Below are 144,179 nucleotides of genomic sequence, written 5' to 3' on the forward strand. Positions count from 1 at the left end.
TAATATTTTGACTCCACAACAAGCTCCCCTTACCTAGCCTGTTCTCTCTCTCCCCACGTCCTTCTCTCCTACTAGAGACTGTGGTCCATCATAAATCCATATCATCACCCTCATCATCTTGAGTTGCCTTCCTAATCCAGTCACAAACCAGTATGCCAACTGCCAAATCCTAAATCCAAAATTGGTTTTCAAAACAAATGTTTTCCAATTCAACTATTCAACAAAACCCAACTCTCTCCGTCCAAGTCTTCCGTCATGAGCCTAGGGTGCGATCAGTGGGAGCTTGAGCTGGCGCAGCAGCATGCAGCATCCTCCTACACTGTTAAGTCAACATTTAGAGTTGTCCCGGGGGTCCTTTGTTTAATGCGGCCACTTAAATGTCTGACAGGTAGCAGCAGTGAGTAGCCTGGATGCCAGACGAACTTAGCCCCGCCCACAACAGATTTGGTCGGGCAGTTCGGTCTGGGGTCGCTCCATTGGGAAAAAATTATGGCCGGACCGGGCCAATCAGATTGTCAGGGCGGGCTTTATACGATGATTGACAGATGATCAACGGTAACGTAATCAACCACGTCATCACAGTGCCCTCGGGTTGAATTCGTTTTCAACAAACATGCCTGCCGCTGGCGAGCTGAGATGTGTAGATGCTGCCATTGAGTCTGTTTTAGAAGACATCGACAGCGCATTCATTTTGAAAGAGGAACACAGAACGTGGAGGCGACGCCAGAGCACCGCGCTAATCCCTTTCGCCCCGGCGCTTGGCTGTTCACAACGGACGCTGAAGCGACGCTGAACCGCCGGGCAGCGCTAATAATATCACCCGTTGATCCAGTAGATCGCTGCGCGGCTTTGTGCCGGTCACACCGGAGGCTGAAGCACCGCGCTGCGTCAAGGCTGCCTCGCGGTGCTTCAGCCTCCGGTGTGACCGGCACAAAGTTTTAACATGGGAGTGGATGGGAGCCAGCTGTTATTTAAGGCTTGGCGCTGCGCTGAAGCGTCCGGTGTGAACCCAGTAAATAACTCACAATGCGTTGCTTAGCATACGTCACATACTACGTTGCTCTGATTGGTTGTAGGTCTATCCAATTGAGCGAAGAGGAATTTTACTTCCTGGTCAGTTGAAACACGCCCCATAATTTTTTCCCAATGGAGCGACTCCACACCGAACTGCCCGACCAAATCTGTTGTGGGCGGGGCTAAGTTCGTCTGGCATCCAGGCTAAGCAGTGAGTCCAATGTAGCGAGACTCCCTACATGGGCATGGTGTGACTATGACGTTTATTTCGGTCGTGATCCCATTCGACGCACTCTAGCGTATCGTTTCTGATATGGAGGAACCCCAACAAATCGCGGAAGTTGTTTTTTCCCAGGGACGGTAGACATTAAGATTAAGATACATTTATTTGTCCCAAACACATGCACAGATATGCACAGGCACACTCATGCAATTGTGAGGAAATTTAACCTCTGCTTTTAACCCATCTGGTGCAGGACACACAGAGCAGTGAGCAGCCATGTACAGCGCACGGGGAGCAGATGTTGGGGGAGTAAGGTGCCTTGCTCAGGGGCACTAGACAGGGTAGGGAGAATCCTCTTGGATTTTTGGACAGATCAATCCAGGTTCGTCTTTTTGTTGTTTCTCCATGGAGTCGAACCAGAGATGAACCAGAGACCTTTTCTGCCCATAGTCCAAGTTTCTGCCACTAGTCCACCGCCCCTCATGCCAGATACCATGCCAGACAGGCCAGATACCCAAATAAACGTGTAGAAGCACTACAAAAGTGGAATTTTCATAATATGTCCCTTTTAAATAAACCTCAGCTGTCATGAAAATTATACTATAAGTTATTATTGCCTATGTTAGTTTGTTATTATAAAATGCCTCATCTTTTTAATTTAACAGCTAGGGGAGAAGCCACTGACCATTTGTGATGAGATCACTGTTTTGTTTTGTGATGTGTATTCTGTGTAAGCACACTGAGAGCCACTTTACCGAGTCAAATTCCCTGTTTGTGCAAAGTTACTTGGCCAATAAACCTGATTCTGATTCTGATCACTCTGGACAGATATTAATACCAAGTCTGAATAAGATCATAATTTATGTTCTGCTATTCATGAGTTATCCACATTGAAGGTCAGCCCCCTGGTACTCTGAGTAAAGGATTCAAAATTAAATATGGAGCCTTCAGGAATATATCAACAAGATGGAAGAGAGTGCTTCAGGCTGTAGATGACAGAATATGACGAGGAGAACATATCATGTAAGACCAATTCCTTCCATTGGATGTATCATTGACAGAGGAAGTGGTTGACATCAAGAAATCCTACCAGTTGTTCGAAAAGGCTGGCCTGAAGGATAGAACAAAAGTTCTGATCATGTCAGCACAAGAACAGGTCCTAACCATCAGCCGGTTGGGGTCTACCACAGAGGAAAGAACTCAAGGTGCAGACTCTGCTATCGGCAGATAGATAGTCCAGCACAAAAGTAGCAGGGTGTCAGATACAATTTAGGACAGTATCTGAGTGGCATACCAAGTGATGGAATAATGTACAGGGACATCTTTTCAATGTATGGATTTAATGTTAACAACTACGGCCAGAGCCGGATTAACGCAAAGGCAAACTAGGCACGTGCCTAGGGCCTGATTGGCAGGGAGGGGCCCAGACAGAGGGACCAAAAAAAAAAAAATATACAAATATCCTATCTACAATTTATTTCAGTTTTAATATATCAATATTTATTAATTAACTAAAAATAGTGACGTTGTTTATCTCTTAACGTTACGTTACGTGACGTCACATTAACGCCAGTCAGTTAAGTCCAGTGCGGAGGTCCGCCGGTCAGGACTAAGCGGGACAATTAAGCTAGCAGGCAGGCAGCCAGGTCGTTTTTTGAGTAGGCTAACATTCAAGATGCTTTCAGGTGCAGCAAAACGTAAAAAGAAGAAAAATGAAGAGGAACAAAAGAAGAGACAGCGGGGGGCTATACAGAAGTTTCTGTCGGGCAGCCGCCCGACAGCTGTAAACCTGCTAGTGTTAGCAGAGCCGGAGGCCGAGCCAGGCCCGGAGACGCGGGCCGAAGACGCAGCGGAAGACGCTTCGGCGCCTTCAACATCAGCGCCATCACAGGAGAATGACAAAATGATGGAAGAACAGCAGCCGGCCAGAAAAACTGAGCCCAATATAGTTTTGACGGAGCCTCTAGACCCGGAAAGGGTATTGACAAGCTATCCATCTGATCCTGCAAAGTGGGACCAAATTGACGACAGGATGCGGATGCGTGAGTACTTTGCACTAAACCATCCCTGTCAAAATATTGGAGATTTCTCTGCATCACAGAGAAAATATGGAGACATTAACCAAAGCTTAACTAAGGAACATTTCTTTAGAAAAAAGCTAAATGGAGAAACCCTGTCAAGAAGATGGTTAGTGTACTCACCGTCTACTGGCACTGTATTCTGTTACTGCTGCAAGTTGTTCAGTATAAGAGACAATCAATTTGTCACTGGATTTAATGACTGGAAAAACTGTGCTAATCGCTTGCATGAACATGAGAATGGTATGGATCATCGCACTGCTGTGCTGAGTCTATCATCACTTGGAAATAAAAATGCACGCATAGATTCAAACATAGTACAGCAACAGGAGTCTGAGAGAGCATACTGGCTCAACATTCTGAAACGTATAATGGCAACTATTCAGTTTCTTTCTTCGTGAGGACTGCCCTTCCGTGGGGACGATGAGGTAGTAGGATCACCCCACAATGGGAACTTTTTGGGCTGCTTGGAGTTAATTAGTCGCTTTGATCCACTACTGTCAGAACATCTAGCCAGATACGGAAACAAGGGCAGGGGAAATACCAGTTACCTGTCCTCTACAGTTTGTGATGAGTTTATTCAGCTGATGGCTGAGAAGGTTCTGCATGCTATTGTAAAAGAAGTTAAAGATGGCAAGTATTTCTCCATCATTGTGGACTCAACACCTGACATCACACATGTTGATCAGCTCTCTTTGATCATTCGCTATGTCCTGAAGAAAAGTGGGGAGCCTGTTGAGAGATTTTTGGAGTTCATACCACTACATGGTCATACTGCAGAACACATGGAGGAAACACTCAAATCTGAGTTAAAAGAACTGGACATTGATTTGATGGACTGTCGTGGGCAGAGCTATGACAATGCAAGTAATATGGCAGGGAAATATTCTGGACTGCAGGCAAGAATAAAAAATAAAAATCCTAATGCTGACTTCATACCATGTTCTGCACATTCTCTTAATTTAGTTGGTGCATGTGCAGCAGAATGTTGCCTAGAAGCAGTTTCATTTTTTGGCTTCATTCAAAATCTCTACAACTTTTTCTCAGCTTCAACTCGGCGGTGGGAGATTTAAACAGCCCACCTCACAAAATGCGAGCGAGGTCTGACACTGAAGAGCCTTTCCGGCACAAGGTGGTCTGCGAGAGCTGATGCAACAAAAGCTCTGAGATTTGGCTACAAAGCTATTCAAGATGCTTTGAATGAAATCAAAGTTGACCATGGAACCCCCAGAGCTGCTCAATATGAGGCATGTCAATTAATAACAGTGATGGACACCCTTGAAACTGCAGTTATGACAGTAGTGTGGGATGACCTGCTGAGAAGAATCAATTTAACCAGCAAAGCATTGCAGCAGGTACAAATTGATGTATGTACTGTTCCTATTCTGTACAGTTCACTCATAGAGTTCATAGGACAAGCCAGAAATGATTTTGATGTCTATGAAGCAGAGGCCAAAACCTTCACAGCAACAGAGGGATACAAAGCAGATAGCCAAAGAAGACGAGTGAAGAAAGTTTTGTTCGGTGAGTCTGCAGGTCCAGAGGTGCAGCGCTCAGGCCGTGAAGCATTCCTGATTGACTCACATTATGTCATCTGTGACTGCTTGTCACAAGAATTGAAACGAGGCAAAGACGCATACAAAAATGTGGAGGAGAAATTTGGTTTCCTTACTAAAACGAAATCAATGGACATTGAACAAATCCATGCAGCCACAGAAAAGCTGAAGAAAATATACCCTCAGGATCTTGAGGAGGACTTTACAGCAGAGTTTTGCCAGTTCATCTCAATGGTAAAAGATGAAGAATCAGTCATGGCCATGTACAAGAAGCTCCTAGAGCTAGGCTTGAGGGATGCTTTCCCTAATGTGGACATTTGCCTTCGCATGTATCTGACATTACCGATTGCAAACTGTTCAGGAGAAAGATCATTTTCTTTGTTGAAACGAGTGAAAACATACCGGAGAGCAACAGTAACAGAAAAAAAACTGAATGCCTTTGCCCTGTTGGCAATTGAGAATGGATTTACAACCTCCCTGGATTTTGAAGACATTATCGAGGACTTCGCCTCATCAAAACTTAGGAGAAAGCATCTGTAAAGGTAAGTTTCCCATTTTAAAATCAAATGTAAAATGCATATAAATTAAATGTATAATATAGGGCTATACTTTCTACTATAATGAAATGAAATATGAGGAACAAACCAAGTATATTCAAATCTCAAACAGCTGTCTTTCATCTTATGTATACATTTTATTATTTCTCCACAAGATCGTGATGATGCTGTCAAGACGTGTTTCTGCTGCGATGGAGGCCTGCGATGCTGGAAGGCTGAAGATTATCCCTGAGTGGAGCATGCTAAATGGTTTCCTCAGTAAGTGCTGCTGGTTTTATTTATTATTATTTATTGTTGGACAGTTTCTAAATGGTCTTGATAAATGTGAAGCGTTCATGTTTGTCTTCTTGTTCCTGTACTTAATCACAGGTGTGAATATGGGCTCCAGGAGAAGGGACAAGAATTTTTGTTCACCCAATTCAGGCTCGTTTTCCTTGGCTGTCTGAGCAGGTTAGTAAAGAAAAAATATACAAAAAAATATAAACATAAGGTATGGATCAAGTTATTTAATGATTGCTTATTTTTCTACGATGTTTCTGTGATTAAATCTGCTTTTAGAGTGCAGTCTAGTAAAGCACACCGTCCAGAGAAACATCCAGACCAGTGGAGAGAACTGCTGAACAGTCCAGACCAGGAGCTGAGCTGCTGAGTGTTGAATACCAGAAAATGGAAGAGAGGTGATGGTTGTCCATGAAAATAAACATCTTTCTCACTACAGCACACTTTCTCTTACTGCAAATTTTATTGGTCTTTGTATATTTGACTACTTATTTAACTATTCAATTTAATCAACACATTTAATTAAGATTTTCTGCAAAATGCAATAGCTTACAACATTTATCTGATTTGCTCTGTTTACATAGCAATGCTGACACCTATTGGTGATTTACTGGTACTACTGCCTTAACAATGACACTCGCAATGGATAGGACAAGGATAATTTAATAGCATTTAATAGAGCCATGTAATAACGTATAAATCATAAAAATCAAAAAATAGTCTGTTTAATGTACGACACATCCAAAGACTACGCTATGTAAAATGTGAATTAACTTCTTATTAGTAACTTGGGTAAGTTTCAGATTTCAATTCATAAATAACATCAATGGAGGGGGGCCCAAAAAATACAGTCTGCCTAGTGTAGTCCATTTATTTAATCCGGCTCTGACTACGGCTACGTTGTAGCACTAACGGGCCGAGCACAGGCGATTTCAAGTCTGTTGCGGTCGGGGAAGAGATCGATGACCAAATGCACGTCTCCGTGTTGCATGCGTTTGCACACTGCAGCAAGGATAAACACTTCACTTCCTGTAGCCAGCAGGTGGCGGTATGATTTTAAGTCATGGTGTCTGTGTAGATGTCATCTAGGCTTGTAAGACAAGAGTCTTACAAGCCTAGTTTGGACTTGATTGAACCAAATATGCCTGAGATACAGAAGCTTGTGTTTTGATGGCGTGTAATCAAACTTTGACGCCACGCCACGGTCACACGGTGTGACGAAAAATTGATCTTTGAATAAGTTTAAATCTCCATCTACAATGGCATTAATAATCCGCATGATGAAAAGTCACAGTAGTCTTATGGTTACATTATCAATGTCTTGCGACCCATTTGACACAGTTTGAAATGGTTTCGCAAAGTGGATGAAGAGAAATACATCCCAGTGTAAGACATACCAAAACCAAGACATATCCTGCTCCCACCAGGGGGCGCTGTGATTTTAAGTCACGATTTCTGTATCGATGTCTTCAGGTCGCGACTATTGTCTTACATGGCTAGTTTGGACTTGATTGGACCAAAAATGTCAAAGATACAGAAGCTCATGTTTTCCTGGCGTGTAATCAAACTTTGAAGCCACGCCACGGTCACACCATGTGACGAAAAATCAATCTTTCAATAATTTTAGATCTCCATCTTGTTTTGATGACACTCAAATACATTTTAAGTTGATCTGATGAAAGCTCTATGACAATTACATCAAAGTAAAAATTTGGAATATGGCCAAAATGGTCACTAAATCAAAAATGGCGGGCTTCCTGTTCCATTTTTCATAATGCACTGAGAGACTTTTTTGTGCATCTGGTCATGATACACAATTGTCATCATCTTCGTGAGGATCACTGAATGCTAAATGAGGGGCTTTTCCGCAGGTGGCACTGTTGAGCTATTTTGCAGCGCCCATTTCCAAATACTCCAGTATACGTACATTTTCACCAATTTCTAATTTACTGCAAACTTTAGAAACTTTTTGAGCATGTTGAAAAGCCAATTCACTACGCTCAGAATAATCCTTACAATTCCAATACGGCCTCCCACCGGAGGTGCTCGGGCCCTAATAACTCCTCCATCCACAAAATGGATTATCTTGGAGTTCCACAAGGTTCATATATGCTTTATATATGCTTACTTGAGGCAATATTATCTGAAAGCACAATATAGATATCCATTGCTATGCAGATGCCACCCAGCTGTATTTATCTTTGAAGCCCGATGAAACTAATAAGGTAGTAAATCTGGTTGACCAGATGACCTACATCTTTTGCCTCTAAATTCATAAAAAACTGAAGTCACTGTTCTTGGCCATAAAAACCTCAGAGAAAAATTATCTGACCAGATAGTTATCTTGATTGTCGTTAGCTTCACTCCACTAATGAACCTTGGAGTTATTTTTGACCAGGTTATGCCATTTGAAAGACACATAAAACAAGTCTCTAGGTATGCCTTCTTCCACCTGCGCATTGTCATGAATATTACAAATATTCTGTCTCAAAAGGATGCTGAGAAACTAATCCATGCATTTTTTTACCTCTATAATGGACTATATCAATTATTTATTATGTCCCAGTATGTCTGTGAAAATCCTCCAGTTCATCCACAATGTTGCAGTACGAGTACTGATAGGAATTAGTAGAAGAGTTCATATTACTCTTGTTTTAGCTTCTCTGCATTGACAACCTATACAATTCAAAATATAATTCAAAATCCGGCCCCTCCCAAATTAAGCCCTTATTGATCAAGCTCAATCATAGATTAAAGAGTTATTCACATCCTATTATTCCAATAGATTAATCAAATCCCTAAATTCAGGCTCACTTGTGGTTCATTAAGTCTTTAACTATAATTGGAGGTAGAGCCTTCAACTATGGTTACTTTGTAAAAAAAAAACAGCTCACAGTTTAGGTTCTGGAGGCAGACACCATCTCTCATTTAAGATTAGATTCAAATCATTCTTCTTTAATAAAGGATATATATATAGTTAGGGCTGGCTCAGGTGAGCTATTGACTGCTGAAGCAACCCCCATGATACACATCGCACTTCTCTCTGCCTGCCACTGGTTCTGCAAGAGGTTTCCCACTGGGAGGTTTTTCTCTTCACAGTTGCCAAGTGCTTCCTCATTATAGTAACTGTTGAGCTTATCTTTTGTAAGATCCAAACCATATATGTCTTTGAATAATGTAAGTTGTGAATTGGCACTCCAAATATACAATCAAATTGTAATATTGAAGATCGTATATAAAAGCCAGTCCCTCTCAACATTAGCTTTACAACAATGCCACTATGTCCTAAACTTAAATCATCAACATTTTAGTTTACATCCAATCTTGAAACCTTTGGTTATAAACAGGTCAACTCTCGTATATAGCTGACAACGAGACTAAAATCGAAATTTGCTGATGAGCCTGAAATGTCTATTTATCAGATCCGAATTGACGTACGTGCTGTTGTATACTGTCTGTGGACCAAATCCATATTCACCGCGCTGTGTATTCTGGGAACACGCACTAGTTTCAAGATGGCGGCGAGCAGGAGGCTGGCCAAGGTAAATCTCCCGATCCCGTTATTTTCCTACAATTTGTAAAGTGGAATGACTCATTGGCAGCTAATGGACACATTCGTTCTTCGCCTAAACTCATATAGGCTTATGTTTTGTGAAGAAACAGTTGGCAACAGGTTTAGTGGTAAACTTATTATAAACGAGAGGTCCCCACTGTTCAGCCAGCCGACCCAGTATTAACGTTAGGCAGCTAAGCACCGGCGAATTAGGCCAGTAAATCTAGGTTCAGCCCTGCGAAGAATACAATCGAAATGGTGAATCGTGTGCTACCAACAACACCGGTTCATGAAGCTAAGTGTTAAATCACCGACTGAACGACTTTCTAATGTGTCAAACATCAGATCACCATCGAGTTTCCACCGCACAAGGCGTTTGCTAATCAGCTAACTCGCTAGTTTCAGATCTTAGCTGCGTTTCAGCTAGCTAGCCAGCGAACCTCAGCCTAACTCAGTCACCCGGCTTTGTCAGTTATCAGATCAAGGGTGCGCTCGAACAAAGTGTAAACCCACATTTTACACTTGCTACTTCTGCTAAAGAGGTGATGGCATATGATGTATGTGTTAAACGTATTCGGTTACCTGTGTTAAATGTAAGATCGTGTGCCTCTCTTCCTGTTCCATGCCCCTTTTTATTTCCGAAAATGACCATGTAGATTACATAGGTAGATTACATTAGTTTCACTTTGACAGATTGATTATTTAAATCACAATTTGCAGATTGTAGTCCCTCTTATGTGAAAGTGGAAGTAAAATATAACCATTGTTGTACCCATAACAATGTGCTGATCATTAACTAGACCTATTTCGATAATTCTATTTTAGAAAATGTCTTAATTCAGGATTTTGAAGAGCCAGACGGAGTCACATTTCTTAATGGACAATGGGGCAATTGTGTCTGAACATCAGTGTACAATTTGACTTTTCACACCATTTCAAATGCAGTCCAAAACTTTGGATAATTATCCATGCAAAATCATACACCTTGTGTGGTGTTGTGATCATTACAAATGAGGTGCCAATTTTCAGTCAAGAAGAGCAACAACTACTTTGAACTTGATGACACAATATTAAGCTTTCAAAACCATTCAAAGTACTGATCTTTGAAACACCACAACCATATTATCAGAATATAATCCCACTAAAGAAATCCACACAATAAACTCAAACACAGATTTTTCACCAAGCATTGGAAAGCTTTTAAATGAGCCTTTTCTGTGTTATTATTATAACTAGGGATGGGCATTCGATTAAATTGTCTTAATTGATCGTCGGGAGAATTATCGATTGATTTTCGATTAATCATTAATATCTTTATATTAAAATTCAATATTTATAGGGTATATTAAAATTAGGGATGGGGGGCAAAATCGATTCAGTTACGAATTGCGATTCTTGTGAATGACGATTTTAAATCGGCATGCGCTTTAGCTCGCGAGCTAACGGGAGCCGTTTAAAAAAAACAAAACATATATTTATTGGTTTGCAATAAAGCTTTACATAGTAAACGTATACACGAAAAGTAACTTTTTTGTATTACAAGTTTCTTTTGAAATTAATTTGAATATGCACATGAGCTCCAAACTTATTGAATATGTCCTAATTTGCATAGGCAGAAACACCATTCATATATATGAAAAATATATCGGCCCAATCTTCATCCAATCATCCCACTGCCAATAGGTGATGGCAAAGCCTTAGCTTGTTTGAGAAAGCGAGTGTCATTCTTTCGTGGTGGGGAGGCTTCTGTGCCTGCGTGACCCTGAAGACTATACCGGCGGGGGTTATACCCCTGGCAGGTACTACCAAGCCAGACAGTTTACAGGTTAGAGGCCAGTCTAAAAGCAGCTTTGCCATCACCCCTTGGCAGTAGGATGATTGGATGAAGATTGGGCCGATGTATTAGTCATACATATGAATGGTGTTTCTGCCTATGCAAATTAGGACATATTCAATAAGTGTGGAGCTCATGTGCATATTCAAATTCATTTAAAAAGAAACTTGTAATACAAAAAAAGTTACTTTTCATGTATAATTTTAACATGTAAAGTTTTATTATGGTAGGAGTAAAGGAAAAAATTAAGCCTACTTGTATGTGCTTGCATGCTCGGAGCGAGCTGGAGTTTACATACATAGGCTCCGGATATCTACAATTTAAGATATCACCTCAGTTCAAGATACCTTAAATTAACTTTTAACTGGTAAGAATGGTGTTGGAGATATCCTAAACTTGAATTATAACTTGTCAGAATGAAATTATAGATATCTGAAACTGAAATTAAAGACAGTAGTAACTCAGCTGAATTTATTATAAACCCCATCCACAAGAATAGCAGTTTGAATACTAGTTAGTGTTATTACAGATGCTGAAAAATTTAGTAGCCTAATCAGAATTAAAGATATTGTTGGAATAGTCAGAAACTGATGTTATAGATATCTTGCCTAAAAATTCTTACTTTTCACAATGAGTGTAATTAGTCGTAATGACCACTTTGGTGTCTTTAGAGTTAATTCTGGATAAATAACACTGTTTTGTGTAACCCTAACCCTGTTAGTCACGTGAGATACACAAGGCATGGCATAGGTTGATTTACTATCCCCACCTCAGGAGACGGTGCTACAATGAGTAATTGATTATGAAATAAGTTGCCAACTGTCTTTTTAATTGATTATACTGAAATACCTATTTATTTACATATTCCACTATGCACAATACTCTGCACTTTTACTGCCTTTTTTTGCACTTCTGGTTAGATGCTAAACTGCATTTCGTTGTATATGTACTTGTACTGTGCAATGACAATAAAGTTGAATCTAATCTAATCTAATAAATTGTTGCTTATAATTCAAAACTGGTTCTCTGTGTCATAGATCCTGTTCAGACCTCATCCTGAGTGTTTTGATCACAGGATGACAGTGCCATGTACAGGTGTAAATGGATTCAAATGCGTTAGGAAGTTGTCGGGGACACATGGTCACATTCTTTTAGCTGTTTAAATGCGAAGGTCTCAAAATGCATCATAATGCGGCAAAACTGTTACCACTGCTGGTAGTAGCACATTAGGCCTGGTTGCCTTTAACTCTCTTGGAGCAACCTGCCAGATTGTTCTCCCTCCCCACTTCATGTGCACTCTAAAAATAAACACCAACAATAATCATTAGTTATTAGGACCCGTACAGTACTGGAAAATAATAATTTTTTGTTTTATTCACTGTAGAATTTAAGAGGCTCGCATTTAAACAAATAGAAAAAAGTTCACCTGCCACACACCACACGAAATGCCCACTTATGTACACTCAGTTTGTGTCTGAAGAGCGTCGGAGACAAGCAGGCTGCAGTTCTTCCTGCTGATTATCCCACAATGCAGGCGGTGTTCCTTTTTACTTTGTTGTTGCAGAAAGACACCCCACTTATCTAGGAACACATGAATATAAGAGGTTATCAACAAAATGGCTTGTTGACGGTTGCTAGAAAAATGCAGCTCAATGCAGTGGTGCTTCCTAGCGGGTAGGCAGGCGGAGCCACCTTGATACAGTAAAAGCTATTATCAGTTTTTTCCTGATTTTAAGGCTGAGGAGCAGGACAAAAGTCTGAAATGAATGAATGTTAAATCAAAGTGGAGAGCATCAATATAACTATAAATAGTATAAATAAATATAATATATATATCTTACTGCAGTCAGATGGAGGGGAGTGGTGTTGTATATACAGTGTGGAGGTGGGATCTTCACAAACTGAGGGCTGTCCACTTGTGATTGGATCACTCCTGATGAATGTCAATACTAGGTATGAACAGGGCCTGTTATGGAGTGAAATGTAGAAATATTTCTGTATATGTACTGAAAACCTTTTTTTTTATTCTGTCTGTTTTCTGCATTCTTCTTCTAATATACAATGTTTGCTTCTTTTCTCAGGAACTTGAAGAGATTCGCAGGTCTGGAATGAAGAACTTCAGAAACATTCAAGTTGAGGAATCAAACCTATTGTCATGGCAAGGACTCATTGTTCCTGTAAGCAGCCATCCTTGTTTGTTGGTCTGACATCTGAAGGCTCAAACATTCCTTTACTAACGTCCCTCTCTAATTTTCAGGACAACCCCCCGTATGACAAAGGTGCATTCAGGATCGAAATAATTTTCCCCACTGAGTACCCATTCAAGCCTCCCAAGATCACATTCAAGACAAAAATCTATCACCCCAACATTGATGAGAAGGGCCAGGTGTGCTTGCCTGTAATCAGTGCTGAGAACTGGAAGCCTGCCACCAAAACTGACCAAGGTAAGTGAGAGAGACTACTTCCATCACCTCAAAGGTCTTTATTTCAACCTTGGTTGGTGAAATTCCGATTCTAACAAGTGACAACCGGAAAAGAAATACAAATAAAACAAGAATGCAAACATCTATTGATGAAAAAGCAGTGTCATTCTCGTAGAAGTCACCAATGAATAGGGCTGAACGATTAATTGCATTTGCGATAAAATCGCGATATGATAAAACGCGATTTTCTAATCGCAACGTGCGCGATTAAAACGTGCGAAAGAGAGTAGGGCACTGGGCTGCTGTCCTCACCCGCAGCAAGAATGCCGCGGGACCACAAAACTCCTCTGATCAAGAAGATAGCGAAGCAAGCCTGCATCACAGGGTCCTAAAGTCTTCGGCTGACGTGGCGGACTCACAGAGCGAGCTCATCCCGCTGCTGACCGCGTTGCGGGCGGCGGACCTGAAAATCGCTCCCCGGAAAAGCAAGCCGTGCTCCGGGGCGGCGGGGCTCCAGAGCCCCCCGGTCACCTACATGCACATCTGCGAGACGGAGGTGGTCAGCATGGGGGTGTTCCTGCTGAGGCCCGGCGCCTCCATACCGCTGCACGACCACCTGGACATGAACAGGAATCTACGGAGCTGCTGATCCGCAAGCTGTCCTTCCATCGCATCCAGCTGGCCCGCCGCATCCGTGGACACAGAGCTTAAACTGCTGCTGCTCCACTGACTATAACAACGCCGCATTCCAACACTTAGAAAATACAATTCAATGTGGAAGTAATCCAAGTATTCAGAATACGTTACTCAGATTAGTTAATGTAACGTAATACGTTACAGATTACATTTTAGGGTTACGGAATACGTTTTGAAAGTATCCTTCCCAACACTGGAAATGTTGCTGACTTGGGAACAGTAAGACACCTATAATTTAAAAAATGTTTTTCTCAAGACGGTAAATTTTGCACACAGGTTATAAAAAGTGCATGCCTTGTGTTTATACTTACAATGACTTTGATTAAATTACTTAAATGCACACTGATTTGTTGTTCTTGTTTCTGTAATGAGCCGTTAAATAAAAATGTGGGAAAGAATATTGTACAGTAAATGTATCTAATATTGTGTTGGTCATATTTACATCATTCATTATGTTTTTTTTGGGGGGGGAAAAAGAAGATAAAATAAAAAAATCGCATATTAAATCGCAATCGCAATATTTGGGGGAAAAATCGCAATTCGATTATTTTCCCAAATCGTTCAGCCCTACCAATGAAGATGTCAAGAGAGTTGGTGTTAGGAGCCGACGCCAGTTGCTGTAAACAAAAACATGAATTAATGCCCCTGCTTGCTGAGCCACTCCTCGCATGAATCTTGTGGAGGATTTATTGCTGTTTTGTCTGAGCTGAGAACCTCCCACTTTTTTGTTTGTGTGAAAGGACACATCTGAAGAAAATCTGGACCCAATTCTCCAGAGTTCTTCCTGAGGGCATGTCTGAAAACGGATCATGAAAAATATACCCACTGGTATCTGTAATTATAGGCTAAGCATACTACAAAAAAAAGTTAACTTAATTAGAACATATTTTGAGTGTAACGGTGTCTTTTATTGTCGTGCACAGAGATTATATCTGCATCGTGTTTCACTGTCTCATTGGTAAATGAAACGAGGCAGACCCTTGCTAATCATAAATACCTAATATTCATGAATTTTCTGTATCCCTTAAAGCAGGGGTTCCCAAACTTCTCAGCCCGCGACCCCCAAAATAACGGTGCCAGAGACTGGCGACCCCCAGCGACCCTGCATGTTATATAATGTTGCGCACAGCCACGCACATGCACTATTAGGCCTATGCAAACAGGGGCATTAATACAACACAAAAGAACAACAGCCTTACAGCCATGATGTTGTTTTATAGCAATTTAAGAAATATAATATAACCAGAATACAGGTTATAAACCCTGTATAAACAGCAGGGCTGAGTGAGCATATATTGTAAGTATAAAAAAAGTGCGCAGGTGATGTGTGTGCATAATTAGCAGCAGACACCTTATTGCTGCCATGTGCAAAAACTTTAGGGTTATTTATTTTAGCCTAAACATTACTTATATTTCTTAAACTCACTAATGAGATAGGTGGGCAATATGCATGGAGCAGTTTTCCGTCAAAACTGTATCTGATGAAAACAAGCAGCTGGGCAGAGTTAAATATATCTGTGGATTCATCTAACTGTATAGCATATTTCCCTTTCTTCACGCTATCCACCAACTGGCACGTTATGTCCTCGGCCATGTCGGTGATGCACAGGGCAATAGTCCCGTTAGACAGCGGCAATTATTCCAGATCATGGGTTTACAGTTAAGCCTCATGCATGGCCAGATTTTTAGCTAAAGCAGAGGGTTTAATTAAAGTTTCGCCGATTGTGTCTGTTTTTTTTGCCTGTGCAATTAAATATGCCACCCGATATGATGCCCTTTGAGCTACGGCTTGGATTGTCTGTTTAGTAAGGACTTTTTTAAGGACTTTCTTTTGGCCTTGCAACTCTCGCTCGTTCCGCTAATCCGTGTCGTAATAACCTCAAGGGTCAACAAAGAAAAAGGAAAAAACTGATGGAAATGTTTTTATTGCATGGTTTTATTCTAATTTCAACTGTAAGCTATTTTATTTAGTGACTTTATTGTTGAAGGTTAATGTTTAGTTCCTGTGGTAAGCGGGTTGTTTGTGGGGACTCTTATTTTGAAAGGGGGTTTTTAACGGAAGAGGGTTCTGTGAGAAGAGTTGTTGTGGAATGAAACGGATAATAAATGGGTGTGATATCCCGAGTTTATGACCCTTTCTTGTGTCCTCTTTCGGCTGAGACCTGATATAATACGACAATTTTTTTTGGGATGGATGGCATCTCGCGACCCCCCTTCTGTGTCTTGAGACCCCCACTTTTGAAACCCCTGACTTAAAGGGATAGTTCACCCAGAAATCAAAATTCACACTATCTACTCTACTCTATCTACTAAATGAAAATGACAACAGGTGCAATGGAGAGGCAAAAGCAAGACAACCTCCAAGAAGGTAATGGTTGTTCATGTAGTGGTCTCTGACAATTGCTCTTTCCTGATCCTTTATGACTTTTCATGACTGACTCTTTTGAAGATTTGTGTTCTGCTAGTGTCCTTGTCTAGCCTGACGTTGTCATACTCATAATTCTAGTCAGAATATTAGTCTGATACTGCTCCATTGGTCTGTGATTATGGGGCGTGTTTCAACCGAACCAGGAAAAAAAAATTCTCTTCGCTCAATTGGATAGACCTACAACCAATCAGAGCAACGTAGTATGTGACGTATGTTAAGCAACGCATAGTTGTTGTCAACAGAACTCAAGCGAACTTACATCGACACCTGTTGTAACAGCCCCTCCGCTTCCCCAAACATGAAGCAGGGTTTCTCTACTGATGTCACACAGCTCTTTATGGTTCACTTCATCGTAGCCGTAAATACACCGTAAAACTGGAATGACATTAAGTACACGATATTTTAATCCATAAAACCAAACACAAACATTAAAATACAATAAAAAACAAACAAATCACCACGAGACAAGCGTGACATAGCGACTCCCGTTCTGCACTACCTGCAGCAAAGTAAATGGGACCAGCTTCTTTACCTCTTTCTGCTGGCGAAGGGGTGTTAAACTATAGTTGTTCAGTTTGAAGGTTTTGAGAAATGCCGCACAGCTGGCGTCCAGTCGTTGTTCCTGCTCCTATCCTTCCCGGGGCTGTACAGCAGCTGTCTTATTGCACTGGTCCGCAAGCGAGGGAACTGGTACGTCTATTAACATGGTCCGCTTCTTAAACTGCAGGTATTTATGCGAGGGGAGTCGCTACGTGTAAAACAAAATAAACAGTATGCATAAAGTGGCAGGTGTAGCAGTAAGTTACACCTATGATACTATGTTTACAACATTTGATTCATATCACGACATTGTGAGTTATTTACTAACTCTTACCATTTGTAAGTTAGATGAACTTCATCCAAGACGATACCTATTATGTTGGCTTGAAAAACATCGGAGCCTAGCATGTCCCTCCACTTCTTGTTCAGCAGCCAGGATTCCGGGCTTCCGAAAAGGAGCTGGCAACGACTGCTGGTTATGTCCACCTCGTCGTGCACGCCAAATTTCATCGCCGTGATGCCCATTTCGGTGGCCTCTTTCACTTGGTCCTCCATGAGTGCGACCAAAGGAGAAACCACAATGACCACTGGGTTTTCATTGTGTCCCATCTTCTTCTTCAGCTGATAAATTAAACTTTTTCCGAATCCCGTTGGAAGGACGGCAAAAACATCTTTTCGATCTACAAATGCCTTGATCGCGTTTCTCTATTCCTCTTTCAAAATGAATGCGCTGTCGATGTCTTCTAAAACAGACTCAATGGCAGCATCTACACATCTCAGCTCTCAAGCGGCAGGCATGTTTGTTGAAAACGAATTCAACCCAAGCCCTCTTAGGTGACGTGGTTGATTACGTTACTGTTGATCATCTGTCCATCATCGTATAAAACCCGCCCTGACAATTTGATTGGTCCGAAATGCTGCTGTTGGGGCCTAGTTTCTCCCCAACGGAGCAATGCCAGACCGAACTTCCCGACCTCAAATGTTGTGGGTGGGGCTAAGTTCGTCTGGCATCCAGGCTAGTCCTTGTCACTAGGGCTGGGCGATATGGCCCTTTTGATGCAAACATTTCCCCAGTATGATATTGATGCATCTGACGCTGCCAAGTACCATCCCAGGCTGTCTAGGAGCTCACTGATGCTCTGATGCAGATCTGGGAGGAGATCCCCCAGGACACCATTCGCAGACTTATCAGGAGCATGCTCAGAGGTTGTTGGGAGTGCATACAGGCACGTATGAGTTGCCATGATGACATTCATGCAAGTTGGAGTAATTTATTTTTACTTGGATTTTCTGTGTGGTTTTGAATCCAGCCCTCAATGGGTTGATGATTTTGCTTTCCATAGACCGTTATGGCGTCATTTTGTTCTCAACACTCAGCAGTGTATATTTTTCACTGTCAGTTACTTTTTTATTTGTTTTAACCGCAGTCCTGATCCTAACAAACATTCATTTATTTTCAGAATTTGAGTTCGCTTATGTGAAATATATACTATACTTCCAAAACCTTTCTTTGAAATCCAATGTTTTACTAAAGGGTCAGTGTGCAGAAATTGATGTCTCTGCAAATCTGGGATAAAATCTGCATATATAAGTTAAATTAACTGTAGTAAGTGTTTTGTTTCTTTAGTATGGGTCTTACCCATTACCACGGGTCCGCCTCCCACGACACACATATCAAGCATACAGGTAAACCAGCATCGTTGGCAGTGAAAGAAAATTAATCTGTCCACAAGGGCTGCTCGATTAATCGAAATTTTATCGTGATTACGATTATGGGGTCCAACGAACTTGAAGGCTTTGGGGGAAGGACTGAATTGCGCATGCGCGTCGCTTTCGAAAAAAATGCCAAATAATCGTTTCAACTCGATTTATAGTAGTTTGGAGATCGTTGGACCCCATAATCGTAATCACGATAAAATTGATTAATCGAGCAGCCCTAGTGGACAGATTAATTTTCTTTCACTGCCAACGATGCTGGTTTACCTGTATGCTTGATATGTGGCGAGGAATTGGCAAACAACAAAAAATGTAATGTTTAAATACATTTCCAGAGCAAGCACACAGCATCTGCTGAAAAGTACCAAGCTGGAGATGAGCAAAGAAAAGCATAGTTCTGTATTTCATTTATTTCAAAGTAGGCCGAGACATGTATTTTATTCTCCTCCTCATGAGAGTTTTGTGTTTACCTTTTTTGTAACAGGTAAAAATAGCAGTAAAATGTCAAAATGTATTGATTGTTTTTTATTGATGTTCTATAATTTAATAAATATAAAAAACTATAGTTTTTATATATATTGTATAACTTTATATAAACCGTTATTAGTTTTTTTATCAAATATGTTTTGCGGCTCCAGACACATTTTATTTGTTAGGCAACGTCTGTCTCAGAGCGCGATTTGCGCTGCGGCCTGCAAAATAGTTTTATTATTTAAAGTATTATAAAAGTACCTATTGCAGAGTTGCAGACTGAACCATTTACTGCTCAGTGTGTCTGGGCAGTGTTTATCACACCACAAGTAGATTCTGACTGCCATATTAATTTCAATCTAGCCTCTTAATTTGTCTCTCAAAGTGGACCAGATTGATGCATCTTTACTTTAAAATGTACTATATCCTCTTCCAAGAGGGTCCAGGGTCCATCCACCATGATCTCTACAAATCCTGTTGGAAACACTGTGGTGTGCATGTGTGAGTGAGGGAGTTATTGTTATAAATAAATTGTGCCTTTTGGCTTAGTAACTCACTTTATTCTGTTGAGCTTTATTCCCTCCCGGCCTATCTGAATTCTGTTGTGTTGATACAGTGCTACATAGAAGTTCTGGCAAACTTAATTTAATTTTGCAATCTCAAACTCAATTGTGTCACTGATGTAACCGGTTACAGCTCCTAGTGGCGCTGGCAATCTCAGGATTGCTGCATATACCCTGTTACAAGTTATTCGGACACGTACAGGACCGGCGTTAACTCTGATTGTTGGATTCGTTGTAGAGTTCCTTAAACACACCGTGCGCATGCATTCCGCTGCTTCACACAACATGAGTCGTAACGTGAAACGGGCACAGTCAGGACATCAGGGTTAAAGTGAACGGAATGATCCGGAGACTTGATGAGACACCATCGCTTAATAACTAAATGCATGTGGTTATCAGTTCATGTGTGAGGAGGGACAGAGACGAGCGCAGACACAAACACTCCTGCAGACAGACGTTCTTCCGGCAAATTATGACATAACAGAGTCTTTTAACTTCACTGTTGCAGAGGAAGCAACGTCCCGTTTACCGAGGATAATAAATATGAATTCATCAGGTTTTCATAAAAAATCCGTTCTAAGTGTGAGTAGTTAGAAAACAAATAAGGATAGAGTCACTTTGTTGACCAGTGGAGTAATGAGCCTTAGTGCAGTGGTGCTGATTTACGATAAGATAGACCATTATAGATCAACACACCGGGGTTATTCAGTTGTTACAGCAGCAGGACCTACAGAATAAGGTAGACAAGAGACTAAACAAATAAAAGTCAATAGAATTCAAATAAATATAAAAATCATTTTAAGTATTTACATGATATACAGCTTTTTACTGTAGTGGTTTGTATGGACTTGTATAAGTAAAGCGCAGTGGCACAGGATGATTGTAAGAGCAAGTAAAGTGTTTTGTGCATAATAAAAACAAATTGTACATAACATTCTTCATAAACACACAAAAGTAAATTTCTGGTCATTTAACCTATATTGCGGTATATATTATATCGACTGATATGAAGAAAAAAAATTGATCACCCAGCCCTAGTTGGTTTACACCAGGGGTGTCCAAACTTTTTATCCCGAGGGCCATATATTGAAAAAAATACGGAAGTCCGGGCCACTCACGGCGCCACGCACCCCTGCCCTGGATCAGACTGTTGACAGTTGGGGGGGGGGGTGGCTGCGTTCTGAGGGACAGCTGCAATACAGTGGGCCATAGTCCATCACATTACCTTTCATTTAGCTGACGCTTTTATCCAAAGCAACTTACAATAAGTGCATTCAAGAGTACAAACCCAGAACAACAAGAATCAAGAAAGTACCATATATTCAAAATTAGAGCTTAACTACAAAGTGAGTGCCATTAAAGTACTATTAAATTGTTAGTTTGAAAATACAAAAATTATTTAAAAAAATTTTTTTTTTTTGAGGCGGGCCCATTTAAAATGGATGGCGGGCCGCAGATGGCCCGCGGGCCGTAGTTTGGACACCCCTGGTTTACACACTGACTGAATCCAATTGAGACTATTATTGAAATGAATTCAACACTTAAGGCCTCAGTATGCTTCTCCGAGTCCGTTGCAGACTGACGGACGGACGGATCGGACGGACCCTTTTTGATTTATAGTTCTACGAGCCTTTTTGTTGTGAAAACAATTCACCGCCTGAACAGTAGATGGCGCAACGGAAGTCGAGCTTAGAGAAGCCTACCTCATGAGGTATATAGAAGAAGTCCACGCTGGTTTATTTACGTCCTCCCGGCTCCTCACACACAATGAACGATGGCAACTAACAGAAAAAGGATGTTGATGACGCAACAGTTTTTGCTGAATAAAGTGACACCCAGCGAGTCAAAGTGCTTTTGTTATCGTGTCTTAGCGCAGCGGTTCCCCGGTCTTGTTTCCAAACTGCGTTGCTAATTCAACAGCTGCAACAGCTTGAAGCTATACGGAGGCAGCTAGCTTCCACACACAGTCAGCACCGACACCCGATACTAACTACTACCAAGTGTTTGCTTCTAACCTGACGGTGTTGGAGAAACAGTGTCATGAGAGCCGTGGGACTAAAGTCAGCGGGTTGTTGCGCTGTTCCCACCGCAGTTAGCATGGTGGTTAGCCCGCTAGCCCCGTTATCAAAGTTCGTTATAATCGTATGTGACCGTACACACATGCTGTAAGTGCTCTAACCAGCCACCGTCAGCCGGACAACGCCGCTGGCTTAACACACTTGTCACATTAATCATAGAGTCGTAGTTGTGATTTTGGTTTATTGTGATGTAGGGAATTGAACAGGAAGTTTCCACTCCGAAATGCTGGCGTTAGCGGACCAATCACAGCCAAGTGCTATCCGTGGGCTGTCCGTCATTTCGACGTGTAGTTAGAAAAATGAGAGCTGCACGAAAAGCTCTCCGAGGAGCCTCTGAGAGGCACGGAGAGGGCGTTCCACGTTGGAGAGAGCGGTCCTATCTGTCCGTGTCCGTCAAAACGGAGAAGCATACATTGACCTTTAGGCTATCATTATTATTATTATAATATTAAAGTCACTGACAATAATAACTGTATTACTTAATAATGAATACTGATATATCTGATTTTAGGACTAAAAATGTAAAAATCTGAATAAGCACCAGGAGCGTGGTCCACTTCAATTACCATGATGGCTGTTTCTTGGGTGGGTGTGGCAGAAGAACAAAAATACTTTCAGATGAGTTATAGTTTAGTCTAGGTATGGTTTGACCTTGTTAGTAAGGTCAGGGACAAGTTTACCGAAATAGGAAAATATAGTATAAGAAGAAGACAATGACAAGCGAAAGAAGTCGAAGAAAAACAACACACTTCATGCCTAGAAGGAAGCACTGTCGTGATGCCTAGTGCAAGAGATTAGAGTACAGTTGTGAATCTAAGGTTTGCTGATTTGCCTTTTGCTGTTAGTATGCTAATAATATCTACAGAAATCAGCAGCAGTGTATACTCTTTCTGGTTATGTAAGATATTGAAAATGAAAAATTATTTGTCATGACTTCCACTGCATGTGTTCGCTGATGACGGTTCTGCTTTCTTCGCTTGTTGTTGTATGTAGCCAGTTCAATCTACTGGTTTGGGGGTAAATGATGATAGTCTTCATAGCCCCTCCCCCCTCTTTCTCTCTTTCTCTCTCTGTCTATCTGCTTGTGTGCTTGTAGCGGATGGGCAGAGGGGTCATTTAATTATGTGATTGGGGAAATTAAAACTCCAGGGCAACAGAAGGGGAATACAAAGTATGGGATGCATATTTGATCATTTATATCATATAAAATATGTCATTAATATCTTTTCAAATCATGTCAGTGTGTTTCCTGGCGCGATACGCTTGCGGCGAGCAAAAAAAATAGACTGTGGTATCGTTCAATGTTATTCACAACAGTTGATTGACATGTAGGTTTAGCTAATAGGAAGCCCCTATGTTGGTATGTTGTCGACCAATAGGAGGAGGCAATGAATGTTGGGGGCGGGGTCAGACACGGAAGTGAGGACCCGAATAAAAATGTCAACATTAGTACAAAGTCTGTCTCACGCACATTATTAAGCAAACTCGTCAGATTCAACGCCGAAACCACCGGTGCAGGGCGCGCCGCGCCCTTGGCGGCGCATCGCAGCCCATGTGAACCGCACAAAGGTTTAACAAGCGGGTGGATAGGAGGAGCCTGGCTGTCCTTGGCGCTGCGCGGTGGGGTGCGGCGCTTCGGAAATGAAATGGTCAATTAGATTTTTTGGGAGGAAAATGAATCGTTTAGATTAACCGACTAATCGGTAAAATAGTCGACAGATGAATCGATAGAAAAATAGCCATTAGTGGCAGCCCTATCCTGGATTCACCTCCTGATCCGAATCTGTACCAGAATTTAATGGAGTCTTTTATACCATACCAAATCCTTCCTGTTGTTCTCTAACAAAGTCTCTGATTTAATCCTTGAACAATGAGACTATTGATAATTACTTGCTCATATTGTTATTACCTCTGCTCAGGAGGTTATGTTTTCATCTGCATGCATTTGTTTGTTTGATTATTTTTCACCAAAAGTAGCTGGTATACGCAGGTTTTTTTCACAAACAAAAAACTCAGACACTATCTCATTTTGTCTTGTCAAAGTGTTGAGTTCGCCCTGGGTGTCTTGTAGAGATGAGCCGGATACTCGGCTGAAACGAGTATCCGGTACGGATAAAGCACTTTTGCCGAGCACGAGTATTATACGAGTAATACGAGTCAATATCTGTGCTCGGACTGAATGAAAATCCTCACACAGCGTCACAGCGCTCCTCCCCTTCACACACCGCTCTGCTCACTCACTCACAGAACAGCTCTCTGTCTCTCAGTCACTCAGGTTCGCGGGTCTTTTCCGTTAACGTTTAGGGTTTCTTCAGCTTGAAGTTTGTTTTTATTTCAGTTTGTACTTACTTATTAACCAGTAGAGTTCTGTTAAACGTGGGTTCGTTCAGACGTGGTGCTGGTAGAAAGCGACTCGCGTTGCGTCTCTGCCAGTCGGAGATTTTTTTTTTTTTTTTACTTCACGCATTGAGTGTCGGACTACTCTCTAGCGTCTGGCTACTCTCTCTCCCTCTCTCTGCCGGTCGTTGGAGTTTTTTTTTTTTTTTTAAACCGTCAGTTGGCTCTAACCAGTTTTATTTTACTTCACGCACTGAGTGTCTGACACTTTCTAGGTAGTAGTGGTATAAAAAATATTACAAATTAAGCTACACACACACACACACACACACCTCGTGTGGAAATAAATGTAAATAAAATTAAAATAAAAAAATCATTAAAAAATTTCAAAGTTAAAAAATAAAGTTATGTTGAGTATGAAAACCCTTGTTATTACATTTCACTTCATAATTGCAACAGCATGTGTTGTATTCATTGTTGCAAAACTTGTTCTGTAAATAGTTCGTTTGCTATTGTGATCAAAATCATTGATCTGAAGCTCAATGCTGATACTGTCCTGTAATAGTTTTCTAATCAGCAATAAATATAACAATTTCTGATCAACCCATATCAATTGCATGCTTAAAATAACATACTGGTTAAAGCCCCGCCCGTATCAAGACAACCCGGCCTACTTCCGGGTTAAATCCAGCCCACGTCCGGGTTAAATCACACCCACTTCCGGGTTAGGCCCCGCCCACTCCGAGTACGGATACGGATACAGATAATTCATATGGTTAACAGATACAGATACAGATAATGCTGTACTCGCTCATCCCTAGTGTCTTGTTTACATTACTGCCAATTATAGCCAGAGCCAATTTAAACCTGTTGACTTTCCAAACCTCATAGCTTGTGAACACTGTCATTCAGCAGATAAATGGTGGGCCTCTGTTCTGAGGCCTTGACCTCAGTGTGAGTGCACAACCAGGACAAAATCCTAGATAACTCTACCATTATATAATTATTCAAAGAACACCACTGCATCATGTCGTTATAATGTAGTATACGTCATTGTCTATTGAGCAAGTATTTACTCAGATTTATATTGTAATAAAATCATCTGAACCCAATGTGAAAATTATTTAATTAACAGCTCTGTGTTACCCCTTTTCAACCAAGGCAGTTCCTGGGCTAATTCAGAGCCTAAGAGATGTGTCTGATGAAACAATGTATATGTCTGCGCGTTGGTGTGAGAGAGGAGAGATTGAGTCTAGAGGTCTAAATACAAGATCGAATCCCTGTTGCTATAAGGAAAGATTTTACCAATTGAAGAAAGGTTTTCGATAATTATGTGTTGATCAAGATGACGGCTCACTGAAAGTGTGTTTGCTTCTGCGTGTCAGTGCCCTTGGAAAAGGGGTATGTGAGTTAATGGGTGTTTGTTTGTCAGTATTAAAAGTTGTGACAAAGGGGTGTTTTTCTGGCATTTTCAAGCTCGTTACTGCTTTCTTTGCACATTTCACTGGCGCACTTCCTACAAGAACATGCACCAGTCAGATAAAAATCCTGAAATGCATTGTTCATGTCTAATTTTTTTGGGGGCTGTGTCTTACAGTTATCCAGTCCCTCATTGCACTGGTGAACGACCCCCAGCCGGAGCATCCCCTGAGGGCAGACCTAGCAGAAGAATACTCAAAGGACCGTAAAAAATTCTTGAAGAACGCTGAAGAGTTTACAAAGAAACATGGTGAAAAGCGGCCAATGGACTGATTACCTGATGAGTGTGGAGCCCGCTGTCTCTCTCTTTCTTCCCCTCTTCTTTAATCTCCCTGCCGAAATACCTATCTCGCTCTTACCTCTCTGCTCTCCCCCACACCTCACCTTCGCTCTCTCTCCTTACCCCTTCGCTCCCAAATCGCACCTCCCTGCAACCCAGGAGCCGCCTAGCTAAAGCTAGGCAGTGGCAGCCTATGCCGCCCTCCCAATCCAGGACTCTCTGTGGATCAGACAGCCTCCTCCTCCTCCTCTTCAGCCATAAACATCCAGACCATTTCTAACTTTCTACTCTTTTCTTTAAGTGAAAAATGGAAAAAGAAATGCTAAGGGCACATGATGTTCAGAAGAAATGTTAGATGGAAATACTCGGAGTAAAGTGATCATTTTCCGTAGGATTTTCCTCTAAACAAACAACTATTGTGTTAAAGAGATTTCACATAAACATGTTTTTTCTGAGGTTTTTTTTGTTTTTTCTGAGCAGGAAAAGTGGTTGATTACTCTGTTTCTTTTACCCTTTCATCAGTAATCTTAACTAAAAACAAACATGACTGAAAGAAAAGAGGCTGCAGCTTGGACTGGGAGCTATGTGCTGACTGACGTGTTTCCTTTACATCACCTCCTTCTAGACTTGCACTGTACTCTGTGGAACAATCCATCTTGCATCTTCCAGCAGAAACATACAATAACAAGCCATATATGAATTGAATTGTTATTGATAAAAAAGCTACAGAAGATAATTGAGTGTTAAAATAGAAACAATTGGTTTGTAGGTATGATCAGGCGACTCTCAAATACAAGCTGAATGATACTATCTACAAATTCTTTCAATATACTTGATGTTTTGCAACCCAGATCGTTTGCACTCAGACCCTGCTGTTAAAACTGTTTTCTGCATCACAAATGGCCCCTGTGAGTTTCTTTTACTAATTTTTGTTATTTTCTTTCTCCAACTATACTTGTTTTGATTGGCACTTGATACATTAAATTGGTGGAAATGTGGGAAGAACCTGTTGTGTTACTTGGAATATTCCATGCGTGTCTCCTTTCCTAGTATTTTTGGGCACCCCATTATGATAATTTATTGCATCAGAACCGTTTACCACACAGACATATTCCAACTGACAACCAGCTGCCTAGCTAGATGGATAGATACTTTATTGATCCAGATGGAAAGGGACGGGTGGACAGGAGCAGATGAGTAGAAGGTGGATGCACTGAACTGGAATGAATCTCAACTCGTCCACAAAATCCTTAAAACAGGCTCATTGAAAGCAGCTGGGAGAGGGCTCTCTGTCAAAGGATGTGTTCGGACAAGGGAAAGGATTGTGGTGGTCAAAAATCCACCAGTTGTTTGATGTGGTCCCAATATTGTTTAATAATAAAGATGGCTTAACCATTCGGTCTCACTCTCAAGTGGATGTTGTACCTGTTTGGCACAGACTTTATGGTTTCTGATGACTTGGACAGGAGCAGAACTGCTATATACCCATCAAGAGGCTTCACAAATTAATTAACAAGTTGATTATACACCAGAATGAGATATGATAGCGGTCACTTCATATTTGGCTAACAATACATATTGGTACTCAATGCTCATACCTCTTCTCGGCTATCTAAATCAGGGTCATATCTTTGCAGAAGCAAATCTTAACATCTGTTTTCTCCCTCCAGCTTGGATCCTTTTCAATATGGTGTACCACCAGCGAAAGCCTCTTGCATTATATACTGCATATCAGCTAGACTAACGTGAAATTCAACTGATAGCCATTAAAATGAATGTAAGTGGTCTCTGTATTTAGATTTTTCCAGCTTCCAAGGTAAAGAATGATTTACAAACTTTCTCAGTCAACTACTATACTTTTAGGGCCATATTAACATTTTCCATGGAAAGTAGGGTAGAGCAGGGTAATGTGGGACATTTTTTACATTTGCTCCCCTCTAGGCGAGCTAAAATGATATATCAGTAAAATTTACACATTTTCCATTAATTCAGGATGTTTTCTAGCAATGGAAATGATCAGAATGTTTTCAGGACAAAGGGCAGTGAAAATATGATTGTTTTAAAAAAAGTGGTCGTGTCCGGGGTAAAGTGGTCCACTTACTTTTTCCACTTTAAAACTACCATAACAACACATGTTGTAATAGTTAAAATCCCGACAGCTAGATTGACAACCACTAATAGTAACAGAATCATGGGGTTTGGTCAATTAAGCACATTTATGATTATTATGATTCATGTGATCCCTTGCACACCCTAGCTTACCTGCACATTGTTTCTCTGTCCAATTGGCAGGGACAGGGATATTGTTTTTCTCTGCGTATTCAAATGCCAGTTCACGGCACTTAACTGGAGCAAGGCCATGGAACTGGTCAGCTAGTTGTTTCAAGTGTTTGAATGAACATTCAGATAACACAGAAGCTGCGTCACTGATGTCACCACAAAGGTACGAAGTGGTTCGCAGTGCAGTTTTGTTCCACTTTGAGCTGAACTACTCTACAGAAGGCTTCCAGCACACAGTAGCTATAGGATAAGTTATTACCAATAACTATTTCAGTGGTAGAGAAAGCATAACGTATTACAAGTAAAAGCCCGTTTTACAAACTGTAACAAGTAACATAGTCAGCTGCAAATATGACTTGACCTCAAAAAAATTCTAACAAAAGGTTTCTCAGTGGTTTACAGTAGTATCAGATGTACTTAAAAACATACTAAAAGTTTACCAAAGTTTGACTCCAAGAAAGGCCCCATTTTCAAAATGGCCGCCGTCAGGTCCTTTAAAATGACCATTACTCCTTTGTTAACCTCCTAGACCAGGAATACTGGTGCCTGATACATGTTTTGGCCATTTAATATTCTAATTAGCATATTTGCATGATAGATGAGTGAAAACAAGTACATTTATATATTAAAGTAATTGGTTACAAGCATATATATGCGAAAAATAAGTCAAATTCGACTTAAGTAATTGCATACTTCTCTTTTTTCATATTGTTTTGCCTTGTGTTGGTGGTTTCTGTGGTACATAACCATTTTTTTTATTCCAATAAACACTAAACTAATAAGAACTGTGTGGTACTGTAAAATTAGTCAAAACAGGGCTGCCACGTGAAGGCTCAGTACCGCTAACCCCTTTTCATTTTGTGTGTTTTATTTTTATTTTACCTTTTTTATAATGCATTTTTTTTTGTCTTTTGTTTTTTATATATTTTTTAAATACTTTTCTTATTTATACACCTTGCAGTGTGACCTTAATTCACCATTAGTCGTCACACTCTTCCTCCCATTGAGGTTGATTATAGTGATTCTCACAATTCCCAATTTGACATGGTCCACAAGCAGGCATGCATGGTAGTCCATATGCCCTGCAACTGCACCGTTGTGTTTTGCAGGCAGTTGTGCAATTACAGTGTATCATCTGCAGGAGGCTTTCTGGGGCAGCAGTCTTACTAGTCATAACTGGCAGGAATCGGTTGTCCACCAGTTTCCATCCCCAATCCACTGGGTTCAGGTCACCTTCCTTTCCAATCCACACCATGATCTGGAAGTAAACCCTTTGGCAGTGGTATTTGGTTGCGGACTCAGTTGGAGGCAGACGTTCTGGGCCAACAAATGATTTGGCAGTGGCGATTTTCTTGCTAAAAAGATTGTAACGCAAAGAGGCAAGTGAATCGCTACTCTTTCCGCCAAACAACACTGCCATTGCCTTGGTCCCATGGTCCTCTATGACATTCCTTGCTTGATGTTTGAGCAGAAACACATTTGCACAGGACTGGATGGTTGACTCGCCATTCACGAGTTTCTGGAATGCTGTCTGTTTGCCAACACTAAAAATGCGTGAAGTTGTATCACATCCTGTGAAGGCGTGAACAAACAGCAACTGGGAACACAAGTCACTATCCAGGACTTGTTTCATCTCACTGATGTTGTACACCTTAGTAGCTTTGGACTTGTCTGAACGAAAATAGAGGCCTCTATTTTTCGTCCCAGCATAGAAGAGGAGAAGAATTAGTAAATCTGTATCCTCCCCTATCAAGGTTGTGGGCTGATGTTCTGAGGCCTTGACTGCAGCTTTGACAATGTCCACGTCTACGTCACCTGGAGCATTGATAACAGAGCAGCCCTTCTTCTCCAGCTCCTCGGTCATAAGATGGATAAGTCCTTGTTTGTTGCAAGATCTGGAAAGGAAATCATCCTTTCTTCCCACAAACTCAGTCTCTGCATTGAAGTTAACAATGGGGTGAGTGTTTTCACAAAAAAAAACATTAAGGTAGGCCTATGTATCGAACTGTGGGTCAAACATTGTGATACAAACCAAATTGTGAGATTGGTGTACCGTTACAGCCCTAGTAATCTCATAAAATCATGTATTCCATAGGTATATAATTATGCCAGGGCAATTTAAACAAGTCCAATGAATTCCTAGACCCAAAAAACATGGGATTAGACACCAAGATTACTTTGCTAGGTAAAAAAATGAAGCAGTTAGGATATTTCAAGGACTTCCTGCCCATCTTGGACGCCATCTTGAAATTTACAACTTTCTAGTGGTCAAACTTTGGTAAACTTTTAGTATGTTACTAAGGACACCTAATACTACAAGAAATAGCTGAGAAACCTTTTGTTAGAATTTTTTTGAGGTTAGGTGTTTTTTTTTCATATATGCAGCCGCCTAACATTTAAGATGTATTTCCAGTAGTATGTACTTTGATTATTAAACAAAGTACTTGTAATGAGCCAGTATGTGTTAAATATTGTGTGGTGCTGGATCAGGAAATAGAACGGGTCAACCAATAACAAGAAAGTTTAATGTGCTGCTACAAATTGAAATTAGTTCAGAGCCAGTCATGACTTCCCTGGAGCTCTAGGCAAAGTTCTCCTTCCTGACCCAGGAGCCATGTAAATCATTTACCATAGTCACACCTTAGAACCAGCGTTCCAACTACAATCCAACCCACCCCCTTTAACACGGCTTGCTTCACCTGTCCAAGAATAAGAGCAACACTGAAGAGAATAAGGTATAAACAAACAAGTATTGTCTCCATTCCCTCTCAAAAGTTGAGTGCTATAGATAATGAATGGATATATCACAAAATGGGTCAGAAAATTAAAGCCTGTACTTTTGTCCAAATCCCACATGACTTTTTAGGTCCTTGATATAATTTCCTTTCTGAAACTTCAAAAGTATCTTGACAAGAATCATTAAGTCTGTAGTGAATATCATTTTGTTTTTAAAAGGGCAAATTCTTAAACAAGAGTGATATTGAGGGTGTTCCAACCCATATGTTTACTTTATTTTTGGGAGCATGCTCCATGTACAGGCTTTCATGAGAAGCACCATAATTTTTTGTTATTTGTGTAGTAGTAAACATTCAATATAGCCTGGATGCCAGACGAATTTAGCCCCGCCCACAACATTCGAGGTCGGGAAGTTCGGTCTGAAGTCGCTCCGTTTGGGAGAAATTATGCCCGAACAGAAACTTTTCGGACCAATTAGATTGTCAGGGCGGGCTTTATACGATGATGGACAGATGATCAACAGTAACGTTATCAACCACGTCATCAAAGTGCGCTTGGGTTAAATTCGTTTTCAACAAACATGCCTGCCGCTGGAGAGCTGAGATGTGTAGATGCTGCCATTGAGTCTGTTTTAGAAGACATCGACAGCGCATTCATTTTGAAAGAGGAACAGAGAACGCGGAGGCGACGCCAAAGCGCCGCGCTAATCTCTATAGCGCCGGCGCTTAAGCGACGCTGAAACGCCGGGCAGCGCTAATAATATCACCCGTTGATCCAGTAGTATTCAAGCCTATACTTGTTGCCCCAACATTAAGCAACAGCGTCCCAACATTTGTCTTTTTTGGTGTTGTCTTTATACAACATGTTCCGAGGATCATACAACTCACTGTACTTCTCCACTTCAATTATTAATTTAATGTCATCCATGTTGAAGAACTTCTCCTCTGTTTGCTCCGTTAAATGTCGGGTGTCGAGGGTAAATTACGTATTCTCCACTCAAGCCTATGTGGAGAATACATAGCCCCCCCCCCCCCTTTTTATCTTTATCACTGCTTGTGTGGCTGTAGTGGATGGGCAGAGGGGGACATTTAATAATGTGGTAGGTAAAATTAAAACTCCAGGACAACAGAAAGGGAATTCAAAGTATGGGATGCATATTTGATAATTTATATCATATAAAATATGTCATCAATATCGTTTAAAATCGTTTTTCAGTGTGTTTCCTGGCGCGATACGCTCTCGTCAAGCGCAACAAATAGACGACGCCGAAACGATCGCTGCACGGCGCTAGGCAGCCTTGGCGCAGCGCGGCGCTTCGGCCTCCGGTGTGACCCGCACAAAGGTTTAACATGGGAGTGGATGGGAGCCAGAGGCTTGGCGCTGCACTTAAGGCCTCAGTATGCTTCTCCGAGTCCGTTTCGGAATGACGGACGGACGGATCGGACGGACCCTTTTTGATTTATAGTTCTACGAGCCTTTTTGTTGTGAAAACAATTCACCGCCAGATCAGTAGATGGCGCCACTGAATTCGAGCATAGAGAAGCCTACCTCATGAGGTATATAGAAGAAGTCCACGCTGGTTTATTTACGTCCTCCCGGCTCCTCACACACAGGGAACGATGGTAACAGAAACAGGATGTTGATGACGCGACAGTTTTTGCTGAATAAAGTGACACCCAGCGGGTCAAAATGCTTTTGTTATCGTGTCTTAGCGCAGCGGTTCCCCGGTCTTGTTTCCAAACGCGTTGCTAATTCAACAGCTGCAACAGCTTGAAGCTACACGGAGGCAGCTAGCCCCCCCCCCCCCCCCCCAGCTTCCACACACAGTCAGCACGGACACCCGATACTAGCTACTACCAAGTGTTTGCTTCTAACCTGACGGTGTTTGAGAAACAGTGTCATGAGAGCCGCGGGATTAAAGTCAGCGGGTTTTTGCGCTGTTCCCACCGCAGTTAGCATGGTGGCTAGCCCGCTACCCCCGTTATCAAAGTTCGTTATAACCGTATGTGACCGTACACACATGCTGTAAGTGCTCTAACCAGCCACCGTCAGTCGGACACACTTGTCACATTAATCATAGAGTCGTAGTTGTGATTTTGGTTTATTGTGATGTAGGGAATGGAACAGGAAGTTTCCATTCCGAAATGCTGGCGTTAGCGGACCAATCACAGCCAAGTGCTATCCGTGGGCTGTCCGTCATTTCGACGTATAGTTAGAAAAATGAGCGCGGCACGAAAAGCTCTCCGAGGAGCCTCGGAGAGGCACGGAGAGGGCGTTCCACGTTGGAGAGGGCGGTCCTATCTGTCCGTGTCCGTCAAAACGGAGAAGCATACATTGGCCTTGAGGCCTTTAGAAAAATGAGCGCGGCACGAAAAGCACGGAGAGGGCGTTCCACGTTGGAGAGGGCGGTCCTATCTGTCCGTGTCCGTCAAAACGCAGAAGCATACATTGGCCTTTACGCCACGCTTCGGCGTCCGGTGTGAACCCGGCGTTATCATGCAGTTTCCCGCGCTGCCCTGGGTCTATCCGACCACGCTCTCATTCACCTGATCCCGGCTTACAGACAGAAACTTAAACTTTCTAAACCTGCTGTGCTGAGATCCAAGAACTGGAGCAACAGAGAAGCTGTGGAGGAGCTGTGTGACTGCCTTGACAACAATGACTGGGACATTTTTAGAACTGCTTCTAACAGCCTGGACGAATATGCAGATGCTGTGACGTCCTACATCAGCTTCTGTGAAGACAGTTGTATTCCGACACGCACCAGGGTGTGTTATAACAAGGACAAGACCTGGTTCCCAGCAAAGCTCAAACAGCTTCGTTTGGAGAAAGAGGTGAACCTCAAGAGTGGGGACATGGATAGGTTCAGACTGATTAAATACTCCTTTGGCAAGGAGATTAAGGAGGCCAAACGACAGTATTCAAAGAAACTGGAACAACAGCTTGCAGCCAACGACTCCTCGTCTGTCTGGAAGGGCCTTCGAGTGATCACCGGCTGCAAAACCAAATCCCCCCACTCTGTGGAAGACTTGAGACTTGCAAACGAACTGAATGACTTCTAATGTAGATTCGATAGACACTCTCAACCCCCCCCGCATCTATCACACCTCTTCTCCCCAGCCTGGACAAAGATGATAGCCCCCCCCACAAAATGCCCCCCCCCCCCATCACACATCCATCCCCCCATCACACCTCTCTCAATTCAGGAGAGAGATGTAAATAAGCTCCTGAAGAGACTGAAGCCCCGTAAGGCAGCTGGACCAGACGCTGTCTCCCCCTCAACACTAAGGCACTGTGCGGATCAGCTGTCTCCAGTATTCACGGACATCTTCAACACCTCACTGGCAGAATGTGTTGTACCCGCCTGTCTTAAAACATTCACCATCATCCCCGTTCCCAAGAAGCAGAGGATCACAGGCCTTAATGACTACAGACCAGTCGCCCTGACCTCCGTAGTGATGAAGACCTTTGAGCGCCTCGTGCTGAACCACCTCAAGACCATAACCGACCACCTCCTCGACCCGCTGCAGTTTGCCTACAGAGCCAACAGGTCCGTAGACGACGGTCAACATGGGACTCCACTTCATCCTCCAGCACCTCGACTCCCCTGGCACCTACGCCAGGATCCTGTTTGTGGACTTCAGCTCCGCATTAAACACCATCTCCCCAGCTCTTCTCCAGGACAAGCTGACACAGCTGAGCGTGCCTGAGCCCACCTGCAGGTGGATCACTAACTTCCTGACCGACAGGAAGCAGCGCATGAGGCTGGGGAAGCTTGTCTCTGACACCCGGACCATCAGCACTGGAGCCCCACAAGGTTGTGTGCTCTCTCCTCTCCTCTTCTCCCTCTACACAAACAACTGCACCTCCAGCCATCCCTCTGTAAAACATCCGAAGTTTGCTGACGACACAACCCTTATTGGATTAATTTCCAATGGGGACAAGGCCGCCTACAGAGGGGAAGTTAACAGCCTGGCTTCCTGGTGCAGCCAGAACCACCTGGAGCTGAACGCTTTAAAAACTGTAGAGATGGTAGCAGATTTCAGGAGGAGCCCAGCTCAAACCGTCCCTCTCACCATGTGCAACTCCCCAGTTAAAACAGTGGAGTCTTTCAGATTGCTGGGGACGATCATCGCACAGGACCTGAGATGGGCGGAGAACATCATCTCCATCATCAAGAAGGCCCAGCAGAGGATGTTCTTCCTGCGGCAACTGAGGAAATTCAGCATGCCGCGGAAAGTGATGGTTGACTTCTACACAGCCATCATTGAGTCCATCCTCACCTCATCCATCACCGCCTGGTTCGCTGCCTCCCCTGCCAAGGACAAGGGCAGACTGCAGCGGATCATTCGGTCAGCTGAGAAGGTCATCGGCTGTGACCTGCCGGCTCTCATAGATCTGTTCCACTCCAGGACCAGTAAGAGAGCAGGCAAGATCATTGCTGATCCTTCCCATCCCGCTCACCACCTGTTCCAGAGACTCCCGTCTGGAAAAAGGTTCCGGGCCATCAGGACTAAAACCTCGCGTCACCTGAACAGTTTTTTCCCCATGGCAGTGGGGCTCACAAACAAGCCCCCTGCATCACACTGACTCCGCATCACACTGACTCTGCTGACCCCCCCCCACCCTTGCACATAATTTATAACTCTATATTACTGGCACGATTACCAATCTCTGCACCTTAAAACCGCACGTAACTCTTTAACTGTATATATTGTTGTTTTTTTATATTGTTATATTGTTCGATACTGTGTTTTTTAATTTGTTGTTTGTAAAGTGCACCAACCACACCAAGGCAATTTCCTGTATGTGCAAATATACATGGCAATAAAAAGAATTCTGATTCTGATTCTGATTCAATATTGACTCGAGCCTTGACATGATTACTTTTGAGCCAAACTTTCATCATGAGCCATCCAGTATGGAAGCGTGTGCTTTTAATTTATAATATTAACCAGTAGATCTCACTAAACAGTCTCACCCTATGAGGTGAGACCCATGTGGATGGATGGCTCCACAGTTTATGGTGTTAACACAATAACATACATTTAGAAGCTGCACAAATGATTTATCAACATTAATACGTTCTGAAGTGTAAAAGTATTAATAGCACAAGTCTGAACTGTCCTATCCTCTAGCATCATATGGGTTGAATTTTTGAGTCACAAATATAGAAATTGGACATAGTATTCATAAAGATAAAGAAGAGAGGGTTTTTCCTTCAATTAGACCAATTGGTCAAGTGTTTCTCCAAAGCAGCAAAGATTTTTGAAATTGTTTTACAGTATGTTGAGAGTTCTCTATCATTTATGGTCACACTGGTTTCTCTGTCCTGGTTGTTTGAATATGGGCAGGGCTCAATCTCCCACTGTTACACACAGACAAATAGACACCAGAGCAGGGAGGTGTACACGCAGTGAACCAAATGAAGTTAAGGTACAATTTGGTAAAGAGAGAAAGTAGGAAAACCTATTCAAAGAGTGACACTGTTTTGTGTTTTCCTCATGCTCTCTAACAGTAACACCAAGTGTAAACAGGGATTTTGCTGCATGAATTATAATCCTTTCGGGAATTTATTATTTTTTAAGAGATTATTTTAAAAAGTGCATTCATCAAGATCTATAAATATGGGGTTTCGAAACACATCACAGCCCGGAAACAAATAAAATCTCTGTTTAAACAATATAAAATTCTTTCAAATAATTTCTAACTCCTGAGTGCCACTACCACTCCCTGTCACCAAGACAGAACATAAGTCCCTTGAAAACCATGGAGGATATCATATTTTATATTGGCGATTCAGTTTTAAATGCTACTTGCTGATTACAAAAATGATCATTCAATTAAAATATTAAGTTAGGAAAGAAACATTAAATTCTACTGTAGATATACAGACAATGGCCATAAAAATTACAAACATACTGTTACAGTTGATTTTTAAATGTGAATGTTAAAATAGTATTCCCTTAGACACACACTGACGAGATGTTCGTCGCTACTTGTGCTATACAGACCTCAGATCATTAGAAATCATCCCTTGACCCTTTATAGAAAAACCACACAAATATTAAGATTCAACTGTTAGACATGCAAGAAATAAATACACTGCAGGGGCCTTGTTAGCCCGTTTTTACTAAGATTCAATAATTAGTACCTGACCATAAAGTTCTGTGTTGTAATTTTATAAAACATACACATGGAGCAATTTTCAAAACTTAAGGACAAAGCTGAAATAATGGAGGTCTTGAAATATATTTTCAAGCAGGACCTCAAGATCAGATACTAATTCACCTAAAGGAAAACTACAGGTTATTACAATTGGGTATACTTTGATTAGTCAATAACAATATCTGTTAATCACCAAGTAAAAGCTGAGATCTAGAAACATGGTGACATCATTATTGTGAGGTCAGACAATGTGTCAACACAAACCAAGGGTTTATTCAAATCTAACTAAACCACTTTATGTGAGTGTACCCCGCTCTAATAATCCGCCATTGCCCCTGTGTGTTCACAGCTACAGTGAGTACAGCAGGTCAAGGATGAAGCAGATTATGGATCAATAAAATGAAGGATGATGAAAATGAACTAAATGAAGTTGTCTCACCGGCATGCCTGATCATCTGACTGCTCATATTTGTTTATTACCTGGACTTATTGGAATACTCAAAGGACCATATTGTACCACTATGTTCCCAGATCTCAGCCGTTTACTTCTACACTGTATTGGATAAGTACAGCGTAGAATAAATAGTGAAGCTGTGACTGCCTTGGGTTGAACCGTATTCATTAAACATACTGCAAATTACATTTATAGGATTATACTGATTTCTAGCAAATGTCAATTTGACTCAGAAATAAGTTTTTTTTTACCACTAGAACAGAACCTGGAAGATAAGGTTTCCAGCTTGCTCTCTGCAGTAGTGTAGTGTTTACATTAGATTCTTACACAGCAGTAGTCAGAGGTCTTTGAATGCACAGAGCTGCACTCTCTCCTGACTATAGAGGGCCAGCAGGGATGGTTCTCTAAGCACGTTCAGCTCATGCTGTCTGTCCGCTGACTGGGAGAAATCATCAGGACCCTCTCCACAGCCTCCTTCCTCTGGGTGACTGGGGTAACCTGGGTGAACCATGAGCTCTGCTGTGACCACAGATTGATTTGAACCTGATGCACTGCTGGAGGTAGTGCCTGAATGGTCGGCCGCCAAAGCATGGCTGAGGGCCCTCTGCAGGTTGGGGACAGACATGTTCTGACCCATTGTGGTCAGTCCCAGGTACACATCTGGCCACCTGTGGACATGCAAAAGGTTTAGACTCTGATAAGTCTTTGTAAGCCAAAGACCTTGAGAAAGTCTGCAGAGGAATCAGTCCATCTGCTCACTACAGCAGTTGACTGACAGGTACTGTTATAGATGAACCTTTGGTAATACACATACAAGTATAACAAGGAAGTTTAGATCCTGTTCCCACTAAACTTTCACAATTGTTGACCTTTACAAACCTAAGAGCATCATTATCAGTCCTCTTAAAATGCCAGCAGGCTGAAGTTCTGACTTATGATTGTGGTTCATATCGATATAAAAGGCTTAAAACAGGTTGTGAGCTTTATGCTTTGTTTCATATTGTGGATGCAATTGACAAGATATAGTCAATATGCCCATTTAATATGAGAGTTTTGTTGGTGAACAATATTATGCCCTAATACAACACAAGTTAGTGAAAATGTAAAAAGTATTTTGAATTTGCATTGGATTTACATCTGTAGAAACTATAGAGGAAAATCACTGGGTACACTCAGTCTCAAGACTGTCTCAAGACTCAATTATACACCATTATATTCATCTTATTAATAAAGCTGTGTGCACAAATAGATAGAGCTACAGAAATTTCCGCTTTTGTGAAAGTATGTGCAGCAGCCTCCTTTCCAATGCCACAGTTATGGAGGAAGACACTTTTTGAATTACTGTACCTACTGGCAAATAACTAGTTCTGCCTGTTCCACCAGTATGGAGGCACACCAATCGATAATGCATTGTGCGTAACAGCAATCACGCACAACCATTACATACGTGTTTGGCTATTTATAGTACTGTTTTATCATTAATGCATCACATTTAGCTGTAACCCATCATCAGCAATGATATCAAGTCATCAGCATCAAATATTTGCAAGGTAATCGATTATTTAGTTGACAAAGCTTATATTGACAGTCTGTCTTTACTTAATAAGTGTTTATATGGTGAAAATTGCATATGTTTGGATTTGAGTGTTTAGAAATTGTTTCTTCGTTCTGGCTGCACACAAACGCACACATACACAAACACACACCTGATTCCATAGCGTGTGAACACAGGGATGGAGTCCAAGGCGTCCTTCTCCACCTGTGTACAGAATCTTTGAAGGTGCACTGGTAGCCACGGGCAGCTGTGTAAACCTGGCTCCACTGGAACACGAGTGTATGGAATGCTGAAATCTGACAGCACCTGTGCAAACACCTCACGCACCTCTGCAACATACAATACAACACCTGGGTAATGATAAACTGACCCACAGATTATTTTTAACAGGGTCAAAAAATACTCCTTCATTACTGGCAAACATGCATACATCCAAAGATTGGGGGACATACATGAGTGTTGACTAAACTATCAGTGAACCTCCAAGGATCAATAATAAGAACCTCTGTCTTTCTGGTCATCCAGGATTTTACATATTCAAGACTTAAAAGATATGAGTCATCAGCAGGAAATGATAGCCATCTATTAACATTAGTATCACCTCCCTCATAATCGTGTATATCAGGAACAAGATATCCTGTCACTGCAGCCTCAGGCCCTGTTCAGACCTAGTATTAACATCCTTCCTAAGAGATCGAATCACAACAGCTATAAGAACGTGGGGTCACTTCTTCTGCAACAGTGAAGTTAAAATACAGCGCTAAGTTGTTATCTGCGGGAGGAACTTCTGTCTGCATGTGTGTGTGTTTGCCTGTTCATATCTGTTGCTCTTCACACACAAACTCATAATCACTTGTATTTAGTGATGAATCGCAGATGTCGGATCATGACTCCGGATCGGTCCGGTCACTTTAACCCTGATGTCCTGACTGTGTGCATCATGTCTCGTGTTGTGTAGCAGGTTTAAACATGTGTCTCATAAACTCTAGAGAACCAAACAAACACAAAGTAAACATCAGTCCAATACGTGACCTAAAAACTTGTTTATTGTTAAAGTTTGACGTGAGCACACGTCAGAGGAGTGAGGAGGAAACAGACCCGATAAAGAATCTGACACAGGACGACCGGACCTTTAATGAGCGTCTCTCTGATCCTGGAGCAGCGGTGATATATATTGCAGCAGTGGGACATCTCTAAAAACAATGCACATAGTAGAAAACATGAATCGATTATGTTCTCTATCTGGATCGATGCATAGACAGAACGTCTGCATCGCGATGCATCAAACAATCAAGACATTTTCACACTTCTATGTGTTACGCAATGATTCAAAATATCATTCAACTTTCAGAGGACATCGGCTAGGTTAGCAGTCCCGATGAGGCCCAAGACGCATTGGCTTTCAGAAAGCGAAAACAATGTGGCCACATGCGTCCCGAACCCTCTACATATGTGGTTTGAGTGATGGATCTCAGGACGCATTGAGGACGCATCAAGGATGTGTTCATATTTCTGTATGTAGTTGACATGAGTGGAGCCTGACATAGTTTCTGTTGTTGTAGACCATCCACCTCAGGGTTGTACGTTGTTATTCTGATGCCTCTCTACTTGCCACAGTGAAGAATGTTATCTGAGTTACTGTAGCTGTTTTGTCCGCTCCCACTAGTATGACCTCTATTCTGTATAAAAAAAATCTAGAATCAATTTTATTAAAAAATTTGAAAACTCAAACCATCAATAATGTCACAGTCAGCACTGTGATCACATTTTTCATGTATGGATACGATGTAAAACATCAACTGTCGCAAACTTGCTGAAAAAATGTGCGCTTTGCCACGCAAACTCTGACCCATACGTATAAATGTTTGTACGGGAAAGTGGCGACGCAGACGTGAGGTGGTGAACTAAAGACAGATTTTTGATCCAATTCATAATTTACATTAAAACCAACAGCTTTAGTTGTGCTTGGGCAGCATATCTGTTCCACACGCACCTTTTAATGGAAAAATATAGAAAACAACTTACAGCAAATTACGTTTAGATTCCATTACAGCAGAGTTACAGAGCAGTGTCATTAACAGTTTTTAATAATATCTTTTGACACTGTGCGTGTATCATCAAATCGCTGCAGTGAACGTGACTGTGCCATCAGGCACATAGAACGCACTGGAGATAATTTACAAGAAATAAAGAAACTTTCCAAATAATATCCCAGAGTGGAGGAGAGGATCCACTGATGTGACACTGGTGCGTGATGCTGTGTGATGGATTCACGCGAATGGAAGGATGAGGTGAAAACGAGGTTTCAGCGATGTCCGATCAGCTAATATAGATTTGAATGATCTGTAATCTGTGATATTTGTGCTGAACTGAATCCAGTATCACACAGATCGACCGTTGGAACCAAACCATCTCAGTACAAACATGAGCATATAATAATTATTCAGTTAATTTCTATAGATTGAGGACATCACAGCTGTCTCAGAATTGAATAATCCTGCAGTTTTGGATGATTAAAGTCAAACATGAGTTACAATATTTTTTTGCCTCCACCTTTGAATTGGACCATTTTTTTATTTTAGGCTCCGTTCTTTCTATCGTACTCACCCTCACTCACTGTATTATCCCCAGCAGCGGCAGAGTATCAGTGTATTTTCTTTATTAGTGACATCACTGCTGTCCCATAAAATCATTCTTGCCCTCCCTCTCATGAACAAACACCTCAATGTCAGTGTCAGAAAGTTTAGCTTCCTCTTCTCATCGCTTGATGCTGTAGCCTTTGTCATGACCCGCCGTGGAAACCCATTGGTCAGCAGCATAATTTAATATTCATGAGGTGCTTTGCGTGGACCATTTATGGTTGAATGTGGGCGTGTAGGGCAAAGTATGAGGCAGATCCAAGTACGAACGTTTCCAGGTGGACTATGATTTGTAAAGAGAACATTGCGTTCAGGTGTGCGTACACTTTTAGTATGAATCCCACGCACTGTGAGACCCAAGCCAATTTTATTCTTCATCAGAATCGTTCTAAATCGACAGATGCTTGTCCACTTTCTGCAATTAGCATGCTGCCATGCCTCTATTTCTCCATCTAAGGCTATCCATTGGTCATGAAGAGAGCGGTGTGCTGAACAGTTGAAGTTATAAGAGACGCCCCCAAAAAGGTAAAAAACACAAGAAACTCACAAGCGTAGTAGTTGAAAGCAGCAAAGGTGGAAGACACAAAACACACACTTTTCTTTAACGTGTCTTCCGGAGTGACAATGTTTAAATAACTGAACCGCTGAACGTTGTGTCCTGCATAGAGCTGAGCACTAGAGCTGTGGACATTTCTCTTAGATGCATCACAAAGTAGACCAGGACTCCGCTGAATAATTATATCACTGCTGCTCCAGGATCAGAACAGTCGCTCGTCCTGTGTCAGAGTCTCTGTTGGAGTCTGTTTCCTCCTGATTCCTCTGACCTGCGCTCACTTTACACTTTAACAATAAACACTGATCACAAGTTATTAGGACACATACAGGAGTGACATTTACTTTGTGTTTGTTTGATTCTCAAGAGTTTATCAGACACATATTTAAACCTGATACGCAACAAGAGATGTAACGCACACAGTCAGGACATTAGGGTTAAAGTGACCGGAACGATCCAGACATGATATAACATCATCGACTAATAAGAGATGAGCAGACACACGTGCGCACACGCGCACTCACACAGATTATGACACAACACAGTGTTTTAACACCTATTACGATGCCAGCAATATCTGACATATCCATGCTTATAATAAACGCTCAATATAAAGAGCGCACATATTGTACATATTATATATATATATATTTTTTAATATTATAAGCTCATTTCCTAATCTTGCATGGAGCAATTGGAACACACACAATGGGATCAATAACGTACTTCTGATTCTGATTATTGTTGCAGAAGAAGAGCAGGCCCGTTTATTCAGAAACATAAATATGAATCCATTAGGTTTTTATAGAGATAATGAGGGTGAAAAGCATAAATTTCATAGTTTTTATTACATTTGGTCAATTCATTAGTAAATTTAATTATTACTGTCTATCTACTATTTTTATTTAAATAAATGGAATTTTAATATACTATGCATTTAGTTAAAAGGGTGTGTCGTTACATTTTTCAGGACAGTCGGGCCTTCATCATTTATGCGTACCCATGGTCTGAGGAAGTTAAAATTTAGGTACGAACATATTGATGAATCCCAAATTACACGTACATGCCCATTCAGTGTATAATATTCACTGAGAAATTTGTAGCCTGTCTTGGCATGTAAATGGTTATCAGTGGATGAGTGTACGAAAAACAATAGTTTCAAATTTCCCCCATAAGTTTCTATTACCTGGTAGTACATGGATGTGCTGGTGTCCGTCCATGTGATGTGGCAGGTGACCTGTAAGCTCCCTGAATTGTCTGACCTGGGCACTCAATTCCAGCTCCACCTGAGAAGGAAACGCACACCTGGAAGTTACTGTAATGGAGAAAACATTCTTCTTCCTCTTCTTGTCTCGGAAACAAACATGAAATGAACACAATTTGTTTTGCTAGATGAACTTGCTGTTTGATGATTTGCAGTTTCTCACCAAAACACGGTCTTCTCACTAATTCTAAAGCAGTCTATGAAGTGCATCTGTTATTTAGCCTACTCTCATTGATAGGAATAGGAGCCAGAGCCTTCAGCTATCAAGCCCCTCACCAACAACAGCGTTCCTGTATACAATATGTTCAGGGCACTAATGATACCAGCAATGGTCAAGTAGGCCAGTCAGTCTGGCATAATCGGGCAGGCTGAACCAGTTGCTATCGTAGCATGTGGGGTTGGACAGGGAGATGTGTCGCGATTGTGTCTTTGCAATACGCAAACAAAAACCTTGGAATTCTGGACCGTGATTCCTCTTTTGGTATGAGAATATTTACAGTCCGACTATGTTTGCTACGTTTGACTTTAAGGAGACATATTTTAATCCTTTTGGTGTTTATACTTTAAATTGGGTCACTAATTGAAAAGGTTTACAGTCTCCAATGTTCACTTAACGCTTAAGTTTCGTCATGTTGTCCATTGCTGCAGCTCAGCTGACACTCTGCCTGCAGCACTCTGTCTTGCAAATTGAAAACCCACATATTACTGTGTTTAGGAGCACTTGTGGAAACTGAGCAATTGTACCGACAGTAAACCAGATTGTATGTGGACCTTTAATGGGCATTCTTCCTGGTCCTGAAGCTTCCGTGGTCATCATTATGCAGCGGCTCAAAAGATTTGCATAGCGGTAAACAATAATCAATAAAGTTCCGTCTCTGTTTCGATGCAGAGTCATCTATGTCTCCATTGCAATGCATCTAAGAATCAAGAAATTTCCCCACCTCTATCGATAAGTAAATCCATGCTTTCCTCATATAGGTGCAGGGTTTACTGCATATGACCAGTCAAGCAAAGATGCATATTTCACAAACGAGTTGCAAAATATAATATTAAAAAAATGCGAGGCATACACACATTATCTAGTAACACATTATCCAGACTAAAAAGAAACAGTTGCAGTAGCCAAATTCAGTAAAGGACAGCTGGCAAAAAGTAACAGATTGTGCGAATGCATTAGTCAATGTTTTTATAGTAAAACTGTCAAACGGCAAACAGGCAGTAGCTAGCCGAGGCCTACTTGGAGTGCAACAGTAAAATTACAGATTTAAAAATCATTAATCCATCTCAACAATTTACCAGTGCTCAATAGTTTAAGATCGATTGAAGTGAGCCCCTCACGGTAAGATGCAGACCGTTCTTTTACATTTACATTAATAATAATTATGGCTTTATACATTCGCTCATCGCTTGAAAAGCTGCATGACATCATCAACAAACAGCTAACAGCTCACTTAGACGGCGTGATCATCGTAGCAGGGGAATTCAATCATGCAGATCGGAAACTAATCAAGCCAAAACATCAGAAAAATATGAGTTTCCCAACCAGAGAAAAGAACGATCTGTCAACACACTATCCGTGTGTTGACTAGAGGTCTGACTGCTTAGTCCCGCTCACTCAACTGAAACACAACTGAATCTTGGATATACATGTAACCCATGATCCCCGGCTTCCTGAACCAGAAGAGCTCTGTTCTTCAGATTGTAAAAGTTTATTTGCTGATTGTTTGAGATGAATGCTGGTTTTCTAGGTATTTTTAACTGATCTACAGTTCAGCATTAGTCTTGAACTTGCTTAGACTGATTCTTAAAATTTTAGATGCACAGGAGATTGTACTCATTGACCAAAGTTTGTGTAAGTATAGACATGGTGAGGAGTGGGAATGAAATCAGCAGCAAAATACATACATAGACCTTATCTAGATTACTTCAAGCCAGTCAAAAAACTGGGGTTTTGCAGAATGTACCTGTTTCATGCTGAGTTGACCTCTCTCCAGGGCCTGACGAAAGCCCATCTTCCCATGAAAGAAGCCATGGTGGTTTATCAGAGTGGAGGCCTGCTGGACACTCTGACATACTGGAATTCCCTCAGACAGGTTGGCATGGAGGCCAACAGGTATGTTATGTCTGACTCAAAAATAAAATATTTTTTTAGGTTTTCATTTCTTCTTTGCTCAAATAAATAGTGCATTTATGTCAAGGGGAGGTAGGTACTGAGAACACTACACAATTAGAGTTCACCAAATTTAAAGGTAAATTCTTATTTAAATATTAATAATACAATCACAGTTGTAAAGTATATATTATTTAAAGCAATTGTTGTGGGAATACACGGGGTCCCATCCCGCTGACTACAACAGTAGTCAAGTGCAAGTATTCTCTGCCATGGCCGTAAATAGACCTTCTGCTCAGAGTGACTGACACACCTCCGGTCAAGCAGATATCTGTGACAGAGACTGAAGCTCTGTCACAGATATTCAGCAGGCCTATGGCAAGCTGTTTTAACAGAGGTAAAGTGTAGATATCTGAAATGGTTAGTTGCAGCCCTAAATGAGAGTTGGTGCCTGTAGTAATGCTCAATGATTTTTCTGCATATCTAAAGGGTGTCAGGAATTTTCATATACAATACAAGATGCCAAACTAAACTACCGTTTAGCTAGATCAGCTGCGTCTTTTGCAGCAGTGGTGTTAACCAGCAGTGATACATTGGAAATGCCTCCAGCCTGGAAACAGTCCACAATTCCCTGGTTCCTCCTTGGACAGTAACCAAAATCATCTCCAGTCACCACCAGCATCATTCTGGGCTGTGGCATAATTGCAGGTCTCTGTGGAGGAAAAATATAGCCCACTACTACAAGTGTTTGTCTGACTGGGTGAATGAGAGACACATCGTTCGTACTTTGGATAAAAGCAGTTAGCCTACATACATTTACCATTCTGTTCATCACTACAGGAAACTACAACCAGTTAGTGCAACAGACACATTTTCTGTCAATATTTAAGTAGTATTCCAGTATTTTTTTTTAAAGTAAAATCACCCATGCGTCTAAATTCAATGATAAAAAGCAGATCACTCTCAAAGTTTAGAAATGTGTTACTAACTTACACATGGAAGATAATTAAGAAATAACACCTTGCATGATGTTTTGCTAATTAACTAACCAACCATTTTAGTGAACCTGATGCTGCTGTGGTGCTTGGCTAAAATCAAGTCTTTTACGAGTAATTTAGATGTGTTCTTATTGATGTGTTAAAAGTTTTCATTCGTCTTCTCCCCTGGAGAGTACTTACGGTGGCCTTGGGTCTGAATGAAGCTGTGTATATCAACTTGTCCTGACACTGTGTTCACACGACGGCTACATGTCCTGTAGAGTTACAGTTCCAGGAAAACAGTCGGCAGGAATGTACCGGCAGCTAAGGCTACAAGAACGCCATTTTGTAATGAATGTAAAATTATACTCAATCTTACCCATTGTATTACACATGTTGATCCATATACTTCTGAAGCCACACAAGCACGGTGGAGAAAGACGATATTTCCGACCAGCGAGTAGCGTTAGCTATTCTTCTGCTGCTGTCGATGTTGTTGCGTCTTCTTCTTCAGAGAAGTATTTAGCTGCCGACATCCACTTGGTATTATTACTGCCATCTCCCGGAATCAGTCATCTACTGATGCTTTTCGTCCCCACTACTAAACCAATTTCCGTCAGTCTTGTTTCTCGCGAGATGTTGATGTGTTTTGACCGGAGCGCTCTGAATGCACACCTCATACATATTCTACATCTAATCTTCGCTCTCTTCCCGTTCTGCATCTATGAAGTTCATCTATTCATTGCATCTAACAATAACATATTCTACAGTTGCTGATGCCTGCCAGTGTTTACAGTGTCGATGTGTGTTGCAAAGGTAGCTCTCTCCTGTTTCACTACCTCATTATAATTATTTACAACGTTTGCCCTTTGTCTGCAGACTGTCCCAAAGTTGTTGCAATACTTTGTTCTAATTTTGTGCCCCCGTATTTTTGGACAGTTTGATACTTGTGTTCTTCATTTCCTCTAATCCTTTGTGAAGAACCCAAAGAATATCACCACATTGCCTTCTATTCCTCGATTGAATCGAAATTATTTGGAATAAAATCCTCACAAGTGTTGAACCCACCTGACTAAACACTAGTGACACAAGTGTTGAACCCACCTGACTAAACACTAGTGACTGCAGCTTGAGAATCCCTGCAAGTAAGTATTTTGTACAGTCTGTACTATTTTGATCTGTATACCAACAAACAAACTGCATCTTTATTTCTTGACTTAATTGGCAGAAGGTTCATACCAACCTCAGGCACCTTCAGTTACAACACAGGCTGTACTGGGCTAATGACAGCAGAGCAGAACTCTAGTCAAGGGTCCTTGCTGTTGCCTCACCTATCCAGCCATAACCCTTTCTGGTTTGGCGTCTCTTCAGAATAAATCCAGTGGGCATCTTGAATGTTGCATACAGGAGAGGTTCTTGCTGGACCTAAACATACACTTAGCGCCCTGGCCGGATAAAATCTAATCTTCTAAGTACTGTTCCTGGTATTGATCCACTTGCTATACTACCATAATCTAACATAGACCTTAATAACCCGAACTAGCAACGCAAATGTTTTTAAGGATACAATATCAAGTCCACATTTATAATGTTTTTAGTTTTACATGTACAGTTTCAGCATTTCTGTTAAACTTCTCCACAACTAGCACATATTCGTTCTGTGACACACTTCTGCTTCTTAGCCAAAATCTTGGAATTCCAACGATCTTGAGTATTGGAAAAGATTCCCTTTAACTAAATCCAGCAAATCCAAAATATAGTTTTTTATTTCCTTGTTAGAGTCAGACTCTGTTTTCTCGCTGCCTTTTTTTGTGCATTTTATTACAAACATCTGTCTTCTTACATGTTGTACTTTTTAACATATCAATAGTCTCCATGATGTCAAACTTATGAAAATAACAATTCATGCTTAATCGTCCAAACAACATTTGTTGATAGTCCTGCCCCGGGAAGTGGGCAGTTATGGTTCAGCTCCTAGTTATGGTCCTTCATCCACTGCTCAGTCCACTGCACTATCTGCTCAAGGTTGCGATCAAGATCTTCAGGAGTGTTGCTGGTTAGTTGGTGGACAATATCTTCACTGTACGCTTCAATGGCTTCCTCATAGATGGTCTGGAAGATCTCACACTGCACGTTGTCTTGCAGCTTCTTCCCTGTGTAACCCCTGTCGGTAACAAAGAGGACAGCTCAGACAGGAAGGTTATAAACAGGAGCAACTTTGGTCATTAGGGGAGGGCATTTCTAGTATTGTGAACCAAATATGGAAGTAGCCTTATCTAACAAGTAAGTAAATATTTTTGGGACAGACAAGAATTGGAGCAGCCACGGTTCCTGCCGTGAAGTGTGGCTGTAAAGAGTGACCCTCGAGATGAAGACCACTTCTCAAGTTTATAGAAAAATGATCAAATAAAAGTGATGCCAAGATAAAATGTGGCTAATGCTACTTCAGTAAAATAGCTCAAGTCTTCAGTGGTATACCACAGTTTACAAAAGAGATGAACGGTTACCGGTTTCACGATTGACCACAGGGACATTTTAAACAGTTAATATTACCATGTGAAATTTAAATTATCGTTAAAACTGCAGTTGATTACCATGGCCTAAAACGCATGTTAAAAACTTTCCAGATTCATTATCTGACATCATAGATTAATAACTTAACAAATGTGATCATCAGTTTTTGTGAAGAGCAACAGGGAAGAGCAGACAGAGACACTCCTGTGCAGATTAGGATACAACGTAGTGTTTTGACTTCATTGATGCAGAAGAAGCAACGCCCAGTTTATTCAGGAACACGTAAATATGAATTCAGCAGGTTATTATAAAAGATCAGTTCTACGTGTCTTAGATTACAGAAGAGTAGAGGAGCAGAGACTCTAGTTGACCAGCACTGAGTAATGTGCCAAAAGCTATAATTTTTCACACCGTCATTTTTGCATGGTACATGTGGTTTAAAAACAAGTGGATACTGACAGTGCTATGTGTTCCAAGTGTTCTGACAGGGAGACACAAGTGACATTCATTTATTTAGTGGGACCATACACAAAAAAAATTAGTATATACATTGATCAGCAGTGGTAATACTATTTTTGATGAGCAAAATACATAAAGTTCAGCACACAAGAGAAAATAAATGTAAGTTACCTGCTCTCCAACCGTGTGTACAGCTGAGTGTTGTCTGTTCGCAGGACAAAGACAATATGAAACCAGCGTTCAGGAAACAGGTCACAGCCATGATAGTCAATAATCAAACCGCCTTCTACCATCTTTTCATCCAGTTCATCCACCACCTACAGGATAAAACATCACAATATTTACATCCAGCCCACCCTAATTCAGTCTTGAGTATTCATTTATTTTATGTTGATGTGACAAAACTAATGGTTGAGTTTTACAGAAGCACTGGGTACATACTCAGAACTGTCCACTAACATGCTGCTTTTGTGGCAGCAGGTTTCGATATCTGTCCAGTATACACCAACATATCAGATCCATGTTTAAATTTGAATGAATTATCTCACTCACCCGGTCCTCATCTAAAATTGGGCACTTATACTCTTCGTCATAACCATCATAAAGTTGTCCTAGGGAAAGAAAATCAGATCATCAGGGGCCGGTATTTCAAAACTTGTAATCCAGATCAGAATGATCCGGATAACCAAATCCCCCTGTCCTCAGCCACGGATCAACCTGATCTATCCCGGTATTTCAAAACTTTGCTGGATTGGATCAGAGTGATCCTGATACCGGCAGATTGGGATGTCCAAATCCGTCCCGCCCCCTGGATCACAGACAGGAAACAGGAAATGGAGCCAACATTTTACAGAAAAAGGAGAAGCTAGCTCAACTATTGTCTCTGAATTAAAGTATAATCTTAGCCAGTGTTGATGCGTCCTCAGACTAGATGAAAGGCAATCATTATATTGAGTTAACCAATTATGTAAATCAGCACAAAGTTGAAAGAAGAGCTCGGCGATCTCTAATTAAGCAGAGTTCGCGCTAATGCGAGCTAACGCTGCTCCATTGACTCCTGTGTTAAGGAGCTAACAAGCTAGTAAATAGGCTAGCGTCTGTATGTTGCGGTCCACAGTCCATTTGAATGCATTCACTCGCAAGGCATTGTGTGTAGATTTTAAAATGTGTTGTACATATCTTTTTAGGAAACAGTTGTTAACAAAGGGGACAGCCCTAAAACCTTAATATTAGATTTTCTTTACAGATGTCTGTGGGAAGAGACTTGCACAGACTTGCTCCAAATGGCATTACTTTTTGAGCTTTGGCTATGAAAATTAAGTGTGTGTGCTGAATGCATGTGAATAAAAACATTTGACAGAGTTTCAGTGGAGGCCTTTATCAGTGGGTAACTTAACAAAAAAAACTGTTACTTAAATAAGGCATTCATATTCAAACTTAAACAAATAATTCTAACAAATGAACAAATCAAACTAACACTTCTTAAACAAGAAGAAGTGAAGTTAAGAATTCAGTTGCTGGAAAAGCAGTTAAGACTGAAATGTATACTGCATAGTTTAACACTGTTTGTTTAATAAATCACATTGTTTTTCCTTCATAATTCCTTGTTAATTGGAGTTTGTAATGTCACTTACACGCAGTAGTGTAATGTTTATTCTGTGTTGCACTTCTGACGCCGATTTGTTAAAGCATTGCAGTGAACAGCGTGCATGTTTGCAGAAAAAAAAAAGGAACGTGAAAAGGAAATAAACATTGATCAAACAGCAGTGAAGCTTAGTTGTATTAAACAAAGAACTTTGGGAGCAGTTACACTTCAACTGTTCAAATCTTAACATGTAATCTCCCTCAAATCCACCTCTGAGGTGGGATCAGGGTGATCCTGATTTTTAGGATCAAACTGATCCAGATTTCCCACTTAAGTTTTGAAATACTCAACAGCAGCTTTTAATCCGGATCAAAGGCAGGATTGGATTGCCAAATCTGAATCTGAATCTTCAGGATCAGATTTGCTTTGAAATACCCGTTTTTAGGATCTGATCAGGATTTAATCCAATCCAGGTGGATTAATCCTGTCGGATCATTTTGAAATACCGGCCCCAGAGCAGCCACAACTCTGCCATTTATTGGCAACTTGCCTACGGTCATTAAAGTCTAATACAAATCATTCATCAAAAAAGCGTTAAAATGTGGTTTAGATTAGTTTAGGATCCACATTAGCTACAGCCTTGGGCTCCTTAAAGGGATAGTTCACCCAAAAATGAAAATTCACTCATTATCTACTCATTACTATGCCGATGTTCGTGTTTGGATCACAGCAGACATTTAGGCTAAAAACATGGTGTAAATGACACCGTGTCAAGACGAATATAAATTATGTCGTTTGTACACCACAGGAGCAATATGGAGGCACTTTTTCTGTTTTGTTTTTACGCATGAAGAATCGGTTACCATTTACTTCAATTGTATTGGATTTGGCTACAACACTGTTTACCCCAGAAACTCAAACACAAATTCTAAATCATGATCTTGTTTCACACTGGTTTTCAAAACAATCAAAATACATGAAAACAGCCAGTTCACTCTCACTCACTTCCAATACATCACAACAGACCATTTCATTGCCAGTGTTTCACTCACATTCCAGACTAGTATTCAATAAACAAAACATATGAGTAGAGTCCTATTCACTCAAATATTCCAAGTCCACAATTCAGACTGACCTTCCACAGCTTCAACCGGTGTTAGACGTTAGTATCAGTGTGTGTTACAATAAGTTAGTTGAAAGAAGTTCAGTAAATTAGTTGACGATTTTACCTTCTTGAGCAAGGTCTCCGATGTTGACATAAGTCAGCTCTGTTCGCTGGGCTAGTTCCTTTCCTAAAGTAGTCTTTCCAACACCAGGGGTTCCTATAAGGCAGAGGATCAACATTTTGTTAAAATAAATACTCCATCATCTGGTGAGATCTGATAAGGCTGTTAAGCAGTGGCAACGACTCGCAATGAAGATGCAATTGTTTGGCATTTAATTATCATTTACGGTTAGTGATGAGTAGGAGTTGGACTTCAGCTGCAGTCCTAGAGGAAACCATGGGACTTGCAGTTTAAGATACCAGATTTGGCTTAAATATACTGATGTCGCTGATAAGATGCTGTTTGATTGATTGTAACTTGTAATCATTCAATATTTATAAGATCGTCAATTAAGCGCCGAACCAAAGATGATAGTTTACTGTTATAAAAAAACTGCTCACTTTATTAGTGTTGGTTATTAGATGAAAACTCACTTAACGATGATTTGATTCCGGCTACAGCGATCGGCCTGCAGACCTAATAAGTGCAGCACTGATATACATTTTTAAGACCTAGCCGTTGAGGAGTCCATCACCTGTTAGCAGAACGTTCGGGCGCTTCCTCATCTTCATGCCTGAGCAGCAACCGACACGTGTCTGGACGACGATCTACCTGAAAGACACATCCGTCCTGTCAGCTCTTTCTGCCAGCGCACACGGACTCTGAAGCGTTTCAATCGAAATACGAGACAAACCTGATTCAGGGGATCCAGACGACGAGAATGACTTGGTTACCTAAAGAGCTGTAGCACATCGACACAAACACAGCAGCAATGTGACGTATTACGCCAACTTTACGTCACATTTACGGCAATCACTACCAACTTTACGACACTTTGAGTTTAAGCTTTGAAAAGGTAAACTCAGTTGCACAGCTCACTTAATCTTTCCAACGGCAGTCTCTATACAAACTATAGAACACCCGAAAGTGGTCAAGTAAGGTAAGTCATCTTCACGTGGACGAGTGAAAACATCCCAAAGACCAGCTAGTCCAACAAGCGTTTCTTATCGCCCAAACACATAAGTTAAAATGTCTGTGCGTGTGCGTGTGTGCGCACGAGAGCGAGGAAACTTTAAACACACAGCAGCCTGTGGTCCTTCTGTACACTGAGCAGTGTGTCCTGTCTCTTCACAACCAACAGCTTCAGCAGCACCAGCTCTTCACACCAGGACTTCCCTGAACTGCTGCTCAGTGTGAATGATGAACAAGCTTTCTCTTGGAGATAAAATAGCTTCTAGCAATGTAAGTTCTTTCCCATGATTCTGATACTATGTGCTTTGTTTTCTACTAGTACGTTTTCTTCAGTAAGCTATCTGACAAATAGATTTTGATTAACATAGTTTAACAGGCAGGGTTTTCTATAATTGTGTCCATCCATCGACGTCAGAAACCTAATCAGGAACAGAACATTTGGAAGATTTTTGAAAGGACTTGCAAATTAATGAGTTACTTTTTGCCGATTAGTGTCTAATAAAGTGCCCATTGAGTGTATGTATTATACAATACACACAAGATTATGACACACAAGGCTGAGGGATAGAAGATCTTCCTTGTTAATTCTACAGTTTGCAAATAGTTCTTCCTCAAATGAGTTGCTTTCAGGAATAACATAAGTCAGTCTTATGTCAGTTGCCATTAGTAAAGTACCAGTTCTTCATTGATCACTTAGGGAGCTTTGCTTCCGCCTGTAGGTTAAATTTAACATCTGGTACTGCCATGTAATGTTATCTATTGTGCCTTTAATTTACCAGCCTCCTCTCACTTTAGATATCCTCCCTCAGTTGTCTCTTTAATCTTTTATAATTTTTGTTTTGCTTGTTATTTATAATAGTTAAACCACTGGGTGGATCCGTCTTTCACTGATCTGCCAGCAGAAAGCTTTTCTCTGCCTGGAAGGAGTAAGGTTTCATGCTCTAAGGCTGAGCCCAAGAGGGCGAGGAAGAGAAAAGGAGAGGACAGCAGGCGGGACCCTGCAACATCTTACCTGCAGAAAGAGCCAGGCCAGAGGGACCAAGATGAACCCTGGGTGAACAGATACATGCCTTGTTCACAGGTCAGCATCATCACAGTTGCTTGTTCTGGTATATGTGAATATTTTTAGAATGCCTACACCTTGGTTTTGGTTTTGTATTTATATAGCACTTTTCTAGTCTGGATGACCACTCAAAGTGCTTTACCGTAGAGTTTTACATTCACTATTCGCAGCACTTTGATATTCTATGGGACCTTGATTGCATAGTCCCTATGAAAGTCTCTTAATTTATCACCAGTTCTTAACAGGATTCACATGTATGGTTTATTTGCAAGCCTCAATCTATAAATTTGCATAAATACACAGTGTCTTAAAATATGATTTATAAATAAAATGCTTGTTCACATTAAGTCTTTAAATCCTTATTTAAGGCATTGCAACCTCAGTATATATATATGGAATGACAATGGTATATATCAATATCCGTCATCATATAGCCCATACATTTTGCTTCTCTGTAGAGTAGTTTGCCACATGTTATTATTATCGGCCCTGAAGCTGTAGAACAGGTGTAATCAGATTACACAGCCAGGACATCAGGGTTAAAATGACCAGAACGATCTCGATTCATGATCCGACAATTAATAACTGAAGTCAAACCCAGCTTATACAGGAACATAAATATCAATTCACATTGTTGTTATAGAGATCAGCTTATTATAAAGGTCAGTGATGCACCTCAATGCAGCTGAACTAACAATTGTAAAGGAAACACTGATATGTCTTTTTGTGAAGGCTGAGCTAGCTGTCCACAAGAAGAAGATTGAGGAAGTCGAGAACTGGATTAGAGTCCACACAAACTCGTCAAAGGTAATTTGAAGTTAAATTTTCATTTAAATTTTCTGTGATTAGATTGAACTTGACCCCCAGACCTGTACCCTAACCTTTGCCTTTGAGCAATTTTTTGCCCCAGTTCTGACATATTAATTTAGTGATAGGAATAACAACCAATTAATTTCCTTCCTGGTAATGAATATGAGGCAATTCCTATAACTAGTGAAAAACTTGTCATAAGTAAGTCAGTCATTTAATGATTATTGTTTGAAGACCAGAACACATCAATAATTAATCTTGCAGACTGAGCTATAATTGTATTAATTTGTCATTATAATTATTACATTTTTTATTTGTGAAGGTCTTTTATTGAGGAGGCATGTTCAAGTTTATCCTGCCTGTTGTAATTTACAGGGTGGTATCTTACTGCTTACGGGACCATCAGGCTGTGGAAAGACTACAACCGTCCAGTTGTTGTCTCAGGAGCTGGGCTTCAGGATTCAGGAATGGATCAACCCCACCAACCTGGAGCCATACAGCAGCAGTCAGGATGGTCAGGAGAATCCCTCTCCGTTACCTGTCTCATACCTGTCAGTGTCACTGTGATTGATCTACAGTCCTATCCAAAACTATTGGGCTTGAAATGCCAGGTTGTTTCTTTTGTACTTTGAGACAATTCAAGAACAAAAGATGAATATGAGACTAGAGTTTTGAATTTTAGTTTTAATTTCTGTGTATATATATCAAGCAGATCTTAAAGTGACTTAAGGAAAATTATCTTTCACAATCGGTTGATTAACTCAATAAGTACATCAAGCCTGTGACATTACCAAACTTACATGCTATGTCTCAAGTTGTTTAACAACTCAGGACAACTTTAAAAGCAGATGTTTTGATGACACCTGGTGTCACACGGTATCTCAGGGACACCTTGAGAGAATTTCTTCAGATTTGGCATACACGTTCACTTGGACTCTGATAAAGTGATTTGATGTGGGTGGTCGAAGGTCAATGGTCAAGATCACAGTGACCTCATGTTCTTGACGCATGCATGAATGTGAAATAACGGACATCTAAAGAATATACCCTTGGTTTAAAGCAACAACTCCTTAGGAAATGAGTTTATCATGAACACATAATGTTTAACTGATGACATCCTATTTATAGCTGGCAATTATTTATCATAATCATATATGTCAATATAGTGATACTTCACATTTCTCACAAAAATAATAGCTATTATTAAATTCAGTTTAGTCACCTATGGCATATCATATGGGAAAAAAAGAATGTAGACAGAAGCTTCACTGAGTGGCGGAGGCATACAATTGTAGGCCAGTGATTCTAGTTGAGTGAGTGCAGACAAAGTGTTCTCATGTGATAAATATTCTCATGTACCTAGATCACCCTCAAGTGTCAACATACAGGCCTCTCCCCCCCTGCTTTTCTGATGTGACTCTGACTCTCCATTTTTGTCAGAATGGAGGATGAATGGATTCTCCTGCAGCACCCAGTTAGCCCAGTTTCAGGAGTTCCTCCTCAGAGCCAACAAGTACTGCTGTCTGCGAATGACAGATGATGATGGAGCTACAGAAGGAAAGCTCATACTGGTAGAGGTATGTACTGCATCTTCAAGTTAAGACAATTTTCTTCTCTGAAGCTTTGTTCACCCCAGTATGTCAATTCTATTCATTTTGGTAGCTCAGCAAAACAGCTAGTAAGATTTAGCTATTTACTGTGCTGTGGCCCTCTCCTGCTTCAAGTCTGTTTACCGTGGGGACGGTAGTTGCACAGCCCACTGAGCCAAGGAGTGAGAGTAAATATTAGTTTCGATAACGTTTAAATGTTGCAATAACATTGCCACATTGACAGTAACAAACTCTTGTATACTGCTACATCTGAAATGTGCTTAGTTCAACTCCTTGCATTCCTAATGCCATTTGACATATTAATGTTGAGATGATGAACAAATTGCCCCTTGCAAAAAGTCTTTGGAGGATAAATGAGGGAGTTATATTTTCAGGCATGTTAAAAGTGTATGGAATCGATTCCACTCTGTCTAAAGATTTATTTTGCTTAACATTCCAATTTGATTAAAGCTGGTTAGAAATGACTAATAATTATTCGACTCATAATGTCACTTTTAGTACATTTCGGGTTAATTACCAACCACTATTTTGGTTACGGTTGTGCAAGATTGGTTAACTGCTGTCGGAAGTTTGATCTATAATAGTGGTTCTCAAAGTGGGGGTGTCAGGGGTGCGCGGACACTCTCTAGGGGGGGGCGCAATGTCACAGACAAAAAAAAAAGAAAGAAAAAAACGACCTGTCACTGGTTAGTGAAAGCTCCCTCAGTGGCGAAATGCTAGGGGCTGGACTGACACAATCAAATCAAATACTGTTTCGCTCCTGATCCACCAATTAAAAGAGGAGTGTTATCATTTGAACCCGAGTTGCACGTACGCTTCCGAGTATAAAAGTAACTGCAGGCATGGTCAGCAACAGTCTTTTTAAAGACTCACTCCTTCCTTAGTAATACCTTCCTGCATTTGCAGCAGGCCTATTTGTAGCCTAATCTAAGGAGTAATTTGAGAGATGAAGTTGCTGTAATATTTTGGGAAAACCACTTTCCACAGGGTGATGTCTACAATATAATGAATGGTTGATTATGTCATACAAAAATGTCACTCTTTAAGTTGGTCAATGATATATGCCAAGAATTGACACAGAAAGAAACAAGAGGATGCTAAACTCATTACCATGCTAGATTGTTTAGAAAAAAGATAGACAGGTTGAATGCTTGTTTGTTTGGACGATATGTTTAATCTATACACCTGAGTTAACACTTAGTCATCCTTTCCTCAGGATTTACCAAACCAGTTCTACAGGCAGCCTGGCAGATTGCACGATAACCTAAGGTGAGAGCAGGTTAGGTTTCACCCTGCATTTCCTCACATTTCATTACCTTCTCATAGAAAACCAGGATAAGTAACTTTAGTGATACACAATAATTAACCCAGACTTAAAAAGTAATGATAGAATAATTGTGACCAGAACCAGCTCTCCTGTTTTAACTGGGTAAGGATGGGATGTCTTGAGGCCTTTCTTGATGCTATTTCATCTCATGTTTCCTGCTCAACATCAGAACTGGAGGGCTTGATGAAAGCCTTTCTACAGGACAGAGTGTTCATTGATATTTTCAGTACTAAGAGCTGTTTACTGTATACTATGGGTCTAATATTGTATACTGTGTGTGATATTGTGTCTTTCAGGCATTTTGTGAAGACCAGTCGAAGTCCCCTGGTGTTCATAGTGTCAGACAGTCTGAGTGGAGACTGCAGCTCACGCTTTCTTTTTCCCAGAGAGATCCAGGAGGAACTGGTCATCAGCACCATCAGGTACATACGATCCCAGAGAACCACGTTAGAAACGGTTCAGTTCCTGCTTTGAACTGATGAGGGAAACATGCTTAGCTTCCTTCCTGGCCAGATTTACTTAGAACATGGTGTTGCATGGCACTCTTTGGGCTGTTTTGGTTTCCAAATTAGTTCACAGGTCAGAGGTATAAGCCTTAAAAGGATAGTTCACCGAAAAATGAAAATTCACTCGTTGAGTGATTGCACCCAAATTCAATTCAATTGAAGTAAATGGGACCCCTTCTTCAGATGTAAAAAAACATCAGAAAATAGCACAACATGCTTACATACTGCTGGTTTGCTTTTACGCCATGTTTTAAGCCTAAATGTCCTCTGATATCCTCCTCTGTGCTGCAGTCATGTTCGCAAGCACACACAGTAAAACCGCATACACTCCCCACACGTTTACATGGGGCTGATATGAATTCCATCTAGAGATTTTCTGCTGCAAATAGGACAATCAGTAAATCCAGCTGAAGACATTTGGCCTTCTGATATTAGTGCCATCCTTCAAATGCATATGCAATGATGAGAGAGGTGCACCTTGTTACTTGTCCAAATTGTGACCTAAACAGGCTGTGACTGCTTGATAAAATACATACAGTGGAGGAAATAATTATTTGATCCCTCGCTGATTTTGTAAGTTTGCCCATTCACAAAGACACAAGTCTATAATTCTATACCAGTCTATAATTTTAATGGTAGGTTTATTACAATAGTGAGAGATGGAATATCAAAAGGAAAATCCAGGAAATCACTTTAAATAAAATATATAAACAGACTTGCATTTTATCGAGTGAAATAAGTATTTGATCCCCTGCCAATAAATGGCTTAGTACTTGGTGGTAAAACCCTTGTTGGCAAGCACAGAGGTCAGACGTTTCTTGTAGTTAATTACCAGGTTTGTGCACGTATCAAGAGGAATCTTGGTCCACTCCTCTTTGCAAATCATCTCCAAATCCTTAAGGTTTCGAGGCTGTCGCTTCGCAACTCGAAGCTTCAGCTCCCTCCACAGATTTTCGATGGGATTAAGGTCCGGAGACTGACTTGGCCACTCCATGACCTTAATGTGTTTCCTTTTGAGCCACTCCTTTGTTGCCTTGGCCGTATGTTTTGGGTCATTGTCCTGCTGGAAGACCCATCCACGACCCATTTTCAGTGCTCTGGCGGAGGGAAGAAGGTTGTCACTCAGGATTTTACGGTACATGGCCCCGTCCATCTTTCCATCAATGCGGTGAAGTCGTCCTGTCCCCTTAGCAGAGAAACACCCCCAAAGCATAATGCTTCCACCTCCATACTTGACGGTGGGGATGGTGTTCTTGGGGTCATAGTCAGTATTTTTCCTCCTCCAAACACGGCGAGTCGAGTTGATGCCAAAGAGCTCAATTTTGGTTTCATCTGACCACAGCACTTGCTCCCAAGACTTCTCTGAATCATTCAGGTGATCATTGACGAACTTCAGACGGGCCTGTACATGTGCATTCTTGAGCAGGGGGACCTTGCGGGCACTGCAGGATCTTAATCCATTGCGGCGTAGTGTGTTCCCAATGGTTTTCTTGGTGACTGTGGTCCCAGCTGCCTTGAGATCATTAGCAAGCTCCTCGCGTGTAGTTCTTGGATCATTTCTCACCTTCCTCATCATCAGTGATACCCCACGAGGTGAGATTTTGCAAGGAGCCCCAGAACGAGGACGATTGATGGTTGTTTTGTGCATCTTCCGTTTTCGAACGATCGCACCAACAGTTGTCTCCTTCTCACCCAGCTTCTTGCCTATGGTCTTGTAGCCCAATCCAGCCTTGTGCAGGTCTACAATCTTGTCCCTGATGTCCTTAGACAACTCTTTGGTCTTGCCCATGGTGGAGAGTTTGGAGTCTGACTGATGAATGCATGTACAGGTGTCTTTTATACAGGTGATTGGTGACTGATTGACACACAGGTGTCTTTGCTGCAGGTAGCATGTTTTTTTCAGTGTATCTAAGGAGTAGGAGTATTTAACCAGTCTGTGGGAGCCAGAATTGTTGATGGTTGGCAGGGGATCAAATACTTATTTCACTCGATAAAATGCAAGTCTGTTTATATATTTTATTTAAAGTGATTTCCTGGATTTTCCTTTTGATATTCCATCTCTCACTATTGTAATAAACCTACCATTAAAATTATAGTCTGTTTGTGTCTTTGTGAATGGGCAAACTTACAAAATCAACGAGGGATCAAATAATTATTTCCTCCACTGTATGTCTGGGTCCATGTGTCACATTTGTGGCTAGAGAACAAATAAGCCTGACCCTTAGTAGTGAAATGCAGATCTGTTATAGTCTATGTGGTTAGTCCACAGTGGATAATAGGGGTATATTATATAGTATAATAGTAAATTTTTATGTATTTTTATGTCATGGGCACAGATTGCCCAACCCTTACGGCTGTGGCTGAGGGGTAGAGTGGTGGTCCTCCAACCTGAAGGTCTGCAGTTCGATCCCCAGTCTGACCCATCTACATGCCGAAGTGTCCTTGGGCAAGATGCTGAACCCTGAATGGCCCCCCATAGAACAACAAAGTGCTGCGAATAGATGCACTGTATGAATGTGTGTGTGAATGGCTGAATGAAAAACTGTACTTTAAAGCGCTTTGAGTGGTCATCAAGCCTAGAAAGCGCTATATAAATACAAAGCCATTTACCATTTATGATTTCCTAAGATTCTGAATCTACAGGTTATTTTAGATCTTGGTCTCGAAGAGAATATTCTGCTGTGTCTCCTGAACTTGAAACAAAAATCTGCTACAAAAAAGTTTGCTACCTGAAGCACATTAAAAATGTTTGAATCAGAAGATAAATGAAAGACATTTTCCTGAGAAGCACATTCTCTATGTCCTAGTTGACAAAGTGGAAGTTAATTCTCAATTTCGCCTCTTTTACCCACTAAACAAAGAGTCTTCCTGTGAAGAGACAAACTTGCTGTTCTCTAGGGCTAATGGTAGTGTATAGCTGAGCACAAAGGGGATCTATTAACGCTCATGCTTACCGAAATCAATTTAGCTCATCTACCAAACAAGAGAGAATCAGGTCTGTACGAAGTGTATTTCATCATGTTCAATTAGCCTGCTGAATTAACCTGAAGATTATTTTGTGTGTTCTCTGTTTCTAGTTTTAATCCAGTTGCTCCAACCATGATGATTAAAGTCCTGACCCGCATTTCAACCCTGGAAGCAGGAAAGGTGAGGGGAGGCTTCACAGTTGTTTCCACATTTTGCCTTTTTTTTTATCTACAGTATGTTTTCCCATTACCCCACACAGAGCTGTGGAAGAATGAGTGTACCAGAAAAGGGTGTGTTGGAGATGCTCTGTATGGGAAGCTCAGGAGATATTCGCAGTGCAATCAACAGCCTTCAGTTTTTTTCCCTCCCAGGTCAGTAAAATCGACACATCTCAACTCACCACAGCATACATATCCATTCCGTGGAATTTAATACGCAAACCATTGGATTTTCCTGACCATATGGCTTTGTCTCACTGTAACTCTCCAGACACATCCTTGGAAAAGGAACTTTGGAGAATGAAAAAGGACAGACCTGTGATTTCAGTGGGCAAAGTTGTTTCCAGAACAAACCAGAGGAAGAACAAGTCCAAACATACAAAGGAGCAGGAAGAGGAACAGGAACAGGCCATTGGAGTAAAGGATGCTTCTCTGTTCCTGTTCAGAGCACTGGGAAAGATCCTGCACTGCAAACGTGAGTCATATCTCCCAGTTATCATTGTCTTTTCAAGATTTCCTGAAAATAATTCCCACATATTGCACTTTTGTCAATTATTTTTTTTGTTGTCAGCGGATTTGTCGATATTAAGGCTTATTTCTTAGGGTGTGATTTGGACAAGATATATATATTCATATTCAATATAAATCAAAATTTTTATAAACAGGCAAACAATGCTTTGTAGTTATATTTCAGCTGTGGTAAGGAACTGGCAATCTTTGGCCAATATCTGTCCTGATAGATCATTTATTTTTGTCTCCACTATATCAGACTGATAATGAGATTCATTGGGGTCGCTGTTGTGTTGCTAGTGTGTGCTGTGGTGGTAGAAATTTGTCCCTTAAGTAAAAGCACAAGTCCTTTATTGGTGAAGATTGTGTTGATTGCTTAACACTACAGTCAGTCCTCTGAAATTGATGACTTGTATCGATGAAAACATGTAACATGTTCACATGTAAATAATTCAAATTTATATATGAACCACACATGAACATATAAAGCAAATTCTGTTTGTTTAAAAAAAATCATTGATGAAAAAAATCCTCAATGCAAATAAATCAGCTAGGTTGAACACAAAGTTTTCTAACTTCACTCTGAAGTAGGCTATGCATTACATAAGTCCAAGCAATTTTTTTTTCGAAATGGGCAGGTTTAGAAGAGACACTGCACTGGTCAACTATAATTTAAAAAGAAATCTGATCACTGATTAAAATAGCTGCTGCACTGTGGCTTTTGTGATCAATCACTAGTTCAGTATTTCTAACTGACACTGAGGCAAATTGTTTGCTTTGTTGTTTGTCATCAACAGGGGGGAATCATGAAGCAGCTGAAGGTGTCCCTGCACCTGCCCTATCATCTCACCTGGCACATCACCACAGAAAAACATTATTAGTAGAGCCTGAGGTAAAAAGATTTGTCTCTCTCTAAAAGGTAACAAACACTTTTAATCTAACTCCTTTTAATCTTTGAAACACTCACAACTTGTTTTTATTTGTTTTTAGTTTGTTGTTGAACGTTCACACATGTCGGGAGAGTTCTTCAACTTGTACCTCCACCAGAACTACCTGGACTTTTTTTCTGAGGTGGAGGATGTGGCCCGAGCCAGCGAGTATTTATCTGATGCTGACCTCCTCACTTCTGATTGGACGGTCAGTCTTTCCCGAGACATGATGTATGAATCAGAATGCTTTGACTTTAGGGTTCCTGTTGTTTGCAAACTATACTTTAGGTGTTGCCTTTGCATTAATAAAGCATACCATTAGATACCAAGGTGGCAGTGGTTTGTAACACAAGAGACACTTTGAAAAGGTTCTGACAGCAGTAGTTAATTCTCTGTAGAAGGACCTGCCTGCAGGAGAAATGTAATTAGTAAGTGGTTGAGTAGAGAGTGACAGCTTTAATAAATTTAATTGTCCAGTATTTTAATTGTCTGTATTTTAACTATATGGTAAGTGATGAACTGATGGTGAACAACAATCTGTGCCTCTGTTGTGCTGTTTTCAGAGCCGAAGCACCATGGAGGAGTATGGGTCTTCAGTGGCCACAAGAGGTCTTCTTCACTCCAACTGTCAACAAATTTCTGTTGGATTTAGACCACTTCACAAACCCAGCTGGCTGCTAGTAAGCAAGAAGGTAAGACACATATATTAACACGTGAATTTATTTATTTTAGTTACAATCATAGCTGGTTAGATTGTGAGCTCCATACATCCATTACAAAAGCAATATAATGTCTTGAATATTTACATATTTCTCTCGTGGCACTTATTGTTCCTCATCAGCCCACAGACTGTAAACACTGAGATCAATATTCTTTCTTTGTCTAACAATGAATGGGTAAATTCAATGAAAGCCTTAAGACAGGTCAGTGTTCCTCTGATGTCAACATAAATAACTTCACCAGACACGTAAAAAAAAAAAAAGAAATAAAATTGTTAAGTGGGCAGGATTGATTTGTAATCATTTTACAAAAGAAAGGCAAAACCATTGTCGGAAAGCACAATATGCTTCCTTCCATGCTTAAACTAACCAGCAGGTTTAGTGTAATGTTGCTCGAACTAGATGTCTCAGTGCACTGCAGTATTAGATCAGAAAATGTTTTGTTCATTTACCTGTAGAAATAGATAAGAAAAAAACAATTGAATCCTCTGAAACCAAGTCCCTGAGTTTTTATGTCTTATTTTAATATTGCTGCGTCTCTATGACCTACAAAAGCAAATGGGACAATCAGGGAGAAAACATGTGTTTTCTAAAAACTGTTCTAAATTTTTTTCGGTTCATTTTTCATGTATGTTGAGTATTTTGATCTTTGGACAAAAAGCAAAAGTTCCTTGTAGGAAGGTAGAACATTTCTTACATAACAAAGATCACCAAGGATCCCAAAAACTATTATCTGCTTCAAATGTGTCATACCTGATCGACCTAAAGAAGTAGACATTAAATTTAGCGACTATAGATAAGACTGTAATGAGACTGATGTTGTTCCTGTCAGCACCGGGAGAACTGCCTGGCTGCTCAGTCCCTGTTCAGGAGCTTCTGTCTGACACCAGTCAGCCTGCAGACAGAGCTGCTGCCATACCTAGCCAAACTCACTAGTCCTATGAGGAACCAAGGTAACACACACAAACACACACAGACAATTTGCAACCTAAATCTGAAGACATGTTTTAACCCTCAAACAGCCATCTTCACTTTTTAAAAATCTCTTCACTTCCAAGGTCCCAAGAGAACTCTGTTTGTTCCTCAAAAAGATGCTAAAGTACAGACGCAAATATGATACTGTATATTATTTTATGCTGCACATCAACATAGCTGCATACCAACATAGATGTGTGTGAGGACAAAATGACTCTGCAACACATTGACAGATTTACACCAAATTCGGTTGGACATGTTATTTGAGAGGGTATCCAGATGATTAAAGTCAAAGTCAACAGAAATTGGTCAAAAGACACACTTTCCAACATATCTCTGAAAATAGAGACAACCTGTAACTTATATTAATCAGAACATCATGATGACATTATGAAATGGCATTTTTGGCTTGTGCCAATCAAAGTTAAAGGTCACAGTGAGGCTATAAGTCTGGAAACAGACGACAAACAACAAAAGTGATGAAAGAGTGTGTCAGTTCATGAAACTTTACTAATCTATGTGTTCTGTGATACAATGTTTCCCTCAGCTCAGATAGCCTTTATTCAGGACGTGGGTCAGATGTCACTGAGGAGCTTCTCCATCAGGTACAACACACATTTTATCTTGACTTAATCCAATTGGATTCAAGAAAAGTTACCTTGACCTTAGAGTCTAGATTCCCAAAGATCTAAGCAGCCTGTTCAGCAGTAATCTCTAATTTCCTGCTAACAGAGGAGAGGGTCGGAACATATGAAGAGATGTAATCAAAATAGTGACAGTATAGACCAATATAGATATTGGATTCTTTGAAATGTTTTTCTATTCTTTCGTTAAATAACCTGTTGACTTCATTATGTTTCCACTACATCCTACATCTGAACGTCTGCACCATTGATTGTTAATCCATTGGTATCCATATTAATATAGTTACCTTAGGCACTGATTTAGATAGATGTTGAGATGTCCTGAAAATACACTATCTTTTATTCTATCTCAACCATGCAACCTTCTATGTTACTGGAATAAATTGTATTAGATCATACCTTTTTATACTTTCCCTATATTTCTCTATTTGGCTTTGTGTTGTTTGTGTCCAGATTAAAACTGGAGGCTCTGACAGATAAAGAGCCAGGCCCACTGGTAACAGATGCGGAGGAGGAGCAGGAGGTAAAAGAGGAAGGCCGGGCTGGAGCTGAGGAAGGTTTGCCAACCAGTCAGCCTCAACCTACCACAAATCAAGTTCTTTTGGAGGAGGAGGGCTTTATCATCGAGGAATATGACAGTGACTGATACACACAGCTACACCGTACACCCACTGTCATACTGTGACACACTCTCCCTTTTTTGATTGTCCAGTTTGTATTGTATGGATTTTTGTTTAGTTAATGTGTTTAGTCTGGAGGAAGTTAGGGCTATGTGAAATAGTACAATAAGTTCTGAGGTTAATTTTGATATGTGAAAAAAACTTAGTTACTCTTACAATATTTTGACTGTAGTTTAGCCTTTTTCCATGATTGTATGATTGATCCCAGGACTGAATAAATTCCAAACATGCCCCTAACCCTCTTCCATAGAAGGTTGATGACTGGGATAACAGTTCTGGTATATCCAGTCATTTTTCCTTACTCAGGTGATATGTACAAAATACATTTTGCAAACTAGATTGTTGTCCTATAAAGTCTGAATTTAATAGGATTCTGTGGCTTGTCACAGGCTCATATTGAAAGCATAGATATTAAGTATCAAAATGTTCCAAAGAGACCCTTAGCAGTTAATTTCCAGCTCCTGAAAATATGTCAGTATTTATTATTTCCAAGTCTGCGTTCAGCATTTGTTGTTTTTGTACAATGCATCTTTTTGTTTTGATGATTGATTGTTGAGCCTGGAGTATTCTGTCCAGGCTCAAACCCTAGCAGAAACTAAAATCCTTGTTTCACTCTTTCTTGATGGTGGAAAATAAGAAATATTACAAGAATGCTTATTGAGGGATAAATAGTTTGAATCTAAATAAGCATGGGAATAAAAACAATGTTTGAAAAGCTGATCATATATCTTGAAAAACAATTTGTTATACTCTCCTTTCACACACCCTCTCATTCAATATTTACACAGCAGTTTCACATGAAGCTCCTTTAAATAATCCCTGATGTGACGGTGACTCACTATCACTCACAGTTGTAAATCCATAAAGTGCTTTCAACTTAAACTAAATGAATGAAATTATTTTTACAGAAATACTTAAATGATTTGATAATGCTTCTGTAAATATTTATTACTAACACACTATTACTTCAATAAACATCCACATGATGTACAATTAACTTATTGATTCAAATTTGTATTTCTTTCTTAATTCTGAAAAGTTTTTCAACATACACTACTTCCTTTCACAGGTTAAATGTGATGTTTGTGAAGATGGAGACATTCCTTTAAACTTATTTTGAAGGTAACGACCGGAAGTAGCTCTAGGTGTCGATCTGAGTTGAATCTGACTTAGGTCAGTGAAGTGAGAGCAGTGGCTGTCGTAATGCTGGAGTGTAAAATAGTCGTTGCTCTGACTTCGCAGTTAACATTTAGTTACTTAACTTCATTTTAGTCTGCGCGTCGCTGGAGACTTTACCACACCGTGGAGCATAACGTGTATTGCTTTGAAGTTACAGGTAAGAGGAAGTAGACTAATTCGATCAAAACCAGAGGATCGCTAATGTTAAGGGCCATTCTACTTTATATTGGAATCCACAAGATGTTTGTGTAAGAAACTGTTTAGGTCAAGGTTACGTTTTTGTGAGTTTTTATAAATGGGGGGTATTTAGAATCCAGTAGTGATGATACCACCTGAAAACAAATGTGAGATCTATACACGGAGATACAGAGCGGTGACACTTGGATTATTCAACCTGATCACTCTAATATTCAATGCGAAACAGTTTCGAATATGATTGGTGCCACGTTTCAGGAAACGATATTTGTTTTGCTTTACAGTTTGCTTGGGGAAATGTATTTGTTCAAATGAATAGGCTGCATGTCTTTTACTCATGAATTTAAGCAGGTGGCTTAAAGTAGACAGGTTTTAAGGATTCACAAGCCAAATGAATTAGAGAGACTGGCATAACACAATGCGTAGTAGGCTTCATCACACTCACACTGAATGGTAATGGTCTGTATTTATATAGCACTTATCTAGTCTTCATGACCACTCAAAGCGCTTTACGGTAAAGTGTTTGCCATTCACACACATTTATACTGTGCATCTCTCTGTCACATGTCTTTTTCATACACGCAACGCTCATACACTCGCACAGACATCAGGGGTAATTTGGGACTCAGTATCTTGCCCAAGGTCACCTAGGCACGCGGAATGGGGGAGACTGAGATCGAACCGCCGACCCCCTGGATAGTGACTAACCAGATTTTGTAAACAATTCTAACTGCATGATAGTCTATCAGATTGACACACAGTCAGAAAGCTGAGCCTCATATTTTGACAGTCAGTAAAAGTTTTCACAAATATTTTCAAGTATACCACATTCATCATTAGCATGATGAAACAACAGAGAAGATAGGGCTGCTGCATGAGGGTACACAAACAATGAGTCTGCAGCAAACATAGTGGTACAATATCATTACATCTATGAATAAATTCTGTATTTGCAATCCACCTATTTAATTCTGCTGAGAGATTGACAAGTAAACATGTACGAGACATTATACGTGTATAGGTATTTTAACAAGATGTTCATCTTTTGCAACATGATACTAAAAATCCTTCAGCTCTGGTAAACGTAACACAAAAATCGTGGCCCAGTTATAAGCAGCAACCCTGATCATGGCAATCATTTTTAGCTCTTGTAGTAGGTACTGAGTAGATTTACCCATAAGATACCACGTACAGATAAAGTAACCCAAATTAAAAGTTAAATGCAGAACTAGCTTGGTTATTGTTTGAAGGCTTTTGGACCCACTTTTTTTTAAATATTTGGAATAATTTCAGTACTCAGCATTGAGATTTTTCCTAATGTGAACTTTAAGCTAAAAATGGAAAGGATGGTTTGATTTGTGTGTGCTGTTAGCAATTTTGATATTTCCACTTGCAAAGGATGCTTAAAATATAACAAAAAGAGACAAATCATGTAATTAATACAAATAATACTGTTTTACAGATAATCCTGGGAGGGCTTTATAAGTCATATCATGGACTGAATAGGTTGAAATATGTTTTTGTGTGTTTTGAATCAACCCATGATATTTTAACCCATACATATATATAGTTTTGCAGGTTTAGCAAATCCAGGTTAGGGTTGACTTGGTTCTAATGGAGGTCAGTAAGGCCTTCAACCTGGATGATGACATGGTGGATGGAGACCTTGGTGATGGAGTGGGTGTCAGAGGATCATCCAGCTCCACAAATAAGAAGAACCAAAGTTTTGCTGCTCTCTCAGAGACCCTGCTGCCCCAAGCAGAGCTGCTTCGGCGCAGTAGCCAGGCAGGAGAGACAGCTTGGATTGCTGGAATGAAGACTGCAAAGACATATCAGGGATCCGACTGGCGGGTGCCACACTGTGGTAAGAATGACATATGTGTGTGTGTATATGTGTGTCTGTTTGTGTGCTGAAGAGATACACCCACAAGCAGAGCAGGAACTGCCCAGTGCAAGTGCCAGTGGACATCACAATGGCCGACAGACAGGAATGAAAAGCTGGACCAAATAGGATGTGGTTGAGAAAGCTAACAGTGCTCCATGATTGCCTTGCAGCACAAATGTGTGAGCTGCTAAGCTGCTCCTCTCATCAGCTGCATGTTGGCAGAGAGGGAGGGTTATCAGTCCAGCACCCTGAGACTCTACGAGCAAAGAAAAAGAGAGGGAGAGTAAATATTGGACTTATTTTTCACAAGCCTCATATCTTCCCAACATTATTATAGCAAAAAAGAATTACACTGACAAATCAGGAGAAACTTTGTTTTGTTGGATGTATGTCTGTGTCTGTTCCAGCAACACAATCTAATGAGATCTGGCATGAGATCTCTTTGTTAGTTCTGGTCTGGTTATGCTGGAGCACAGTACACCACTGGATCTGTTTTAAAGCTAAATCTTCGTGATAGAGCAGCTTAGCTGTTGCTTACAATAGTTCAATTCATTTTAACTTTTGGTGCAGTGGTGGGCACTCCAGTGCGGGACCATCACAACAGACAACATGTACGGTAATATACAGTGCCTTGCATAAGTATTCACCCCCTTTGGACTTTTCTACACTTTGTCATGGTATAACCACAGATTAAAATTTATTTCATCGTGAGTTTATGTAATGGACCAACACAAAATAGTGCATCATTTGGAAGTGGGGGGAAATATTACATGGATTTCACAATTATTTACAAATAAAAATCTGAAAAGTGTTGAGTGCATATGTATTCACCCCCTTTACTGTGAAACCCCTAACAAAGATCTGGTGCGACCAATTGCATTCACAAGTCACATTTGCAAGTCACATAATTAGTAAATAGGGTCCACCTGTCTGCAATTTAATCTCAGTATAAATACACCTGTTCTGTGACGGACTCAGAGTTTGTTGGAGATCATTACTGAACAAACAGCATCATGAAGACCAAGGAGCTCACCAAACAGGTCAGGGATAAAGTTGTGGAGAAATATGAAGCAGGGTTAGGTTATAAAAAAATATCCAGAGCTTTGAACATCTCTCTGAGCACCATAAAATCCATCATAAGAAAATGGAAAGAATATGGCACAACCGCAAACCTACCAAGAGGAGGCCGTCCACCCAAACTGAAGAGTCGGACAAGGAGAAAATTAATCAGAGAAGCAACCAGGAGGCCCATGGTTACTCTGGAGGAGTTGCAGAGATCCACAGCTGAGGTGGGAGAATCTGTCCACAGGACAACTATTAGTCGTCTACTCCACAAATCTGGCCTTTATGGAAGAGTGGCAAGAAGAAAGCCATTGTTGAAAGGGATCCATAAAAAATCCCGTTTGGAGTTTGCCAGAAGCCATGTGGGAGACACAGCAAACATGTGGAAGAAGGTGCTCTGGTCAGATGAGACCAAAATTGAACTTTTTGGCCTCAATGCAAAACGCTATGTGTGGCGAAAACCCAACACTGCCCATCACCCTGAGCACACCATCCCAACAGTGAAACATGGTGGTGGTAGCATCATGCTGTGGGGATGCTTCTCTTCAGCAGGTACAGGGAAGCTGGTCAGAATAGAGGGAAAGATGGATGGAGCCAAATACAGGGAAATCCTTGAAGAAAATCTGATGCAGTCTGCAAAAGACTTGAGACTGGGGCGGAGGTTCATCTTCCAGCAGGACAATGACCCTAAACATACAGCCAGAGCTACAAAGGAATGGTTTGGATTAAAGAATGTTAATGTCTTAAAATGGCCCAGTCAAAGCCCAGACTTCAATCCAATAGAGAATCTATGGCAAGACTTGAAGATTGCGGTTCACAGACGGTCTCCATCCAATCTGACTGAGCTTCATCTTTTTTGCCAAGAAGAATGGACAAACCTTTCCATCTCTAGATGTGCAAAGCTGGTAGAGACATACCCCAAAAGACTTGCAGCTGTAATTGCAGCGAAAGGGGGTTCTACCAAGTATTGACACAGGGGGGTGAATACTTATGCACCCCACAGATGTCAACTTTTTTGTTCTTATTATTGTTTGTGTCACAATAAAATTTATTTTGCACCTCCAAAGTACTTTGCATGTTTTGTTGATCAAACGGGAAAAAGTTTATTTAAGTCTATTTGAATTCCAGTTAGTAACAGTACATAATGGGGAAAAAGTCCAAGGGGGGTGAATACTTATGCAAGGCACGGTAGGTGGCATATGCTGATGTTCCGATCAAGTGAGCAAATTAGTTTATCCCTACAGCACATTTAACCACAAAGTCTGATAAATCCATGAGCGTTTTTCAAACCGTTACTTAGCAAATGTGGCATTGATCTAAATATGTAAAGGTCTAGGGGATTCTTATAAAGACAAAGCTACAAGAAAACACACACACACACACACACACACACACACACACACACAGACACACATACTGCCCTCTGCTAGAAGGCATTTTCTGAGTATATTTTCTGTAAATCAATAGGCTCCCTTGATGACATGTCCAAAGCTGAGCTGACAGACAGACTACAGGAAGCAAGAGGGGTAGGAAAAGGGAAGAAAAACAGGAAAAGTTATCTTTGTCCACTTGACTCCATGCCACCGAACTGTAACTGATGGTTCTGCTGTGTTGACAGGTGATAGATGTCTTGTGCTGTGAGCTGGAGGTGGCACATCGTTACCTGGAAGGCAAATATCAAGCTCTCAAGATATTACAGGGAAAGGTAAAACAACACATACTCAAGTACTTCATCTCATTACACCTCACTGTTCTGTAATTTAGAAGAAAGAGCACCAGTAAATAGATATCCATCATAAATACTGCTTAGCATTTATGATGGATATCATTTTCTCATGTTGTTCCAGAGATCTTTTGTTCTGCTGGATTTTTTGAAAAATAAAAATACTGCTAAGACAATACATCTTGTGAGTACAAGATTTTGATGTAAGTACTGACAAAATCTAGGAAAACAAGGTCTTTGATTTAATAACAGGACCCCTTCCCATTTGTGGTCTTAAGTAATCCTGACTTAAATTATTTATAAAAAAGCTAATATATTTACTAAATAAATAAATAATTATTAAAAGACCAAAACCAGCAGTGTGTCTCTCACTACCCTCTGTCCCCTCTATCCTTTCTGAAGCTTCCCCAAAACCACTGGTTTCTACTGAAGTGGTAATTTAATTTTTATCAGACAGCTGGTCACTGTAACAGATTTTACTGGAGCATTACATTACATTACATAACATATAGCTGATGCATTTATCCAAAGCGACTTACAATAAGTGCATGAGGGTACAAATCCAGAACAGCAAGAATCATGTAAGTACAAGTAGTCTTCAAAAAATTTGACCTCATCTTTATCACCAAGGTTTAGTCAGAAGAGATGTGTCTTTGGCTTGCAGCAGACGATGTGTAGACTTTCTACTGTCCTGATTCAATGGGGAGCTCATGATTTTGTCGAGTGGCTAGCTGTCCCTCGCAGTGAGGGAGCCGCAATCAGATTGGCCGATGCAGAGCGGAGTCGACTGGCTTGTGTGTAAGGTTTAACCATGTCCTGGATGTAGACTGGGCCTGATTCGCTCACAGCAAATAAATGCCTGTAGAGTCTTGATTTTATTAAGCGAATGGGTAAACATTACTCTTCTTCACACAGGCCATTCTTGACAAAGCCACAAGTCACACTAAAAGTCTCCTGCAGAAAAGTGATGAGAGGGCCAAGGCTCTGGAGAAGGTAACTGCTTTCCTGTTGCTCAAAAAAGTGCATGCTACTCAAACAAGGGCTTGGTCTGTTTGCTTTAACATTCTACAGCCGGTTTCAGCTCAACACTCAGGAACTAGCTGATGTTTGCCTGTTTGTCATAGACAAACTGTGGGGCGCTGAGAAAGGGTGCCATAGAGAGAGATCTCTGTTCCTCTGTTGGACACATTCTGACATTGAATGTGAAATTTGGTAGACAGATGGATCAAATTTCTTTGTTGAAGAATGGACCCATTTCAAACTTGTCTAATCAGATTCCCTCTTTTAATCGTTTTCAATGCTAAATTATAAGGGTTTTATGTCATATGATATGTACTACCAGCAGAGTGCAAAGGGAAGTGTGTGTATATGTTTGTGTGTGTTTGTATGCATTTGGGGTGAGGGCTGTTTAATACCAGGTTTTGGTACCCAAGTAATTCTACCTATTCATTCAATGCCTGGCATTCTTTTACCATATTTTGATGGTACTTGCAAGTTGTGGAAACTGTTGGGTTTCTCTACAAATTTGTAAGGATTCTCCATTACCATGTTAATTGCTATACAACACAATTTAATTAATTAATTTCTGATATTGTACTTTGATTTTGCCCAGGAATATTTTTGTCTCTTTCAACCCTCTCAGTTGTCTCTCTTTACACAGTATCAAGTTCTCCATTTAGTTAACATCACAAATTTTGTAATGATCCATTCAAACAACAGTGTGCTCCTAGGTGCAGAAGATCTGCATAACCAATAAATCCTTAGGGTCCTTCAATACTTCTTTGCTCTCATCATGGAATAGTTAAAGTCTAGAAACTGAATCCAATGCCTTGCTGTTTGAACGTCGCACCAGCTATATTTGATATTCTGATAAAAACCTGAAATTTTGTCAAATGGAACTTTGCAAATAACTCTTAATTAACCAAATTGCAGAAGTGCGTTTTCTTTCAACGAACGATTACGAGTGTTATCACACAGTTTGACGTTTGGAGGACAATAACAGATGGTGTAAAAGGCCATAAAATGTTGTCATAAATAGTTGTGAGACATAACATTAAAGGGATATTAATTGAAAAATGAAAATTCACTCATTATCTACTCAGCAGTATGCAAATGGAGGTGTGGGGGAAGTTTTTGAGTCCACAAAACACTTTTGGAGTCTTAAGGGTAAATAGCGTGGCAGCCAAAGGGACTACTTCTTCAGACGTAATAAAACAACAGAAAAAAACACAACATGCCTCCATACTGCTCCTGCGGAGCCTGATATTCATATTCGACTAGAAACGGCATAATTTATACCAAGTTTTAAGCCTAAAGTCCACTACCTGAAGTAGCGATGATAGCGGACATAGCGAGGAGATATGTATGTATGTATGTATCCGTCTGTCCGTCCATCCGTCTGTCTGTCTGTCTGTCTGTCTGTCTGTCTGTCTGTCTAAAAGTAACTAAAATATACCAATCGTGATCTCCTACAGGAGGTGAACAGTCTGCAGTGGGAGCTTAGCTTCAGCCAGGTCCAAATGAAGAAGTTTGAACAATCCTGGGAGCAGAAATACAATGGGTTTGACTTTCTTATCACAGTCTCATGTCTGTGTTTGGTATTTTCACTGTTTGCATCGTAACATTATTGTTGTTGTCCTAATCAGAATTTTGAGTGAGAACAAGGCTCTGACTGACAACCTGCAGGAAAGAGAGAATGAGATCCAGGAGCTCCGAGCAGAGAGTTCTGGTAAATGCTGAATAATGTAGAATGATTTTGAGGTGACCCAGACATGTCTGCAGAGATCATTTCCATTTGTGTAGTGAAGTAGATCTTTCTGGAGAGTCAAGTTACTACATATAATGCAGCTCCTAACTCCCACTCAAAAACACATTTCCATACTTACACACACATCTCGAGGTCCCAGCACATGGAATTTAATATATTCTTCATCATGAACATTATGTGTTTTTGTTTACAGTTCTAAGTCGGCAGTATTTGGAGCTTCTATCGATGTTGAATGTGAGGGAGCAGAGAACTTATCAAGAAACCAGACCTCAGTACAGCTTAGAGAGAGACGCAAGTGTTTTGGAGGTGAGAGAGCACCAATCAACATTGCGCACACACACACACACACACACACACACACACACACACACACACACACACACACACACAGAGATATACTATTTATAGTCAAATATCAGTAACAAGGCTCCACATTCAGGTCAATTACTTCACACACTGTGTAATATCCAAACAATTCAGCAAATTTAGCTGGTAATAACACAGGTGTCACATCAAGCTTATGAAGTTTATGGTCTCGGCTCACAAAACAGCAACTTGCATGGCTCGCAGTTGAATTTCCAGTAAAACCAGAATGGAGGAGCAGAACCGTATCTCTTGATTTTCTCTCTTTTTTTTCTTTTTCTAGCTGGCAGTCTTGGGCGCCTGCCGGTGTCTTGGAGTTGTGGAAGCTTGTCCATGCAGTCGCACTGCTGCTATCAGCAGGAAGCAACTAATTCAGCTGCAACAGGAGGTATATAACTTTTAAAGTATTCACCTGTGTCAACTGTGTATTGTTCTTAATTTGGCTCATAAACCATCATTGGTGTTCAGACGATTGTTATTTTCGGAATTGCCCTTCTTTTGCTTGATTCCCTTGTTTATCGATTCTCTTATTTATCTCAGCTTGTTCAAAAGCTTACCCAAAACTTCAACCAAAACACAATGGTAACCAGGACAAAAAGCAGTGACTGTGACACTTTACTAATGTAGCAATGATTAGTATTTGTCAATTAACAAATGTAAAAAGAATAAGTAACGAATGGCAGACATATAAGTGATCTAAAAATAACAGCAGGGTCTCCAAGGCTAAAACAACAAATTTCAATACACTAAAAGTCAGTCAAGATATCAAGCTAAATCAAATAAACATGTAATCAGATCAGTTCAACCAAACATGAACTCATCAACAAAGGCTCAGCAGCAGCAACTTCCCTCAGTCAGAGATCAGCAGATGGTGATGGTGTCCAGGTATTCCAGGAGGGAAAAGGGGGGCGTGTAAAACCTGAAACACTGTCACAGTTCCTTGTAGCAGAACAAATAGGAAACACATTGAAGATAACACAGCTGTAATAAAAGAGTTCTGTCATTGCAAAATTTCAATGCTACTTCCTGACAACCAGTGCTGAATTTTTTTCAATGTGGGCAGTGGTCATGAATGACTGCAGAGCAAACATGGCATCATAGCTCAAATTCTAAAGGAGAATTCAAAAGATAGTCTGATAGATATTCTATAAGAGCCAATTATTTTATTGTGACCCCTGACCTTCAGACCAGCATGTTTTAGCTTCAAAGCTCTCAAGCTGCTGTCTGGGGGCAGATTTGACTTTAAAAAAAAAAAAGTATCTTTCTAAATTTAAAAGAAAGGTTGTTGATATGGAAACTGTCTCTCTGTCTCTGTCTGTCTGTCTGTCTGTCTGTGTGTGTGTGTGTGTGTGTGTGTGTGTGTGTGTGTGTGTGTGTGTGTGTGTGTGTGTGTGTGTGTGTGTGTGTGTGTGTGTGTGTGTGTGTGTGTGTGTGTGTGTGTGTGTGTGTGTGTTTGCGCACACATGCATGTGTTCTCCAGCTTGACACTCAACGTTCAAGAAGAGAGGAGGCATTAATGGTTGCAGATGCTTTTCGCATCGCCTTCGAACAGCAGCTGAGGAAACGGAGTGACTGTTTTCTGCTTATGGCTGAGACAAACATCCTGAAATCCCAACACTTAAAAGCTGCAGGCAAGTCTGCCAAATGCAGCGCATTGATATGATGCACATATTATGGTATAGAATGGATTACAGTATGTTTAGGTTTGGCATGGCACATGGTAAAACTTTAAACTATTCAAGAGTTAGAAGAAAAAATATGTACAATAGTGCAATTTAATAACAGACATAATACATGATACTTTGAACTTCATCCATCCATTATCAATAACCATAAACTATATTTAAGAATGGGCAAAATGTTTGCACTTCCCACTTTCTAGAAATGTAGTTAAGGTTCACAGTGTAGGATTAAGGTGATAGGGATCTATGGGCAGAAACTGAATATAAAATAATATTAGTGATGTTTTCACTATTAAGTAATCATCTAAATTGTACAAATTGCTGTTTTCTTTAGCCTACAATGAGCCTTTTATATTTAAATACTTTATATTTACATCAGGAGTGGGTCCCCTCTATGGAGGCCACCATGTTTTTTTACAGTAGTACAAACTGGACAACTAAATACCTTTGAGTTTTTATAACAACTGAAGGCTACCACAGGTTACCTTTCATGTTTGGAAGGGGAGGGTGAGGTGAGGGGTATTCAGCTGCAACTTGCAACTCCACCACTAGATGTCACTAAATCCTACACACTGAAACTATAAATTGCAATGTATTTTCGCTGCCATCTTACACATTTGGAGCCTGAGTCTGTGCAGTAGCAATCAAGGAATGAAGCTGCCGTGGCAAGTTCCTGTCAATGCACGCTCTCAAGCAATCATGAGTCAATCATGAGTCAACAACCTTTAAAGTTGTTGTTAAAAACAATTTTTTAATTCATTTGAATTTGTATCCACCCTTCAAATAGAAGTTGGTCTCTAATATTAACCAAGATTAACTAGATAGGGATAGAGATTATACATATTCCCTGTCACTCCCATTTTTTTATGTTTTACAATGTCTCTGTTTTCCCCATTAAGCCATATATAATTGTTGATTTTAGTACCACATATTTTCTATTTATTGTAACCACTTATTTCCTCCCAGGTTCAAACAGTAGTCCTTTAATCAGTGTAAGCCAGAGGTTGAGAGGACTGCTACCTTCCAGTTTGGAGTTGAAGACACCTGATGGTCTTTTAGAAACTCTCTACAGACTGCTGGAATTGGTTAGTATCTCCTTTGGGATCTATAGGCATGTTATCTACAGATCACAGCACAAAGACTGGTAATTTACTACTTTTAAGTAACTAGTTCCTAAAACATTTCAAACAAGCTGTTTCTGCCTTTTCTGAATTTCTCCATATTAAGGCAGGTATTAAAAATAGTGATCACATCACAGAGAGGGGTAGGCTTGTCAACAGACGGCTAGGTAAAGAGGACAACTTCCTCTGCATCTGCTTCACTTTCATCTGTTAGTCTTGGCAAAGTGATTGCAAAGTTTCACTCTGCAATGATATATGTTTTTATTCCCTTGCCATTATCATTTGTACAAATGGGAATAATGGTGCACATTGTCACACAGCCCTTTATCACAGAAATACTGAAAGTAGTGACAGACTGAAAAAAAAGAGAAGTGGAGAGAGAAGTTCAGACCATACTTACCACCACACTGGACCAGTCTGGGTCTGTTTCATGCATTGGAAATATCAGTTACAAGCACCTAATTTGTATCAGAATTACATCTGCTTGATTATAGGAGTCAATTAACTGTACAGACACTGTTTTGTCAACAGTTACTTATTCAATTGTGAAAGAAGGGCATACTCAAGAAAACACAGACATACACACACTGGAATATACAATATCAATCTCGAGGGTGCATAAGAAACATGATAGTACTACTAGAAAATCTAAAGAAATAATGTCTCTGAGCAATTATTATCTTTATGAGCAGGTGAGTTTGCACCTTGCTTGGTTGCCATTGTACTGCTGGATTTGTCAGGCAGTTATAAAGAAAACGTAGCTTGTAGGTGCTTTTACACAATCCTTTAATACATAATACTGTATATTAAAAGTGTGACTTAAAATAACGTTGAAATACTACACCACCACTTCACATCGTTTTTTTGTGGTTCAAAAAGGCTTTCCATCTCATCTAATTTTGACCCACATGCCCATTGGTGCTTACTGCTTAGAATGACTCAAGTGCACTTGCTATTAAAACAATGTGGGCACTGGGTGGGAAAATGACAACTGCTTCATCTGAAACTAGCAAATACACTTGCAGGAAACAAAGGCTATGAGGGAAAAGCAAATTGATATAACATGAATGTAACTTTTCTGTTGTTACTAAAAAGTTAATTAGATAAGTACTCAGCCTCCTCTGGTACTTTTTGCTGGTAGACAAATGAATCGTGAAACTACAAAATATTCATGGTAAATCATTCATCTTTATCAATGAAGATAATACTGCTGCTACACTGCTGGAGAAATTTACTGAAGGGTTGAACTCAGGCACTGCTTCTTATCTCACAGTCATTTGTTTCTGTGCTCATCTGTAAGGGAACCTACTGTAAAGCATCCTGAATTCATTAATGTTTCTTTATCTGTTCATGACCTAAAATCCAGAAACTAAAAACAACGAACCTACTTCAGACTTACTTTCTGGTTTAAACCCTTGTACACTCAACATTGCTGCTTTGCAGTCAAGTTTTTTTGTGGAATAATCTAATGGTATTAAATGTTGTTCCTGAAAATTATATTATCGATTATCTGTATTAATTCCCCAGAGAGAAGCATTTTTCTCATTAATTACTGGTGGTTGTTTACTCCTCCAGCTGAATGACAAGGATGAGGCCTTGGCTCACCAGAGGAAGGTGAGCATCATGTTAGCCCACAGTGCCGAGGAACTGCAGAGACAGTTGCAACTAGATTCACATTGCCTGCCATCAGATCCATCAGAGTCCTGCATCCTGTCAAAGCAACCACAAGATACATCAGGGAATCATAACTGGTCTCAACAAACAACTGATATATCAGAGTCAAACGTCCAAGAAAAGCTAGAGCTGCCAGTTCCCCAGCTTAGCCAGGAAAACCACAAGGCAAGTCTGTGACTGTTCCATAGGAGACGTCAGCCCCATTACAGACCAACATCCCGCCCCTGTCTAACCACAAGAGCTATGATTCTAAAATGAAACGTCCAGACCAACAAGAGTCCTGATCCACTCACAGGATCCACCCGATGTCCTTCCTCAGCCACAGACACAGCAGTTAGGTTTGAAAAAATAACCAAGGACGATATGGATGTAGCCTGTGAGGCTGCATCTGAAGGACTGGGATGGAAGGCTATGATTTTCCCTGATTGCTAACTGATGTCCTTGAAAAACACTCAAATGTAGTACTCTGGGGCTATAAAGTTGAGATGGGACAACAAAAGTGGAAAACCAAAAACTTTTCTGAGAACTTGTAGAATTAGCGGTTACTTATATAAAATGAAGCATTGTCCTGAATCAGTTTGAAAATCAGATGTGAAGACCAGTGAGTTTATTTGTTTATGTGTCACTTGTGTAGGTGTATGACAGGTTCCTCCTTCTGTGTGAAGGAGAGAATTATCTACCTGATCAATGCAATTGCTGGTAATACCTTACAGGACAATGTGAGAGAAATTAACATTTCTGTTTTGTGTTTCACTTTTTGACAAACAGTTTGAAAAAAAAAAAATGATGTGCATGTTTATAAGGAAATAGTGTGATAATGTTTCAAAGGGAAATTAGTAAATGGAGGGGCTTATAAAATGTTTCACTAGATGGTATTTTTTTACCAACCCTTACAACCTCCAACCTTTTCAGCCTTGTAATTTACACATTCAATGTGGTTTCTCATTATCAACAGCTTAGTCCTTCAGTCTAACATTTCCTCTTCTGTAAAATACAGAAGTATTGGAGTTTAAATTAAACACTCTGCATGCCCTCTGTAATTATTAATGGACATTTTTGTGACGAGAGAAGTGCAGGACCATGTCATATATTTTGAAATGTAATATCTAACCTTGCTTTTGTAATAAAAAAAAGTAATTGTACAACAGTTTTTGTAAATGAGATGCTGTACATCTGAACATTTGGTGGTGAGCTCTTATAGTGAAACGATCAAACCTAATTGCATTTGTGAATCATCTGAAGCCAAAGTAGTTTTTTGCGTTACATGTTGGCATAAAGGTCATGGTTGTGGCTTTAATTTGGCCGAAATTGGATCAAAATATTCAGGTGGAACATGCTGTTGGAGTTAGTAAAATAAGTGTAATTGGTACTAAATATACAACTTTGATGGGGTACTTGTGTTTATTTGTTTATTTAGAAGGATCCCCATTAGCTCTACCCTAAGACAGAGCTACTTTTAGTGGGGTCCACATTTAATATAAATATGTTACATTATAGATATCGAAAGTTACTATACATACAAATAGTGATCATATAATATTACAAATATCAAAAATAAATTTAGTGGTTATGCAATATTACCTTTGTCATGATATAAAACATTGATATATACAATTCAATAGAAGCGAAAAACTGCAAACCATGTAAGCGAATACTACTCCTTTATGTACAGTACCTCACCATCTAGTGTCACAAGTATGTTGAGCCCAAGTGTTTCTTTATTTGCTTTTTGAACATACATTTACGTTTCACGTTAATAATTTCTGTTGGTAGTAGGTTCCATGACTTCATGGCTCTGTCACAGTGTGGTTGATGAAATGAAGAATTTGTGTTGTTGCATTCATTAAATAATGGCTGCAACTGCAGCGGTCACCTAATTCATTTGACTGGGTTGCTTGATGAGATGGCAAAGTAAACAAATAAATAATGAATAATAATATGAACCCAAAAGTCTAAATAACATCAAAGTGCAAGTAACTATACACTTGTTTTGAAAGACGTTTTTCTAAGAGCCCAATAGATTGTGAACCGCTGGTTTAATCTTTAACAATGTTTTTTTTATTTATTTTTATAGATTTGTCTTAGGGTTAGGGGTTAGGGTTATGTAGCTGTATCTGCTGGTTCAATATAGTTGAGAAAGTAATACACAAGTAAAGTGCAGCACTAAATGTACATTTTCACCACTGAAATTATACTACGAGGAGCTCAACAATAAAGAAACCTAATTCACTTGGTTTGGTGAATCAGATCTTAGAACTACATTTCTTTAGTAAATTAACTAGAATTGCACTCAGCACATACCTCTGCCATGGCTTAATAGTCTATTTAAATTAAATTAATATGTACAAAAATTGCACGCTCTGTTTTTAATAAATCAAACCAGTGCATATATTTCTTACAATTGCAAATAATAATAGCATTAATGTATATCCCTCATGCGTGGTCAAAATGCTACTACATACTTGGACACATGAAAGAAGAATAGTAAAAATTGGACAAAATAATCGGACAAATACTCGGAATTAAAGGGCTAATTTGCATAATCAGGGGGAAGTTTATAGTCATTCACCAGATAATGGTCTTTTGGTCAGGTTGAATGACAGCATGCTTTACAAGAAGTGATCAGCTGAGGGCAGTGTTTGTCTATATGTGGTTACTGTCATACACTATGGTGAACACACACATTATCATAATAAACAACCAATGTGAAGCATTAGGGGCGGCTGTGGCTGAGGGGTAGAGCGGTCGTCCTCTACCCTGAAGGTCGGTAGTTCGATCACCAGTCTTCCCCATCTGCATGCCGAAGTGTCCTTGGGCAAGATGCTGAACCCTGATTTGGACCTCATAGAACAACAAAAGTGCTGCTATTAGACACACTGTATGAATTTATGGGTGAATGTAAAAAAAACTGTACTGTAAAGCGCTTTGAGTGGTCATCAAGACTAGAAAAGGGTTTGGGTGTTTGTCTATAGTTTGTTTTAATCATATCATAAAGGTATCTTATTTTTAAATGTTGGCAAATCCTTTTCCACTTTTTTTTTCTGCAGTCAATAAATAAAACAATGAAATCACCCATATTGTACAATCTCAGACACGGCTATTATACCTTAAGAGTCACTGAGTATTGGTTTATAGCCTGCTGCTGCGATGGCATAGTGAGGACCCTAATTTGGTTCTGGATTTTAATGAGGACACACCTGAATATTGAGTTGAATATATCTGCTTTCACTGTAGTCAACCCTGTGTTCTTGCTAAAAAGCAATTTTCTAAAATTATATACAACTGTTTTATTATTATTATTATTATTTAAATGGAAAAAATAATTTATTATGAGTTCATTTGCTTTAGTTTTTTGTAAATAAAAGCCTCACCTTTTTTTAAAGTAATCCTGCCTGCTGAGTCTGCCCTCCTACCACCTTCCTAGCTTGAGCTATGCTACAGTGATCCAGACAAAGTTGCCGAACTTTACATCCTGCTGCAGGGCTTGATGCAGCAGCAAAGTGACTGAGAAGCAAGATGTGAGCAGGACAATGCCAGGAAGAGTGATGGGAAGGGATGCTGCACCAGTTCACTCAGCTCCAGTAGAAGATGAAATCAGAGGCCCAGGCGCACCAGCAAATTATTCAATTTGTATTAGCTATCCCTGGTTCACTCTGGCAGTCCAGTGCACCTCAACCTGTTCTGCCAGAACCTGACCCGAACCTGACCCCCTCTTCCAGTCTAGCAAGGTTTCCTGGCTGGAAGGAAGCGAAAATGCATCTTTATCACAAGGATGTAGATATTGAACTCCACGTAACAATTTTTATAAGAATCGCCAGCGCATCCCAGTGACCTTCAACAGTGGGGACTACATCTGGCCCCCCTTATGAATGCTATGATCACGGATGAAGTAATGTACGATGCCAAAGAGCCAAAGAGTTGCAGACACACATGAAAGAACTGTAGGACAAGTGGATGGTGCCAAAAGAAAAAACTAAGGACCAAATAGATTTGATCGTGATGGAGAGGTTTCTGAGAGTTCTCAACCCTGAACTTCGCCACTGGCTAAACCCATCAACATCATAGAAAGCTGGAGGGTTGGCCGAAGCTTTCTTTGCTGCCAGACACCAATTAAAAAGTTACACCACTCCCAGACCCAGCCCATCATCATCATGAATGGAACAGATTTAGGAACTCATATCAAGGTACTCCCGGTCAGACAGTTCACTTACAGGCAGAATGTCCAGGTCAGCAGGTTAGTAAAACCTACATTAGCGTTTCTCCTTTGTCTGTAGATTGTCACCAATAGTCAGATCAGGTCTTATTGCCCTCTAGTAATCGTGAGCATACCACTTGTGTTTTCATCAAGTAAAAGCCTTGTGTTGCCCTCCTAGAGTAAGACTGTAGCCACACTCTTGTCAGACAAGATTGTCTCCCCAGGGATGTCCCTTTCAGTGGAAAACTTAAAGTTTAGTGTGTTCATGGTGATGATGTAGATTACACCATAGCAAATGTCAAAATTCAAGTTTAGGTAATGGGTAGACTTCCAAACCAAATAGTGCTAGGTAGGGATTTACCAATCTTACAGGAACTGATAGCCAGGTGGGAGGAACGGGATCACGGTCTGTTTTGTGACGGTATGATTGCAGACACCAGGTCCAAACACATGGCACAAGCAGCCACAGCAGCAAGAGCCAGGTGTAGAGTGAAGTGAGCTACCATTTGCAGGCAGTGAAGTTCCTGATGTTGAAGGATCAAGACAGTGTTGTGCTAGAAAGAGCAGAGCACAGAGGAGACAGGATAAAGGCAGGGGAAATAAAATTGTTGCAGTTCCAGTGCCAGAGAGTAATGCGCTAATGGCCATTCCTAGTGCCAAGCTTCAAAAACATGATCGCTCTCTGGCGCCCCTATTTTCAAAGTGTGTGACTGACACCACTCAGGTCACCGAGAGAGATAGGGAGGTATTTCTGGTAAAGGGGTGAGCAGTTGTGTCGTCACAGCTTGAGGCCCACAGCATTGCAGCTAGCTCATTCAGTACCCTGGACAGGTCACTGATCCCAACTCAAAACTTATTCCAGAATGACAACTGGCTTTTATTGGCAACATCAGTTTGCTGATACATGTCAGTTCTGCAAATCTTGTCCTCAGTGCCAGTTTACAGCACTAGGAAGAAAGGGTGACAAGGTTCCACCTGTCGACATGCCATTCGTAGATACACCTTTCTCCTGTACTGCTATGGACATTGTAACCCCCCTGGAGAGGAGAAGTGCAGGGCATAGGTATTTTTTGCTAGTGTGTGATTATACCACAAGATATCCTGAAGCGTTCCCCTTATGAAAGGTCAAGGACTGTCACATTTTCAGGGGCACATTTAATCTCAAAAAGCTTTTGTACCATTTAGCTGATGTTTCTGGGCGGAAATATTTAAATTGAACGAGACCTGACAGAGTCAGATATAGGCGAGTTAAATGTAGTTAAGATATAAAGTAAGAGTTCTCATTGACGATTATTATGTTATTTTATTAAGCTCTTTGAAATCATCAGATCATTCATACTGAATCAGCTGTGTAAGCAGCAAGTGACGCTTGAGCAAAATACATTATATAGACTAATATAGATAAAGGGACAAAAGATATATTGTGAGAGCTTGTTTTGAGCTTTGATTGGAGTTGAGTAACTGGATATTTATAGCATTGAAGAACTTCAGAGGGAAAAAGCTTTTAGGTACTCAGAAATAAAATAAAAAAAACTAAATTTATTTTTCCAAAACCAATGGTTTAGTCTTTATTGTGTTTTAACAGCTTGTTATATTATCTATTGTTTAATATATTCATTTGAATTCTCTATGAATTCAGAGTGGGAGAAAGAAGTGAAATAAAAAAAATTATATTAAGTTGGGAACATAATATGCTTGTTTAGTGTATAAATAAGTTTATTACTATAACGACCAGCAACTAGTGCCAAAATATTGAAATCTAAAGTTTTGGATAGGTTTCATACCTGGCCTCTGATTTTCATTCCAGGCCCTCTGGACGCTTCATACAGTACCACAAGTATTCACACACATGCATACAGGTCCTTGAGTTATGAATATTGTGGCAAAGTCTCTTGCCACCCAGGGTCTCCCAACACAACCAAACAACAGACACTTAACAGGTCTATCAATATAAATTAAAAATAAATTCAATCACATACCGTAAAGCCTGGACAATAGCCTATTTCAGGTCGTAGCTCAGCTTGGCTTTATCCCTGTCTTTCAGTCGTAAATGCTGATGTCTGTGACTGTGACTCCTGTTTGTGTTTGTCAGTCTGTCGGCACTTATACTGCTGATAATATGGTAACATGTTATACTTAAGAAGGCTGGTTTTAAATAGATTTTTAAAAAATGGAAAATTTAAACAGTAACACAGTAACAGGCATTTGAATAATCACGGAATCCGTCTGGTGAGATTCGAGATAATCTCATTAAAAATAACTATTTATGTTCATCCTCAGCTGCCGAGTTCTGTACTCATACTCTAAATCAAGCTCTGCCCAGGGATTTTAAGGATTTTAACAGGAATAAATAAATCATTTTAACTCTAAATTAAGATCAGCTCTTGACAGTGTGGCACCTGATAAATCAAAGACTGAACTAATGCCATGGAAAATACGTCTGCTAAAGAGGGAATGCTGTAGAGCTGAGAAAATCTGGAGTAAAAGCAACCCACAGAGAGATTTGTACAAGATTGCTTCCACGTACAAAAAGCTGTGCGCTGTGAGATACGGGCATATTTCTCGAAATGAAAGCAGAAACAATCCAAGGTTTTTATTATCAACAATCGATTAACTTTTAAATCCATTGCAGTGCTCTCCATAAACATGTCCTGCTTCACAATCAAAATGTGAGGAGTTTGCAGATTTTTTTAAAAACAAGATAAGTATCCGTGTCAGTATTGTAAACACCATAGAAATGCCAAATAACTCAATCTGTAGCGCCAGATGAACCTAATGCTCCAAATCAAGTCATTAACTGCGTCTTCAGCATGGAACCATGGATGAGTAGAATTTTTTTCTAATTAAACTAAGTTTAAACTGAAATTCTTGTAATTGGTACTGATGATCAGAAACAAAACATTTATAGCAAACTTGGAAGTCTGGCGCATCAAAACAAATCAAAATAAAGAACCTGGGATTTACACTTGACTCAAAACTAGATATGAATTCACACAAACAATTTCACGAAGATTGCCTTTTATCATTTAAGAAACCTTGCAAGACTAAGACCCTACCTCACTTTGGAAGATGCCAAAACTTGACTCATGCTTTTATACTTTCTAGCCTGGACTACTATAATGCACTATATTTAGTATAACAGAAACTAATCTGTTGATCGACTAGAGCTTGTACAAAATTCAGCAGCCTCTTTAATTTAATTTAATTGTTTAATGACAAATCGGAAAAGAGATCATATTATTCCGGTTATAGCGTCTTTACGCTGGCTTCCAGTAGGGGAGAGCGGGTATTGTGAGACATCGGGTAATGTGAGACACCCCCTGTATCTAGGCAACGGTACACATTTGTGGTCATGTGACCATTATGTTTTCAAGCCCCTCCCATTCCCCCCTTGCCATGAAGGAGATATTGGTGGTGGTGCTGTGGTAATAAGTAAAATACTTTTTTTTAGCTTTGAACTTAACTGTTGTGTCAAAACAAATTGATTCAGGTAGAAAAACTTATATCATACATGTTGATAAACTTCCAACATATAAAACCATGTGTTCGATGCTAGCTGAAGATTAGCCTGAATTGCAAAGACATGTTTTTTCTAAAATGTTGGCTGTGGGGTAAAGTGAGACAAGTGCTGTGGGGTAAAGTGAGTAATGAAGCACAAGTTAAGTTTAGTCTTAAACATATTTTAGTGTAATATTACATTACATTTGTTTTATTTTTAATGTCATAAACATTAAAAAAAGCCATTGTAGAAAAGCCATCAAGAAACTACACCAGGAAGACAACCTGGGGCCAAACACCCCTCACAGAGATGGAGAGTCCAGCCGCTGAGGTCATGCAAGGAAAGAAGTCCTTAAGAAAAGCTGGAAGGGATAGAAATATTGACAAGATAACCCTCAAAAGATTCATAAAGAAAAAAGAGAAAGGGGAAGTAAAATCAGTAGCCTGGGGTGCAGTAGTTGAGACAAAGAGAATATTCACAGATGAGATGGAGGAGGAGATTGCCAAACACTTGAAACAACTAGCTGACCAGTTCCATGGCCTTGCTCCAGTTAAGTGCTGTGAACTGGCATTTGAATACACAGAGAAAAACAATATCCCTGTCCCTGCCAATTGGACAGAGAAACAATGTGCAGGTAAGCTAGGGTGTGCAAGAGATCACATGAATCATAATAATCATAAATGTGCTTAATTGACCAATCCCCATGATTCTGTTACTAGTCCGATATTAGTTTTGAAATTTGTGGTTGTCAATCTAGCTGTCAGGATTTTAACTATTACAACATGTGTTGTTATGGTAGTTTTAAAGTGGAAAAAGTGAGTGGATCACTTAACCCCCTTGATTTCTCTGGTCTGTCTCACTTTACCCCTAAACTGGGGTAAAGTGAGACACAAGACCTCTTTTTAAAAAACAATCATATTTTCACTGCCCTTTGTTCTGAAGACATTCTGATCATTTCCATTGCTAGGAAACATCCTGAATTAATGTGAAATGTTAACATTTTACAGATATATCATTTTAGCTCGCCTAGAGGGGAGCAAATGTAAAAAATGTCTCACATTACCCCACTCTCCCCTATCACTGAGGATTGATTTAAAAATTATTTTACTTGTTTATAAGTCTCTTAATGGAACAGCACCCTCATACATCTCTGATTGTTTATCGGGATATTTTCAGTACCGTTCCCTCAGGTCGTCTAATGCAGGTTTGCTCAATATTCCCAAAACCACATAAAAAGTTTGGGGAAGCAGCTTTCTCTTGCTGTACACAAAATATTTGGAGCAAACTCCCACCACACATCAGACATGCTTCTTCTGTTGATAGTTTTAAGAAACAACTCAAGAGCTTTTTCTACGATCTTTCATATAATTAATTTGATCTTTAAATTTTTAGTCTTAGCTAACGTGTTCTTATTGATCTCTTATTTCATGTCTTTGAATTTATTGTAAAGCACTTTGAGATGCACTTCATGAATTAAAGGTGCTCTATAAATAAAATGTATTGTTGTTATTATTATTATTATTATTATCAGTAACTCTGCAGTAACAGTAATCGCCGCTGCAAGTAAAGTCAGTAAGACCAGTGTCCCTCACCATTAGCTTTAGATAACAGCAAAGCTTTTCACACTTGGGATGGCCGATAAGCCATCTAAGTGATTTGCATCTTTAGGCTTTGAAGCATCAGTGATTGCAGGCATTTGGGAAATTGGACTGACAGTGAGAGAATAGACAGGATGCAAAATGATTAGCAATAGTGGCTTAGGACAATGACCAAATATACTACTAAGACTATAAACGGTAAGACTTTTATACGCTTCTGTTCGTCCTAGAGAGGGATCCCTCACATGTGTCTCTCTCTGAGGTTTCGATGTTCTTTTTACCCTGTTTTTTTGTAGTTTTTCCTTACTCTTGTTGAGGGCTAAGGGCAGAGGAGGTCACACCTTGTTAAAGCTCTATGAGACGAATTGTGATGTGTGAATATGGGCTATACAAATTAAATTAAATTGATTAATATCTCATGTAATTTATGACTGTATATTACACTTGTTAATGTTTCAGTCTTATCGAAAGGTTTCCTTGCTACCGGAACCACGTGGCACACTTGCTACCGGAACCACTTGGCACACTGTATGTATATATATATATATATATATATATATATATGTATATATACATATAAATGACCAGGAATCTATATATTCCTTATATAAGGAGGTACATTTGTAATATGCATATAACCATCAGCTACTCGCTGTACATGAACAGGCCTCTGGTTGAGGAGTCAAAATTTAGAAAGACATACAGACCTGCAGACAGACATGCACATGCAGGGGTGAGTTATATGGAAATAAATACCTAATTTGCCATTTATCAGTTGCTGGTTCCACAATAATGGCTTAATAAATATCCGTCCCTTTTGTTTATTTTTCACCTGCTGAAACCTCTTAAACTTACCAGCATATTCAGGGTTTTTTTTCCAGCAGAGAGAAAATGCAATTTTGTATACAAAAATCTAATATTAATTTGTCTAGTCCTAGCAGCAGAAGCAGCAGCAAGGCTCCTTTACAAATTCTTTTTATAAATTTATTTTCAGCTTCTTTGCAAAAACCAACCCAGAACCAGCCTGCATAACATTTGGGTATCACCATGAAGGAAATGTTAGTTGAGTATTTCATGAAAAAGTATTGTTTCTGGGAGCATTTAAATTTTAAAATATTAAGTTTTAAAAGATATCATTAAATGTGCAATGAGTGCTTCTGCAAGGCATGCCACAGGCAAACCTAACCCCACTCTTTGGGTCACAGCCCCTGTCTTCTTCTACACTTACCTAGCAGGAACAAAAGATTAGAGTAGCATAGTGGAAACAGAGGCAAAAGTCAGGGGCTTGTTGGGCCGCATGCATCCCCAGGGCACTTTATTTGGGGCAGCCAGTGCCTCCCAGGACTTTTATTTTTTGCTCTTTGGAAAATATTGACACTCCCTGTGCTCTCAACCCAGTCTCATTGATTGTAGCTTAAGCTTCACGGCCGGACTCTGATCAAAGCTATTAGCAAGATTAATTAAAAAGAAAATGGTTTTTAGTATGGCTGGCTGCCTGGAGAGTGGCAGCAGTGAGCATGGGGAGGGAGTGGTATACAGATAGACACACACGCACATACGTGTGCACACACACACAGTGAAGCATGCTGATTGGCACACTACAGTGACTGTGGGGTGAGGGGAGGTGTATGAAAAGCATTAACCCACAGTGCACTGCTGAGTTTTGACAGATCCCTGCTTCAGGGCTGCTGAATTTATGAGCCATTACTCCTGCCGGCCCAGGACCTAGTTGGTGCATTATGTTCCATGTCATCCACCATTAGTGGTGCAGTGACTGACATCCATTGAGAAAGCCAATGCTCTCTGACACTCACTGTCTGATAAAGCCAGGGTAGCTTGCTTGGACTAGGATAAAACCTTATTGTTGTTTTGTTTCCAGGCCCCCCTTCTCTTTTTCTTGTGCATCCAGTTGAGTTCATGCCTGCAGTAATCAGAGGACAATACTCAAACCTCCAAGCCCTCTCAGCGGCCATTGTGCTCCACAGTAAGCTCCAGCTGCCCTGTTTCCACTTTGTTTTTTTAGGACAATATAGACTTGGGTTACCTCCATGACAGGGATTTACTTCAGACTACTTAGACCATGGTTACAGGAAAATATGTATATTCTTTTAATGCAAGATAAACAATATGACAGACAGTAAAGGAAGTTCAGGCTCAACAGTCAAAACATATCTGACTGTGAAGAGAAAGAAAGAAAACAATAAAGGCCACCCCTTTTAACTTTGGGTTCAAAATTTCAGTAGTTTTTTTTTGAGGAATTGATCTGAAAATTAACGTTTCTATAAGCTTTAAAATCATGTAAATAAAAGATTTTTTTTTCTCTATTGTTTTCTATACTTTTTACATAATTAGTTTTTGTTCTTAACCATCTTGTTCCCATAAACACAAAATATGCATTCACATACCCCATACTAATTTCATGCTATACTTTTTTGAATTTCTGTCAATATTAGGACGGACTTTGGCAGTGTGCTATAGTGTGAAGTTTAAGTTTAATTTCAAATGTTTTATGTTCATTATCTGAACTTTGTTAAATGGCACATGATGCTCAATGACCCTCCAGCCAGGCTGTCCTCATTAGACTACTGTCTAAATAACTCTTAAATGTGATGACGGAGGTTAATGATGGCCTTCAGTTCCGTCTGTTGTTGTTTACACACTTCTTAGGGAAGGTCAATGTATTGACCTATCTGGATATGGGGGCAGGCATGACAAAACGCTGACATATAATCTGTGTGGCCTTGATGTTCCATTAAATGATCGATTCAGCTGGTTTGGGGAGAGGCAGGGAATGGGGGTGGGGGAGGGGGGTTGGTCTAAGGGACTATGAAAAGGTCAGTATCTGTTAGTGTATTGGTGGAGTGATTAATAAATCAATAGTAGCTGGAGAGAGGCTCAGTGAATCAAACAGTTCCACAGACAGTCCTGACTGCTCTGTAAAGAGCTAAATGAGAGTTTGGTGTGTGGAAGTTGCCACCACATCACCACTGTTCCACCAAAACACATTCTCTCTTATTCTTAGTATTTCCTTTTTCCTGTCCAATTCTATGGAAGATAGCATATGCAGCATTCCTTACTTCTTTAACATTTAATCTTCTTTTCTTTGTTCTTTCCATTATCATGGTCGCACAGCAGAATAGCTACCAGCGGTCAATGTGGAAAAAAAGTAAGTAGCAGTATGTTGTTTTAAATGTACTGCTAGGTATTATGTAATCTGTTTCTGGCAGGTGTTCTACATGTCTTCTGGTCTTGGTTAATTTTTTACAAAACTCTTCGGACGATTTGTTAGAAGGACATATATAGTGGTAACCACTAAGAACCTGATACTGTCATTGCAGTATTATTTGTATATTTGTCACTACACAACACTACAACAGCCTACTTAAATTATTTAGTTCTGCTCTTCTCACTTGCTTGCTAAGTATTGGATCATATTTAAATGGAAGTTTTTCCAAAACCATTTTCTCTCGCCTGAGAGTAATTTCAGCTGCATCAAATTTGGGGAAAATCATCTGCATCATGAAAGATTTCTTAAATAGGTTTACCAATAGCCCTCTGAACTTCTTCTTACTTCAGACTTGACATGATTTCAGAAAACATACAACTCATAAAATCTCAGAAGAATTGAAAGATATTACTGAGACCTGTACTCATAACTGAAATATTTGCATCTGACTTGGGATATTAATTGAAATTGGTTAAGTGTTGCAGCAATAAACTCAATGACAACATGGATACTAGATAATCTCTGTGGCTGAGAGGTAGAGTGGTCGTCAGATACTAAACCCCTAAAATGGCCCCTCATAGATGTTAACTGCACTAATTGTAAGTCGCTTTTGATAAAAGCGTCAGCCAAATTAATTGGAATATAATGTAAAGAGAACAGAAGAAAGAAAAACCTTACTGTTGTTTGTAAGTCCACACTGTGTGACACTGGGTCCTGACCAAAGAGTGCTAACATGGACATCTGTATTCTACATGTATGATTAATTTGTTTGATACATGTGTTGTGTCTGTGCTAATTCACAATGGGAATAATATGTCTTACAAAGGTAACTGACTGATGCTCTTAAAAGTCTTGCAATATTTTCACATTTGGTTGACTTGAAACAAAAGCTTGCTCAATTTAAAATATAACCCAAAAAAATAAATTTGTGTTATTAGGAAATACAGGTAAATACAATTCAAGATCGACTTCATACAAAATGATGAACTGAAGTAATCCACTGTAGAGAAGATAACATATAGAAAAGAGATTGTTGTGAAACACACGCTGACACGCAAACACAAACAAACACACTGAAACCACTGTATGAACATAACCAAAGCGAAGATAAATACATGGAGCCATTATGAACCTAGGGAAACAACTATCCTTGTGTGTTGACCTTGTTTCATCAGACAGCTCTCAAAGACACAGTCTCCTGTGTATCTACCCGGAGCTGATGAAGCTTTCAGGTGAGTTTAAGCTTAATTAGAGAAAAAAAGTGTCACGTGAATTCAGGGAAGCTACAATTTTTAATCATTATGTTTATTCATCAGCAAATTGCTTACCCTTGTAAGAAGTATAGGAGTTCTACTCTTCACCGACAGGGGGCAGTAGTACCACATGCTTCAGAAACTGAGGCGTGGGAATAGAGATAGTTGACACATGTTTATCGCTTAATGTATCAGAGTATGTTTGAGTGGATTTCAAACATTTCCCTGGGAGGCATCTTGCTTTTTAAAAGTCTTCCTCCATGAAGTGGAAGAGATGATTCCTACCAGCACACACACACACACACACACACACACACACACACACACACACACACACACACACACACACACACACACACACACACACACATACACATATGCATGCATGCACGCACGCACACACACACATGCACTCAGACAGACAGACACACATACATACATCTTCATTTGTGTTGTTTGTATTTATGTATATACATATATATTTGAAGTTAATCTGTGCTTTGGTGACAGACACAATAATATTCCATTGACTCAAAAACTTGTTGTAAAAACTTGGAAAATGTAAAAACTATAATCCTAGTATGGAGAAACAAACACAGGCTTAGTGTTTAGGGCAAGTTGAAAACCAGTTAGGCTTTCATTTTTCTCACATCAATAGGCTGAGTGGTTGGACAACTTCCAGCATCTTGTTCAGAACAACTCTTTGAAATTCTCAGTACTGGCTTTTTTAGTAATGGAATTAATCAAGACTGTACTCCTTGTACTATACCACTTTGCTAAAAGCTTCATCTAAACACAGGTAAAGGCCAACAATGATTTACTAGATGTCACATTGAGAGCAGAAATCAAGGTTCTTCCCTATCATCACTCCAATACAGCTAGCACATGGTGCAGTATAGAAAGGGTTGGAAACTTAAAACAATTTGCCTGTAGATTAACTGCAATGAGGGTTTTAACCAACATGGGGTAACTCTGGAGGAATCCTTGGTGATTACAATGAAGAAACAAATATGCTTTTCATGTTCAGTTTAACGTGAGCTTAAAACAATGAAGATGGGTATCCAGAGCCATTAGTATAGTGAGAGAAGGGAAATAGTCTAAATCCAAGACATAAAATAAACAAAATGGTAATTATGCAGCAGAGTTTGGGAATTTCAGACTTAGATTAAATTGAAATGACAAATTAGTCAAGGCCATCTGAAACCCTGACTGAATATTACATTAGTGGATTTTCCAGCTGGGTGGATTTGAGTATTGATCTGAGCAGCAGACAGCTCCACTGCTGTGCTGATTATAGAAGTTCGGCAAAATGTGCACGCTGGCCATTCACATTATTAATTTTGACCAGATGGAGGCTCCTGTCTGACCACACTGACAGGGGAATTTTTGCTATTTTTGCATATGCAAGTTATAACATAAATATTTTAGTTATTTCAAAGTAATTATTCAGGAGTGTATATTCCCTACTGGTAACAGGCCATCATCAGTCAGTTGGATTTTCTCTTTGGTTCTGCATGAAATATCTTTATAGCCTAAAAACTATTAAGTCTAGTGATTGCCATAACCTTTCACCTTTCTTTTAGTGCTACTGTGGAGTCAAACCTTCCCCTATACCAATTCATTGGTCTATGATGATCTGTATGTGGCACCGTAGTCTGGGTTGCCACGAAATTCACCATGGATATTCATTGTTCATTCACTAAGTGGAGGCGCCTGAGGTCTCATACACAGTGCTTCTTGCAGGGCATTCAAAGACATCACATTGATGCATGAAGTGACGGATTTTTTTGGTGGCCTTATGCAGGAAGCTGGGGTTTGTATCTTGTTACAGACCATTCACTAACACTTGCTTTTTAAATTCATTTTTTACAATAGTATTGCAAACTATGAAATACAATCTCTCAGTGCTATCAGTCTTTGAAGGATGTTGTGTGTAGCTCTGATAATCACAGACAGGATCTCTGTACAGTATCCTGCACAGAGACACACAGGACCTGTCAGGCCCTCAAGAAGCTTACAGGCAGTGATTAATCACAGGAGATATCTGCCTGTCACAACTGAAGCAGTGGTAAGATGTGTCGCTGTTGGCTGCTGGTCTTTTGTACAGGACTAATCTCTGTACAAGATCGACTACAAAGTAATGGCAGTGGTCCAAGTGCACTGATGCCCACAGGCAACATCTCTGCCTCCATCCCATAAATCCAGGATCTTGTCACAGTGACAGATTGTTATTAATCTGAGTAGCTTCTCTGATATCTCTGTGGATGACATCAAGACTTACAACTGGGTAAAACGTGTGTGTGTGGACAAATATTGTCCACACACACAAACGATACGTTTTTACAGTGGTGATAATGGTGAAGTGGCATAATGAAAGGAGGTAGCCAAATATTTCACCACATCAGTTGTAATAATTTTGATAATAATGCTACACTTTACACTACAACAAATCCAGCTGATAGAATGCAATACAAGTGAAGATTAATGTAAGAGGAATACATTTCTGAATGGTGTTTAATGTGTTTTGTAAATAATGTTAAGGTGCAGATATTTCATATATTTAAATCCAAATTTAGTCATGGAAGCATTGTTATTTTGAGGCTGAATATATAAATTGAAATGTCAATGCTCTGCTTGGCACTAGTATACAGTAATTAAAACTATGACAAAACAACAAAAAAGAGATTGGAATTATCCTTTATGAATAACCCACTCATCTGGTTTCAAATTGTCACATGTTCTACCCCATTAGGAATGATATAACACATTCTCCGATGAGTGTTTTTCAAACGTCTACTAAAATATTAGATATCAGAAAACATGTGAAAATTAATTAATTAATTTAAAACAAGTCCTCATTAAATTTAAAGAAAACATGGTATCACATTTAATTTAAATTGCTTGTGCAAATTAGTTTTACACAAGTAGACTTTTTAGAGACAGCTGTTGCTTTAATACACTTACAATAATGAACAGGTAAGTTAGCATACTTGTGTATGGAATATTTGTTATGTTTTTTTTCTTTGTTTTTCATCCTTGTAATGAGGAAACTTCCTTTGATATCTAAATTGCTGAATTGGCCTAAACCACACGTTTCCTCTCAATGATTGTCCAGAATATCTACTAAATCACTATTGATGAAGATTAATGATTATCTATTTTGTCCAGTCCTAAAAATGATATGACACTTAATACTATTCTTATTCATTCATGATTTTTTGTGGCTCTTTAGAAAAATTCCAATCTTTGTGTTAACATCCAATGGCAAACTGAAAGAACATTCTAATATAACAACATAAACAATGTGGTCTTAATCTCCTGGTGAGTTGACCCATGAAAACAGATAAGTCAGTACTCACTGTGACCCAGGTTGAGGTTTTGACATCTGGCCCCTTGCCATATGGGGGTGGTGTGTGTGTGTGTGTGTGTGTGTGTGTGTGTGTGTGTGTGTGTGTGTGTGTGTGTGTGTGTGTGTGTGTGTGTGTGTGTGTGTGTTTGTGTGTGTGTGTGTGTGTGTGTGTTTGTGTGTTTTTTGTGTGTCTGTGTTTCTACATGTGTGTACAGAGTGTCTTCCACAAGCAGATGTTCAACTATTAACGCCCCCCTTTCCCCCTCCCCCACCTTGCAGCATGCTGCTCTTCAGGTTGAGAGGTCGCTCTGTGCTCCTGCTAAATGGCAGAGCTGCTGGTGGATTAGCAGTGAAGAGAGAAAGTGTAGATATATTTATCCCCGGCTCACAGCGAGCTGCGAGGAAAGCTCGTCAAAACGAACCCCTATCCTTCGTATCTCTGATGACTCAATGAGGACCAGTTCGGACATGAAAATCTTGTCACTATGAAAAACACTACACTACATTATCCTTTACATTAACTAATGCTATTGGATGAGACTATTTTAACCAGCATTATTCCACATTGTGTAATTGTTTATAGCTTCAGCTAAATTAAATAACTATTTCCACCAACAGCCAAGATATTTTTGGTAAGCAAGCATATTATCAAAGAATATTGACTGTTGTCATTAATGAAAAAATGCTATGCTCAAGTGCATGAGGTTTAAATTATTAGTGGTATTTAATATAGGGTAGAGTTGGACCATTATTTTTAATATCCTTGAATTTTTGTCTCCTGTCCTGCCATTTTTATTTTGTGCTCTAAAGACTGGTGTTTGTTTCTTGTAGGTTTTTGATAAAGTTTAATTTGATATACTTTATGTTTATAGTACATCATATTGTAATTCAGCATTTGTCTTTTGCATAGTTCTATGGCTATTGTAGCTGGGAGATGGTGTGGATGGAAGATGAGGTGGGGCTAAAGTGGGAGGAGAGGGGACTGTGTGACACTAGATCAGTGTAATTCTTCCCTGGCAGATGCAGGCCAGATTGAGCTGGAGGGATAAAGATGTTACCCAAGAGCACAGACCAAGGCCCAAACAACAAATGGCTGCCTATTGTGTGTGTGTGCGTGTGTGAGAGAGAGGGGGGGAGAGATGCAGAGATTTTGTCCTACTGTGTACTGACTGCATTACCAGTGGGCCACTTTAACTAGGTCCTACTTAGAGCTTCTTATAACTGCTTATGATCTGCAGTGGGAATGGAAACAGCTCTATAATCTGCTGTTCAGCAAGCATAGTGTAGAAAGAACACATGCATAATGTGTTCAGCTCAACAGTACCACAGACTACATCCTCCAAAATGGGGTTAGAACTGAAGCTATCTACAACAGCTAAAATGAAAAACTAAACATTATAACCAACCGTTGAGCTTATTGTGCTGCTATAATACACCATTTCTGTGAGTTTTTTTATTTTTATTTAAGTTGATGACCTATTATTTTATTTAAATTCACCTCTGATATTTAACATTTGTTTAACCTGAACATGTTTATTTAACATATTTACATTAACTTTTTGTTAATTACTCTAAACAATGCAAATCTTAGAGATTTACCCTACCAACGCCAAACCAATTGTGTCTGGAACCTTTCAGTTCATACACAATTTTAAAAAAGTATTACCAACAGCTGCAGAGCTGCAGAGCCCCTGGGTGGGCGCGGACACTCTCAAGGGGGTTAGTGAAAGCTCCCTCAGTGGCGAAATGCTAGGGGCTAGACTGACACAAACAAATCAAATACTGTTTCGTTCATGATCCACCAATCAAAAGAGGAGTGTTATCATTTGAACGCGAGTTGCACGTACGCTTCCGAGTATAAAAGTAACGTCAGGCATGGTCAGCGCTCACCCTCACTGAGACGACACCCTGCAGAGTTTGTGCGATTGCTCTTGTTTCCTCTGTAATTCAGATATTGAAAGACTCACTCCTTCCTTAGTAATACCTTCCTGCACTTGCAGTAGGCCTATTCGTAGCCTAATCTAAGGAGTAATTTGCTCACCAGTCTTTTTTAGAAAGCTCATAGCCCCAAGAGCTAGCCTTCAATCTAGCTAACTTCTTCCAACTGCAGCTAGCCCTTTTCTCCTTAACACCTACCTTTACATCTTCAATCATCCATCGTGTTGCAACAAATAAAACACCAGCACTTGAATACTATTCTGCGCTGTCCCTGTCTACATTGTGTACTGTTCGTTTTGTTAGGAACCAGTGCCTAGCACAGCCTTATTCATTATTCGTGTGCAAGTCGCTCACAGCCACACATACAAACACACTCAAAAGACCACAACGTTGCAATTAGAACTTTATAACATCACACACACTATTGGCAAACAAACACAACTATGGACAAGTTTCTGATTCGTAAAAGTCAGGCAACCGATGCGCCAGTTGCGAAGAAGCCAAAGCTTCGCAAATATGACGAGAGCTATTTGCAGTTAGGTTTCTCCGTCACTGGCACGACTGAGAAATGTCCTCAGTGTGTTTTGTGTGCCAAGGTGCTGGCAAATGACAGCATGAAGCCATGCAAATTAAAAAGGCACCTCGACACCAAACACCCCGACTTGAAAGAGAAGCCTGTGGACTTCTTTAAAAGGTAAACGTGATGGCCTCCAGCACAACAATCCACCATCTCCAAGCATAGCACTGTCTCCAAGCTATCTATATATTGTGGTGTAGTTGAGGGCGGTGGTGGCGGGGGGCGCGGGACGGGCCCAACTACCCCTAACCAGCTTTTGGGGGGCCCAGCTTGCAAAAGTTTGAGAACCCCTGTGCTAGCGGATTTAACAGAACTCTCCAAAACAGCTTCAGCCATTTTTGGTTGTTGATTAAAATGGTACAGCTGAACCATTAGTGGGGTGGCTCTGGCTGAAGGAGTAGAGCGGTTGTCCTCTAACCAGAAGTTTGGCGGTTTGAACCCAGGACACCATGGCATGGACACCTTGGCATACTGATACATAGAAAAAGTGCTGCATAGATGCACTGAATGTGTGTTTGTAAAAGTACTGTATAAATACAGACCGTTAACAGTTGATGTGTGACATTTTTTTATGTAAAGAAATGGAAGTCAGCATAAAAGCTATAACAATGAGTCTGTACTGTGAGCAAACATCCTTAAATGTTTGCCTTACGAAAACCACAAACCTTCTGCCAAAAAGGAACCACAGAATCCAAATAAAAAGGAAACCAGAAAGGAGATCAAATAAGATAACATCAATACAAACTATATCTGGCATCTGCTGGGAGGCTTGATGCCCGCTGGGAGTGAAAGGAGATTATGTTCAAGCCTAAATGAGGCTTTTACATTTTTTTTTTTAAATCCTGCAGGCATAATCTAATCTTATCTGTCTCAATCCAATTTTTAATGCTGGCAACACATAGGATTAAAATATTGTAGTTCGCTTTGTAGGCCATTTGACAGTGATGCAGCATCTGTTGCTAGAAGATGTACAGGTTAAAGTGGGAGAGATCAGGAGCAGAGGGGGTCTCAAACTGGGTTTGATGTGTACAGTGTTAGATCCGCAGGATTTGCAAGGCACAGAGCAGAGCTCAAACCCTCAGCATCAAACGTTTTTTTAAACTCTTCTCTCACTCTTCTTATTATACATTTTTTAAGTTATCCTAATTTGACTGTGTTTATGGAGTCCCTTACTAGTTTTCTGCACATTAAAAGCAGCCCCTCTCTTACATTAGTGAGAGATGTTTGGGGGTTTGATGTTGAAAGACCCAATACCACCCATGACCTGAAGTTGCCCATGATCCCAGGATGATGATCCATCCTAGTGAGTACATCCAAGAGATATACTTTACAACATACATTTCTAGGTTAACTGGTGACATCTGAGAACAGGTCTGAATTATACCCCCAGGGGATCCTGATAGGTGCGGAGAATGAGACAAATCCAAGGATCATTTGACAGTGGATAAAATGGCTTCCAGCAAACACCAATAGAGAGTGACACCATATTAATGGCGACACGTGTGAAATCCTTCTAATGACAGCACTTAAAACATCTTCTACTTTAAACATCTTCTACTCAGCATGGAAGGCAATACAAATTCTGTATGATTGTTATTGTTATATCCTCTGATTGGGAAACTTACATTTTTATGATGTTTGGGCTTGACTGAAGACCCTGCTATGATGATCATGCTGTCTGAGTGAGCTGTTAGCTGTTTGTTGATGATGTCAAGCAGCTTTACAACCGCTACCTGAGCCCTTGGAAGACAGTATGGTCTGCACCTAATGAGGAGCTTTAGGTCTGGGTAGCAGTGTTTGTAAACAACACGGCTGTGTACCAGCTGTTGTTCACCTGAAGACACACACCTCGTCCTCTGCTCCTGTAAACAGGATCGTTCGATCCACTCAGTAAACAGACCAGGCGGCTACTTTGATCGCTGTGTCCGGGGTGTTGTTGTTAAGCCAGGTCTCTGTTATGAAAGTCATACAATGAAGCGTGATTACAATTCTGATCGCATCCATCTTGTTTGTATGAACAAGAGTACCATGGCGCACAGGACGTGGCTGTGCACATTTGGTAATTTGTGAATGGATTGTGTCTGGAGCATCTGGAAATAGGGAGAGATTTAGATGTACTGGGTGTGTTAGCGGCAGGGATTTACTTAACATACAAGACATTGTTTTTTACCCATCTCATCCTTCCCTCTGAGGAGAGTGCACACTGACTGCAAGAATCAGAAAGAGAGAGAGAGAGAGAGAGAGAGAGAGAGAGAGAGAGAGAGAGAGAGAGAGAGAGAGAGAGAGAGAGAGGAGGGAGGGATGGGGGCTGTCACAAGGTGAATCTGTAAACTCTCTATCCCCCATTCCAAATAAATATTTATTTCATAGGACCAACCTACTTAAAGGGAGGTATAAAAGTATAAAACTATGTCTGGTTATACCACCGCTATCAAACCCAGTACATCAACATAAGTAACTCCCATAAGAAAAGAAATGTAGATCAATGCAGCCAATAAAAGGATTTTGTCGGTCTCTGAATACCCTTGTCCTCCTCAGTGACTATAATAATCAACACCAAGCTCCACAGGAATTTTTTTTATTTATTTTTTGCTCCACAGGATCCTCTAACAGTCATGTCATGTTTCAAAAGAATTGATTGCTCAGTAGGCGGTGCTATTATATTGGCTGATCTCTTATCTTCAACATAATCTGCTTCTGATCAGGTTAGCCTATCAGCATTAGTTACCATGGAGATTTACCACTATGTAATTAATTTACTGTTCATTCATACTGGTCATTAAGCATTATTAAAATGATATCCATTTAAAAAAACTAGTTGTTCGGCCTTTAAAATGACATCAGTCTCAGCAAATTTTTTGAGCCACATCAGAGGAATAAATTGAAGTATAGCTTATGTAGACAACATATGTTCCCTTCATAGATCAGCTGGTGTCACAGCTCAGGCCTCTCCTCTAGTATTTTTCCTTTTTTGCTCTCCTCCTATTCCCCTCCTCCCCTGTGTGTGAATGTGTGAGTGTGTTAATGTGTGAGTGAATGAGTGAGTGAGTGAGTGAGTGAGTGAGTGAGTGAGCGAGCGAGCGAGTGAGTGCGGCAGTCCTGGCTCCTGGCGCTAGTCCCACACCTGGTCTCATTCACCTCCTCAGCAGCCCCACAACCTCAGTGAATCGCCGGAGCCAACCTGCCTGCCTTAACTCCAGCTCATAGGATCATCGGCTCAGTGTCAGCCAGCACCCAGCACCCAGCTTGTTACATGCCTCTGCGCTTCAATAAAAAGGACTCTTTGTTTACTCACTAACCCATTCCTCTCTGTGTCTGCTTTTGGGTCCAGTTCAAAAACAAAACGTCACAGAATGTTCTCTATTTAATGGAATCAGTCATTAAGGGAAGAATCAGTAATTTCTATACAAATCAGACTGGATTAAACCCCAGTCGTCGTCCTTTCTGGACCTAGACTGGGACCAGTAACCAATAAATAATTGAGAAGTTTTTTGTTTTGTATGTTATTTGACATAATAAAAGGGCATTTAATTGTATTAGACTACATGTACTTTACACTGCATAAGTATTGTTAAATATTATTGAATTAAACTTTCTTTGATCAGTTGTTGACCACAAAAAGAAGTTGACACATTTAATATGTATATATTTATATATAAATGAAATTTATATTTATATATGACATATATATTTATAAATTAAATATATATTTCACTTAATCATAACACTAGTTCCACATTATGATGTTCCATAATTAATTTCCCTGCTCTAGATCACCATCCTAATAACTCATAATACTATGGTATTGAGATACCTCAAGAAATACTTTTTTTCCTATACATTTTCTCTAGAATATGGAGGCAGCTTTGATTCATGACCTCTGGGAACTATAGGGTACCAGGTCATCTTGTCCAGGCCAGATTTCTTTGGAACAGATGGCTGCTCCCCTAACTGAAGAGCTTTGCTGTTTAGAGGATTTACAGGATTAAAGCTAAACTGATATTAATCTGGACACCTTATCATACATGACATTTGGTTCAGAGGGAGCTGGACAAATCCCACATCATCCCAGAAGGAACTACTGATACAGTTGGATTGAGAATGGTATGGAACACTTTTTGCAATCATTAAATTCAACAAAGTCCTTGAAAGGAAGGACAAATATTTGTTTCTATTCTGCACACAACAGAAGTGATTTAATAAAGACAGTAAATAATTCTTGCTAATCTTGCATTTTTCCTCAGCATTTTACTGACATTTTCCTTCTTTCTAGGTCCACTCTGCATCCTTCTCATGACCTTCACAGCAATCTTTCTTCAGTTTCTTCCCCATTATCACCTTGACCAGTTCTACACTCCCTCTATCACACCTTCTCTTTCTACTACAAATTAAATATTGAAAGTCAAATTTGGATTAAATTAATCTCTTCGCATTGTATTTTAGCGTTAAGATCCAAAGTATTTTGAATGATTGGTTGAAGTAAGCATTTCTTGCTGAGCCTAAGATCATGAACATAGTGACATATCTGCTGTGACTGTTTCTAAATGTGATGCCAATGCTTGTTCATTTATCAGAAAGCTTACCATTATAATGCTAGCCATCTAAGTCAACATAGCAATAACAAAAATGTTTACCCCTAAGTTAACTTTTTATTTGTCAGCATTGGTATAATTACTGCACGAGTAAGACAAAACATATTCATCCCTGAGAATGCCTATTTTCTGCCTAAACCTATTCTTACTTATAAATTGTCTGCCAACCATTTAATTCAAAATATTAATACAGCTATAAAAAATAATATATTAACAAAATCAAAGATTGTGTAAAAGTGAAAATGTGTTTGTTGGTGGAGAACAAAAACAAAGAATCATCTTGTGGACAAACAGCACTCTGGTGTCTGTAGTCTATGAACCCGGATTTCGTGAGTTTTCAGTGTTACAAAGCTGATTCATCATATCACCATGGTCCCTTTAAACCTCTAATCTGCCCGTGAGCAGAATAAATTCATGATAACAGATCAATTGATCTACAGCATCCTCACAGGGACAAAATAGTTTTGTGGGCACAGAGGTGGCTCAGAGCACCTCCACCTGTACCAGAGGATTAATCGGTGAGAGTTGTTAGCTGATTGATCCTCTGGTACAAAAGGCAGTAGGTCTACAATAATGTTACACATAATAAAAAACAACAGATGATAGAGAAACACTTCTAACACTAAATCAATAAATCGGAACTGTTACAGCTACATTTAAATTCAACAATGAATCTGTGGTTTTAATAGAATTCCTGAAATTTTTTATGCTTTTACTGTTATTTTATCACTCCAGCAAATTCTCCCTGTTTGGCAACACAAACAATTAGAGATTACTTAACTTTTTATCTGCATCACAATGTCATAATAATAGCATATGAAAACTCTATTGGAAAATGTAACGGCGGTTGTTAAGATAAGGATATCATAGTTCACACTCGCATATGCACAAACACACACACACACACGGACTCTCACTTTTCTCCCTCTCTCTGACTCATGAACACACACTCACAGATACACATACACACCCATATATATATAGCGACAATGACTCAGCTTACATCTCTGATCCGCTAAGTTTAAACAGCAATACTTTTCTTTAATTAGTTAAATCTTTCTTCAGTGCATTCATCTTTTGCATTCATCAGCACAACCAGCTCATTCTAATTTTCTCTCTGACACACAGAGTCACCCTATTCCTGCAATAAATTCTCCTGTTGAGGCTACGAGAAATACCTAGGGGGCCACCAGGAACGGTGCAGGACAACCTCCAAAAAGGGAATGGTTTTGCATGTGGTGGCCACCGACAATTGCTCTCTAATTTGATTTACTGTTAGCATGAGGTGGTACCTGCAGCCCAATCAGGTTGCACAGATAGTCCAGCTCCTCCAGGATGGCACTTCCATACGTGCAGTCGCAAAAATCAGGATGGATCAGCCTGTGATTAAAAAAATTGAAAATTGATTTTCGTTGTGGTTTCAAACCCAGCTCTCAATGGGTTGATGATTTTGGTTTCCACTCACTGTTGTTACGTAACTTTTCTCTCAACAAATTATACAATGTACATCAGTAAAGATTTTCAACTTGAATAATTTGTTCATCAAGATATGTGTGATTTAAGTGTTCCCTTAAATTTTCAGAACAGTGTATATTAACGACTGATGATGTTCAATCTGCAAAATGCAGATTGAAATGTCCTCCGGACTTGCTGTTAATGTTTATAATTTTCTGATTTGTAAATGTGAAGGGAACTTTGGGAATAAAAAAATATGAGTGCAATGAAAAAACATGTATCTTTAAATATTGTCACTAGAGTATATGCATATATTTGTCTACACTGTTCGATGTTTTGACACTTGAAGAATGGAGTTCACAGATGATTTTTTCTACATTTATAAAATATGACAAGGTGTGAATGAATAACACCTTTATATCCATTCAGGGTGTCATTCCGTCAGGGAAGCTGTCACATGCTCAAGATGCTATCTGACCCTTCCACAAGGTGTATAATGGCCTAGTCGCGTTAGGCAACAAGGCCTGGAAAAACAAATTGTCAATGGTCTGGTTGACCTGTGGGTTGTGGTAAAGATGTTTATATAAGCTGTTTAAATAATGATACGGGACATTATGGCAGATAGTGAGAGTGAACAAATATTTGACAGAGGACAGCATCTGTTTGTCAGGATGCTATTAAGCCAGCAGGTTGCATAGCAGCTTCAACTAAATGCTTCAGTTTGTCTGACAACAGTCCCAATACTCAACCATCCCTTGTCCAAATATAACATCAACGTGCAATTTTTAAAAAAAATTAAATGCACTAAGTTGTTCAATCGACTTTTGTAATTGTGTTGAATAAATTCAATACAACTTGACCTGTTTAGTTATACATTGCACACTTGAAATAAGATCCATGACCATTTTAAGCTATTTTGCTCAGGGAGACTTATCTTATATAAGGTTATGGACTGGAATGGAGAAAATCTATTGAAAATAATTCTGATGCAGTTATGTTTACCCCATCCCAATCATGTTCAACGAAATCTGCCAAGAAGGTTAAACCTTTTTAACTTCATGTTCATTTAGGAGTCTACCTTGCTGTGTCTTTGTAGTGCAGTGAAGAGTATTCAATAATATCGTATAATTTCTTTGATGCTGCAAAACCATTGTCTATAAGCACGCACTTCTTCAGGGAAAAAAACACAGATTACATTACTGTAAAACTGTTAATGACTCTCACATTTTGCGGTGATACAAAAGAACAAACTTATCCTTTCCACTGATATCTTTTTGAGTTTGATACTAAAATCTCCATGAAACAGCCTTGCTCTTACTCTCTGAAGTCTTGTGTTTACAAAAGCTTTCTTCTTCACCCATCTATTTGGTTGGGGTGCATATGTTGCCTGCAATGTTAACAAAAGCATTGCAACCATTAATTTGACAATACTGAGTGGCATACCTTTGTTTTAAAAAGTGCATGTGATAATTTACACATCTTCTCCTTAAGGCTGTAGCCCAAAATGTTAGTATAGTAGTTCATATGACTAGACGTGACTGCTGCTGACACCAGGCTTGGCACATCCTGTTTATGTCAAAATGGTAGCCTCTATGACATGGAATGCTGAAAAGATAGTTGGAAAGCTTTGAGGCTTAATTGGTTGAGCCAGGATACGACAGCGGTCTCACTGCATTAGCCTGATAACACTGGAGAGACTCACTGCTGCCACTTACGGTAGTTACCCATTCTTTAGTGCCTAGGTTTCTAATTGCATTTTGATTTAAATAGTTTTACCAAATCCAGTTCATTTCTTATTTCTCCAATTGTTATACCTCAACTACTTTGACTCTCCAGAGCTGCACTGGCAGTATAATCCTGCCATAAATTCTGTGGCAGGATCTGCTAGGGGAAACAACACACTGCAACCTACACACTGAAAATACTGGTTTTTGAATATGGATTTTGATTGTGCAATCACACAGATATATGTTCTATATTGTTGTTTTTATGTTGTTGTTTTATGTTGAGTGCACCAACGAACGACACCAAAGCAATTTCCTGTATGTGCAAACATACTTGGCAAATAAAAGAATTCTGATTCTGATTCTGATTCTGATAACGCCCTACTGTTTTTGGAAATTAGCCCATTTAATGCCAGCGTTCCACCAAAATAAGTCCCCTTCAACATTATTTTACAAGAACACATGGTGCATCGTGTGCTATGTGCTGCCTTCGATGGTTCTGATTTGGTTTAAAGAAATAAAAAATACCATGCTGCTGGATAGATCTGGTAATTCAGCAAACATATAAGTATTTAGAATTTTATTAGCATATCAGCTTCATGCATAAAGTCTGAAGTACTATTTTAGGAGTATAATGATGCAATTTATTTCCACTTGTTCAAGTGCCTGAAAGGTGTGCAATACTTTTGAAGATTGAAGTTCAAGCAGACGGTAACAAAAATACTCAAACATTCCATTGCTATTTTTATTTCAAGATAGGCATACTGTCTGTGTGACTGCACCACTAGACCCCTCCTGTCTGTAGCAACCTTATTTCTAAATGGTAAAACTGAGCTGTGCCAAATGTTATGCATCCAACATGTTCCTTATCAACGCAGGTACATGCAGTGATTTTGCAATCATGAGACCCACAGGCATAGTGACAATTCTTCTGCCAAACTAAAAATAGTGGTTGGCTGGTGCTTTTTATCATTCACATTATTAAGAACACAAGAGTCGATCGTAAAATTATGGCATCTATGGCATTGCAATGCATTGTACTGCTACAGATGAATGTTTTTTTTTACAAACATATGATTTGATATAGTGTGAAGTGAAGTGTGAAGTTGAAATGACAATTAAAAACAGCATACAAGCAAATCAATTATATTCTTATCAAAATCCCACCACTGCCAAATAAAGGCAATGGTAAGCTTTTTTCTTTTTCTTTTGGTAAGCTGTCTTCCCACTTAACTCACAAATGGCTGACCTTTGAAAATTGCTGCATTTAGGCCTTTGCTTTTTAGCCTTCTGTAAATGTCACATAATGTTATTGGGTCCTGACAGCACAGGATCATTAATTCCTCTTGTGCAGGCTGGAAGAGGGAAATATGGTGGGTAGAGCAGCTATATCACTCTAAGTACGGACATCAGAGCAGAAGTGTAAACATCATTTAGACACCACAGTTTTTCTGCTCAAATGGGTTTGATGTTGATGAAGAGAGACCTTCTTCCCAAAGTGCAGTGATGCACAGTGTTTGAACGATGTTGCCAGGAAGGTTGGTAGTTATTCCATCACTGGAGGAGGTGGAAAAGGTGGAATCCTCCTCTTCCACAAAGACACAGAACAAAGTTATCCCCTGTGCTTCATTTTTCCACTCCAGCAAGTAACACAGATGGCCATTAATATGCTGATGCTGAAAGTAGATATCATTTAGTTGAACCTTCAATTCTATAACATACTGTATCTGCTCAAACTTAAAAGTAATTTATAAAACTAAATTGAGAAATCAAGTAAAGTGAATCAAATCAACAGTTCAGCAGAATTTTATATTGCTCCGATTAAAATTGTCTTTTGGTTTATTTTCTTTGCTCACATATAATGAAAATACAGTTTATGTACAAAATATAATACTTAAATATTTGAAATGAAGTTAGTTTGTTTTTCGTAAAAAAAATTATAATTTGAGTTTTTTTAGTAAAGTCTGTGGATACGTCAGTAATTGATTTACAGAGCACATTCTATTTAAATGCATCATGTTGCACACCAAAACAACTGGATAAACTCATTTTGATGATATGCACAGTTTTTGAGTGATAATACCCATTGACTCAGTATAGGGAGTAGGTTTAGATTGATTTTAATGTCCCCCTCTAGTGTAGATCGTTTTAATAGGTCCCCAGTTCCCAGTCTTCCGCATCTGCATTCTAGAGTGACTTAGGCAAGATACTGAACCCTGAACAGCCCCTGATAGAAAAAGTGCTGCCCATAGATGCAATGTTTAATGTGTGTGTGAATTGTGAATGGCAATACACTGTATTGTAAAGCAATTTGAGTGGTCTTCAATACTAGAAAAGCTCTGTATAAATGCAGACCATTTACCATACTTTGAGTGGAATAAGCAATCAATGTCAGGGCTAAGTATTGTAATCTAACATGAAAAAAACTACTGTGGCTAAGTACCTGGATCCACCCAAGACGTTTGCATGTCCCCTTAGGAAAAGATGAGAGAAGAAAAAACCTGTCAGCAAGCTAAATAGGGAGAAGATGCTACTTCATACTCTCAAGTTATGTGTTTTGGAAATTTGACCAGTTGAGACTTCTGAAATAAAGAGATTTGAGAATTATAGTCTTGTAAGTATACTTTATTACTTGCAAGGTCACACAATCATACAGCATGCAAAGGGAATTCTGCAGAGGAATGACAAAGAAACAGTTGCAGGCGTTTGCTTTTTATGCAGATGCAGTGAAGAGATGTGTGTGTGTGTGTGTATGTATGTGAATTATGTGTGTAAACTGAGTGAAGAGTAAAATCCGGGGTAAAATCCGGTGGCCCTGAAAGCTCAACGAACGGCAACTTAAGAAAACACATGCAAGTTGACAAAACACCAGCAAAGTAAAAAAACATCTTCATCAATTTCACAACACAACACAACACATTACAGCAACGCGCTGCAAAAAGAGAAAAGCGCTGCAAATACCGGAACGAGCTGCAAATAGAGAAACGCGCAGCAAATACCGGAACGCGTTGCAAATACCGGAACGTGCTGCAAAAAGCCAAACGCGCAGCAAGAAGAGGCCACAACACAACGGAAGTGTTTCCAGGGGACAGCTAAAAGTGATGGACACTGCTGCCACAAAAACGTCCAATACACCATAGAAATTCGGTTCCACACAGGGTTCGGCCACCTGCGGCTCTTCGGCCCCTCTGCAGTGGCTGTACAGTACAATGTTGTGCATATGTTTCGCGAACGCTGAACTTAACGAATCAGTTTTCATATTATTAACGTGAACGTAACGATGAACGTGAGTGAACGTCACGTACATTTTTTAAATCATCACCGTATCAGGCCATCATGAAATACCAGGAGCGGGCGAGTGTGTGTGTGTGTGTGTGTGTGTGTGTGTGTGTGTTTGTGTGTGTGTGTGTGTGTGTGTCCCGGCGCTCCGACCCCGCCCACTCACTCGGAGAGACCCATCTGATCATGGAAGATGGTCCGATCTAGAGACATGTCGTCTTCTCCTGTTAAACTGAAAAAACAGCGCTAACAAGCAAGCCCCTGTTTGTGAGGCAATATATTGTCCATAGTGTGCAGGGGTAGGAAACCTTTACTATCAAAAGAGCGAGTGGGCGGGGTCGGAGCCCCGGGACCTGGGACCTATATACAGTCTATGCCCGGGACCGGAGCACTCGCTACACACACACACACACACAAACACACACACACACACACACACACACACACACACACACACACACACACACACACACACACACACACACACACACACACACACACACACACACACACACTCGCCCGCTGTCCCCTGGAAACACTTCCGTTGTGTTGTGGCCTCTTCTTGCTGCGCGTTTGGTTTTTTGCAGCACGTTCCGGTATTTGCAACGCGTTTCTCTATTTGCAGCTCGTTCCGGTATTTGCAGCGCTTTTCTCTTTTTGCAGCGCGTTGCTGTAATGTGTTGTGTTGTGTTGTGAAATTGATGAAGATGTTTTTTTACTTTGCTGGTGTTTTGTCAACTTGCATGTGTTTTCTTAAGTTGCCGTTCGTTGAGCTTTCAGGGCCACCGTAGTAAAAAGACCACCAACAGTCTGACGTCCCTGTGTAGTATGGTGGCTTGGACCTTTTCTCTTTTTCCCTGTTATTGGACAATTTATTTTTGCTTTCGGAGATCTCCCAAGCTTGAATCGTCCCCTCAGCAAATTGTGGCTACTTAACCAGACTATATCCTGTGACATTTCTCTGTGCAGTGTGCCACTTGTTTCTTACAAAGTTGGGACCAGGATATTATAGGGGTAGCTCAAAAAGTCAAAGGTCTTGATATCTCCATTTTGAGAGGCCTGACCACCAAGGAGCATACTGGGTGTGAAATACTGACTGCCAGCTCTGTACCCTGACATTGAATGGGCATTAATTTGCAAGGTTGGATGCAATATGAAGAGTTGTCTTGGACTTACTGAAACAGAGCGCCGACTCATTTCCAAGGTTCCGGAGTGCCCTCTTTACCACACTGCCTCTGTAGCACCATTCCTGTGTGGAGAATACGCTGGATTTTCCACATCCACTCCGTTTCACTTTCGGAATCAATTTCCACCTGGGTCATATACAAGTTCCCTAAGACAGTTTTTGTGTCAGTGAAATAGGTGCCTGGATCTGACCAGATCTTTCTTGGATGCCCCCTGATTGCTGTTATTCTTTGTTGGGCCAACAAGAAAACTTCAGTTGATAGGGTGATGACTAGTCCTTTAAGGATGGCTCTAATGGCCATGCAGCAAAAGACAACCCCCCAGACTTTAAGTGTCACTCTTTTCTTGATGTCATCTTTTACTTCATAGGGTCTGAAGATGTCCTTGTTTGTAAACTCAAATGGGCAGCATGTTCAGTTATTAGTGCTGTCAAACGATTCCAATATTAAATCGCAATTAATAGCATTAATGTCATAGTTAACTCAAAACTAATCGCGATTTATCACAAATTTGTATCTATTCTAAATGTCCCTTCATTTATTTATTTTTTCCTGTGTCGCAGGACTCTTTGTCATTCATGCTTCCCCAACCTTCCCCAAGCGCTGCGCGTCTTATAAAGCAATTCCCCGCCAGAACACTAGGCGGAGTACTGTTTTTTGTCGAAGACGACCTTAGAGACGCCTTCTTTCTTCTTCGTCGATTGTTTATTTACATAGCTACTGCGGCTCCTCGTAGCCTTTTTCTGGCGGACAAATCCGCCAGTCAGTGACGGGTTATACAAGCGATCATACTATCGGATCTCTTCTGCCAAGTGCTCTTCTATTTGGTACATATTCGTTCTTCTAAATCTTCCGTGATTTCTGCCAGTATTATGGGACATGAAACCGGAAACTAGACTCCGGACGGGATGTAGTAGGCAGACCAATCACAAGCCTTGCGGGCTGCGTGAGGCTCGCGTCGCTTTGTCGTATAGTTAGAAAAATTGGGTGACGCACGTAAGCACGTAAGAATCGATACATAAGCACGTAAGGGGCCCGGAAGGGCTCTTGCACTTGCGGGCCTGTGAAAACGCAGAAGCATGCACCGGCCTTTAGTCAACCACCAACCAAAAACGTTTCACACGGCGAAGGCGTGAGAGTTGGCAGCTCTGCGTTAAACTCGCGAGAAAAAAATTGACGGTGTTAAAATGGGTTTGCGTTAACGCCATTAATAACGCGTTTAACTGACAGCACTATCAGTTATATCTAGACGCAAGTAACCCAGTACTTGTTGGCATTTTCTTGATTTCCATAAGTTTTTAAGCTATTCTCCTCCCCCTTATGACCCTACCCTTCCTTCTCATCGCAAGAAAGGTTCTGGCCACTCTGTGGTAGTGGTGCCATACAGGGAGTGTCATTGTGCACAGGTGTTCTGCATTGGCTATTGAGTCTCTCCCCTTTACCAGCAGGAGCTAGCTGGGACCAGGGAAAGACTCGGATCATGGGTTTAGAAAACAACCAGCGGATGGACAGAATAATCTCTGTGTGTGGGTGTCTGTGTGTGTGTGTGTGTCTGTATGTATGTGTGAATCAAACAATAATCAAAATAATAAATTGAAAACACACAAGTCCCGGCGCATCACTGATGAGGGCAACCCCGGTAGGAGAGTATCTTGTTACACAACCGCCCAGCGGCTCCTCGTCAGTTCCAAAATGAATGATCAGCAACAGCACTGTGAGCAACGCTAGGCTGGATTAAGTCGTATTTATTACATCAATTTGTAAACTAGTCCATGCATTTCTTACCTGTAGACTGGATTATTGTAATGATTTATTATCAGGATGTTCCGGTATGTATGTAAAAAGCCTCTAGCTTGTCCCACCATGCACTCTCTCCCTCACTGTCTCTCTACCCCCCATTTATTTTACTACATGTCACTAATTTGTGATTTTTCCCTCCCATAGTCAATCAATCAATCAATTAAATCTTATTTGTATAGCCCATATTCACTAATCACAATTTGTCTCATATGGCTGTTGTGCAATAGTAGTCAGACTTGACGTTGGCTAATTATTAATAATCATGAAATATGATTATTAAAATAATACAAATTATTTATCAAAAATAATTAATAAGGTTAAAGCTATCGATCAAGAATAATAAAATAATTAATGAAAACAATAAAATTATCAATTAAGAATTATACAATCTGTCATTATAATTTATCAAGACAGGGCACCTCCCTGGTTACAGGGACCAACAGTCAATATGTAAGGATCAGTCTCAGTTTATAAAAGTTCAAATACTAATCTCAATATTTAATATTAATCAGAATCAGAATCAGAAAGTAATTATTGCCAAGTAGGTTTACACCTACAAGGAATTTGCTCTGGTTATTGGTGCTTACAATGAACATAGAAACATAAAAACATAAAAACACAATAAATACAACACACATGTAACATTTATTTAGACATAAACATATCTAAATAAAATATATATAATAGATAAAAGATATAAAAAGTGAAGTAAAAAGTGAAATGCAAGATGCAAGACAGTGAACAGTGTCAGATTGCAATATGCAATGTAATGCAGTATAATATAATATAATATAATGTGTTAATTTAACACATCCTTGAGGTGTGGGGGCGGAATAAAAGTCAGAGTCAGGTGGGGCTCCCGGGCCTTGTTGAAAAGGCCAACTGCAGCCGGGAAGAAGCTGGTCTTGTGGCAGGCGGTTTTGGTCCTGATGGACCATAGCCTCCTGCCCGAGGGAAGAACCTCAAAGAGTTTGTGACCCGGGTGGGAGGGATCAGCCACAATCTTACCTGCACGCCTCAGGGACCTAGAGGCAAACAGGTCCTGTAGAGATGGCAGATTGCAGCCGATCACCTTCTCAGCAGAACGGATGATAGGCTGCAGCCTCCTTTTGTCGTTAGCGGTGGCAGCAGCGAACCAGATGGTGATGTAGGAGGTGAGAATGGACTCGACGATGCAGGTGTAGAAGTGCACCATCATTGTCTTGGTGTCTGGCAGGTTGAACTTCTTCAGCTGCCGCAGGAAGTACATCCTCTGTTGACCTCTTTTGGTGAGGGAGCTGATCAGCTCCCATTTGAGGTCCTGGGAGATGATGGTGCCCAGGAAGCGGAAGGACTCCGCAGTGACGACTTTCAGGGGGCGTCTCTCATGGTGATGTGGGTGGGTGGGGCTGGGTTCCTTCTGAAGTCCACAACCATCTCCACTGTTTTCAGAGCATTGAGCTCCAGGTTGTTCTGATCACACCAGGTCACCAGATGGTCAATCTCCCACCTGTAGGCGGACTCATCCCCACCAGTCCCCACCGGCCAAAAGAGGGGGCTCAATAGGTAGAGGAGGAATCCTGGTGAGCCACACTCAGTCCTCCACGTCCCTTACCCCCTCCAGAACATTATTAGAGGCAAGACTAATCACCAACACTTTTTCTCTCCCCCTCAAGGCCCTGGTGAATTCCGGGTCGGATGAGAATTTCATAGACACAAATCTAGTCTCACAGAGCAACATTCCTCTCACTCCCCTCCCAAGACCTAGAGAGGTTACTGCCCTGGATGGTCGACACCTGGCTGAAATAACTCACCAGACCAAACCCCTCACCCTAGTGGCATCAGGAAATCACAGAGAGACAATCCAATTCCTGGTCATCTCCACACCTCACTCCCCCTTGGTTCTGGGACAGCCCTGGTTACAGCTCCACAACCCCCATGTCGACTGGAGGAGAAGCGCAGTGATGGGATGGAGTACCCATTGTCACGCCAACTGCCTTCGTTCAGCCAGCCCGCCAGCTTCTCTCCCGCCATCACCTCCTCCTTCCCCCCCAGACCTATCTCAGGTTCCCCCAGAGTACCACGACCTCCAGGAAGTATTCAGTAAGGACAAGGCCCTTATCCTACCCCCTCACCGACCCTATGACTGTGCAATCAAGGTAATTCCGGGACACACGTTTCCCTCCAGCCGGGATCCAGGATAGCCTTGCAGGGGGACTCATCAGGCCCTCTTCATCCCCGGTGGGAGCCGGTTTCTTCTTTGTAAAAAAGAAAGATGGTTCTCTACGGCCTTGCATAGACTTCCGCGGGCTTAACCAAATCATGGTAAAGAACAAGTACCCACTCCCTCTGATCGATGCTGCTTTCGGCCCATTACACGAGGCCTCTGTATTTTCCAAGCTGGATCTCCGCAACGCCTATCACCTGGTTCGGATCAAAGAGGGAGATGAGTGGAAAACGGCCTTCAACACCCCTCTTGGATACTTTGAATATCGGGTAATGCCTTTCGGACTCACCAATGCTCCAGCAGTCTTCCAAAATCTAGTTAACGATGTGTTGCGGGAGATGCTCAACCGCATGGTATTCGTATATTTAGACGACACACTAATTTTCTCACGGAACCTGCAGGAACTTCAGCAACATGTCAGGTTAGTGTTACAGAGACTGTTGGAGAACAAACTGTTTGTAAAAGCGGAGAAATGCATGTTCCATTCCCGTTCAGTTCTATTCCTTGGTTATATCGTGGAGAAGGGTCAGCTTCAGGCGGACCCAGGCAAGGTTCGGGCAGTGAGCGAGTGGCCAACCCCCGGGACCAGGAAACAGCTGCAGTGCTTTCTTGGTTTTGCTAACTTCTACCGCCGATTCATACGGGATTTCAGTAAGATCGCTACACCACTCACCAGACTCACCTCTCCTAAAATCCTTTTTTCCTGGTCCCCTTGTGCAGAAAGAGCATTTGTGGAGCTCAAGACGTTGTTCTCCACCGATCCGGTACTGGTGTACCCCGAACAGAACTCAATGTCGGTAACCGGGAGTTGCTGGCCGTGGTCCTGGCGCTGGGAGAGTGGCGCCACTGGCTGGAAGGATCGGAGCTACCATTTCTCGTATGGATGGATCATAAGAACTTGTCGTACCTCCAGTCAGCCAAACGACTTAACCCACGACAGGCTAGATGGGCTCTATTCCTGGGACGGTTCAACTTGTCCTTGACTTACAGACCTGGTTCCCGCAACCTCAAGCCAGACGCTCTCTCCCGGCAGATGGCTCCTGCGATCCCCAGTCAGGCTCCTGAGACCATCCTTCCTCCATCATGCATCGTGGCGGCGGCTTTTTGGGAGGTGGAGTCCCGGGTCAAGGAGGCCCAGCTCAGGGATCCCGGTCCAGGTAACGGTCCTCCTAACCGCCTTTATGTCCCGGCTCCCCTCAGATCCCAAGTGCTAGTTTGGGGGCATGCATCCAAGCTAGCCTGCCATCCTGGGAACCAGTGAACGCTGGAGTTCATCTGCCGGCGTTTTTGGTGGACCGGCATGACTCAAGATATCCAGTCCTTCATCACTGCTTGCCCGGTCTGCGCTCGTGGGAAGGCCTCTCACCAACCTCCTTCAGGGTCACTCCGACCACTTCCCATCCCAAGCCGCCCATGGTCCCACAACGCAGTGGATTTCGTCACGGGGCTCCCCCCCTCGGCAGGAAACACCACCATACTCGCCATTGTGGATCGCTTTTCTAAGGGCGTGCATTTTGTCCCTCTTCCGAAACGCCCCTCTGCACTAGAGACAGCTGGCCTCCTCACCCAGCATGTGTTCCGGCTGCACGATCTGCCCCTGGACATTGTCTCCGACTGTGGACCACAGTTCACCTCACAGGTGTGGAAGGCATTCTGCCGGGCTCTGGGGGCATTGGTCAGCCTGTCCTAGGGTTATCACCCCCAGACGAACGGGCAAACCAAGCGATCTAACCAGGACTTGGAGACAGCCCTCCGCTGCGTTTCTGCCCGACATCCCTCGTCGTGGAGTTCACATCTGGCCTGGGTTGAGTACGCCCACAACTCCCTGACTAGCTCAGCCACAGGTATGACTCCATTTACTGTAATGAACGGTTTTCAGACCCCCTTGTTCCTTGGTGCGCACGGCAGCCAGGAATGAAAGGATGGCCATACCCTCCTTCGAGACTTCTATCGTGCCAATCCTGACCGTCCTGGTAGGACGCCCGGAGGCGTCCGTTGAGGGCGGGGGTACTGTCACAGTTCCTGGTGCCTCCAGTGCCCCTCCTCGGTGCAGCTCATCTCGTTAGATGACTCGGCTCACCAGGCGCACCTGCACTCATCAACCGCTGACTACATCTGCCCTGGCTGTGCGCGGAGTCATCGCCAGTTCGTCCTTGTCACAACCGTGGTAGATACTCGTTCTCGGCCCCGCAGTCTGCGTCTCCTGTTGCGACTACCTAGTAACCTCTGCGTTTGTTTCTCCTGTCCTCCAGGACCCCATTCTCCTGCTCACCTGCTCTTCCTCCCCGCTGACGATCTCTCGGAGCTATCAGCAACCCCGTCTACCTGCTCTCCTTCTCCTCCGCCCTGCTGACGATCTCCCGGAGCTATCAGCAACCCCGTCTACCTGCTCTCCTTCTCCTCCGCCCTGCTGACGATCTCCTGGAGCTGTCAGCAACCCTGTCTACCTGCTCTCCTTCTCCTCTGCCCTGCTGACGATCTCCCGGAGCTATCAGCAACCTAGCATTCTGCTTTTCCCCACGATAAATAAACATCATTGAACGCACCACCTCCGTGCTCAGTGTTTTCCCCCCCCTTCTGGGGTCCACCCGACTCATATCGTAACAGTTACCACATTATCTGTTTACCTGTCTCAGTCATTCTTATCCCATTTCTGTCTTGGCATGAATCGACATTAGAAGCTGGGTCTAAATGACAGAAAATCTGACATTTTAGATACAGGGTTAGCTAAATCACATGTATTTCAAACTAAGCTTGAGTATAGTTTATTACCTTTATGATAATGGAGGACTGTTTTAATACAAGCATTTTTTCTTGACTTTTTGTAGAAATTAACTACTGTAGATGGCTTATGATTATTAATATTTAATGATTTAATTAAGTGAACCATTTCATGATCCTACTAACTCTGTTTTTCTCTTCAGTCTCTATGTCATCATAGATATGACCAGCTGCACACCCATCACAGTGTTTCATTAATTTAATCATTTTCTTTGTAGACATGATGGACATTGCTGTTTTGATTAGTTGAAGTTTTGCTTTATTTTGCTTCGCTTGGTTTTGTGGGTGATATACAGTTTCTTTGTTATTGCTTTTTTTAAATTTGTATCCTTGTATTACTAAGTTACTAAGTTAATGAGCTGGTCTTTGTTCTTGTTATTTTCTTAGACTCTGCTAGCCCATCCATTGCTTTCCCCCAAGAAGCAAATAGATCTTTGTAACTGCCATGCGGCACTAGTATTGTGTATTGAACTTTAGGTTACTTTCGTAACCCCGGTTCTCTGAGTAGCATGAGTGAGATGTCTCACTATGGGATACGCCCCTCGCGCGTATTCACAGAAGCACTTATTCCAATTCGCCAGCCCTGATAGGCTGGCAGTCGTGACGTCCGCGTCAAGGTGCCGCACCTTAAATACGGTGGACGCGGCGTCACACGTCATTCAAAACAAGCACACCTCTTCTCGCTTCACCCCAGTAGCAAGAAGGGCGGTCTGGTGAGACATCTCACTCATGCTACTCAGAGAACCGGGGTTACGAAAGTAACCTAAAGTTCTCTTTCTTAGCATTCGTTTCGATGTCTCACTATGGGATATGGAGACTCCCGTATTGCCAGACAAGCTTATCTCGGTGACTGACCGCCAGCCCCCCCCATCACTTAAAAGTGAGATCCACATTGGAGCCCACGCTCAAGACAGCGTTGGTCAGGCCAGGGGATGTGACATCCAACCTGTAGTACCTCGCAAATGTGAGGGGAGAAGACCAGCTAGCTGCAGCGCAGATGTCTTGGATAGAGACTCCCTTGAACAGGGCCCAAGAGGTCGTGAGACCTCTAGTAGAATGTGCCCGTAAACCAGTCGGAACCTGAAGGCCTGAGCTGGAGTAGGCCAATGCAATGGCGTCCACTATCCAGTGAGAGAGTCTTTGTTTGGTGACAGGTTTGCCCCAGTGGGGCTTAGCCCAGGACACAAACAACTGATCCCCTTTTCTAAAGCTCCTTGTCCTTTCCACATATGTGTGTAAGGCACGGACAGGGCACAGCATGTGTAACCGCTGCTGTTCTGCAGAACCATAGGGAGGTGGCTGAAAAGCTGACAGTTCCACTGGGGAGCATGGTTTAACAACCTTTGGAACAAATGCAGGATTCGGTCTCAGCGTCACCCCAAGGTTCCCCGGGGTGAACCGCATACATGCTGGATGTACAGATAAAGCGTGAATATCACTTACACGTTTAGCTGTAGCCAAAGCCAATAACAGAGCCACCTTCAAGGATAACGTTTTCATGTCCACGTTATCCAATGGTTCAAAAGGATGACTAGAGAGGGCTCCAAGCACCACTGTTAGATCCCATGATGGTGACATAGTCTTAGAGACGGGCAGCAACCTCCGTGCACCCTTCATAAAACGACAAACCAGGGGGTGTTGGCCCACTGGTTTCCCATCAAATCCAACATGGCAAGCAGAAATAGCTGCCAAGTAAACTTTGACAGTAGAAAATGCCCTCTTTTGATCAATCAAGTCCTGCAGGAAGGACAGGACTGTACCAACTGGACATTGAAAAGGGATTTCCTGTGCCTTAGCACACCAATCCTCAAACAATCTCCACTTACAGTCATAAAGAGACCTAGTGGATGATGCTCTGGCATTCTGAATTGTGTTAACAACATTCTGTGATAATCCAGTCAGGCTCAAATTAAACCACTCACGGGCCAAGCCCACAGGGCGAGGTGCTCCGGATGAGGGTGAAATATCTGTCCGCACGCCTGGGAGAGCAGGTCCCTGCGCAGCGGGAGAGGCCATGGGTGACCGTGGAGGAGCTGTCTCACTTCCGCCAGCCAGTGCATGGACGGCCAGTGAGGAGCGATTAAAATTAGTGACAGACGATTCTCCCGCACCCTGAGCAGTGTCGGGGGAATCAGAGCCAGAGGTGGAAAAGCGTAAAGCAGGACGCGCGGCCACTTGTGAGCGAACGCATCCAGCCCCAGCGGTGCGCTCTGGTCGTGCAGGGAGAAGAACAGTGGGCACTGTGTGTTCCCCCTCGACGCAAACAGATCCACTGTTGCGCGGCCGAAATGTGACCAAATCTGAGCTACTACAGCCGGGTGAAGTTTCCACTCCGCATAGAGAGGATTTCCCCTGGACAAAAGGTCCGCACCCACATTCTGAATTCCGGGAACGTGGGTCGCTCTCACTGAGAGGAGATGCTCCTCGCCCCATAATATCAGTCTGCGTGCAAGAGTGTGTAACTGTAGGGAACGTAGACCCCCCTGACGATTGATATACGCCACCGTGGTCGTATTGTCCGTCCTCACTAACACATGATGTCCCCGGAGGAACGGCAGAAAATGTTTCAGCGTCAGAAACACTGCCATCAACTCCAGATAATTTATATGGGCATGTTTGAGATCCGTGCTCCACATCCCATTCGCGGATCTGCCCTCGAACAGACCGCCCCAGCCTGACAGGCTGGCGTCCGTTGTGACCACTTTTCTGGCAGATATTGCGCCCATGCGCACCCCCGCTGTCAACATAGACGGGCGTTGCCATGGTAGCAGCGCGAGGGCGCAGGACGCGCAAGCCGTCACACTGCGGCGTCTGTGGCGCACAGGATCCAGTCTGAGAGAAGCCACCCAGCGCTGAAAATCTCTCATGTACAGCCTGCCCAGCCTCACCACCAATATTGTTGAGGCCATCAGTCCCAATAACCTGAGGCACAGTCCGTACGTGACCCGACGTGTTATGGCAAAATGAGAGAGAGTGGACCTGAAAGTGTGCACTCTCTCGGCTGACAGGCGAGCCGTGTAGGTTAGTGAATTTAACGTGAGACCCAGAAAGGCAATTTCCTGACTCGGCGTTAACACACTCTTTTCCCTGTTCACCACAAAACCGAGATCGGCCAGGTGTGTCAGTACAATGCTCGTGTGCGCCGCAGCCTCTTGCTCTGAGCGCGCCAGCAGCAGCCAGTCGTCCAGATAAGTGGCCACGCGTATACCCCGCTCCCTGAGGGGGGCTATAGCGGCGTCGACACATTTTACAAAGACCCTCGGGCTCAGTGACAGGCCAAATGGGAGTACCAGGTACTCGTACACTGTGTCCTGAAAAGCGAACCTCAGATATTTCCTGTGCGGAGGATAAATGGGAATGTGAAAATATGCGTCTTTCAGATCGATTGATGTGAACCAGTCCCCCGGTCGGATCAAACGTATCAGCGTTGAGTGTGTCAGCATGCGAAACTTGTATCTCCTGAGATACGAGTTCAAAATGCGAAGGTCCAGGATGGGACGTAATGAGGTCCCCCCTTTCTTTGGGACCAGGAAATACCTCGAATAGAAACCCGCCAGTCCCTGACTGTGTGGCACTATTCGTATGGCTCTTTTGTTTAATAGAGCTGATATTTCTTCCCGTAACACCCGGGCCGACTCTCCCTGCGCACGGGAAGAGACGAGGCCGGGAAAACGGGGGGGCATTGTGGCGAATTGAAGCCTGTAGCCTTTGGCCAGTGTTCTCAATACCCATTCTGACGCTGTGCATGCTTTCCAACTCTCTAGCCTCAAAGTTAGGGGTGAGTGAAGCTCTGTCTGACACAGACGATCTTTGGGGGCCCGTACCAGCTGCGCTCTTCCGAGTATCACTGCGCATGCGCGGTCTGATAGGATCGGAGCGAGCGGAACGGGATGTTTCACCACAGGTGGGACGCTGTTTCCCCCTTGTGGTGTTATGGAGAACAACAGTGTGCTCTGCACCTCTGTGTTTCTTTGGTTTTGTTTTTGTGTTTTTATGATTTTGCAACCCTGCGCCCTCGGCTGTGAGCCTGGATACGTCAGTGGAAAACTTTTTATTAACACAAACTCTGTGTGCGTGCTTGTGAGACATTGATGTGGCGTTGAACAATCCCACATCTGGAACATGTCTCTTCGCCTCTTCACTGGGACGCACGAACTGAGCTCTGGGCCCACGCGTCGCCGAGAGGGATGGGTGGCACTGGGTAATTTCTCCCCTAACACACGGGATAGCTGGGCTGCCAGTGAACAGGGAACGGGTGGCAGCTCCGCTCGCGGTGGGGTTAACCGCTAAGTCGCCTTCTTCTTCCGCCTGGCCTGCTGACTGGGTGTCGGGCCCGGTTGAGCAGTCTGGGTTGACGGGGAATAGAAGGGCTTTCTCGGCCAAGCGGGCTTCGTTTCCGTGGGGCCGTTGGTGTTCGCACCCGGTTGAGCCCTGGGGCGCTTCGGGATGCGAAAAGCAGGAGCGGCGCTCCTAGAGGCAACCTGAGCGAAAGTCTGCCGGGGGGGCAGAGGCGCCGCGGCAGGTGTTTTCCTCGGAAGGCAGAGCTGTAGCGCCTCATCCTCCTTTTTCTTCGCCTCACAGCGCTTTTGCATTGAGGCGAGGGCGGAGCCGAAGACACCCTCGGGGACAATAGGCATGTCCAGGATGTCCTCCTTCTCTCTATCGGACAGATTGGTCAGATTCAGCCATCTCGTCCTCTCTTGTAACACCAACATCGACATGCACTTGCCTGCCGCTTGTACAGCGCATCGCTGGACGCGTAGGCAGATATCCGCGATTGTGGTGATCTCGTCCCACGCGGAACTTTCGGGCATGTCGGCTATGTCGTCAAAAAGCTCCGCTTGGTAAGCTGACAACATGGAGGTGACGTTGAGAGCCCTCACCGTCAAAGCCGCTGCTTTATAAGCTCGCTCAGTCATGGCAGATTGGAAGCGATCGGCTTTCGTGGGAAGTGTGGGGGCCCTGGATGAGGCAGCCGACAGCCGTGGATGAAGGTGTGCTGCCACCAGGGGCTCCATGGGAGGCATGCGGGCCATGGCATGCTTATCCATCCCCTCAATATCCAAGGAAGACGCACCTTGAATGGTGGTTTTGCTGGAGTAAGGGTTCTGCTTCCATGAGGCGGTAACTTCCTCCAGGAGTTCCGGGAACACCGGGAGAAGTTGTCTCGCAGCCCTCTTTGCTTGGGGTAATTTCTTCCCTTCGTAGCGGGACCTTGAGGCCTCCGCCACGACCGCGGGCCATGGAATCTTCAGTCTCTCTGCGGCGCGTTTACACACATCGTGCATGTCGCCACTGGGCTGGGGCGTAATTGTCCCAACCGAGCCCTTTGCAGGGCTTGGAGAGCTGAGAGCCTGTGAAGGTGGGACAAAGCAGGATTCATAATCCTCGTCGTCACCGTCCGACACCAGACAATCCCCGCCGTCGAACTCATCCTCCTCCTCATAATCCAACATGAGGGGTGGCTCTGTTAGCGGGTCAAGCAAATCCAGCGTGGAGCCCCGGTGCCGAATCTCTGATTCGGGAGCGTCCTCCTCGTCCACACCGGGTTGGGGTTCCTCGTTATTGGCACTGGAAAGGATCGGGTCCCTCTCAGAGACGCTAGCTTGGCGTGCTAGTCGTCGGCGGAGACTCTTCGCTGTGAAGCGGGCGCAGTCGGCGCACGAGCTCGCGTTGCTGACAGCGGCGCGGGCATGTTCCAGCCCGAGACACGCGGAGCAGACATGGTGAGTGTCCATGCTCGATATTTTATTTCCACAGGTGCACAGGCGATGTGCATCGCCTGGTTGCGAGGTGGAAGGAAGCTTTGCAGCTTGATCCATTTAGCTTGGTGTGCTAAAGGGGAGCGAATTATCTGGGATGATAGTCGCTGTTAGCTAGCTCCGGTGGCAGGCAGTGTGGTGACCGCAGGCTCCCGGTGCCGTTTAGCTATTCAAATAGAAGCAACTACCTATGGTGAAGGCAGTCGGATCGGCGTTTATTCCACTAGCGTCCGGCGATGGAGGTGTTAGCTCCGGTCTGTGGACAGCAGCTAGTTAGCATCAACGCCGATTAGAAAAAATGCTTGTTCGTGAAGCGAGAAGAGGTGTTTGAATGACGTGTGACGCCGCGTCCACCGTATTTAAGGTGCGGCACCTTGACGCGGACGTCACGACTGCCAGCCTATCAGGGCTGGCGAATTGGAATAAGTGCTTCTGTGAATACGCGCGAGGGGCGTATCCCATAGTGAGACATCGAAACGAATGCTAAGAAAGAGAACACATGTTTCAGGACTTTCTCACCTGTGCTTCACACATAATCGCATGTTTGGTAGTTGTTCTTTGCACGTCCTTCACAATTTGTATTTTTCTCCTCCAACATTTGCTTTTGCTTTGTAGTCCCCTAAATATGCACCCTCTACAAATTTGATGGGAGCATAATACAAAACACAATTAAGGGGAAAGAAAAGCAACTCCTTGACGAATGTAAGAAATGCACTGGTTTTTGTCACATAATCTACAAACGATTAAGATATTCACCCACACATCCATACACAATCTGAACATTGAGTGACACACAAGAATGCTCCGATGATCAATCAGACTCTAAGGAAATTGAAAATAAACTTTGGTCATGCTGTTATGTCTGGTATTGAAATGGTTGTGGCAGGTAGTGTCACAGAATGATGACAAACGGTTGTTTTCTGCCTCACCAGCAGCCCGGAGATGATTCAGACTTTATCATGGAGCACACGCACGCAGACACACGCCCTTCACAAATCCATGAGAATACATGCAGTCATTCATTCACACATGGGTAGATGCCAGACACACACGCCAGAGCTTCTCAAGCATGTCACAATGTCATCTTAGCACTGTGGAATCACGTTATGATAAAATGTAAAATCCTTTCTAGTTTTATCTAATCAGTTGAAAAAATTCTGGGTCATTAATCATAAAGAGCCTGTCAAGGGTGGCCCTGTCTTCCTCCACACAGCACTCTCACAGTCATTTAGGAGAAAAAAGTAAACATAGGGGATTGATTAATTTCCTTCACAGTAGCAGTCACTATCCCTACTGCGGAAAATATCTTCATGGGACATGAAAGATACAAAGCTTTGGCTTGGATCTTCCTCCCATAGTGCCATTATGTTTTTTCTTCCAGGGGTATTCTTAATTACAGTGACATATTTATAGTAAATTTTGAGTACATCAAGAGCAAAGAGAAAAAGGCGCTTACGCCGGGTTCGCACTGGACGCAAAAATGCCGCGCCACGCAGCTCGAAGAAATACACAGAAAATGATTTAAAACAATATAAATTACATTATATATGATATATATGATCAAATATGCATCCCATACTTTGGATTTTCTAGCTGTTGTCCTGGAGTTTCAATTTCCCAGATTTTCCCCTTCACATTATAAAATTTCCCCATCTGCCCCTACAATACAAGCACACAAGCAGACAGACAGAGAGAGAAAGAGAGGGGTGGTCTTCATCATCATCATTTACCCCCGAACCCCTACATTGAACAGGTTACATACAACATCAAGCAGAGATAGCAGAATCGCAGGCCTAAGTGACACTGTGCCATGTTCCATTGCTAAAACCGAGCCATGTATAGGTTTGGTAACCACATTCTGAATCAGTGTTAGAATTAAAGGGGTAGAAATGTTCTCCAGTTAAACAAGCCATGGTAATTTCTGACTAATCTATTGCACTCTACTGAAGAAAAAAAAAAAATATATATACACTTCTAAAAAAAATATGGGGACACTTAAATGATATTGATTAAATATTGATGAACAAATTTTTCAAATTGAAAATCTTTACTGATTACTTGTGTAATTTGTTCAAAACAAAATTACATAATATAATCAATAACCAAAATCATCAAACCATTGATGGATGGATTCAAAACCACACCGAAAATCCAGTAAAAAGTTTAAGTCACAGGCTGATCCAACTTGCGGGAATTTCCTCCCAGCAACTGATAACGTGACTAATTAAGTGACTCAGCAATTATCTGAACTTGATTGCCAGTCAATAGCATCATGTCTCCGTCATCCAGGAAGTGCCTACACACTCTGGCCAATCTGACAATCGCTCTGAGGATTTCATCCAGGTATCTAACAGCAGTCAGGATACTGTCTGGTATAACAAGGCCATGGCTGGTTTCCTGGTTGCTCATCCATGCTCTTGAGACCAGGCTGGGAGATTGGATTCATTAGTCTCATGCTACCGGTAGTGACAAGGACACTAAATGGTTTTGGTTTTGTATTTATATAGCGCTTTTCTAGTCTTGATGACCACTCAAAGCGCTTTACAGTACAGTTCTACATTCACCCATTCACACACATACAGTGCATCTATTCGCAGCACTTTGTTATTCTATGGGGGGCCATTCAGGGTTCAGCATCTTGCCCATGAAGGACACTTCGGCATGCAGATGGGTCAGACTGGGGATTGAACTGCCGACCTTCAGGTTGGAGGACGACCACTCTACCCCTCAGCCACAGTCAGCCACTAGCAGAATACAAAACTAGAGAAGAGTCAGTCAGTAAATATAAGGAGAGAGAAATTGTCTGTGGCCACCACATACAAAACCATTCTCTTTATAGGGGTAAGGCGGTGGACTAGTGGAAGAAACTTGGACTATGGGCAGAAAAGGTCTCTGGTTCGTCTCTGGTTCGACTCCACGGAGAAACAATAAAAAGACGAACCCGGATTGATCTGTCCAAAAATCCAAGAGGATTCTCCCTACCCTGTCTAGTGCCCCTGAGCAAGGCACCTTATTCCCCCAACATCTGCTCCCCGTGCGCCGTACATGGCTGCTCACTGCTCTGTGTGTCCTGCACCAGATGGGTTAAAAGCAGAGGTTAAATTTCCTACATTGCATGAGTGTGCCTGTGCATGTCTGTGCATGTGTTTGGGACAAATAAATGCATCTTAATCTTGTCTTTGCTTTTGCCTCTCCATTGCACCTGTTGTCACTTTCATTTGCACCAAAGCAGATGAAATTGACTCACACTGAAGATGGCAGTGAGCATGGCACTGACTTAGCGTCCTTGCTGGCTTCAGCGCTTCGGCCGGCTACCCGGCCTGAATTTCATTGAGGGGATGTGTGAGCACAGAGGTGGCTCAGAGAGCCCCTCCACCTGTACCAGAGGATTAATCAGCGCAACTTACGACTGTTAGTTGATCCTCTGGTACAAAAGGCAGTAGCAGTGCTGCCAGAGAGACAAACATGAGTGAAGCTCACAGAGATGGAGACACACGGGAAACGCATGGTGACAGACACTAATAGACAGAGCTGCAAAGCCGAGGCGCCAGCAGAAAGAATACAAGTTAGTCTCTGGCTGTTATGGTGAGGCCTCGGTGGCATCGTCATATGCCACAATATGGTCTCAAACTTTGAATTAAATATTAAAGATCATGTCTACAATGGTCAGAAATTTGTAACTGTGCTCACCTTCAATGACAAAGTGAGGAGGTGAATCAGCTACAATAAGCCTTGATTAAAACCATTGCTTTTTCAATTTAAATTTGAGACAGTGCATCTCAATGAGACAGTGGATGTATCTGAGGATGGCATTGAGAATGGACCAATCACATTCGATTAAAAAAACGTAAACCAATACCAATACGCTGTAAATAAAATGTAGGGTGTCTAGGGCGCAGAGAGCTGAGTTTCAGTATAACCAGGACATTCCCAGGAACAAGCAAGTCACATAAAATCGGAACAAAATCCACCCTGTGATAATATTGCCGCCACACAATATAAATGTAAGTTCAAGGAGACAAGATGACCTGAGACCCTATTTAAACCAAAAAAACATAAATGATTATTCTTATTGGTTTTGTTTCAGCTAAATATACAGTAGGACTGCCCATTGTGATTTTGTGCCCATCTTAAACTAAATTAGCAGACTGAAATAAAAGCACATGACAAGGAATGACAAAGGCTGTCTTGATTTCAGAAAGCAGGTAGGATTGGCATCATTGTTAGCCAGTTGGCAAGTTAAAGCAGTCTGACAAAAAAAAGAAAATCTGAGGGCACCTGAAGCTGCAGACAAGGTCAGAACCAGTGAGTGTGTAATAAATCAGGAGGGAGTGTGTTGAAGCCATTATCTTTCCCTCTCTGCTTGCCGAGCAGTGCAGTGACCTGACATTACAACAAATGGAGGGGAAAGCTCTGCCATGACATGTAAATTCCCACTTTGCTCCCCTTTGAATTGTGGAGTCCCTTCAGAAAGTGAAGCACTGACCCATAGCATCCACTAAGATCTGACATGACAGGAATGGGAGGATTAGGGAGATGGAGGGATGCCAGTAGAGGGTGGAGGGAAGAAACTGCAAAAGGGGAGGCTGTGTATAAAGGAAATAAGGAATTGCAATTGCGTCGGAGAGAAATTAGATGTGCATGGCAGACAACATGTTACTGTCGAATTGACCTGTGTAGCACTCAACACTGTATGTGCCATATAGTGGACAGAGTAATGTGTATTAGTGAGACTTTTTGTGTGATTCGATGTTATATATTCTTTACTTTGTACTGACCTAGGCTACAGTGCCCCCCTATTTCCAGCTAAAGATTAAAGATTATTGTCCTTGTTTACATTTGTTGATTTTGATTTCAGTAGAGAAAATATTTTGGGACAAAGGCACACAAAAATACAACTTGAAAATTAGGCAGTGTTTTATGTTTGGTTAATCAGGGTTGATAATATACATCTCCAGTTTATGAATGTTGGTACAAACTGTTTACTTGAGTAAAACAAATTTGCCTCCTTCAACCTCCCCATATATAACTGCCTCTGACCCTACCCCATAACAAAGTGTATAAACAGTATTTTATACATATATTTTAGCCCAGCTGGTATGCATTATGTGTAGGACTTGGATCATTGATCTTCTTAGTAAAGTTGCATACCAGATAATTTGTTGTTACTTTTTACTTGTACATCAGACTAAGTTTTAGACGATCTGAAATATATTATTGCACTGCAGTTTATGAATGATACATTAAATAACTACATCGTTAAAAATTGAAAAAAGTTTCCCGCTATATATAGAGCCCTGAATGGCCCCCCATAGATTAAAAAAGTGCTGCGAATAAATGCACTGTATGAATGTACGTGTGAATTGGTGAATGTAATACTGTACTGTAAAGCGCTTGAGTGGTCATCAAGACTAGAGAAGCGCTATATAAAATACAAAACCATTTATCATTTAACCATTTAACATATATGAACTATGTGTAAAGACAACAGTCTACTCAGATTATTTGCTCATGTCTTTATGACTGTGGTTATCAGATTGTTGTTTCATACACTAAAAAGCTTTCATTTTATAGCGTGTTTAAAATGATTGTGACCACTTGTAATATACTAGATAGATAGATAGATGGATACTTTATTAATCCCGTGGGAAATTCAGATCATCCAGTAGCTTTTACATCACTGACATACATACATAAATCACATACGGAGAACAAATTTACAGATACAGGAATGGAATGCAATGATGTGATTGTGTCAGTGTCCAGTAGGAAAGTGTTCTTGTGCTGCTGGAGTGGATAGTACAATAAAATATAAAATGTATATAAATATAAAAACAGCAGAAAAATATATATGTATATAAATATCTAAATATATAAGAATACGTAGTGGTAAAGTCTGTGCATGGGTCTAGTATAGCCAGTAAAGGGATGGACAGTGGGTTGGTATATAATAGTGAGATGAGATGAGTAGAGAAGAGTAGAGAAGGGGAGGGCAGACTGAGGTAGACTCATGCAGGGAAGATCAGTCCCCCCCCCCTCTTCTGCGTGGCGTTATGTAGCTGAATGGCCCTGGGGACAAAGGACCTCCTCAGCCTGTCGGATGAGCATGACAGTGACAGGAGTCTGCCACTGAATAAGCTCCTCTGTCCGATGAGAGTTCTGTGTAATGGGTGGTGCTCATTGTCCAAGATAGTCCGCAACCTACTCAGGGTCCATCTCTCTGACACTGTTGTGAGGCAGTCCAGTTCAGAGCCAACAACAGCTCCCGCCTTCCTCACCAGCCTATCCAGTCGCCCCGCATCCCTCTTCTTAATGCTGCCTCCCCAGCACACAACAGCATAGAAAAGGACGCTGGCAACAACAGACTGGTAGAACATGCGCAGGAATTTGTTGCAGATGTTGAACGACCTCAACCTCCTCAGGAAGTAGAGCCGGCTCTGCTCCTTTTTGTAGTTTGCATCCACGTTGGCAATCCAGTCCAGTTTATTGTCCATATGGACTCATAAATATTTGAAGGTGTTGACCACCTCCACACTGACCCCCTCGATGGAGACAGGAAGCAGAGGAGGCTGAGACCTCCAAAAGTCCACCACCATCTCCTTGGTCTTAGTGGTGTTCAGCTGCAGGTTGTTACGTGTACACCACTGCACAAAGTTATCCACCTGGCTTCTGTACTCCCAATCCTGGCCATCCCTGATACATCCCACAATAGCAGAGTCGTCAGAGAACTTCTGGATGTGGCATGACTCCGAGTTGTAGTTGAAGTCAGATGTGTACAGGTTGATCAGGACTGTTGAGTATGGAGCCAGAACAGTCTCAAAAGGAATAAATGCACACAGAAATGAATACATGCGGAAAAAAGATCCACAAATGTATTTGGGGATTTATTTGACTCAAAACACAAATACATTTTCAATGCACACACAAATATGTTTCATTCCATATATAAGTAAAAAAAATTCACATGTAAAACATAAGATTCATAAACATATTTCCGATGCACACACAAATAGAAAAAAAATTCACAAATACATGCATGTAAAAGCATTTGCAATCTTCATCAAATATATATTTGGAGCTTGTTACATTCATATATAAACTGTTGAACCTGCATTTACAAAGTGCTTTTAATTTGTAAACCTCACTGCATTTGTGTGTGAGACTTTTGAGACTCCCCTGACGTGACTCTGATCCACAAATGTGTTTTTTCTAAGAGGGGATCGTCTGTAGCCAATCAGATGTCTCACTCCTTTACAGCCAATCACGTGAGTGCCAATACACGACGTCATTAAAACGCGTGCAGGCAGCCTGGAGGTTTTTAGCCCGCCCGCCCATAGACATATAAAGAGTAGACGCTGCTGAGACGCAAGAAATACGGCCGCCAATTTTTGGAAAAGAAGAAGACAGGAGACTTTGGCAAGATGGCCTCTGGTCACTTACACTTAAGTTTAATCTTCATATGTTTATGAATCTTATGTTTTAGATGTGAATTGTTTTTAGTTATATATGGAATGAAACATTTTTGTGTGTGCATTGAAAATGTATTTGTGTTTTGAGTCACATATATATATAAATACCCAAATACATTTGTGGATATTTTTTGCGCATGTATTCATTTCTGTGTGCATTTATTCCTTTTGAGACTGTTCTGGCTCCATAGTTGAGAGCACAGTCCCATTTTACGGTGGCCCTGAGAGCTCAACGAACAGCAACTTAAGAAAACACATGCAAGTTGACAAAACACAAATAAAGTAAGAAAACATCTTCATCAAGTTCACAACACAACACAACACATTACAGAAACGCGCAGCAAATAGACAAACGCCCTGCAAATAGACACACGCGCTGCAAATAGACAAACGCGCTGCAAATAGTGAAGGAACTCTCTGTACAACTTCACATTCATCACCAACGCTGCCAGCTCATCTGTCTTGTTGGCCAGCGAGTTAACATTCCCCATCACACACGAAGGAGTAGCCGGTTTGACACCCGCATCTGCAGGCGCCTCGCCTTCACCAACGCGCCAGCTCTGCTTCCGCGGTAGCGCCTCACCAGCTCCTCCGGTATGGGGTGAACTGCGCCGGCATGATTTCCTCTCCGCAGCGCGAGCAGCTGATCCCTCCTGTAAACAAAGTCCTGACTGCCCTGTTGCAGTCGATCCGTAAGTGTATCCATAGGATATAAATATATCTACACAGTCCCTCTGAAAAGCAAGTGTAAACAATGACAAACAAATGATGAAATATGCATTTCACTTCAGGAAGCAGTTTTGCTGAGTTTCACAGGCTCTTTTTCTGAATTGCGTTTAAATCTATTTCATCTCCCAGACCACAGTGCTGAGGTAGAACATTAAGAAACGTTCCTCTTATAAAACCAAGCCCACAGGTCGTCTGTGCAGCAGCTTATTACGGCGTTATTACATTACATTGTTCACTCTATTGGCAGTAGTAATTATCACAATGACTGCTCCCTCATATTTAGTGCATTAATGTAGCCATGGCAATGAAGGATCAGCACCCCACTGCTGGTACACTCTACATGTTTTTTTGCTGTTACCATGACAACCAATATGGTCGCTCAGCTCGGACCAATTTGAGAACATGTCAGTGCTGTATTTGGTCTTCACTAGATGTATGAAGACTATTCGAATACATTGTAGCAGTTAGCCCCGAGGAGCAGTAGCTCAGTGATTTTAGAACAGCTCACAGGTGTCGTAGGCATGACAATCAACTGACTGTAAATCACAGTTTCAAGGCTTATGAGATAGTTACAACATTCATATATTAAGATTCACAGCAACATGTGGATGGATACCAAGTAACAAACAGAAACAAATGTTTTTGTGCATTTGTTGCATAAATTAACTAATGTTTCAGTAATTTTGATGTAAGATAGGTCGAAAGGGTGTTTAAAAAAATATTTTACAAAAGCTGTCTTTGTTAATCATAATCAAAGCTTGGAACTATCCATTTTATAAAATATTAGTAAATAGGACAAAAGAAGAGTGCTGCATTGAGCACTGAACTGCATTGTCTTTGTCAGGTAGATATGTTAACATTCATACATACCATCAACTTTGTCCTCTGGTCTACCTGTTTCTCTTTCTTTATTTTTCAAAACAACTCTCTTTAATACGGTTATTGCTTTAGAAAATTCCCCTTGTTAAGAATTGGCCCTGTGAAAGATGGCTGCTTTGTGCTGTACATTATTCTCAGCTCCATAATTTTCTTCCATTGAAGCGCTCACTGATGAAAAGAAACAGGCTGTCATTGAAAAAAGGCTTGCCTCTCCCTAATTTGAATCCTTTCTCATTATGAGACTAGCAGGTGGTATATGGAGAATATTGCAGTTTAATAAAGGTTCATTTCACCAATATAGTGTAGCAAATAAGTGCATCTCCACATGAGCTTGGCTTTATTCTTCATCTGAACACATAGACTTATTGTTGTCTGGGTGTAAAGATCACTGTCTTGTTATAGTGTTTCAAAGATTTTAATAATATTTTTACATGATGTTCAAATGATGGATGTTATTTGGTTTTGCTTGCCACCACGATCTAAACATAGAAGTAACACAGTGGCAAATTATATTTACCAAAGTGTAACAATGTTCAACAAGATTGAAAATATAAATAAATATATATATATATACTACAATCAATAAGTGTGTTTCGTTTTAGATCAGATTTTGTTGCTTAATGAAAGTTTGGAGAAGGGGTTAAAACATTTTTTTTTTTCATTCAACTAATCAGTCAAATTTGTATTTGTAGGGGGAGCGGGATAATGTGAGACATCGGGTAATGTGAGACATCCCTGTATCTAGGCAACGGAACACATTTGTGGTCATGTGACCATTATGTTTTCAAGCCCCTCCCATTCCCCCCTTGCCATGAAGGAGAAGTTGGTGCTGGTGCTGTGGTAAGTATGTTTTTTCATAAAAATGTGTTTTTTGCATGTAAAAGTACATTTTCTTGCTTTGAACTTAATCAACTGTTGTATAAAAACAAATTGATTCAGGTAGAAAAACTTATATCATACATGTTGATGAACTTCCAACATATAAAACCATGTGATTGATGCTAGCTGAAGATTAGCCTGAATTGCTAAGAGATGTTGTTTTTTCTAAAATGGTGGCTGTGGGGTAAAGTGAGACATAAAGCATGAGTTAAGTTTAGTCTTAAACATATTGTAGTGTAATGTTACATTACATATGCTTTATTTTTTATGTCATAAACATTGTAGAAAAGCCATCATGCCAAGAAACTACACCAGAAAGACAACCTGGGGCCAAACACCCCTCGCAGGGATGGAGAGTGCAGATGAGGTCATGCAAGGAAGGAAGTCCTTAAGAAAAGCTGGAAGGGATAGAAATATTGACAAGACAACCCTCAAAACATTCATAAAGAAAAAAGAGAAAGGGAAAGTAAAATTAGTAGACAGGGGCTCAGTAGCTGAGGCAAAGAGAATATTCACAGATGAGATGGAGGAGGAGCTTGCCAAGCACTTGAAACAACTAGCTGACCAGTTCCATAGCCTTGCTCCAGTTAAGTGTATTGAACTGGCATTCTAATACGCAGAGAAAAACAATGTCCCTGTCCCTGCCAATTGGACAGAGAAACAATGTGCAGGTAAGCTGGGGTGTGCAAGAGATCACATGAATCATAATAATCATAAATGTGCTTAATTGACCAATCCCCATGATTCTGTTACTAGTCCGATATTAGTGTTTATTAGTGGAATTTGTGGTTGTCAATCTAGCTGTCAGGATTTTAACTATTACAACATGTGTTGTTATGGTATTTTAAAGTGGAAAAAAAGTGGATCACTTTACCCCCTTGATTTATCTGGTCTGTCTCACTTTACCCCTAAGACCACTTTTAAAAAAACAATCATATTTTCACTGCCCTTTGTCCTGAAGACATTCTGATCATTTCCATTGCTATGAAACATCCTGAATTAATGGGAAATGTGTAAATTTGACCGATATATCATTTTAGCTCGCCTAGAGGGGACTAAATGTAGTAATGACTCACATTACCCCGCTCTCCCCTACAGCCAATATTCACAAATCAGTTTGTCTCATAGGGCCTGACAAGGGCGAAATCCTCTGCCCTTAGCCATAATCAAGAGAAAGTAAGACTAAAAATAGTTGGGCTGCCACTAACGACTATTTTTCTATCGATTAATCTGTCGACTATTTTACCGATTAGTTGACTAATCTAAACGATAAATTTTCCTCGTAAAAAATCAAATTGACCCTTCCATTTCATTTCTGAAGCGCTACGCCGCGCCGCACAGCGCCAAGGAAAGCCAGGCGCCTCCTATCCACCCCCCTGTTTTACCTTTATGCGGTTCACATGGACTGCGATGCGCCTCGCGGCCTGCACCGATGGTTTCGTCGTTGAGTCTGTCGAGTTCACTTAATAATGTGCGTGAGACAGACTGTGTACTAATGTTGACATCTTTATTCTGGTCCTCACTTCTGTGTCTGACCCCGCCCCCCACATTCATTGCATCATCCTATTGGTCCACAACATACCAACATAGGGGCTTCCTATTAGCTACATGTCAATCAACTGTTGTGAATAACATTGAACTATACCAGGGTCTATTTATTCCAGAAAACACACTAAAAAATGATTTTAAACGATATTAATGACATATTTTATGTGATATAAATGATCAAATATGCATCCCATACTTTGATATTATGTTGTCCTGGAGTTTTGATTTCCCCAATTTTCCCAATCACATAATTAAAATATCCCCCTCTGCCCATCCACTACAAGCAGATAGACAGAGAGAGAAAGAGGGGGGGGGGGGGGGGGGGGGGGAGACCATCATCATTTACTCCCAAACCAGTACATTGAACGGGTTACATACAACAACAAGCGGAGAAAGAAGAATCTCGGGCTGACCGGTTAAAATGAATAGAAATTAATATCGAAAAGGTAAATTCATAAACCAAAAAAAAGATGCGTCGATTGGAAATATTGATGTCGATGCATTTTCAGCGTCGACGTCATCAATGACGTCGACTAATCACGGCAGCCCTAATATTACTTTTATATATATTTATAGAAGGACCATTCCGAGTGTTTATTTCTTTTGCCTTTGTACTCCTACAATTGCATCAGAGGAGGCTATCAGAGGACATTAAGTGTGTAAATGAGGCTTCTTCGATTCGAAATATGAATGTCGGGCCTTACAGACACTTGGATGACACCAAATGAGCAATATGCAGGCATGTTGTTTTTACTGTTGTTTTATAACGTCTGAAGAAGAGGTCCCAATTGACTTCGATTTGTATTGGACAGAGCTGCAATGCTGTTTACCCTTGAGACTCCAGAAGTGTCATTTACACTATGTTTTAAGCCTAACTGTCCTCTGATATACTCCTATCTAATACATAATGAGTGATTTTTTATTTTTCTGTGAACTATCCCTTTAAATATGCTTCTGTTGGTCTGTTTATGTTGCATATGATTGACTACTTGCATTAAACCCAGCCTAACTATCAGCATGAGCTCATGATTATAAGAGCCACATTTATGGTGGTGACAGTTATGTAAGATCAGCAATATTAGTTTACAAGCCACAAAATAACCCTGTCTGTACTTTTTTCATAATTATTCTGTGATGGTGTAATCACTGCTTGGAACAGGCAACATTTGTTTTAGTGAGTGTATTCAAATTAAAGTGACCCCTAATTATGGCGTAAGGATTTTATTCAGACCAATACAGCTCACTCATTGATTTCAGGGAGACCAACATAGGGTCGGCTAACTACTAAGTGAAATGTGGCTTGCAATATAACTGCAATTAAATGTATTATCTGCCATGAGGGCACTGTGCAGGCAGTGCACAATTTTGCTGAGTATTTTGCAATATGGCCGTGTGGTGCTCTCTGTCAAGTCCTCAAACTTCTGAACAAAATTTTTTATCTGAGAAGTGACATGCATTTTTTTTCCATGCAGTGCTGCCTGTATAGTTATAAAGCCTGGTTGTAGGTTTTATGAAATTTGGAATTAGATTTGATTAAGTAATGTCTCCTTCAAGACTTTACCTAAAAATAATCTAACAATAAAGAAAAAACAAACTAAAAATTGCAACATAATAATTGAAAATATTAGTGTTGGTTTTATATTCTCAACAAAATGGAGTTCGGTAAAAAAAAAAAGGATTCAGGATATGTTGTTGTAACACATTACCCACTGTTTATGTTCATTCCACACCAAGGAGGAAGGAAATCTCTTTTGATCTCACTGTAATCTTTCTATTTGGTTTCATGAGTGCTTCGATCTTTATTATTCATTTATTCCTTCCCTTTAAAGGCGCTTCAGCCACTAGAAGTCTAAGCGTTCCTGACAGAAATATTTAATTTTTATATTAATTTCTAATATCTTGAGCAATATTGATCAAGCACCAAGGGAGACTTGTTGGATTTGTGTACTCTTTTGGACAGGTACGTTGTACTTTTCAGACCTGTATAATGTGGGTGAGTTATAGAGATCTGCCGACTGTAGGATGAGGAACATTTAATCAGAAAGTCATTGTCACTCATTTAGTTCACAATCAGTCACAAGTGTTTGATGGTAATCTTCACCTAGTTGTCTGGTATCAAACATGAGGCCAGAGATGGAGTACCCTTCAAAGTGACCTGAGTGTTTGACCCATATCTCGGCTGTACAATACAGGGGACGTGCAGCCTAATTGAATATGCAGCTAATGAGGGAAATTGCAGGCCCAGAAATCAAACACAGGTGCTCTCTTAGATCTTCTTTGTAGAAAACCCTGCCCTTATAAATTAACAGACATCTTAAGGAAAAATGAGGTGAGTATAGGCCATAAAGCTATTCAACCAGTTCACCAGAGATATAGCCTCCTCACAGAGTCTTTGTTTTCTCTGCACTGTTTCTTAGGCAGCAGGGAATGAATTACAGTCAGCTGAAGATGAGGCTTCAGTGCTGAATATCAATTAGCTGGCTGGTCAATTAACCAGTCCTTTGACAAAAAACTGCAAAAAATACATTGATGTCATTGAAACAACAACATTACCACTGACTGCAACAGGGAAAAAAGAAGAATAGCATTTAGTCTGGACAATGTACAGCTTTAAAATATGTTTTTGTTGAATATCACTTTAGCTGAACTGATTTCATTTTTGATTGCTAAATGAAAACCAGATTGTTTTTTTAAACATATCTTAAAAAAATATTTTTTAAATATTTATAAGATAAAGGGCCACACTCATACTAAGAAGTTTTAGATTTAAAATCACCTTTTGGGATTGCATTACATTAAACATTTTTAAACACTACTCAAAGGGGACTTTATCATATTACTTTATATTAAAGCAATCTAAATAAACCATAATGAAGTAATAGCTGCACATATATAATGCTTGTGGTTGCAGAAAAAGAAAACTTAAAACTTGTAGGTACAATACGAAAGCCCTGGAAATTAAGCAAGCTCTATCAGGCACAAAGGCAAAGTATCCCGCTCCTCCATCTCCCTGCTCCTTTATGCCCCACTCAGCCCTTAATCTATGTCCTTCGTTGTGCTCATTGTTTCAAAGTAAGATTCAATAACTAGCTAGCTGAGTCAAGTAAACCGACTCCTCCAGCAAATAATCCTCCACTGAAGTGTCAGTGTCAAAGGATTATTTTTTGTTGACTGTTGTTTGGATTGACGGGGTTGGCGCAACGCACAGTGCAAATGACAGAGACAAACAATCGAGGATTATAGAGTCACTAAAAATTGATACTTTTCACGGTCCAAACATGTGTATGAACAGACCCAACATTATCAATGTAAGTTGATTTAGTGAATCTGTGCATGACTCCCTGGTGTCTGCATCAACATGGTGGCGCTGCAGCCAGGCGGAGACTTCTCCTGGCTGTTGAGCTGTCTATGATCTCTTCGTCCGTAACCAGGGACTATTTATGTTTATTTCTTGCAAGTCATCTATCCAGACCAATATTGGAAAATTTTATCGCATGTCGTTAGTTTTCCTATTATCGTGCAGCCCTAATGGGATGGTTTAATGGATTCATTGCTGAGAACATCGCCACATACCACACACTGCAGCCTGGGCTCTTCCTTCGTCCTGCTCCAACTGAATTGGAGGTAACTCTTTGCGCCGTTTGCTGCTAGCAGGTGCTGTGGAGACTTCACTGGCACTGCTAACATAGCTACTAGCACCTGGTTTACTGTCTGTGGCCACTTCCCTTTCATCGCGGCTGCTTGAAATATTCTCTTCCTGATACAGTCATTTCTTCCAAATAGTTCCCGTTTGGAGCCACGATTGTAGTGTTTTTTAACGATCAGTTTTATAACAATAATAATATCATAATAGTTCTGAAAATCTTACGCTTACCACTAGAGGAAGCTTGCGTAGCACTGTTGGTACGCGTACCATAGTTTGAGAGTCAGTGGGTTGGAATGTTGACGTATGCTTAAACTTGACAAGGGAAAAATTCTGCTCCGCAGATGCCAGGCTGCCTAATGAGTCTGGCTCACAGAAGCTTATGGCAGCACTCCTACACATTAAGATACTGTAAGAGCATACTTCAATTAAAAGTGTTTGAAAAGTCACAGACGACACCTTTAAACCTTGATTGCCAATGACACTGTACCAGATTGAATGCTGGGATTATGGGAATTTCAATGGTACAGATTCAGTAGTACTTAAAGATTCTGTAGTATTACAGTTTGGCATTCACTTGCTTGCTTATTTACTTCACTTCTTCAGCATAAATCATTTGAGTCCCATAGTGGTGTTTCACAGCCATTTTATACTTTGATAAAGCAAGAATATGATTCTCATGGATTTACTTTAGCTTTGAATTGAAAGATTCAAGATACCTTTTATCAGTTTTATCACAGAGCACAAACAATGATATTGGGAATTTTGGCTCTTTTTTAATAACCCAATGTTTGTGACCAAATGTACAAACCTGTACTTGCTGTCTCGTCCTAACACATGACTAGAAGCTACCAAAAAAATCCTCAACCTGTATCCAATTAACAGTCAGACAGTTTGGCTACAGTAGAGGGCAGTCTTACGCCAACTTTGCAAAGCAGCTGTTGCTGTTATTACTGTGTGTAAGTCTCCATTGTCTTAAATACTATAATTAAGTTCATTAGAATTGTGGGTGTTGTTTTTTTGTTTTTTATGTTAAGAAAGGAACATTTTAGAAGTACTCTTAAGAGGTTTTTGAACTTAACCATCTTGGAATCTTTGGTAAAGGTTCCAAGACTACTAACGTCCACTAGAATCTAGTATGTCGTAAACTGGAGGTGGGGTAGTATTTTATTCAATACCTATCTACCACTCTTCTGGCTTGCATTATGTCATATAAATTGAGGAGGCACTAAATGTTTTGAGTTATATGAATGAAGAGTTTGTGAATATATGACCTTTCAAAATCTCCAAGAACGTTTCTTTCATATTGGAGAAACAAACAACACTTGCATGTGCATGCACACACATACACACACACATTGAAGTGTCAGTGTACAACCAGGCAAATGATAAAAGGAGAACCGGGCTGCTGGTTATAGATTATCTACTGGGGTATTTTTGAGATTGTACTGTGAAAACAAAGCCCTGCTTGTTAATTTATTATCCACAACCTGAAGCCATATCAGCCCTGCAGCATGTACACCTCTATATCAGGTGGCTACGACAGAGCAACTACTGCTGCCATAGCACTGGAGAAAATATTTTGCAAATATCATGATGATTAAAAGCAAATGGCCTTGAGAATGATATTTTCTCCAACAAGCTGTAGCACATATTCAACTGTGTGTTGGGACTAACTGATTGTGGCTTATGAGGGCAGAGCAAAGGACACAACAATGAAACAAGAGCTAATGCGATTTTGCAAAATGATTTCAAGCTGTTCAGAAGGAGAAGAAAAACTATGCAATTTCTAGAGCATAGCATTATTAAAAAGTTAACAAAGAGAAAGATTTAACAAGAGAGATATTCTGTTCATGGTTTGGCGGAAACAAATATATTTTTATATATATAGGTATATTGTACATTAAACTTTCAATTGGATAGGTAAACACAATTGTGAATCCAACTGAATTTTGATGGTTATTTTGTTTTATAAATCATACATATAAAAAAAGAAGTTGATTTTGATTTTAAAGAAAACGTTTTAAAGTAAAAAACCAAATCATCATTCATCATTCAATCATTAATCACAATATTTTGAGGCATAAAAGCAAACATTAGTCCCGTTGTTGTTGGAGTCTGCTAAGGTTGCCCCTTTTCCAAATTCTTGTTTGTGATATTCACCCACTGAATTTTAAGGAGAATGCCCCATTTGGAAACATCAAACTTTTATCGCTGCTCTTTGCAGACAATGTAGTTCTTTTAGCGTCATTAGATTGTTGCTTATGGCATATAGCAGTTAAGTAGTTTGAGAGAATCAACACCTCCAACACCTCTGTACTGTAAGCCACATGTGCATTTGCCCACTGGTGGAGAGTATGGCTATGGCAAAGAATGACTTAACTGTCACTGTTTTGCAGATTCCTGTCGAACAGTGTCTATGATTTTTTACACCACTGAATTTTCAATACATTCATCCTTGTAATGAAGGATTCTTTCACTGCAACCCTACCGTATCTCTCTGTGTTGGTGTTAAAAGAGAAATAAAAACCTTAAATGCTCAAAATGGGCATCTTAGTTTGGATAAATTTTATCACAATATATTTGTTATACCCATTTTCAGTTTTTTTCAAGCCATAGCTAACGTGTACACTATGTGTTGATGGCTGAGTATTGGTGAAAGACTATGAAATACATGAAGGTAAACTGTATAAAATGTGTCTCTCAAATTCATATTCCTTGAGTGAATGGAGTGTTTTGGCCTCGTATAATTTCATCAGACATATTGATATGTCTTGATAAATGACAGGGGAACAGAGCTTTCTCACAAGCCTTTTTGATCTTCTGAAGAGGTGCCTTTGCTATTCCCAGCAAACCAGTGTCTCTCATTGTGTTACAAGACTGATACAACACCCATTGATCTAATTTGACTCAAAATAGCCCGACGAAATGACAGAAAAGTATTGCAATTTTTCAATTTTCCTGCATCTGAAGCCTCTTTTCCTTCAAAGGCTTACAATATGCCATTGGAATAGATGTAGTGACACAAAATGATGCTCTTTCCCAAAATAGACATATTTTTTGAACATATATACAAAGTCAATCCTAGGCACCAATAGAGTAGAATTTCGCTTCTCTCGCCCCAGATCCAAGTGTTTGGTGTCAATGGCGCGAATGCCGATGAGTCACTGGACTCAGGTCATGCATGTAAATGTAAATTAAGATAGGCACACACCATTGGGAAGCTCCGCTGTAATATGGTTACATCGAAACACACACACACACACGCACTATAGGTCCATAATAGAGCCCCTAATGAATGCCTAATTATAGTTTTGTCCTGGTGGCAGAAGGCACAACTCTCAGTGTCGTAATGGGTGTGGGGGTTTTGTGCTCCTTACAACTGGTCGTTTTTTGTAAGGCTGCATATACTCTGAGATCATGTGGAATCTGCCTATGGATTGCTTTTTTGTTATTTATAGAGCAGCATTTCATAATGGCCCTCACAAAGGCAAATAAATAATTTATAATAAGCTGGTGCCTGCTAGGATATATGTATGAAATAGAAGAGTAAAATAGTCAAATCTGCTGTGGATTTACTGCAGGAGAGATGCTACAATAGCAAATTGACTATTTCTGTATTGGATATAAAGTCCTATTGTCTCATCATGTACAATATGGTGGTATGTCTATTTGCAGTTTAACCATTTTAGATATTAAATATCTTTGAATTTGAATATTTTCAGACCTGTACATTTCATGTAAAATTGGGATTCTAAGATTCTTCTCCCCTTAAATCGAGTGTATCAAACATACCCACTGTGTCTGGTACGCTGTGATGTTGTATCTTTCTTTGGTAAACTAATTTACAATAAAGGGCTAGATGGTGAATATCCCTTGTATGTTAGAAGGTCTTGTGAACAATTTAAGTAACATACTATCAGCCGTTTGCAGGTGTTAGAGGCCACCAGCAGATGTTAGGGACTCTCCGGCGCGGAACAGGGACTGAAGTGGCGCCTGCAGAGACCCCCGACACCAAAACTGGAGTGAAATCTTCCAAGACCCCCGACGGCGTAACTGGAGGTAGCTGCGACCCAGTCAGGATGGGGTGAGGCTGCGGCCCAGCCAGGAATGGGGATTAATGCCTGTGAGCAGGCTGTAGAGGAGAAGGTTTCTTGCTGTGAATGCCCCCTCTCCTACGTCTGCCATCCACCAGAAGAACCCTGACAGAGGCTGTGGGGTCCTCCAAAAGCCAGGCGGCTTCCCAGGTACGGGTTAGTGGATGAGGCTGGAGGGCTGAGGAAGTCCTTGAGCCTGTCCTGCACCACCACAAGGTGCGGGACAAAAGGCACACCCAAGGTCTGTCCTTCAGCCAAGCTCGAAGAACAGA

General features: G+C 40.9%; 6 protein-coding genes and 1 long non-coding RNA gene across 12 annotated transcripts; 4 read left to right on the top strand and 3 right to left on the bottom strand.

Moving 5' to 3' along the window:
• The first annotated feature begins 4,852 nt into the window (after positions 1-4,852).
• LOC128438850 (uncharacterized) lies at positions 4,853-6,133 on the top strand. Its single transcript, XR_008338392.1, has 4 exons — positions 4,853-5,413; positions 5,584-5,686; positions 5,798-5,878; positions 5,987-6,133. It is a non-coding gene; the product is annotated as an uncharacterized LOC128438850 (long non-coding RNA).
• Positions 6,134-9,185: 3,052 nt separating this feature from the next.
• On the top strand, positions 9,186-27,110 carry LOC128438345 (ubiquitin-conjugating enzyme E2 L3). The gene is made up of 4 exons (XM_053420892.1): positions 9,186-9,249; positions 13,176-13,271; positions 13,352-13,538; positions 25,944-27,110. Exons 1-4 carry the CDS (start codon positions 9,223-9,225, stop codon positions 26,096-26,098), a joined length of 465 nt encoding a protein of 154 aa, XP_053276867.1. The 5' UTR covers positions 9,186-9,222; the 3' UTR covers positions 26,099-27,110.
• Positions 27,111-36,661: 9,551 nt separating this feature from the next.
• On the bottom strand, positions 36,662-47,452 carry ydjc (YdjC chitooligosaccharide deacetylase homolog). 3 transcript variants are annotated; one of them, XM_053420998.1, is made up of 7 exons: positions 47,221-47,447; positions 47,043-47,116; positions 46,401-46,576; positions 45,719-45,878; positions 43,677-43,776; positions 39,450-39,627; positions 36,662-38,411 (listed from the first exon to the last, which is right to left on the bottom strand). In XM_053420998.1, exons 3-7 carry the CDS (start codon positions 46,562-46,564, stop codon positions 38,081-38,083), a joined length of 933 nt encoding a protein of 310 aa, XP_053276973.1. In that variant the 5' UTR covers positions 46,565-46,576; positions 47,043-47,116; positions 47,221-47,447; the 3' UTR covers positions 36,662-38,080. The 3 variants fall into 3 exon arrangements, with proteins under 3 accessions (XP_053276973.1, XP_053276972.1, XP_053276974.1); XM_053420997.1 differs by lacking the exon at positions 47,043-47,116 and having other exon boundaries at positions 47,221-47,442; XM_053420999.1 differs by lacking the exons at positions 46,401-46,576; positions 47,043-47,116 and having other exon boundaries at positions 45,719-45,882; positions 47,221-47,452.
• Positions 47,453-48,417: 965 nt separating this feature from the next.
• Positions 48,418-53,652, bottom strand: ak6 (adenylate kinase 6). 2 transcript variants are annotated; one of them, XM_053420575.1, is made up of 6 exons: positions 53,359-53,652; positions 53,200-53,276; positions 52,629-52,721; positions 50,367-50,425; positions 49,986-50,131; positions 48,418-49,005 (listed from the first exon to the last, which is right to left on the bottom strand). In XM_053420575.1, exons 2-6 carry the CDS (start codon positions 53,234-53,236, stop codon positions 48,816-48,818), a joined length of 525 nt encoding a protein of 174 aa, XP_053276550.1. In that variant the 5' UTR covers positions 53,237-53,276; positions 53,359-53,652; the 3' UTR covers positions 48,418-48,815. The 2 variants fall into 2 exon arrangements, with proteins under 2 accessions (XP_053276550.1, XP_053276551.1); XM_053420576.1 differs by having other exon boundaries at positions 53,200-53,272; positions 53,359-53,460.
• rad17 (RAD17 checkpoint clamp loader component) lies at positions 53,445-67,591 on the top strand. Of its 3 annotated transcripts, none has more exons than XM_053420572.1 (17): positions 53,445-53,604; positions 53,806-53,906; positions 54,496-54,717; positions 55,432-55,506; positions 55,885-56,023; positions 56,950-57,086; positions 58,336-58,388; positions 58,743-58,868; positions 62,030-62,099; positions 62,179-62,290; positions 62,409-62,612; positions 63,445-63,539; positions 63,638-63,784; positions 64,140-64,268; positions 65,128-65,248; positions 65,818-65,875; positions 66,368-67,591. In XM_053420572.1, exons 2-17 carry the CDS (start codon positions 53,862-53,864, stop codon positions 66,558-66,560), a joined length of 1,926 nt encoding a protein of 641 aa, XP_053276547.1. In that variant the 5' UTR covers positions 53,445-53,604; positions 53,806-53,861; the 3' UTR covers positions 66,561-67,591. The 3 variants fall into 3 exon arrangements, with proteins under 3 accessions (XP_053276547.1, XP_053276548.1, XP_053276549.1); XM_053420573.1 differs by having other exon boundaries at positions 53,463-53,520; XM_053420574.1 differs by lacking the exons at positions 53,445-53,604; positions 53,806-53,906; positions 54,496-54,717; positions 55,432-55,506 and having other exon boundaries at positions 55,936-56,060.
• A 155-nt stretch (positions 67,592-67,746) lies between these two features.
• ccdc125 (coiled-coil domain containing 125) lies at positions 67,747-82,122 on the top strand. Its single transcript, XM_053420818.1, has 12 exons — positions 67,747-67,930; positions 69,539-69,832; positions 72,383-72,441; positions 72,534-72,620; positions 73,554-73,631; positions 75,113-75,198; positions 75,284-75,366; positions 75,599-75,711; positions 76,052-76,156; positions 77,249-77,399; positions 78,417-78,535; positions 80,147-82,122. The coding sequence occupies exons 2-12, from the start codon at positions 69,583-69,585 to the stop codon at positions 80,420-80,422; spliced, it is 1,407 nt and encodes a 468-aa protein (XP_053276793.1). The 5' UTR covers positions 67,747-67,930; positions 69,539-69,582; the 3' UTR covers positions 80,423-82,122.
• Positions 82,123-119,771: 37,649 nt separating this feature from the next.
• On the bottom strand, positions 119,772-124,639 carry LOC128437827 (uncharacterized). The gene is made up of 3 exons (XM_053420106.1): positions 123,223-124,639; positions 120,824-122,823; positions 119,772-120,764 (listed from the first exon to the last, which is right to left on the bottom strand). Exons 1-3 carry the CDS (start codon positions 124,637-124,639, stop codon positions 119,772-119,774), a joined length of 4,410 nt encoding a protein of 1,469 aa, XP_053276081.1.
• Between the last annotated feature and the right edge of the window lie 19,540 nt (positions 124,640-144,179).

This window comes from Pleuronectes platessa, chromosome 4 (assembly GCF_947347685.1).
Source record: "Pleuronectes platessa chromosome 4, fPlePla1.1, whole genome shotgun sequence".
Classification (NCBI taxonomy): Eukaryota; Metazoa; Chordata; class Actinopteri; order Pleuronectiformes; family Pleuronectidae; genus Pleuronectes; species Pleuronectes platessa.

Bases quoted from the DNA above. Each gene is read 5' to 3' on its own strand.
- ak6 (XM_053420575.1), bottom strand. From the start codon at position 53,236: ATGAAGATGAGGAAGCGCCCGAACGTTCTGCTAACAG. The intron at 52,722-53,199 runs GTGATGGACTCC...TCTGCCTTATAG, and splicing joins CCCGAACGTTCTGCTAACAG to GAACCCCTGGTGTTGGAAAG. The intron at 49,006-49,985 runs GTAACTTACATT...TGTTACCGACAG, and splicing joins TACACACGGTTGGAGAGCAG to GGGTTACACAGGGAAGAAGC.
- ydjc (XM_053420998.1), bottom strand. From the start codon at position 46,564: ATGCCACAGCCCAGAATGATGCTGGTGGTGACTGGAGATGATTTTGGT. The intron at 45,879-46,400 runs GTAGTTTAGTTT...TTTTTGAGTCAG, and splicing joins GCAGCTGATCTAGCTAAACG to ACATAACATACCTGTTGGCC. The intron at 43,777-45,718 runs GTACATTCTGCA...TTTCCTTCTCAG, and splicing joins GTCAACTCAGCATGAAACAG to GTGGAGCTGGAATTGAGTGC.
- ccdc125 (XM_053420818.1), top strand. From the start codon at position 69,583: ATGGAGGTCAGTAAGGCCTTCAACCTGGATGATGACATGGTGGATGGA. The intron at 76,157-77,248 runs GTATATAACTTT...TGTGTTCTCCAG, and splicing joins TAATTCAGCTGCAACAGGAG to CTTGACACTCAACGTTCAAG. The intron at 77,400-78,416 runs GCAAGTCTGCCA...ATTTCCTCCCAG, and splicing joins CCAACACTTAAAAGCTGCAG to GTTCAAACAGTAGTCCTTTA.
- LOC128438345 (XM_053420892.1), top strand. From the start codon at position 9,223: ATGGCGGCGAGCAGGAGGCTGGCCAAG. The intron at 9,250-13,175 runs GTAAATCTCCCG...TTCTTTTCTCAG, and splicing joins CGAGCAGGAGGCTGGCCAAG to GAACTTGAAGAGATTCGCAG. The intron at 13,272-13,351 runs GTAAGCAGCCAT...TCTAATTTTCAG, and splicing joins GGCAAGGACTCATTGTTCCT to GACAACCCCCCGTATGACAA.
- rad17 (XM_053420572.1), top strand. From the start codon at position 53,862: ATGATGAACAAGCTTTCTCTTGGAGATAAAATAGCTTCTAGCAAT. The intron at 58,389-58,742 runs GTGAGAGCAGGT...TGTGTCTTTCAG, and splicing joins AGATTGCACGATAACCTAAG to GCATTTTGTGAAGACCAGTC. The intron at 62,291-62,408 runs GTCAGTAAAATC...GTAACTCTCCAG, and splicing joins TCAGTTTTTTTCCCTCCCAG to ACACATCCTTGGAAAAGGAA.
- LOC128437827 (XM_053420106.1), bottom strand. From the start codon at position 124,639: ATGGACACTCACCATGTCTGCTCCGCGTGTCTCGGGCTGGAACATGCC. The intron at 122,824-123,222 runs GTCAGCAGGCCA...TAACACCACAAG, and splicing joins TCAACCGGGCCCGACACCCA to GGGGAAACAGCGTCCCACCT. The intron at 120,765-120,823 runs GTGAGTGGTTTA...AACACAATTCAG, and splicing joins TCGCCCTGTGGGCTTGGCCC to AATGCCAGAGCATCATCCAC.